Source organism: Arctopsyche grandis, chromosome 13, assembly GCF_051622035.1.
Source record: "Arctopsyche grandis isolate Sample6627 chromosome 13, ASM5162203v2, whole genome shotgun sequence".
NCBI lineage: Eukaryota > Metazoa > Arthropoda > Insecta > Trichoptera > Hydropsychidae > Arctopsyche > Arctopsyche grandis.
Window position 1 is genome coordinate 8,055,389 of NC_135367.1, and position 109,329 is coordinate 8,164,717.

General features: G+C 33.3%; 4 protein-coding genes across 4 annotated transcripts; 2 read left to right on the top strand and 2 right to left on the bottom strand.

Moving 5' to 3' along the window:
- Positions 1-10,180: 10,180 nt before the first annotated feature.
- LOC143920752 (beta-1,4-glucuronyltransferase 1-like) lies at positions 10,181-86,658 on the bottom strand. The gene is made up of 4 exons (XM_077443692.1): positions 86,476-86,658; positions 84,482-85,485; positions 67,593-67,761; positions 10,181-10,874 (listed from the first exon to the last, which is right to left on the bottom strand). Exons 1-4 carry the CDS (start codon positions 86,482-86,484, stop codon positions 10,776-10,778), a joined length of 1,281 nt encoding a protein of 426 aa, XP_077299818.1. The 5' UTR covers positions 86,485-86,658; the 3' UTR covers positions 10,181-10,775.
- LOC143921301 (zinc finger MYM-type protein 1-like) lies at positions 59,672-62,157 on the top strand. Its single transcript, XM_077444549.1, has 2 exons — positions 59,672-59,863; positions 59,934-62,157. Exon 2 carries the CDS (start codon positions 59,977-59,979, stop codon positions 62,155-62,157), a length of 2,181 nt encoding a protein of 726 aa, XP_077300675.1. The 5' UTR covers positions 59,672-59,863; positions 59,934-59,976.
- A 7,071-nt stretch (positions 86,659-93,729) lies between the features above and the next one.
- On the top strand, positions 93,730-97,859 carry LOC143921267 (uncharacterized). Its single transcript, XM_077444479.1, has 5 exons — positions 93,730-93,956; positions 94,030-95,119; positions 96,069-96,243; positions 96,320-96,556; positions 97,311-97,859. The coding sequence occupies exons 1-5, from the start codon at positions 93,882-93,884 to the stop codon at positions 97,519-97,521; spliced, it is 1,788 nt and encodes a 595-aa protein (XP_077300605.1). The 5' UTR covers positions 93,730-93,881; the 3' UTR covers positions 97,522-97,859.
- mus301 (mutagen-sensitive 301) lies at positions 97,593-104,435 on the bottom strand. Its single transcript, XM_077444478.1, has 14 exons — positions 103,540-104,435; positions 103,292-103,470; positions 103,033-103,224; positions 102,883-102,964; positions 102,037-102,242; positions 101,812-101,957; positions 100,660-100,827; positions 99,597-99,980; positions 99,261-99,517; positions 99,029-99,186; positions 98,858-98,953; positions 98,503-98,790; positions 98,285-98,419; positions 97,593-98,209 (listed from the first exon to the last, which is right to left on the bottom strand). Exons 1-14 carry the CDS (start codon positions 104,414-104,416, stop codon positions 98,138-98,140), a joined length of 3,240 nt encoding a protein of 1,079 aa, XP_077300604.1. The 5' UTR covers positions 104,417-104,435; the 3' UTR covers positions 97,593-98,137.
- Between the last annotated feature and the right edge of the window lie 4,894 nt (positions 104,436-109,329).

Sequence of the window (109,329 nt, forward strand, 5' to 3'; positions counted from 1 at the left end):
ATTCCCTACTTTGCATTTTATTACTTGATATTTTTATTTATCCACTATTATAATGCTTTAGTTATTACATGATTGTGTTTAAATGTATTTTTGTTTGTGTATATATTTTTTTTTCTCATATCTCTGTATTTTTTTTCGATCACTGTAATGCATTGAGGATTCCTGTAATGCCACAATGGTCCAAACTAAATGCTGCAATAAATAATTGGATATGATGTATTTTTCGATTTGGGCCTCACGGGGATGTTTTACGTTCACGATTGTTCTTGTACATATGTACATATATAAATATATTGGTGCTGACTGTTGATATTCCTAATTTGTCTCGTTTTATTTAAATATTATTATGTATATGTTATGTGACTAATTCTATTATTGCTTAAACTTTTGTTTTTTATGAATTGTATGTAAAAATATGTATTCATTTCTGTATAGTTAATTTATTGTTTCATTTCTGTTATTTTTGACCATTGTGGCGCATTAGGAATTACTGTAATGTCACAAATATCCAAACTTTAACCACTTAATCGCCACACGATTTTAGAAACCGATTTGATTATTTTATGTTTGTGTTTATTGCCAACCCTTGACAGTACCTCTTGAATAGATAACAAACTAAGGAAAAATATAGACTTTTTCAATTTCATTAGTATCACGAAATATTTTTCTAATGTCACTCTGAAGTAACCAAAATTTTTATTTCAAATCATAGTCTTAAACACGAAAGAGCGCGCACCATTACACTTGTGGCGATTAAGTGGTTAAATAAATAAAACCTGAACTATGTGTACCTATATTTTAAATATTTAGTTACTATTTTTCATCATTTTGTATGGTTTACAAATACAACGTAGACACTTTAACGAAACTATCAATTAAAACATCAGCTTGCTGTGGTAATTATAACATTTCATTCTTAATTAGAGTTAGTATAATGTATACAGGTACAAAGCAAAAATGTCAATTTGAAACTAAAAATGTCAAAACCACCGCATTTCAAACTTATTTCAATTAAAGTAGAAGTTCGACATTTTGCCATTGAACTAATTATATTTCTTTTGATTCCATATATCTGAAAAAGTTTCATACTTTCAAAGAAGTGCGATGATAACACAGTAAATGAGTGAACATATAATATAACTGAAAGATTGAATTAAAGATAAACAAAGGAAAAACTCGTGAAAATACACCGTCAAAATCGCGTAGAAAGAAGCAAGATTTTGATCAAATGTATAACTACATATATGTATACCTTTTTCTATTATATTAATTTGAATATTCTATATACAAATAAAGATGATGTTATCTCATAGTCCATGGACAGTTTTTTCCAACTTTCTCCAGCCCAAACAACTCAGCTAGTGATTTATAAACACTCGAAACGAATTACAATCGTCCTTCGTGAACATTTCCAAATTAAAATCGAACACGCAATACGAAACAAGATCGAATTCGATAAGAACATTCTTTCGTCGAGTATTACCAGAACTAACTCCGTGTAAGGGTTTGCTTTTAGCGAAGTAGACACCACTAATCCCTTTCTATTCGTCTCTCGGCAGAACCTATTTCACGGCTATGACAGCCGTACAAAAATTTGATACCCGGTTTCATTCAATTTAGAAGAAGATGACAAAAACTTTCGCCCACACTCCCACCCCAACCAGCTCGGAGCCATTAGCGAAGACTCAGACTAGACTTCGAACAAATGACGCCACCCCCTCCCCCCTCAGTTTTTTCCTCTTCCCATTTGTTCCAGAGGGGAGAGAATGGGGATGGTTCCACGGTCCCTTATTCGGGGTGTTCCGACCGGCGCTGCCTTTCATGAAATATTTATGTTTTAACTTTACGAGTCAAAGGCAGTGTCGGTTTTGTCCGCGGCGTAAGTTCGACATTTAGGATTCAGGTGACGTGAATTATTGAAATGGCAAGTTGGCGGCCACTATATGCGGGACGGGACGCAACGCTGAATATGAAATGCGGCCAGGATGAAGAATTAATGCCGAGAAGGACGACGAGGACTACGACAAAAAAAGGTAAAAAGTGAAGGGGCGAAAGAATCTGGCGAGACGAAATCCACACCCACGCGCCCGATGGTAGCTTTTGGGAAAAATCGAATTTTAACACACGCCAAAATAGAAAATAAATTATGCAGTCGAAAAAAGGAAGTCACCACCGGTGATACAAAATCCCAGTTTTAAAGCGTGGAAATTATAATATGCTAGTGTTGTGCCTGGTGATTTCAACGGGTGGTTTCAGAAAGGAATTATACATATGTTATATCTATATAGGTATATATATAAAAATAAATGTCTATCTGTCTGTGTGTCTCGAATAGGCTCCTAAACCACTGAACCGATTACGATGGAACTTTCAGGATTTGTTGTATGGATGTCCGGGAAGATTATGTACGGGAAAAAACCTATTAAAAATAATAATATTTGTAATTACGATTTTACTGACGCGAAAGTAAAGCTATCCCGCCTTCAACGCATCGCGCCGCGAGTGTGACAATAATCACGCCACGCCTACCTTGCACTCTCATAGTGGTATTGCAACGCATGCCGGGTTCAGCTAGTATAAATATATAATGTAAGGTAATCTATAGGCGCACACGCGCATGTATTAATCGTAAAAAGTTGAGTGCGCGCAGTACACGCTCACCGATTCAACCCGTTCGTAATTTATTTATTACATTTTATACCAGGAAGGCCTTACAGGTAAACCCCAATGCGCCTTTCTGTCTAATTACAAACAATGCAGCATTTTTATTACACAAGTCGCGGTATTACGAGACACTGAAAACTCGAAAATTAACGAGACATCTATGAATTGTACATAAATTTTATTGTACATTAATCATACTCAAATAGTGGTGACATAGTAGGTAGGAAGGTTTTTAGCCAAATTTTAATCGGGAACCGTTTCAACAATGAAATCAGAGAAAATTGGCAAACTCTGATAGGAAACGATCGACCTGGAGTCACATATATCCAGGTCTGACCAGCAGCACTACAGCAATCAATTATTATAAAATAAATGTATATGCAATGTATGTACATATGTATATGAAATGTATTACAAACATTTATAAGAATCGCAAATATAGGTTTTTGGGCTTTTTTTTTCAATTATGCTAAATACCTACAATAGTATTAAAATAAAATAATACTATGCATACGAACTATATCAAAATTCATTACTGGATCAGCAGCTATTATAATAAACCCAAGAGGTATTCTGAATATAATTATTCAATACAAAATTATCTCGTATGCTATTTAAATTATTGCGTATTTTTATGATGAATAGAATATGGTATTGTTATCAATTCTGGATGAAATAAGAGAAAGCAATGGTTTAAGCTCCAAATTGAAAGAAAGTCGCGGTTTACTCACGTCAAAAGACAGTTATGTATATATTATAAATACATGTGTATATATGTATGTATATTTCGGAATCATTAGCAAATAAAAATAAAAATCCATAAGCTGGATGCTTTAAAGTATGATTTTTCATGGCTACACACAAAAATTTGTACATTAATGTACATAAAACCCATTTCCCTCCAAATTATACTAAATATTTTATTAAAAAGTGTATCCCACTAAGTGACAACATTATTACTCCATTACGAAATAAAGTAATTAAGTTATTTTATAATAGGCATTTACTTGAGAGTGCTCCAAACATTGCTGAAAAAAATACAAGCCTTGCAAGCAATAAAAGTCTCACAGTTCATTTTTTAATTTAAGGATTTATAATAAGTACCAAAAATTTCAACCCCAAATTAATCCGATCTTTTATATATGATAATATTAGAAATACTTGCAAAAGCTTCAACAACAAAGTATAAGATAAATTTTTTAAATTAGGTAATCATCTGCATATATACATATGTACATGTAAATGAAGTTTGTCTGATATGGAAATCCACAAAATTTCAACTTTCATAGTACCAATAAATTTGTTATACCATTTGATGCTACTGTATCTTGCATAGATGTGTTTTGAAAACCTCAGCTCATACAAAAACGCCCTAGCAACGCCTGGCAAGTTTCCGGTTCTCCAATTCAACAGTTTTTATTATACATATAAGCACCGATTTTGGTATACTAAATCACGACACTCTAACTTAAACCATATACGGTTTTGCTTGGGGTCCTTTGAAGGATTTATTTGCCCAACTCTCATCCTAATTCTCCGAGCGACGCCGGCTAAATAATAATCTCCTTTCAAAATACAACAACAGAAAGTATCGAGCATATGTACAAAGTACATATGCACATAATACGAATGTGTTCACCGACTCAAACGAAGCATCATACAAGGAAACTTGTTCAGACCGCAGCATCACAACAAGCACGTAAGATTGTAGCACATCTCAGGTGAACCGACCGACAACAAGCATGTAATAATGCCAAAGTACCTATCTGGCGAAAAACCCACCAGAGTCGGAAACGAGTTTGGAGTAAGTTATTCCATTATCGGTTCACCCTTTGTGATCGGACCGATAATGTTGAACTGAGCCATCAGCCACGTCAACGGCAGACTCTCAAGACTGTGTATATATATATGTATATCCTTTCAGATCAAAGAACGCAATGAATAACTTTTTATTGGGAATCTTGTATGGGCAAAGTTTCTGAAATCGAATTGCGCTGATAACGAAATGCCATAGGTTATAATTTAAACGAAAATGTGAAAACATTAAGATGGGTGAAGTAATTTTGATGTGTAAGAGAGAACGTTTCGGTTTGTCCTTAAAAATAATAAAAAGAAAAGCTTCGGTCTAAAATATAAAATAATTAGCTATTTTTAGACGTTACTTCTCATATCGATATGAAGAATCAAATAAAAATGTGACTTTTCCGCCGTATGAAAAAACTTCATTACTGTTAATTCGAGCCGTGTAAATATAATCCAATTTCCTTCATTAATTCGATATATATTCAGATTATATTATATATATTAAGCGATTTCTTCTATGATTTGGTGCTAAAATAAATTCTGACATATCTGATTGAAATGTTTCTTTAATTGATTAGATTTTTTTATATTTTTTCGCATTTTTTTCGAATTTTATTCAACTAAATTTTTTTCTAATAGCGAAATTAAGAAAATTTAGCATAATTGAAATTTCCAAATGCATTTCCCATAGAAAATGAAAATTTATTTCCACTTTCGTAGATGTCACATCCCTCGGAAAAATAATATATTAATTAATGATTAAAGTTTGGTCTTTTAAACTATGAAACTTGTTTTTCTCTGATTTAATTTAAATTGCATTTTTTTAGTCAAAAATAAAAATCTTTGCTTACACATACATATAATAGTTAAAAATCAGCTTAAATTATCAATTTAGAAGTACGTTTATTGGTGAGGCTCAAAATACCACTTTAAAAACCCCTACAAATTTAAGATTGCCTATCGCTTAACAATAATACTTAAAATATAAGAAATCCTGTAAGTGAAACGTTTGTTGATTCACTTGGATTTTATAAATTAAATCTCTCCAACACGCTTTCACTAGTCTCTGTTTTGCGCAACTCTCATCATCATCCATCTCACCCCACACATTTTCCAAATTTCATTTACCCATCTTCCCTACAGTCTTTCTTTTACTCTATTGCATTCTCTCGGGTACCATTCTAGTACTTCTTCTGTCCACCTATCTTCCATTCTTCTAGCCACGTGACCCGCCCATTGCCAACATCAATCTCTTCACTCTATTCACTATATCCACTAATTTTGACATACTTCTCACCCACGTATTCCGTTTCCTGTCTTTCCTAGTTATGTCTAGCATACAACGTTCCATACTTCTTTATGTGCATTGGACTGTGAAGCAACTTGGCGATCAATGTCCAAGTTTCACATCCATACGTCATATCTCTGGTAAAACACTTTGATCGAAGATCTTTTTCTTCAGGCAAAGTGGCATTTTTGATTTAAAAACAACATTTATTCGTCCAAATGCACTCCATTCTAAATGCATACGTCTCTGTATTTCTTCTTCTTTACTACCGGACATGTCTATTATTTGACCTAAATATAACTCATTATTAATGTTAGACGTTGTATAGCATCTTGGCGTAAGGAATAATAAATTTATAATTTAAAAGAAAGAGCAACTCCGTTTTTATTTTCAAAAACAATCATACATTTTAGCACAACATCTGAATCCACTTCAGCCGCAGTGTTTTCATAAAAAAGAATACAAATAGTATTAAGTATAAATTGAATAAACCATTCATGGCAAGCGATAAGATCTATTCAATTTAAGCTTCATTTGAAATCGATAAAACCATTCCAAGTTGGAGGAATAGAAAGCAGCATCATTAAAATATTTACGCACGAGACACGCTCGTGAAATTCGTCTGAAAAATTGATTTGTTTTCCCCGAACTTTATATTCATGAGGAAAATGCGATTTCAATTCTCCCAAAGCTTCGTGTACTACGCCCACCAATATTGAATACGAAACGATTTTTCAACACACGAGATGGCTCTTGCCTTCTCCCTCTACCGGATGCTGTCGTTGCACTCGCACGCAGTGTGCACTTCCTGTTGCACGCTACACGAATTCGAACAACAACACGGGTCGAGCGTCATCTGTTCGTGGCATTTATTGTTTTTGCCCCGGGTCTTGTTTATATACGCTCGTGCTGTTTTCAAAGCGGAATAGGCTACATTTTCAACTTACGATACTAATTAATCACCAACCGGAGGATTCACATTGGTACATAGAAGCAACTCAAACCTTTACTAAACAGATCAAACTTACATAAGTCGATATCAAACCGAATCTAGAATAACATCCGAGCTTGAAACTCCAATGTGGTATATTCATAGAGGTGAAGCTACATATTAGTATTTCAACATACCGACCAAGGCAAAATTTGTCATCAAAGTATTGAGACAATAGTAACAAAGTCATATTACACTTTCGATAATTTCTGCCAAGCGGAAATACGATTTGTATCATATGAAAGTATCGACATTAAAATATAATGACCAAAAAGAATTGCGTGTTTTAAGATTCGCGTATATTAGAGGTTCATAACAAAGCTTTCTAATCAATTGAAATCGAGATTTTGAGTTTTCCTATTGCAAAGACTGGTGAAATTAAATATAAAAAGCAACGTAGACTAGTGGTTAGCATATATGCTTTCGAACATAGTGGTCAGGGGTTCAAGTCCCACTGGTTGCTGCTGGCCAGACCATGGTTTGTGACTGCAGGTCGATCGTTTCCTATCAAAGTTTGCTAATTTATCTGACTTTCATTAAAACGGTTCCAACAAATTGGTAACCTTTAGCCATTTCTCGCAATTTTCGAGATGCTCTATGATGCTTTGTTAAAATTATTCTAAAAGATTTATCGATGTTTGTAATTGGCCAGGAAGGTCCATTGGGGTTTACCTGTTAGGTCTTTCTGGTATTTATATGTGTGTAAAAATAAAATAGCACATACAAATCTTATTTTTTAAATTGTTATGTTTTAGGATAAGTTTGATATTTAAAAAAAATCACAATATAAATCTAGCTACATATGCATACGTATATGTGAGATGAAATCTCGATTGCCATATACATACATATATAGGTACATATAGTTAAATCTAAGAAATAAGGCAATTATTAATTAATTGTAATAAGTTTTCGGTAAATATCATCATATTGTACTTTTAACAAGGTACCAAAACAGATAAATTATCGCACCCATTTTAATGCCTATTCTAGGTTTTTAAAATGATATTTAAATTAAAAATATATTCTAAAAGAATACCACTCAAAAATATCTACATATGCAAATACATATGGATAATTCAAATAAAAAATGAATAAAACTAATCAGGAAACACTCCTCATGAAAAATAAAATATATGCACCTCAACATGAAAATATATGAAATAAAATAAAAGTATACATCGATGGCTTGGTGCACAGATGTTGAATGTCCATTTTTGAATTCGTATTGAATTTAAAATTTGTATATGCTGGAATAATTCAGGTTTTTATGTTTCAAGGTTATTTATGCATACAGGTTTTCCACCTAAAATTCAATATTTTTCATATCAAATTCAATATTTTCCATTAAAAATTCAATATTTTCCATTTAAAATTCAATATTTTCCATTTCAAATTAAATATTTTGATCTTGTATGATCTCCACCAAATTTAATCTAATCGATAGGTCTGCAAGCAAATTCCTGGCAGAACATATAATCTTAGAACATGCTTCTTCAATGGGATTCATCATTGGTGAGTATGGAGGTAAGATAATTAAAAAATGGTTTATACGTTCAAACAGCGCACGCATTTCGGTAATACTTTTTCAAGAATATTTTCTTCTAATTTTTGCAACAATCTTTCAAGGAAGTCGCAAAAACTATATTGGAATTAACTGTAGAGTGCTCAATGATTTCATGCTACACAATTACATCAACATTCATTGCCGCAACCAAAAAAAAATTTTATTTGAAATAGAAAATATTGAATTTGAGGTGGAAAACCAGTACCACATAAATTACCTTGAAAGGAAAATCGAATTATTACAGCATCTAAAAACTTGAAATTCGATTCTAATTCAAAAATGGACATACAATATCTGTACACCAAGCCGTCGATATGTATGTAATGCAATAGGTAACCTCACATTTCATTCATAATACGTACATAAATCAAATGCACATATGTATTGTCTATGTAATATGAATGCGTCAAAATGAAATTCCTCAAATACCTAAAATATCTACGCAAATCAAAATTCCAAACTGAAATGTATCAAACATTAAATTACACATGAAATGCATCAAACATTAAATTACACATAAATATCAATAAATCACATTCAACAACATGAAACGTCCCGACGATTTGACATATTACGCTGGTGCATTCTAGTGAGACACTCCCGTACCGTTTGCACAACATTCGTACGATTATACCATAATTACACATATTAGAGATTCCGATAATGCGTTTACGTATGCTTAGGTTAATTTACAAGCGTCACTGGCATACTAGAATAATTAAATTGGAAACCGTGAAGTGGGGGTGGGGGGTGGGGGGGTGAGTAGTTCGGGACGCATACCATCGGCGAGACCGCAGCCTCCGCGAAATACCTCTCCGTGCAATTACAACGACGCTAATCAGAACCGAACTGGAAATTAACCGACCGGCGGTTGTGCCAATCTCCTAGGCGTTTTGTCTAGCTTGCATTCGAGATTAAATGCCGGCTAACTAATTCTCGACTAATCACTAGAAAGGATTTTCGAACGACTTCTCCTCGGACCACAATTGCGCATGTCAATTTCGAAGTACATAAAACTTTGTACATAGTTATATCAGTGGTTGGTTTATGTTGCTAGCGACTGAAAAGTCCCAGGTTGGAGCCTTGGTTTTGTATATTTGCGATGCTGCTTGTTAGATTTTCGGTATTTGTGACTCCAATTTGATGATATCCAGTCGTGTAGGTAGTGCTAAATATTTTTTTTTTTTTAAAACATACCTCTTCCATAATTTGTATATAAAATTATTATTTTGAATAAAAATACCAATAATTTTATTTTACTACCGCCATCTATGTATGTATGTTTAAAACTAAAAACTGGATAAACGTCAGGTACTTTTCAGAAATTCAAATTTCAAACGCGTCTTACACGATATTTTTGCATCATCGTAATGGCGGAGGATCCATTTACTTATATTGATGACCAAAATGAGCAATATGGCAAAGTATGAAAACGATCGGGCAATTTTTTTCCTGAATTGTAATCGTAAGTGAAACGTAAAGGAGGTATGTAAAAAAAAGAACCAGGGCGGTGTTTAATTTTTTGTGACCCCCCCCCCACCTCTTTTTTCATCACTTAAAAAATATGTATCCTAATATTGGTAGTTCAAATATTTCTAAAAAAATCAAATTCTAATTAAAAAATATTCTTGTTTTTTTATATCTTCTAAAAACTTCATAATAATAAGTAACATAATAACTAGAAGAAAAGATAATGGAAAAGAAGAATTACAAAAATTTTCAAGCTTAAGAAAGACTTCTAGCTTGTTTTTAAAAATATTACGGTTTTCAGAATTTACTACATTGTTGGGAAGATTATTCCAAACTTTAAACACTTCTGTTTGACAAGAAGGAATCTTTGATCAACTTATTCGATTTTTTTTCTTTTGGAGTCTGAGAGTGTGAAAACCTCTAAGATGAGTGTTTTTATTGAACGTAATGAGTTTGGACATAAGACAATTATGATGATTATTTATTATTTTAAAGACTTCGATTAGGTCGTCTCTTATTCTTCTCGTCTCTAGTGTTATTAATATTAGCCAAAATAATTTTTAATATTACTTATAAAATAATTTTCATATCAATCAAATTGCCAGAGCAGTGACCTGGCCCGACTTCACCACTGATGATATCCTATCGAAGTTTGCCAATTTATCTGATTTAATTGTTGAAACGGTTCCTTGAAAATTGGCAACGTACGACGTATTTTTGCTACCACTGTGTCATTGATTACAATTTTAAATAATATAATTCGTAAATTTATGCATACAAACTATGATAAAAATGGAATAAATAAAGTAAACAAATACATATACTAATAACCACTGTGCTATGAAATGAAGAACGGTTAGTCTTTTATATAATAAGATACGCGACAAGTGGGCGACTCGACCTACTAGACGAGATCAAGCGGGCGATGCGACAAGTGGACGCCAAACTTAAACTTTGCACTTTGCAAAGACTGCGATTTTTTTATACATGTACTATTGATCAAGAAGAGGGTATGTTTTGGTATTCCATATATATTCAATACTTACAATATTAAGTGTGCTTATTTGTGAAGTGAAACAATTCAGACGTACCTGGAAAAGACAAAAACAAATTTTAAGTGTTATTATATATTTTATTAATATTATAATAGTATATAAAGAGCCGCTATTTCGTGATTTCGCGTAATTCAGTCGTTGTAAGATCGGAGTGAATTATTAAATGTAATATTTCATAAGCGAAATTTATAAGAAAATTTATTTATAATTCAATTTTTAATCAACATATAATATTTAAAGTTCAGTGTTTTTGTATATTGTATGTAGTGCATGCTATTTCTTTAATGAATTCTTAGATTCATTTTAATTGTTAAATTCAATGAAACATATTTTTTAATGATCAATCGTTTGAATTTCCCACTACTATCCATCCATCTATAATAATCATACGAGTTTTCGAGTTTAATTAAAATCATAATAATAACGAAACTTATTTAATATCATAAATACAAATGTTTGTATGCTTTATATGCAAATAGAAGTATTAATAATCGGCTAATGACAAAAATTTTAAAACTGAGGGGGTAGAGGGCGACGAAAATATTTTAACACGGTAGGTTGGACCCCTAGGGGCGGGCCTGCATACACCACAGGCTATTGTATTGAAAATTTTTCACATTACATTTAATGATGATATTTTTTACTTATAATATTTAGTAGATTTCCAATTTCTCAACTCCTTTATTTCGTTTTTTACATTTGATCATTTTAATAACCTCTTATACGTTTCACATGGTTTTCGTGTAAGCGGTCATTTTTATATCCCTTATCTCTTATCCGATCGTTTTCATACTTTGCCATATTGCTCATTTTGGTAATCAATATAAGTTAAGGTATCATCCGCAATTACGATGGTGAAAAATTATTGTATTAGACACGTTTGAAAATACTGCATCGTATTACACGGTGACGTTTATCAGTCACATTCATCATTCACATCGGTAGTTTCATTACTTTTCGCCCTGCCATCTCGCTGTCAAATTTTAATTATTTAAACGCCTATAGGTTCTCGTTATCTCTAATATATAAATATTTATAGTTTTGTGGAGGCTTGCTGAGCCAACGGTCTTGGGTGCTGCCACACCGGTCTTTATGCAGGGTGGCAGCACTGTTCAGTGAGTCTGACAGAATGACGTTCAACCCATAACCTCAAATCAAAACAAACTTTCTAACCAATACAGGCTTAATATATGTACAAAGATCAAACAGTGATAATTTTATTTTTAGTTATTAGTTATTTTATTTTATTTAAGACCCTTTCATTCTGAGCCCTTTGTTTGAACATTAGTTGCATCTGTCCAATTATGACATGTTTGCTTAAGGTCTTGTTTTGTGAAAATTGAAAACAATGTATTCAAACAATTTGTTATAATTTATATAAAAAAATAATGTAATTTGTAAGTTCTAAGAAAAAAAAAGGTTTATATAGACTTCTCAATATATTATATGCAAGTTTTATTGACTGAATATGAAAAATAAATTTAATGATGAGATAAAGCATTTGTTTCTTTAAATTAAAAAAAAACTAATAAATAGGATTAAATACGTTTCTCAAAAAATCATTTAAATACATATTATTAAGGCTTTTAATTTACAATGAAGTTGATGAGGCATTTGAAACAAAATTAAAATCATATTTGATTGTATTTCATCGAATTTCGGGCAAATACAATAACTAGTTAATTTATATGTGCACGTAATATTATACGAATCCTTATGGAGTTAATTCCAAGTTGGTCTTATCGATTATTCAATTGTAGATATTTTAATCTGGGCATGAATTCGGCGAACAAATCAACTCGACCGATAAATATGCGAACTTTACGCGTGCACTCGTAAAACTTGGAGGAAAATTCGGGGAAAATCGCGCGCAGTTTCCGCGACCCCTCCCGAGCTGCCTCGTCGTCGCAAAACGGCACAATTTATATTTAAATTGAATCGAGAGAAAATATGGCGAATTTAATAACGGTCCATAATAATACACGGGTCGGTCGGGAAAAAAATTCGGGATAATCACGGTTTGAATAAACATTTCGCTCAGAGCGCAAACAGCGCAAGCGACCGAAACCAATTAAGAAACGGCTATTGTCATCGTTTTTTATTACACCTTTGTTAATGAAAAAAAAATCAGTAATTACCCAGATTTTATTATACCGTAGCTTTTGTACTTAAGCGAAAACGCTGTTCGTCAACAATTACAAAAATAAAATTATACTTGAATATACCTATACAATAATAATGTTCTATACAATATTTTATGTATAGAACATTTTACATGGAAAATTTTCGAAATTAAATACTTTCGAAATTAAAAAAAGCAATCGAAACAGGATTTATATTGAAATTAAACTTTAGATCACCGCAATGTTTATTATATGTACATATATTACGGACAAAAGAAATCCCATGTACGTAATTATACGCAAAACATAGTGGTAAACATTTGGATTTAATAAATAAAAACCCTATTTCTTCAATATATGTATTCCAATAATAACTATTCATGCCCCAGTAGACGGGGAACAAATCAAATAAAATACGAGAATAATATTTCATATTTCATATAAAATTAGATCAGCCAACCTTCAATAGCCAGTAGTATGGCTCAGTGGTTGTGTTTATTTTTAGCACCGAGAGGTTACCAGGTTCGATCCTGTGCTAATATTTAATACTTTTGGTCAGTCTTGGATATTTGTGACTCCAAGTCAATTGTTTCTTATCAGAGTTTACCAATTTTTCTGATTTCATTTTTGAAATGGTTCTTCCATCAAATTAATAAAAAAACATCCTAGCCGCTGTCACAAATATCTGAATTTGATTAATGTACAATATGTAAAAATTTATGTACAAGTCTAAATCCAGGAATGTGTATAGAGACATAATTAATTAATTAATTAATTATTAATTTCTTGTTTTCAGCCTCTTGAAATACGCGATTTATGTAAGATAAATGCTGCAATGTTTGTAATTGGAGTGGAGCATCGGTGTCTACCTGTTAGGCTTTCCTGGCATATATCTATGTAAAATAAACTAAAATATATATTAAAGTTATTGCAATTATTAGAATGTAAATTTATTTGTATTAAAAAAAAACATTATTCCAATACGAACATATGTATGTATACATACATATATATAATTTACGAATCGTTTAACGAATCGCCTTTGCACTTAACCACTTGGGAAAAATCGTTCGAACTTTCCCCACTCGGTCGTTTTAGCCAAAACCCCTAAAAATCATCGACCTAATCCCATCCACCGCTTAAACATAAAAACAAACCTCCTTTGTTATCCGATGAGTACACACGTTTCGACCCAGTTTTTCGCAGACGTTAACCATGCAATTGACGATCGGAAAAGCTCTACGGGAAACTCGACATCGCTTTCGAGAAAATCGATCAGAAAAATAAAGTTAAACCGTCGGTGCACCGTCTCTTCGAGTTTAAACATTCTGTCAGAATACATATAAATACGTACAATCTTAATACAGGGTGGAGTGGAAACAATTTGACGACTACAATTCAATAGCTAAAATAACTTTACCTGATTCAAAAGCGTCTGATTTCTACCTGTGGGGTTATTTTTGGAAAAATAGTACTTTCATCAACCTCAAACCGACAAGCAATGTTTGACCGATTGCTAAGCACAACTGAGTGAACTGTAACAAGCGAAGTAAAGTCACACGAAAAACTAACGAACTGTCTTGTTTTATATATACATATATATATATATATATATATATATATATATATATATATATATATATATATATATATATATATATATATATATATATATATATATATATATATACATATATTATATATATATATATATATATATATATATATATATATATATATATATATATAGACAATCGCTAATTAGAACAAAGACATTTCAAGTATTTAATTTTAGCGTTGGGCCAGGGGTTAGTTCACGGGGGTAAGAAGACCCCAGCATCCAATCAGTGTTCCAGCACTTACGCCCCGTTAAATTTATTGCGAAACACCAACGAAGAGGGTTAGAGTGGCGAGCGAAGCCTCTCTACGGCATAAATAACATTTTTGTAATCCGCAGACCTGAGAAACGGTAGAGGGACCTCTCGCCAATAACTGACGGGGAGGATTTCCCGAAGAAGAAGAGGAAGAAGTGAGCGTTTTCCGAGCGGAAGTGGCGAAGGAATGCGACCTTTTCGCTTGGGGTACGGCCAAAACGACTAATTGCAAAGCTAGAGCTCTTAAATCAATCAGTAGGTCTTCACAACACTCTTAAGTGATATTTCCAAGGCTTTCCATAAATTTCAGTTATTCTTTAGCATAAAAAGCTAACTCAATTTAAAATCAAACGCGCAACATTAACGAATCCACTTTGTGAAACATTGAATCAATAACGAAATGAAACCAATCAAAAATCGCTTGAGCGTCAATATTTTACAACTATAATTTGTATTTTCTTATATAATTCTTTAAATTGAATCCAAACAAGTAGCAAAAACCTTCATTTCGTTCGCGCATTACATATTGTGGTTTTTCCAATTTAATATTGTAGCAATTTATCAAAGTTTGACTTTTGCCTCATCTATGTACATACATACAATGCATCTATGTATGTAGTGTGTATGTATCATTTATTTTGATTGAAGTGAACACATTGATCGTCTATCCTAATATTAATGTACTAATGTTATACCCGATGACATATCATCGCATCGAAGTTGGCATATTAAGTTATTAAATAAAAAAATTAATGTCAGTTTGATTCGCAAGCGCTCAATTTTTTTTCAAATACCTTTCAAATATATTTATATTTAATTGTTCTAAAATAAATTACTACTTCCGGCTTACGAATGCTGACCAAAACCTTATCAACTCCAAGTGAGTACATATTGAATACAAAAATAAAGATACATATGTACGTTCAGGGGTGTGGAAAATATCAGGTGGTCACATTTTTGATTTTTCCGAGAGGAAAAAATCCCACTTCCGGTTAATTAAATTTAGTGATTTTTTTTATTATTTTCATCACATTGATACAAAGGATTATACTTGAATTTTCTCGTGAAGAGCACACATTTTTACCGGGTAGAAAATAATAGTGGAAAAAAATCGAGCAAGAGTAAACTGCCCCTTCCGATTGACGGATGCTAAACAAATATTATATATAACTTTGTACTAAGCTAAAAATTAAACTGGATATGAAATTTCAGTTCAATAAAAAGGTTTCTTAGAAAAACATAAAAAGCCTCGAATCTCAACAGTAAAAGTACTACTTCCGGTTGAGGTAAAAATATTAGTGTATAAAATAACTTTTATTACATGTAAAAAAAAATTCAGTCTAATCCGGTTAGCGGTCTGGGATATGATTTAATTCAAAAACTTAAAAAATGGACACCTAAAGGAGAGGTACCATTTCCGGTCTACTTAAAGATTTGAAAAAAAATATCCTCGTATCGATTATCATTTCAGTAACCAATACTAATTTTCAATTCGATAGGACTAACGGTGTTTAAAAAATCCCCAAAATACACAGACACACACACATTTTTTTCTAGATCATGAAAACGTGATCAGGAATCGATTCTGAGTTCCAATCAGTTAAAATCTCGTTAAATTTTCGCATGATCAAACACATTGTTACTACGTACATACATAGATAAAGTAAAAAAAATCTATACCATATAGTCTGATTTCATTTAGCAAGTCGATTAAAATGTATATTTTCACACACACATTTTTTCTAAATCATGAAAAGGTGATGATCAGTGATGGATTCCAAGTTTGAATCAGTCAAAATATCGAGTTTTGACTTTGAAAACTTCATCTATTGTTACTACGTACATACATACATACAATACATACATACATCCATGAATTAAAAACCATCACTAACATGGACCCTATCGAAAGTTGCAATACGAATAGGACAGAGTATATAATAAAATACCACATTCAAAACATATACATATGTACATATGTACATCATTAAACAGCAAGTTATTTATACCGTTCATACAATATGAGGGTTTGCGATGCCTTTTTGTTCAGCCTCTACCACTCTTTAAACCTCGACCCTTTCGCTCACGAACCGAAAGCCAACTTGGCCAAAAAGTAAAACTCCACAAACACCCTACGTACACACAAGAGAGCACAGTCTATATTTATAAGGCATAAAATCAACCGTTTCAAAATTTATAATCAATTCATACCGAAACACGGCACTAGCGCAGGTAAACCGTAACCGCTCACATAACACGGCACTATGAACGGTTTGTAAATAGCCATTAGAGTCAATTTGAGTTTACTCGCTTCACTATCGCGCACAATACACCGTATTGTGCCATAGACACCACGTCGTAAATTTTCCATGATATATCTGTTTGCACTCGCATCCGACCCTGTCGAAGTTCGATAATTATTTAGTAAGCCCACGCCGAATTGGCGCACACGTCCCCAGCATCTCGTCCCGTCTCCGGAGATAAGAAGCAATATTGTCGCGAGCTGTGCGCCACTGATAAACGTAATTTACATCAGAAAACAAACGAGACTTGTGCTATTTCACCATGCTGTGTGTACATTGAACATACACACGTGTGTGTGTGTGTGTGTGTGTGTGTGTGTGTGTATTCCCCCGTGTCGATTCGCGAAGTAAATCATCCTTATGCAAATATTCTGCAACGTCCTGTTTGCTTTGGCTGTGATGTCGTTGCATCGCATCTTCTCGTTATGCAGTCTAATCTGACCGTTTAAAGCCAGTAATTCATATGTATCGAGCTCATAAAATGCTCAGTTTCAAATAATTCTTTAAATGATATTTTTTTGATCCCGTGGTCATGTTACAATTGAATATACATTTATATATATATATATATATATATATATATATATATATATATATATATATATATATATATATATATATATATATATATATATATTATACTAGCTGAACCCGGTATGCGTTGCAATGCCACAATAACGCATGCCATTCCCGGTCCCAGGTTAATAAAGTCATGGTAATCTGACTTATACAGCGTTTAACGGCGGAACAATGCAGGCAGCGAATACATTTGAAATTATTCAATTGTTTGTTTATTTTACCCTTACAGCGCAGGTCGCGACGTGAAAACATTTCAAATTATTGCGTTGCAATGCCACTCAATCCCATTTTTCCCGTTTCTGATTCCGTTTTTGGGCGATTTTTTTTTACATTAAGCTTCCCGGACATGCATACAACAAATCCTGAAAGTTCCATCGGTCTAGTGGTTTAGGAGCCTATACGAGACAGACATACAGACAGACAGACAGAAAGACAGACAAACAGACATTCATTTTTATATACCTATGTATATATATATATATATATATATATATATATATATATATATATATATATATATATATATATATATATATATATATATATATATATGTATATAAATAGATATCAAAATGGACGCGATGTTTGTATGTTGTCAAACGCGTGAAGACACAGTCAATCAGAGTCACATAGGCGCACAGCCAATCAGAGTGAAGTGGTCGAGGAGAAGCGGGGAAGTGGGGTAGTGGGGAAGTGGGGGGATGTGAAGTGTCTAATGGTGCGTACGCACCAAGCCAACGAACGGCCCACAGGCCAACTTTTAAAACCAGTAGCGTACAAAATATCGAAAAAAAAAATAAATTTAAAAATTGAAATTAAATATCAAAATTAAAACTATTATTATTATATTAAAATTAAATTCAAGTATCAAAATAAAATTATAATCATTATATTAAAATTAAAATTATATATTGAAAGTTAAAACAGAACATGCACAATTTAAATAAATTTTCGAGATTGACCTAAAATTAGATCATCAACAATCACATACAGGTAATCCTCGACTTTTGTTTGTCGAAGATGTTTTGACTTACGAAGATACGCACTAAGATCGAAAAAAAATCAAAGAATTATTATTTTTGCTTCCCCGTAATGCGCAGTTACTGAGAATATATCATGTATTAGTATGGGTGATCCAACGATTTTTGCTAACCCGGGGTGTTGTCGGTCACATCAAACGGATTTTTTTATTCTTCAATTGTTTCTCTCGTCGAAATAAATCAAGTAATTAAATCATTTCAGAGGTAAAATTTATCGGATAATGTGATTATTAATTTTATTTCGACGAAAGAAAAAAAACCCTTTGACAAATCACCGACATCCGACACCGCGTTTTTTTATGAATTGTTTTTTTTTATCGATCATCCACGTGGAAATACAGTAACATGTCGTGACGACTTTAACAATATTTTTTTTCACTCGTAAGCAGAGAAATTATAATATTTCTCTGGTTTTAAATGCGTATCGTCGTAATTCAAAACATTGTTGTAATTCAAAACATCAACGATGATCTAATTTTAGCTCAATCTCGCTCTTTAGCTTGATTTTGATATTTAATTTCAATTTTAAAATTTAATTTTTATTTCGATATTTTGTACGCTACTGTTGGTTAAAAAGTTGGCCCAAAATCGTCGTTGGTTTAGTCCGTAAGCACCATGACAAGTGCGACGTCAGGCCGAGCGACGGGTAACGTCAGCGTACACAAATCCATACATCCACGAAGACACACACACATTCATTCATCATTTCGAACGGGTGAACGGGTTGGATCCATGAGTATGTAATAAGCGCACTCAACTTTTTTCGATTGATACTTGCGCGCGAATAAAGAATTGAAGATTAACGGTTTGAATAAAAAATAATGATTTATTAATATATTCAGTACAAGAGCTGATCACGGACTAACTTAAATTCTAACAGTGATGAGTTCATATACTCTTATTTAAAACAATGAATGTGTTTAAGACACGTGTCGTACAATTTCGGTTAGTAAGTGCGTGAGGTGTGCTACAAATCAATGGTGCTATTTATTAAATTAGGTGTGTCTTATCTCTACTTATTACTCTATATTATTTTTGTGCTATATTTTCAACCATTGCGACGCATTAAGGATTCCTGTAATGCCACAATAGTCCAAATTTAAATATATAATAAATAATAATAAAATAGCTAACTATACACTTTAAGTATGCTTATTTTAAATTTTAAAATGTCTGAATATATTTGATTCAATTGAATCCGATGAAATTTGCGCTTTATTAAAAGTGAAAAGTAATTTAATAATATACTTTGAAATGTGTTCACATGAACAAATTACAAAGTCGTTTCATTTCGATGCTAATTTCATATCATTTTTGATAGTACATACTATATACATACGTACCTATATCAACTTAATCAAATCTAAATATTATATATATATACATATATTCTGAAAGATTTAAGGCTGTAATATTATATTTAAGGCAAATCAAGGTATAAATTTTCACTAGATAATTTATACGCTTGTACATATGTACATATACACACATATGTATATGTACATATGTACAAGCGTATAAATATACGTATGTATATTTCAATAAAAAAATGAAAATTTGTCAACTTTTCTTCGGGTATTTTGAAACAAACATTCTACAGGATATATTGTGGAATAATTTTCGGACGATTTATTATTTTTTAAGTTAATTTTTGTATGAAAATGCAATATTTAAAAATTAATTTGGTCAAGTAATTAAATAAATCAAAATAAAACCCTAACATAAAAAGACAAAAACAGCAAAAATACAGTGCTGCTGATTGTCATTTAATTTTCTGTACTAAGCATATTGATTAAGTGATAAATATCAAAGAATCCCTCTTGTGGATTAGTTCTACTAGGCAAAACTCCGGTGATATTTGGTGCAGAAACACTTGAATAGATTTTTAATTGAAAATTTTATGTTTTGATATGAATACCTTTAATTCTAATATATAGATGTCACTGCTTGAACGAATGTGTTCGGCAAAAAATTAATTATTGGATTTGAAATATTTTGATATTTAAAAAAAATAGCCGACTATCCTTGTATAGTAAAATTGATATCATTAATTTATTTTGTAAAAAAGCTGTTCTAATTATCAAGCGCAGTTTCACATATTGATAGACATCTATGTATGTACGAATACAGACATTTTACAGAAATCGTAGTACACAATTTCAAATGATAGAAATCCGAAATTCAATTTCAAAATTGCAATAGAATTTAATGGGAAATTTAACAAAAAAATCTTGATTATAAATGAAAAATTAAAAACAGAAAAACTGCAAGCGTAAATAAACCCTCCTATACAAATTACAAAATTAGTCCGACGAAATGTCGTATTCTGTTGTTGCTTTTTTTTCATCCCTTTCCTGAGACTTCTTTTTTTTTTATTCAGCATCCCTCGAGGGCTCATTTTTGCATTAGGACAGAGAAACTTTTATTGCAGGGTGTAGTGGGTGAAATTGCTTCCGAAGAAAGTTTGGCCGATATCGTCGTAGGCCGTTGAAAACAAATCACAGAAATGAGGAAAAATACACGGGCCGGAAAAACATGTGCTTGGGCGAAAAATGTTACCGGGAAAAACTAACAATAATATTATACGGCCAGAAAACACACGCGCATTCTTTTCTTTACACCCATGCACATATCTATTATATGTATATATTCCACTATTCCCACAGATAACAAACAATAATATAATACTTTCCATTCAAAAGCATCGATAATGTATTATGCACGTTACATTTAAAGATGACCCATTCCGTCACCGACTGTCCACTTTTGTGAATCAACACAGAAACGGCTTTTCCATACGAATATCGTACACATCTAGTGACCCGTGAAATCCCCTGAAAAGGGGTGATACGGATCATCTTTTTAGGGGAAAATCTTCGAAAGGAATTAATAGACCCTGAAAAATGGATGCCCAAATAATCACTGAATAGTATATATTATATAGGGGAGGCGGACAACTATTCATCGTTTGAATAATCCGGATATAAAATAAAACTTTCATAATACATATATCGATAAATAAAGACAACCTTTTTGTAAACCTAGCATTCGATTTTATTTAACACAAATATTATATTATATTATATATATAGCAAATATTATATTATATATACAAACAAATATTATATATTATATATTATTTATAGCAAATATTGCAACTAGCTTTTCCACAGTACATTTAAAAATGGTTAAAAATCGTAAAAAATACCTTCTCCCCCCCCCATAGATCACACTTACCATATTTTTACATACCTCCTTTTTAAATATATGAATATATTATATTTAAATCTAACCCCTTTTTTCATACTACACTCGTAGGTACATATTTTTCTCAATTTGTTCCAATAAATTCAAATCTCTTATACAACTAAAAATTTAAGTCTTACAGTCATATTGTATCTCAACCATAAAATATGTATTATGTAATAGAAAAATATGGACTTTCGTATATATGTATGTAAAAATGATTAAGTTATAGACGTCTAAACAATTAAAATCTGACAAAACGAGTGGGGGGGTGGAAAGTTTAAAAAAACAAGGCTACTGGCTATTGGCAGTGAGTGAGCCTTCTCCAAATTTTTTTAATTCTTAAACTTGTTTATTACGATTATATTTCAGCAAACTCAATTTAAATCTATATCGGCGGCCAAACCTCGCAAAATGGCAAATTTTCAAAGCGATGGGAAGAATGTAGGAAATTTTTCAGACCAATTGACGAAGTGGAACCAATAAAAAAAACCTTGTAATTAAAAGTTCAGACCATCAAACCACTTCCCGTACAAATTAAAGCATTTTTTATACAAAACTGACTAAATTTTGGAAGGTAAAATAATTCAAAAGACATTCTATATATATGTACATATAAAATATTTTAGATAAACAAGGCTGTATATATTTTATGATTTATCTTCACAAGCACATTGACAGCATGCTTTTTCGCGCCCGAAAAACATCGACGTACAAAATTGAATGTGTCGTATGTAAACCGATATGTCACCGAATCGAATTATTTTCATAACCACACTGTCAATATACCTACCTATACATACACGTGTATCAATTTTTTTCTATTATCGCGATACACAAACCTCTCAAGTTCGTGTTTGCCCACTTCGCCATATTCACGTGTCGTTATGTGCGAGAAGCTCACCAAAATCCCAACTCGTCAAATTACATAAATCGACCCGGTGGAAACGCAAGAGCGTCATCTTTCAACGTCATCGAAATAAATTCAAATCAATGGATTCGCGCAAATTAGCGGTGGAGTGCTATTTACATACGGGGCAAATATTGTGTGTCAGTGAATTGTGTATGTGTGCTCTCTCTCTCGTTGAACAATGATGCTATGCCGGTTTTGTTTTTCCACGCAAAATAAAATCAACATTAGTGAATGGATGTGTACGACCCACTTTCGAGCCATGGTTTCCGCTGAAATACTATACGATTTCGTAATAATATAATGGATGTTTGTAGATCTATTGTGTTTATAAATCTCTCTTTTTCTCTCTCGTATATACGTACATATGTATATTACAGATGAAGTGTATCTTCCAGTTGTAATATGTTGGAATCTACTCCATCTAGCCTGGTACCAACTACCGTTGTATTTTCAGTTGTAGCATATTTTGACTAGTTGTAATATATTCCGTCTAACCCACGTAAGTTGATTCATATGGCGAATTACATACCAACTGGTCAAAATAAATTACAATTGAAAATACAGTGCTATTATAAGTTGGTACCAGGTTAAATGGAGGGGTTAGGTTTTCTTGAAAACGTCACTCGACTCGTATATTGACTTGTGAAGTCACATTTTTGTTTGGAACACATTCTTAGAGTTATCGCAATACAGTACTCATTACCTTTATTCGTAATATCCAACAAATATTAACGTATTATTGAATCCTAAAGCATTCGTAAAGTCATCAGTGTTGTCAAAACTCAACTGTTATAGTATTACAACTGGTGCATATTGTTGGAAGTGTATTTACGCTTGTGGAGATATCATTAACTAATTGAATTGTATTCGAATATGATTGACCTAAAACGCCAGTTGGAATTTACATACCACAACTGAAAATATACTTCGACTGTAACATATATTATATTTTCAAATGATATGTGTGCTTAGAATAATCCGAAAATCTCTTTTAATAGCTTTGTCGAATTATTAAATCCGGATTTAGCGTTCTGAGACATTCATCAAAACACACAGACATAATGTTCGGTTGTAAATTATATTTATTATAATTTGAATATCAGTGGTGATACATTTTTCAAGATCGTATTTTCTCTAAATGCTAATTTTTTAAATTTTTCTACAGGCATTTATTTTTTTATTTTATTATATATTTTTATCACTTTGTGGTTTTGTCTAATATTATATGCCAAAAATAATTTAATTTGTCTAAATAAATAAACTTTTTCACTGCCGTCAAAATTTTTAGCAAATATTTAAAAGGAGGTTTAATTATTTGTTTGATAATTTTTACCATCAAACATTGGCTTTCACTTTCTTCTTAGATATATATGTCCACAATTTTCCTCTGATGTAATTCACTCGAAAAAGATATTGTTAAATTAACTAACAATTTCTCATTCTACTTCCATTATCTATTAGTCTTTAATTAATATTATGTATTAGATGTATTATGAGCATTTATAAGAATTGTAAATAGGTTTTTGAACAATTTTTCCTACTATGCTGTACATTAATATTAGAATAATATAATAATATGATTACTAACCAAATTAAATTAAAATTGTAAAATAGAAAATGATCAGTAGATCATTTTCATCTATTAAAATAGATATAAGATGTATTGTGAACATAATTTCGTAATAATAAAAAGCATTTAAACATTAAAAGCGGTTTATATTACAAATACCGAGTGAAGCCAGGTAAAAGCACTAGTATATTATAATATGAAAAATATAATATAATGTCTCATGTTGATTTGTTGATACATATTACATCACTATAAAAATTCTGACGCTACGTGATCATCATTTAAAACTGCACGTGAATCTATTTCCAATATAACTTTAACCATTTCAATTTATATACCAAAATTTTCATTTCAAATTTTCACCAAAAAAAAAAAAGCCTTCAGCTATCGAACAGCTCGGTAACAAATCGTACCTTGTGAAATTTTGACGGAACTTTCACTTTAAAACTTTAAAGGAAACGCAAAGTTATATTACTTTTCCATCCAATGTTATCAATCTTTCATCTTCCGACGAGATGGACCTGCATTATCCGTGGCAAACACCACGCCCCCCCCCTAGGGGGATGAAGATTCGACAGATAAATTCTCACTAATGATCTCCGCCGCCTAGAACCCACTCTAATTTCTATAAATTGAACTCGAAAAGTCGACTATGCAAATGAGAACATGATCGAACTCGAGACGAGGGGGACCAAAACGATAATAAAACGAGAGCGTCGCCTCGGTCCACCGGAATATTTACCGAGCAGAAGGTTTTCCATTAAGCTTTAGTTGCGGCATTTAACTGTTGAAACTGCTTGGGTGTTTATCTTGGAACCGATCTCAGGAACACGCCGGCCTACCAAATTGCAGATAAGTTGTTTAAGGTTGGTCCCCTTAACCTTTGACCGGGGAGGATAGACCGGTCTCGAGCTTCCGTCACACCATCAGATATACCGACGAAACTGAAGTTGCCGGCTTTATACACCGAGGATAAATTCAAATTGTGAGAGTGTAGATTACGCTTTTTAGATCGCGATTATATGTACATACGTATGTATTTTTGCACACGTGTTCAATACAACCGATAGGGATCTGCCAAAGCACGGTACTCGTATTTGAAACTTCGTCACTGGGCTAACTGAAATATTTCATTTCATCATTACATATGTACATACATTTCTATCATAGGTGCCTAAACAGTAATTACTCCAAGCCAATACACATTTAAGCTGTTAAATCCAATTTTTAGTTCCAAAGGAGGAAGTCCCAATTTTAAGTTCCAAAAACACTATTTATGTTCAAATTGCTATCAATTCTTTCAATTCGATATGTCCAGAATCTCGGAAAATCAGAATAAACCTATTAAAGACCACCAGTATTTTTAAATATTGTAAAACTTAAAACATTATTTTTAATGTTTTGCAAGATTTTTCTCGAAATGAAGAAAAGTGGACTTACGCCAATTTCAAATACAACATCTCATATGGTGACTATTTTGTATATTACATAAGCACTAAGAATTTCATAAATTACAGTACAACTACATATATATAGAATACAGGAGAGACATATGTATGTATGTATATGGTACAATCAACAAAATTTTGATATACAGCAAGTTTGTAAGAAATACAATTTAAAGAATTAACAGATTCAAGATGCTACATACTCGAATTTGCGAGAAAGTGGTGGGAAAATGTCGATTTATTGTATCCATCAAAACAATTAAACTAAAAAAATCCGAAAATTCCAACAGGAAACACAGTCGATCTGTGTTTTTAATAACCACCAAGATCTCGCTAGCAGCATACATACATATATTGGCCGGGACATTAACCCAAGACCTCTCTACTTGTAAACAATAACTCTTCCAGTGAACAACAACGCTGGGGCTTCATGTATTTATTGTATATAATAAATTCTACACAAAATACATATTATACTGACAATATATTTATTTTATCACATTTTTCAAAAACAAAAGGTCTGGTCCCTTTAACCGGCTGGACGATTTATCGGTCGGACGATTTATCGTCTGGACCTTTTATCAGGTGGACATTCTATCGGCTGGATCTTCCTTCGTGGAACTTTTGTCGTTGGATCTTATTTCGTGATACGCTATGAAGTACGTAGGTATAAAAACAGACCTTCACATTTCGATATAAGATTTAAAATGAAAAAGGAAAACACAAAAATTATATTGTAAGTGAAATTAATTACGCCATGTAAACGTCTACTTACAAAGGATTTCTTACGGAAATTAAAATACCAAAATTGCTGCTTTAGAAATATTTATTCAATGCCTATATTGTCTCATACATTTATTTTATGAACCACATTATAATTAATTATCGTTTCATTTGGTACGATCATTAACAGGACGTTATACAAGATTTCATACATTTTGACCCAATATTGTAAAGCCCATCCTACTTGCCCTATTAAACTATAATATATGCATATGTACATACATATGTATTATGTATATTAAGTATCTACTATACAAAATTTCTACTATACTATTAAGTATCTACATACTATACAAGATTTACAGCAACGCTCGCAGTTCCAACGTCAAAAGATTAACAAAACCACAGAGTCAAATAAGTTAGCCCTAAAAGTCTTTTTAATAGAAGAATTTTTAATATTTTACTCTGTGAATAGTTAGTTAATCCTTATGATACGTTCGTCTTCATATCACATTGACCCAAAGTCAATCGCGCACGAAAGTCGATGCTATGTAAACATTAGAACTTTTATCGTGAGCTCGATAGTTGATAGAACTAAAATAAAGTTTCGACTCCGGCCACGAAATAGAACGTTAAGATCTATGTAGATGCAAGGTCGACTGAGGGGCTTTCAGTAACCAAGATTTTCCTCTCGTCTCGTTTTCCCATCGAAGTTAGAACGAGACACGTATACCATTCGATATAACACGAGCTATGCGGACGCCGAATATAGCAATTCCTATCCACCAGTGCTGAGTAACTATTTCTAGCACAGACGCTGGGTATTTATGAATACTTTCATCTACCGGGTGACATCAAACTATCTATGACACACATTATTATAATTATTCACACTTAATACATTCTATTCGGTTTTCAGATATTTAGAACTATGTACATACATCAATTCGTGAAGGTATGTACATATTAACAATAGCGATATCATGAAATACATACATATGTACATACGTACATATGTTACTTTTTAAATAGTTACAAAACCGAATGTACCTACATACATATAAATATATGTATCTCACATATCAACAATACTTACATATGTAGTTTAATAGAGCAACAATTATTTTTCTTCACAATAATTATAATAAGTTGTCTTGGTAACATTCAGTGAATTTGAAGTATTGTATAAAATTTGATAAGAAATATTTTGATTTACACTAATAAATAATAAATAAAAAAAAAGTTTTTTAAAACATACCTCTTCTATAATTTGTATATAAAATTATTATTTTGAATAAAAATACCAATAATTTTATTTTACTACTGCCATCTATGTTTAAAACTAAAAACTGGATAAACGTCAGGCACTTTTCAGAAATTCAAATTTCAAACGCGTCTAAAACGATTTTTTATCTCCATCGTAATGGCGGAGGATACATTTACTTATATTGATGACCAAAATGAGCAATATGGCAAAGTATGAAAACGATCGGATAAGAGGCAAATTTTTTCCTGAATTGTAATCGTAAGTGAAGCTAAAAGGAGGTATGTAAAAATCAGCTTTATTATATTAATATATTGACTCGTGACTATCTATAATTTGAACTACAAATTATTTATTTAAAGTTTGAACCATTTTGGCATTACGGGAAATCCTAGTGCTCCACAATGGTCAGAATATATTAGTATACAAAAATAAAATACATATTTAAACATACAATACAAAAGCAGCAAAAGTTCAAATATTATTGGAAGTAGTCACAAAACATATAATAATCATCAGCATCAATATACGTATGTTTGACAAGAACCAGCCTTGAATACAAAACATCCCCGTGAGGCTCAAATATAAGAGAATAACATCGAAATTCAAATACAATTATGAAACTAGTGATGAGTGCAGGCTACCAGACAAATAGGTTAAAATAATCTCCGATAATCTACACTCACTGGAGTGGAAAATATCACATTCAGACACGGCAGCAACGATTTTATTAATAAGACAAATAGCTCTTAGAATAGGAGCCATCCTATAAAGTACTGTGCGGGCAATATAAACTGAATATCTTTCCACTCTCGAATAACTACCGGTTAGCAACGGCATTTGGCTAATATCATCGTCCTTATGAACAGGCAGTTTGAGGGTAGTGTGTAAAGTGGAGCCTAGAAAAGAGAACTTAACCTCTTATTGCACTGACAGAATGTATTTCGTTCCGTTATTTATATGTGCGACAAAACGAGTGGGTGGCGGAAAGTCAAACAAGCAAGACTACTGGCCATGAAATGTCATCGTCTCCAAAATTATTGCATTCTTGAACGTGTTTATTACGATTATTTTTCACCGTGTTTATTACGATTAAATTTTATATGTCACCTTATAAATGATCACAACAAACAAAATTATTGCTTATTTCTATAACACTTAGTATATAGCAAATGTTTCAATGAGATTTAACCAGCAGTATAGCTCGATGATTGTGTTAATGCTTAACCGGGCTTGAGCCCTGGGTTGACTTCGATTACAAATAATTTATTCGAAGTATTTTTGCAGTGCTGCTAGTCAGACTTGGATATTTGTAACTCCAAATCAATCATTTACTATTAGAGTTTGCTGATTTACCTGTTTTTATTATTGAAACGGTTCTTCGCCAAATTGGCAAAACCATCCTACCTACATATGTACTATTTGAATATAATTTCAAAATTATAATAAGTGTTCTGTTTTTCAATACAATATTCTAAAAATAAAAAGAGACATTCACCAACGCAAATCTAAAAAACGTAAAAGTACTTATTCTCAAGTGTTTATTATATTTTTTCAGTGATGCTTAGCGTATATTATTATAACGCACAATGCTACACTTAGACGTATACTTAAAAACATGTACATATTCAACAGGTATTCGTTACATTCTGAAGTGTTGACCCGACCCATAGAAATCCACTTATGAACACTTAACGTGTAACGAGCGTAAGTTTCGAGGGGTCAGTTGTTATTTTTGACGGCTCTCACACGACTATGTTTCATTTTCAATTTACTTATTTTGAAAAAGAGAGAGCCCTCAACTTCATTCGTAATCAGATGCGTAAAAAAAATGCAAATGAAATCCAATGATGTACATACATACTCGGAATTTATAAATACCCTGTAGTGTGCGTGCATATTTCCGTGCGGAAAATTAGGCCAACTCGCATCTGCCATTTTTGCGTATACTCAAATTACAGACGACACTTTTGAACGATTGTGACAGCATTTCGGTTAAATAATTACACGGCTTTTTTTTGGTTATTTTTTACGTACATATGCATTAAGCATTTGCATTGTTCATTCGCGAATTGTGGTCGACCTGTCAAAACCTCAACATTGAATGTTTTCCACAAATGTAAACCGACGGAAAATTATTTGCAATTTCGCAAAATCACCGAGTTCAAAGTGAAATTTTTTAATGAAATATTCAAATATACGTCACATACATATGTATATACCTATCATAAAAAAATAGCATTCGCTGGATTTCAGCCCAAGCTAAATTTTCCTATTGAAATCTCAATACGTAACCGATCTAATCATATGTAGATAATAAGAAGAATATCTGGATTGAAACGAAACCTATTATATTTTAATTGATTAAAACATAATAGATAGTAGGTTAAAGCAGGATATGAAACCGCTTTAATGAAGATTAAAATATCGCGTTTGTAGATAAGATTAATTTTGCGGTTTACTATTTTTAGAAATGAATGCTCCATATGTTTACGTTATAAAAGAATATACATATAAATCAAAATACATCTATGAAGTATGTGTTTATATTTCAATGGTACTTTACTTCAAATTCAAGGGGTGCATTTCTCGAATCAAGCGAATGCCTCTTCATAATAAATTCTCATAAAGCCTCCGTAGTGTTTACCATGTACATACATACATATGTACGTATTCATATGAGATCTTCTCCATCGAGTCGATTCCCTATTCAGCTTCCAATAGGTATCATCTGATTTTGATAATAAAAATAATTAAATATAGCTTTAAAACTTGAAAACATGAAACGATCGTTTAGATGTTATTGAGGTAAATTATTCTCTGAAATTTCTAATTGCAGTCAACGTCGTTTGAGATGTCAAATTACATAGAAAGGATTTCACAAATTTATCGCATTGCTCTTTATGAATTTTTAACGGCCATCCTCGTCTCGAAAGAGAAATTTTCAACAAAATATTGAAAGCTCAATCGTATAAATAGACGGACGAATAAATTTCGAGAACGACTCTAAATATTTTATTGATCTTCAGATTAAGAATTCACTAAGGTTTTCGACTTCCAAAATCCGGCAAAATCAAATACATAATTCCTCAAATAAAATAAAATAAAGGCATTGAGAATATATGTATGAATGATGCTTTTTTTTCTTTAAAACAACATTAAATAATTTGTCTTTTTCAAAAAGAAATTCAGCTTAATTAAAATGTAACGTATTTATATTAATAATTAAGCGAAAGCCATTGAAGTATTCACGAACAAAAGAATATTCAAGCAGATTATAAAACCTTTTCAGCGATGCGATGGGTTTATTATTTTTTTGTAATTAAATAAATAAATATAAAAAAAAATCAAACACAATGGAAAGTTAATTAAATTCATGAAGCTTTCCAAAAATTAAGCTAATATTTGACTTCCTCGCAAAATCGAAAATGAAACACGCCAACGTATCATTCAAAAGAGACGAAACAATAAAATACACACTTGAACCGCAATGTACAGTCTCAAGTATAATATAATATATTACATATTTATTACATTAAAAAAATATATATATCACAATCTAGACTTATGTATTTCCATGAAATTTTTGATTACATTTCTAGAAGCATCATAGATATTAAATTAATTAATTAAATCACAAGCATTGAATATATTATGTGCTAATTGAAATACTAAAGATCTTCTTTCCTTATTTTTATGACATACTAGTGTTGGACCCGTTGATTTCAACGGGTGGTTTCGAAAAGGAATTGAAACTCGAATAAAAATAAAGTTAAAGATATTGAATCGACTGGTTTCGGAAAGAAATTGATGCACGAATTACGAAGTGATTACGAATTACGAACTACGTTTTGTGCATCGCCGACCTCCTGACGCCTTTGCCCCCGATGCCTCCGTCGCTCCGGGGCCTTCGGCCCCAGCGCCGGCGCCCCCAGCACCCCCGATGCCTTCGGCACCCCGGGGGCTTCGCCCCCAGCGCCGCCGACGCCTCCGGCGCCCCCAGCACCCCCGATGCCTTCGGCACCCCGGGGGCTTCGCCCCCAGCGCCGCTGACGCCTCCGGCGCCCCCAGCCCCCCCGATGCCTTCGGCACCCCGGGGGCTTCGCCCCCAGCGTCCCCGATGCCTTCGGCATCCCGTGGGCTTCGCCCCCAGCGCCGCCGACGCCTCCGGCGCCCCCAGCGCCCCGATGCCTTTGGCACCCCGGGGGCTTCGCCCCCAGCGCCGCCAGCGCCCCCGGCAATGAAAAAACTGAAAAAATGAAAAAAATGAAAAAAATGAAAAACTGAAAAAATGAAAAAAATGAAAAAACTGAAAAAATGAAAAAAATGAAAAAAATGAAAAAACTGAAAAAATGAAAAAAATGAAAAAACTGAAAAAATGAAAAAAATGAAAAAAATGAAAAAACTGAAAAAATGAAAAAAATGAAAAAACTGAAAAAATGAAAAAAATGAAAAAACTGAAAAAATGAAAAAAATTAAAAAACTGAAAAATATGAAAAAAAAAAAAAATTTGTTCCCCATACTGGTTGATGGTTGATCGTCCGTCACATACAAATATACAAATATACAAATATACAAATATACAAATATACAAATATATTTAGCGACAGTCCGTTTTTATATATAGTATAATATATTATGTATATATGAAATTACATATATATATATATATATATATATATATATATATATATATATATATATATATATATATATATATATATATATATATATATATATATATATATATATATATATATATATATATATATATATATATATATATATATATATATATATATATATATATATATATATATATATATATATATATATATATATATATATATATATATATATATATATATATATATATATATATATATATATATATATATATATATATATATTTATAGTATATTACTAATAATAAGATTATATAACTGCTAGAAATAGACATCAATTTGTCATATTTTTTCGACTTAATCTAACAAAAACTATCAAGACAAGCTAATTTAAAATTGGCAACGCCAAAAAATCCAATCTACCCTTATTATTTTCGATTATTTCCACTCCAAAAGACAAACGGAATACTACTGTAGATAAAAAACTTTTCCATGAAAGCTTAATCTTATATATGTACATATGTATGTATGTATGTATATAAGTGGTAAATGCTTGACATGGTCCACAACACAAATATTCGAAGTTTAAAATTTTACTGCAATTTTAAAATATGCACTTACATATTATAATATCATTTTCAAAAATTTGTAATAGCATTTTCCATGCCTTTTTTTATTAATGTGTACACAGGCCCAGCCCGAGGGTACATATGTATATGATGCCCCTAGACAGGTTTAACCCCCCCCCCCCCCCCTCCCCTTAAGTTTTTAAACAATACATTTCATGAAAGTTCTTGAAATTTTATGTTGAAGAAAAGTATATTAAGACAAAAACGAAAAAAAAAAAAAAAATTTATTAAAAATAGACAGGTTTTATGTATAAAAATGAATAAAATACGGATAACTATGAATAAATTTGGTAATGAAGACATTTCTTTATTTTCAACAATGAATTGACGAATTTTATATACAGTTTGTTCTTTTACAAGTTATATAAGTGAGTCGTTGATATTTGACAGTCAACTTCCTGCATTCCTCGTAAATTATATTTAACAATAATTATTGTTACTTCGAGTAGAAAAATTTAGTTGAATATAACATGTTTTATAAGTTCAAAGAAAGCCAAATTATTATTTTTTTTTTTCAATTTAATAACCAAAAAAATAATAAAAAATGAGGGCGCCTCGCAGCGCCCCTTATCTATGCCCTGCCTCTACATACATTACATCCGCCAGGTTCTATACCTATCCTAAATCCTAAATAAGCTGTTTAAAAAAAATTTTCTGCTACTACATATGTGCCATTTCATTTGGTTGCAAACTTTCCTATTTGATTATAGAATGCTTTCCTTCTTAAATATAACGCTATGATAGTTTACATTACATAAATTTAGTAGAAAACATTCTGTACGCTAATATTTATTTTTATGTTTCATGTAAATAGAACAAAAAACCATTAGGATGGAAATATATGATTAAAAAAATTCAATAGTCCACCTATAAATTCAACTCCTGAACGCATCAACGCATCAATACGTCCACTTGACGCCGCTGATACTAAACACTGCATGTAATATGCATTAACGTCTACATAAATCAAATGCATCTTGCACCGGTAATACGAGCAAGATTCCAGTGCACAATTCCGGCAAATAGAACGCTCGGCATCATCGCCCCGAGCTTACACACATCGCCAACAAAGCTCGCGTCAATCTTTGTGTGCGAAAGCTCAACATCCTCCTTAACAAGCCTCCATCTCCTGTCAATCAGAGTCTTTCCGCCGCGAGTGCCTCCATTAAAAAGAGAGCTTTTTTCCTTTCAGACGGTTCACACGTGAGCTTTTATGTAAGACGCGTTCAATCAATTTCATCCCCTAGACGCGGCGCGTTGTCGCCCCTTAAACGCCACCCCCACTGTAAATATTTATCGAAATAAAAATATGTAAGCTTTCGGCTCGTTGCGCAACAACAACGACCAAAAAAAATAAACACATACATATATATGTACATACATACACACACATGCGAACATTTCGTGTAATGATTTCGCAGCGAAAAAAATATATCCGGGCCGAAGTGGATTCGCCCGCTGTGTTTAAACGCAAAGGCTTAGGATTTCTTTCCGAAATGAAAATACCAGAGTTGCCGTTTTATATAGATCCATTTGTATTACCATTGTGTTGTACATTTGCTTTGTGAACAATATTGGAATTAACAATACGTACATAGTTCCGCTTATTACGATCATTTACGGAACTTCATAGAAAATTTCATACATTTTTAACATAACTATGACGCAATACGTATTGACTGTAAATCAATAGAAAAAATAACTATAATTGTGATTTTTAATCTATTTAACAAACACAAATAAAGAGATAATCTAGGATGTAAAGCAATTTCAAAAACGACATATCGCCGGCAGCTAGATATAAAGTCAGAAATTGATTATTAAGGTATTGTGGAAAGCTCTTTCTTTATATTTCAGTTGAATGGAAGATTTTATACAGTGAAAAATTTTGTGATTTCCTAGAATAATGTATCTACATATATATGTTACAGTTGAAATGTATCTTCCAGTTGTAATATATTTTGCATAGTTGGAATATATTCCGTCTAACCCACATAAGTTGACTCATATGACGAATTACATTCCAACTGGTCGAAATATATTGCAACTGAAAATTCAGTTCAACTATACATAAGTTGGTACCAGATTAGGATGGAGAGATTGGGTCTTCGTGAAAACATCATTCGACTAGTTAATTGAGTTGTACTGACTCTTTTGTTATGAACTCATTCATAGAGCTATCGTTATACGGTACTTTATTCCTTTATTAACACCTTGTTAAATTACTTGTTAAATAAATTAACAATTTCTCATTCTTCTTCCACCACACAATCAAATATTAAATTTATTGTATAATAATAATTTTCTTATTTCATTGACTTATATACATGTTACAGTAGAAATATAGCTACCAGTTGTAATATATTTTGATTAATTGGAATATATTCCATCTAACCTGGTACCAACTACTGTTACAGTTGAAGTGTATTTTAGTTGTAATATATTTATTTATTTATTTAATATACTTGGGGGAGGCGGCAAAGCCGATAGGCCCAAGGGGTTTGAATAAACATATTTTACAAATTATACATATCTGCAATAAAAAAATGAGAAAAATTAAAATACATTAAAAAAAACAATATTAAAATAAAATAAAATAAGAGAAGAAAAAAAATATAAAATATATAAACAAAAAAGATAAAAATACAGAAATATGATTATGGGAAAGAAGAATCACAAAAATCCTTTGGTTTTAAAAAAAGTATCAAGTTTATTCTTAAAAATATTAATATTAATAGAGGTTACTAAATCGTTGGGAAGACTATTCCAAACTGAAACCACTCTGTTATATACAACTGAAACCACTATATTTTGACAAGTTAGAATATATTCCGTCTAACCCACGTAAGTTGATTCATATGACGAATTACATTCCAACTGGTCAAAATATGTATATTACAACTCAAAATACGGTTCAACGTATTAGATGGAGGGGTTAGGTTTTCGTGAAAATGACACTCAACTAATTCACATTTTTAGAATTATCGTAATACGGTACTCATTACTTTTATTCGTAATACCCAGCAAATATTGACGCATTATTGAATTCTAAAGCATTAGTACAAAAATTAGAACTGTCAAAACTCTAATGTTACATTACAACTGGCGCGCATTTTTGACAGTATATTTGCGCTTATAGAGCTATAACTTACTAGGTGAATCGAATCGTATTCGAATATGAATAAAACGCCAGTTGGAATATATTAAAACTGAAAATACACTTTGACTGTAGCATACATACAATATACGTAGGTATATTATATCTTAAGATCATATCAAGGAAATCAAAACATCAAAGTTAATGTTTCAACGAATAAATATGAGAACGACTTGAAAGCTTTAAAATATCCTAAGAAAATTAATTGTATACTTGCTACATACCCTACCAGCTTGGAATTAACCGCGCAAATTAATCTACCAAAGTTACCATTTTACAAAAATACATTGATTTCATCGTTATCGCCAAATTAATTGTGAAAATCGTGAAAAAACTACATATAATGACGTTTATTACGACCATTTACGTAAATTTCATACGTTTTTTTTTTTGCAAATATTTGACGAAGTACTGAGCACTTACTGAAAACGACCAGACAAACTAATAATTATTACTTTATTTACATATCATCATTCTATGCTAAAAACTATTGATGTACCAAAAATGATCTCAAAACTAAGCCCAACTAACTAAGTGACATGTTTTCATATATACGAATGAACGCACATACATATGTAATTCTTTGTAAATGGAGCGAATGTTACCGATATTTGTTTATAACAAATCCTCGGATGATTTCATGTCAAGACGTGTTAATTATCGGATGATTTCCCGTTAACCAAAGCATGCGAATACGTTGGATTAATTGCATGTGAGACGAGCCAGAATGCCCCCTAGATATTGGCCAAGCTAGCTCAAGGCAATATCCGCAACACACACGGGTACGTACATACATACATACATATGTATGTACTTCGACACCGTCGAATCCAATCGTCCGTATATCTAGCATTGCCGGTTAATTTGATAAGGGAGATATCGCAATCAAGATGACCGCCATGAATCAAACATAATATCCGAATCATCGTATCACACGGTATACGTATCAAACTCGCACTTTTCATATATATGTATGTATATATGTATGTACATATAGACATTGTATGTTTTTTTCATATACAAATGTATATATCTGACGGCTAAACTGCGGTTTCCGTACAAAAAATCCAATTTAAACTAATCACTTTGTGTTGAAACACGCACGCCAGTCAAAGCTATTCAAAGGATCGATGCAATTTGATTCGAATGCCATTTTTTGTTCACGTGCAGTATTTATTGCAATCTGAGAAGTGTAGTTTTAGACCAGATGCACTCAACCATACATACATAGTAGCCAAGTGTAGCCATTTTTCAACACTTCAAAATAAAAAACGACATTTGAACATAACTTCTTCATTTTTTTTATGTATAAACGATTAATTGATCAATTCTACAATACCTTAAAGAAAAAAAACATTTTTTTTTTTATTTTTTTTTACATACAATTGTCTAGGAAGGCGCATTGGGGTCTACCTTTCAGGCCTTCCTGGTATATATGCACATCTATGTAAAAAATAAAAATTTCTCGAAATGGGGCTCACATGTTTGGCCTTCGTGGTCTATCATAATATTATTTAACACTATTTGGGTAAACAGATTGAATCAAACATAAACCAGGTAATTCAGACAAAATTTCTGTTATTGCATTATTATTTTTAGAATTTAAGGATATATATTATACAAACATATGCATGTATTGAGTCAACGATTGATTCAATACGATAAAATAATTATAAAACTAACGTAATTAATAAAATAGGTTTTCTGGGAAAAAGTTTTCGAACAAATTTCAATATTAACCATTAGTTATAAAAATTTGAATACCACTTTATGTATATGTATACATATGTACTGTGGATATTCAATAAAAAAAAGGTAAAAAACTCCATCCGATCGTACTAAACGAAACGAAACAGAATTAAATAGCAAATATTCGGAACAGAAAACTCAAAGCTAGCATTTGCAATTAAAAATAGTTTCGGATCTTTTCACCCAACGTTTCGCGTGCTGATTTTTCACAGCAATTGTGTAAAATCACTTCAGAAATACAGCATTCACTTGTTAATGAATAAATAATTCCACAAACAAACATCCACATGCGAATACACAGAATTCGAAAACAATTAAAAATAAAGTAAAAATAGCTCAACTCTCCCGAAAATTGCTACATTCGACACATAAACGCGAATGCATTTTCCAATGCACAATGCAAGCAGACACGAGGGAGAAAATGAAATTGTGACGTGTTTGCATTCGAAACACATTCTCTGTGCAATTGTCGAAGCATTCGCTCACATACATACATGCGTATCTTGAAATTAAAAATACTATCTATTGTTGTATCAATCACCACTAATGCTCTTGACCGAGAGCCAAGTAGAATATAGAAAATTTCATATTCACTTCGCATACACACTGACGAAATTACAAAATGTTGGAAAAAGTGAACATATTATATCTACAATCACGAACCACCCATTAATGAAACTTTCAACATTCGAAAGAGTAAAATATCAAGTTCCAAATTACTTACATAAGCTTTCATTTGCGAGATGCAGACCGCCTATTTCACAGACAAGATCACAGACATTACATTCTGCGACATTTAATTTCCATTGTGAAGCAAATTACTCTCTAAAGATTGAGAAAGTGCAAAACGCATCTCTTTATTTAATATATGGGAAAGAGTATATCTCTACCCTAATCCGTTCCTTTTGGGCATGCTTGGTATAATTCCCTTGAACTTCAGAGAAACTTCTCATTAATTAATGCCCATCATCGCTGGAACAGTTGGGACTGTATGTCCTTACATCATCATTTGTTGCTTGTACCTCCTGTCTGTCCAGTTCTTTATTGGATGACTCCAACAGCTATATGACTTCTCAATGAAGTCGTTGCTGCTATGCCTGAATGTAATATTTTCCACCTCAGTGAGCGTAGGTTGTCGGAGATTATTTGAAACTATTTGTCTGGTAGCCTGCGCTCATCATTATTTTGATAATTGGATGTCAAGTATGAGTGGAATTTTGATCTACCATCTTCCATCCCTCACGGGGATGTTTATTGACGACTGGTTCTTGTATATTATTTATTGCTGGCTATGGATATACGTATTTCTTACTATGTGTTCTATTTGTTTAATATTTAATATTTGAATTTATTTATAAATTTCTATCACTTATTTTAGTTTTATACATGTCCAGAATTTAGGAAAAGCAGAAGAAACGTTTTACAGGCAACCAATATTTTTAAATATGTATTGTAAAACGCAAAATATTATATTAAATGTTTTACAAGATATTTCTCGAAATGAAGAAAAGTGGATTTACGCTAATTTCATATATTATATAACGGCTCATACATTGAAGCTTAAACTTTTTTAGCAAAGTGAACGAGTCTAGGCTAGATTTGAAACAAAACACTTTACCCTAGTAAGACAACGATTGCTTTGGGTATTTGGGGAGGACATTTGAGGAAAGATAGGGATAGGCAATGACTTAATAAGCACTTTACGGAAGACGGGTTTTGAACACATAATAAGAACACACATCTTTGTATGTAGCTTCACACTAACTTAGGTGTAAACATTGCAGTTTTCTTTATCCACTGACACAACCACCTTCGCGACTGGTAGGGTTTCAACTAGAGTCGATTGAATCTTATTCCCGAAGTTGGAAACCTTACATTGAATGGGACGAAAGCCTTCCACTGTCTGCATCGAATACACGCCAAATAGAGTTCTCCTTCAGTTGTGCTTACGAACGTCAGATTGCGAATCTACATATTTTATTTTATTTTTACATAGATATATACCAGGAAGGCCTAACAGGTAAATCCCAATGCACCTTCCTAGATAGTCAATTACAAACATTGCAGCATTATTATAACATAAATCGCTGTATTTCGAGAGGCTGAAGAACACGAGATTAACAATTAATTAATTAATCCATAGAGACAACTATGGATTAAGACTGGTACATATTGTACATAAATCAAATTCAAATATTTGTGACAGTCGATAGTATGATTTTGTGTCAATTTGAGGAACCGTTCCAACAATGAAATCATATAAATTGGCAAACTGTGATGAGAAACGATCGACTTGGAATTACAAATATCCAAGTCTAACTAGCAGTATTAAAGATTAGCACGGGATTTAACGCAGTAATCTCTCTAAACATAAACCCAACCACCGAGCCATAAAGCTGGCTGGGTAAAGGTTGCCAATTTGTTGGAACCGTTTCAACGAAAATCAGATAAATTAGCAAACTTCAATAGGAAACGATCAAACTGGAGTCACAAACCAAGGTCTGGCCAGCAGCAACCAGTGGGACGCAAACCCGTGACCACTATGTTCGATATCATATATGCTAACCACTAGTCCAAGCTGGTGGTTAATTGTATGAGCTTAAATATATGAGCAGCACGAATATTAGGCTGAAAAAGTTTGTCTACATCACCAAATAATATTATATAGGTAATATATTAAAAAATAAAATAAACCAAGAAGATTACAAATTAATGTACATATGTATATAGGACTAAATACATAACTCTGATAGGAAACGATCGACTTGGAGTCACAAATATCCAAGTCTGACCAGCAGCAATAAAGATAAGCACGGGATCGAACCCGGTAACCTCCCGGTGCTAAACATAAACGCAACCACCGAGCGATGCTGCTGGCTGTATATATATATATATATATATAATTTTCAAAACTCCTGTACAACAAACGAAATATATATATGTACATATGCATATTAAAGGCACATACATAGACGCGTAATTCAACTCAAGTGCCTAAACAAACCGTTCGAGCGTATTTCACTCCGCTTCATAGTTCGATAGCTCGTAAAATCGAACGTTCGAAATTCGACCGATTTTTTTTTAATATATTTTTTTATTTTATATATTTTTTTTTTAGAAAATTAACAATGGAGTCGTGGGTTGAATTTTTTACCGCCTCGAGCCGTCATAAAGTATGCCATCACCTGACCGTCGACCCGTTAAATAATTCAGTTAACGCGCCCGTCAAACGGGACCGAAGCGGCAAGGGTGCGGCCAAATTTTCGGCCGCAATCCATTTGAACCCTTTTTGTTCGAAATTTAAACCCTTCCGCGAAATAATTTAAGCGCGAATTCGCTATATATTATACTAGGCGTACGTCAGGTTGAAACTTTACAATTATCACTTAAACTCGGAGGTGTATAGTAGAGTAACCGGTGAACGCCCACGGACGTCCGCCTAAACGAACTGAATCCAGGTACTCGGGAGGGTTGAACGTGAAACATACGAAACGTTAATGTTTTCCAGAGTGTGTCCATTATTTTTGCAAATTGATTAAAACGCTAAAATTAGACCAGGGCTTCGATCGACTCCGTTCGAACTCTCCGTTACGATGCAAATATAAAAATTATCTCCGCGGGGGTGGCTGAACTTTTGAACCGGCGTTTGAGTATTTCGCAATTATAAGTCTTGACAATCATTAATTATGTCCAAAAGAAAAAAAAATCTTCCCCAGGAAAACTAGAACAAGGCTCATAAATCTCCGCGTCTGCACAATGCTAACGAGCGCGCTAGATTAAATATTTCGTTCCAATAAAACGTTTAAATTGAAGCAGCTGTTCTCGTTTATCTTACGCTATACAAATAATGAAACAGTAAAAGTACCTATAGTTAACAATAATTTTACAAATTTTTTAACGAAAATAGCTGCAAGTGCAATATAGATTAGTAAATACTAATAGTTTGATGAAAGGCTTTTAATTTAGGAAGTTTTATGAATTTCACTATTTTTAATTACCTTATTAGATAAGGTAATTCAATTCGCGCACGCTTGTTAAACCGCTCCCCGTTGGTCCACGTCAAAATGATGAATGAATTTATGTGTATGTGTCTTCGTGGATGTGTGTATTACGAAGTGATACGTCAGTGTCACACGATGTATCACTTCGTAATTCGTAATTTCTAATTCTTGCATCAATTCCTTATCGAAACCATCCGTTTCGGTACTACCAACGGTTCACCGAAACCACCCGTTTCGATTTCGATTTGCGGTAGCCTCGGGGCGATACCCCCTGGGCGGTGGCGTCTAGGGGCGCTGGAGAGTGGCGGCCGCGGAGGCGCCAGGGTCGCCTCGGGGCGGCAGGTTCGCAGGTACTGTTTCAGTTCCGCTTCCCAATTTTTGTATCAATCGGATTCGGATTCCTGTATCAGTTTCGGTTCCCGATTTTTGCTTCAATTCCGGATCTGATTTCCTGTTTCTGTTCCGCATCCCGATTACTGTTTGAGATCCGGATCCTGATTCCTGATTCAGTTCCGGATCCCGATTCCTTTTTCATTTCCAGCAGCGTGGTCTAGTGGTGAATGTTGAATTATTTCGTACTTGATGTTACGAGTTCGATTCCCCGCTAAGTCTCGTTGTTGGCCAGACCTTGATTTGTCTAGATCGATCGTTTCTTATCAGAATTTGCCAATTTTTCTGATTTCCATTGAAACGATTCCTGTAAAATTGGCGTTTCCTTCCCAATTTTCTGTTGCGAACCTTTAGTTATTGTTATATCTTAGGTTTCGCCATATTGCTCACCATAGATGTCTCTGTGGTTGTTTATCGAATATAAAAAAAAATCGTATTGTTACATGAAAGTTATTCATCGTTATTTATCGTATTAATACGATGTTTGTAATATATGTATACTGACCATAGATGTCAGATATTTAGATTTACATGTATCTATGTAGTAATTATGTGGACCAGGAAGGCGCATTTGGGGTTTACCTGTTAAGCCTTCCTGGTATATTTGTATATACATATGTATGTGAAAATATGTATGTAAATAAATAAATAAATAAATTTATTTCCTGTTTTGGATTCCTTTTTGTTTGCGATTCGGACTCCATTTTCAGTTCCGGATACCGATCCCTGTTTCAGTTCCGATCCCCGATTTCTCTTTTAGTTCCAATTCCGATTAATTATCACTATACGTATTGTAACTTCATTTTGAATCATGTATCAATTTGTTTCCGAAACCACCCGTTGAAATTTAAACGGGCACAACACTAGTATAATATAAGAAAATTCCATTTTACACATTACCAATAAAATTATTTTCATCCTTTTAGATTAACATTTACTTACATACATACATACATTGTAAATACGTGGAAAAATTAAATTAAAAAATTATTCAATCGCGCATTTCAACTTCGATGGGCATCCGACGACTCCAATACTCGTTCCAGGCTAGTGTAGCGAACTTGACAGGTGGAAATATTTAATTTTTCCGGCTTTCTGACCGGCGAACTGTTGCCGTGCAATTACGGCGCTGCATTTGAACACATACATACATATACATATATACATATGTATGTATGTATTTTACGTTTTCATATAGCGAAGGTATACATACATACATTCATACATACATACGTATTTAGATAGATGGAGGTATGAATGGTAGGAAACGCTCATAAAGAAGCGTCGCGACCGCGGCTTGGCATTTGAAACAGTTGAGTCCGGTCCAAGAGAGTCGGCACACGGCACTAACCCACATTCCAGGGCCGGGACACGCGGAAACCAGATACCCAGACGCGTATGGACGCAGACGCCGATAGAGTGGGCGCTAGCACCACTAAACTCATCGTCCATTCAACACCCAGCTCAGGGTGGCTCAACTCTAACAAACCAACTTTTTTTTAAAACATGAACTAGAACAAAATATCAATCCGCAGATTCCAATTCCAATCAAAATCCGAATTATAAAATCGAGTACGATAAAAGGTTCGCAGAATAAATACATACATACATACATATAAAATCAAGCCAAGCGTTAAAATTAAGCGTTTAAAATTTGGCCGTAGCACGTACATACATATATCAGAATGATAATATAAATATGTTAACATTCATTATATAAACCATGCGTGAAGTTAAGATATATATATGAGAGACAATGAGAGTCTATAATGCAAATTTTATAAGATAAAGCTGAACCCGGCATGCGTTGCAATGCCACAATAATGAATGCAATTCTCATTCCCGTTACGTTTCCGTTTCTGGATGTGTTTCGATAAGTGAATGTTTCAGTTTAAAATTAATACTTAATGATCAAATTAAATTACAGTAATGATTATTTGTACCGACACATTTGAAATTATTCAATTGATTGTTTATTTTACCCTAACAACGCAGGTGGCGACGTAAAAACATTTTAAATTATTGCGTTGTAATGCTACTCGTTCCCGTTTTTGGGCGACTTTTTTACAGAAACTATCGCGGGAATGCACACAATAACTCATGTAAGTTTCATCGTAATCGGTTAAATGGTATAGGAACGCATACGTGAAAGATGGACAAACATTTATTTGTATACATAATATAAAAATTTATTTGTATAAATTTTTTATACAAAACATTTATTTGTATAAAAAAAAAAAAATTTATAGGCACTTAAACATTAAAAATCTGTCAAAACGAGTGGGTGGCGAAAAGTCAAACATGTAAGGCTACTAGCTACTGGCGCAGCTGAGCTGTCATCAGCTATAAGAATTTTGAATCATTAAACGTATTTATCACGATTATTTTGCACCATTGTACTGGCGGAAGCCATTTAAATTTCTATCGTTGACCAAACCACGTAAAATGGTAAAGTTTGAAAATAATCGGAAGAATGTATGAATAGTGTCAGACCAATAATAGACAGAAGTCAAACATAGAATAGCCTTGTAAAAAATAAATAAATGTTATCTTGATGATCGTTATATTTACTTAATAACCTGTGTTTAGTTTTCTAGTTAAGTCCGAAGTTACGATAACCAGCAGCGTACACTAGTGGTTAGCATATGTATACCACAATCGTGGCTTTGAAGCGATATGTTAATACACGTGTGCATGATGGATTGAAAATAAAATAAAATATAAATAAATATAACTAATATGGTTGGCGTCAACATATTAGTTATATTAAATTTTTCTGTAATGCCACTGCGCTATATTAAATTCAAAAAAAGATTATTAGCCAGAAGTGTAGCTCGGTGGTTGCGTTAATGGTAACCACCGAGAGGTACCCGAGTTCAAGCACTGAGCTGACCTTGATTGAAGAGAATTTATTGGAAGCGATTCTGCAGTGCTGCCGGTCGAACTTGAATATTTGTGACTACAAATCGACCTTTTTTCAATTTATCTGACTTAGAAAATTACTCTACCTACTATTTGTGACCACTATTTGAATATTATTGAATCTGTATATTAAACAACAATAAGTACAAATTAAATACCACAAATAAAGCCTGTAATGGATTAATTTCATCCCGTTTCAAAATTTACATAAATTCCAATGACAATAAAATCGACTCAACTTTAATTGTAACACATTTGAAAAAAGTTTGATAATACAAATATGCAACTTTGTTCTACCAGTCATTGATTTCTGCCATTTACATATATCCAATGAATTAATTCCGTCATTATCCGTGTACTTCTAATATTTACCAGCAGCGTGGTCTAGTGGTGAGTATTGAATTATTTCATGCTTGATGTCACGGGTTCGATTTTCACTAATAGTTTCGTTGTTAGCCAGACCTTGGTTTGTCGAGGTCAATCGTTTCTTATCAGAATTTACTATTTTTTCTGATTTTCATTGAAACGGTTCCTGTAAAATTGACTTTCCTTCCCAATTTTCTGTGGCAAACCCTGAGTTATTGTTATATCTCAGATTTTGTCTTTCACTAGATTTCTCACCACATGTATGTATTTGTCTCTGTGGTTGTTTATCGAATATAAAAATTCCTATTATTACATGAAAAATGTTATTAATCGTATTTATACGATGTTTGTAATATCTGACCATAGATGTCAGGTATTGTTTAGATTTACATGTGTATGTATGTAAAATTATGTATTTTGATGTTCTCATTAATTATGAGTTTTCAATGTCTTGTAATAAATTAGCCATAGTGACGACCTGGAGCTAATCTGTAATGTCGCTATGGTAGAAATTATAAAAAATAAATAAATATAAAATTAAATATTTTCAGCATTCAATTTTATCTTATCGAAATCCCTAATTTTAATCTCTTTTCTGTACATTCAAACATTCTAAGCAATAATTATATATACATTACATCAAATACATATGAACATAACATTCATAAAGAGACGGTGTAATTTATATTATTACGAAACTGAAAAATAAGCTACACTATTATGAACAATAACAACAACGAAACGTCAAAGATAAGCAATTAGATAGCATAGAAAGCGTTCGATGAATAAACATTGGACGATTCAATAGCATACATAACGTTTCACATTTCAGAAACAAAATATTACCATACATCAACTATTAATTTTTTTTATCCTCCGACATATGATTTATTCAAATGATTCCTATACACACACACAATACAAAACGAAAATCAATGTTTTTCGACCGCTTTAAAGTGGCGGGGGCGACAGACAGGATGATCCAAAAATAATAGAGTGTACGATTACTGGCGATTGTCCCGGACGACTGCCTAAAACACGCATACATACATACATACATACGTATGAATGTATATACACATATGTATTAGAAACAATACTCGCAAAATGCGAAAAAAAATTGCGTCATAAGAAAACCAAACAATAATAATTAACATCCGACACAAACAAAAAAAAAGATTTCAAATAATAAAAAAAAAAAACGAAACGAAAATAAAAAAGCAACCCACACACGTTACACAGATTGTCGTATTCGTGCTAACGAATAAATATTAACATCTGTTACTTCCATCTAATTTCGGAACGGATTTAAGCGTAACAAGTCGCTCGCTCGCTCGCTCAAATATTTACAGACATCTCCAGCGACGTGGTACGAGAAACGATTCTAAGAATATTGAGATCGTCTTATACTCACAAATATAATCCAGATTTGACAGCTATCGGCCTCTTAACCGAACATTCCCCCCCCCCCCCCCATCAACCATTCAACGTCGACGAATAATCAAGACGCAATGAACCGCTCAATTAACCGCCACTGATTACTCCGTATATACCTATGAAAACACATGTTTAATAATATGTATATACATATACGGATCCAGTGAATGGAGATGTACATACATATGTATGTACGTCTGGAGCCGGTCACGTATGATTCGGAGAAGACGAAACGTTTATACGTTAAGTGTCGGTATCGACAGTTGTAGCGTGCGCGGGTCGCTTTGTGAAAATATCAACGTCCCTGTGAAAAATTGCCAAAGAGGTTTTTCGCAAGAAGCTCGTTTCCCGAGCGGACGTGAGGACACTGAAGTCTTCATTATTCACCTGCTGCGGCTCACAACCGCCGCTACGTCCTTCACCTAACTGCTGTCAACTTTGCTTCCGGTTATTTCCTCGATTCTATTTTTTCACAAACTGCGATCGGAAGAAAGGAGACGTTTGTATTCGAGAATATTTCATAGAAATTTTGAATCAAAAGCGGCACAGAAGCAAAAAATTCAAGGCCTCAAAGAAGGAAATTTAATACGTGCTCGAAAATATGGTATCTAATCTGATAAAATTGGCTTTTCATGATATTGAGCTGAGCTGAGCAAAAAAAATAAATAACCGACTATTCAATCTTTATTCAACTTGATCCATTGAATTCGAATATGACAATGATGTATGTTGCTTTCTCCCGTCTATGAGATATGAAAAATGCGCAATTTTAACAGATTTTTGGCTTTTGCGGTCTTTAACTCAAAATTTAGTATTGATAGGCCAAAAGTAAGTATCAAAATCAATAGTCGGATGTCATTAATATTGATTATGATTTTTAATTGCTTTAAAATACTTATAATCCAATATTTAATTTCGAAAGAGACTTTATATGTACATATGTAAGTTTTGGTTCAGTTTATAAAATAAGCTTTTTATCTCGATAAGGTGTTTCTAAGTTTGTAAATCGATCATTTTTAGATAACATTATTATATATGTACTAGTGTTGTGCCCATAGGTGTCAACGGGTGGTTTCGGAAAGGAATTGATACACAAATTAAAATGTTATATAATTTCGAAAGAGACTTTCTATGTATGTATGTTTGTTTTTTCTTTTGGTTCGTTGAATCCATGACGTTAAATTTAATAAAAAAAAACAAATGAATATCAAGATAAATTTAAATAAAATAACACTATTTAAATAAATTTAATAAAATGTCTATTATTAGATTAGCCATGTTTAAGCGGTTTACATATATTACAAATTCCACTAGTTAATTATATAGCGAATTTTTATAGCCAAAAATACACTTTTTTCTTACACATAAAACGAGAGAAAAACCAAAAGAAAAGTGGCGCGGCGCGTTGGCACAGTACGGACACAGTATTGACCATTTAATTTTATATAAACTTTTTTTATCATTCATTTTATAATATAATCTATGTATAAGTGAATTAAAAACATATATAAGAGATGATGAGAGTGAAAATGATAAATTTATAGGCATTTAAACAATTAAAATCTGACAAAACGAGTGGGGGGCGGAAATTCAAACAAACAAGGCTACTGGCTAGTGACAATAAGTAAGCTCTCACCGTATCCACAATTTTCGAATTTTTCAACATGCTAATTTAAATCTCTATCGGGGGCGAAACCAAATGGCAAAGTTCAAAGTGATCAGAAGAGCTTATGAAGTTTTTCAATAACATTGGACAAAGTGAAATTCACCTAACCTAACCTAACCTAACATGTAAAAAATTATCATATTCGAATTCAGTGGGTCAAAATCAATTATTATTGATTAGTCTCCACTCCAGTGAGTTAAAAACGTAATTTTTTGTACAGTAACTTAAATAAAACAGCAACTACATTCTGATCAGTTCAAAAAAGAGAATAATTATAATAAACGAAATCATAGATTGATGGACTATTGGCCGAACGGAAACTTGGCTGAACATACATAAATACCAATTATAATTAGTTTTAATTTCGATATCACTATAAATTTTAATAAGATTAATATTCAGTAAGCATTTATACTATAAAGATTTATTTATTGAAAAATCAACAGGCTTCGGATATAGAAATTCATAAAAATAAAGAATAAATATAACAAAATAGCATCTGAGCCCAATTATAGATTTTTACAAAATTTATAATATATCTAGTACATATAGACAAATAAATGAAAAAAAAAGAATAAAAACTAAAATATAAAATATAATTAAACACAATGTGATATAATATAATTGGATAAACATAAAGTGATATAATATAATTGAATAAAGAATATATAATAGAAATAGAAATAGAAATGGATCAATGAATCAAGACTCTCCTGATGGCAGTCCTGAATTTATCTTAGGAAATACCGAATAGATCAACCTCATTCAGTTCCCCGTTAAGCATACGATAAACACGCTGTGCATAGGAATATTTCAGGGAATTGGTTTTGAAGGGATTAAGTGAAAAGAGTGCAACGTGTCTAGAACATATATGTAGCTGGTATCCTGAAACCAACCTTACTCAGTAAATCGGAACAATCAAGGAAACCATTTAGGAGCTTAACCTTTTAAGGACGGAGCGTCGAAATCGAACGAGTGTCCAGAACCGGGGTCAAGTAAGACCCCAGTATTTTTTAATCAAAATACAGCTTTTCTCAAAACAAATGGGTTCAATATATTATATCTTATTAATCATTTTATACACCAACATAAAAAAGTTTTAGTTCTATAGCATGTTTTTTGTATTAAAAAATAACGACAAGCATCAACACGTAAACGCACATAGGTAAGGCCAGCAGGCGACTGCACGACTCAATAGCCACGCGCCAAAAGCGACGAAAACAATAGCTTACGAAAATATAACTGTCTCTTTCCCTCGCAGTGATTCATCGATCAACAAGAATATGCAAGCGAATAGTCAAAAACATGAGTTATCGCTACCGCCTTTAAATCATACATTGGAACGTAGAAATGTATAAATGTATTTTTTTACGATGTACCTCTTTTCTAAATCACACAAAATCTATTAAATTAAATTAATTGTAATTCATTCAAGGAATACAAGAAATATAGGGTGGATAGCTTTGAAAACCACATAGTTATTGCGAAAAAGGTAAAGATTGCGGCACTTGCATACCCCACTTCGGTGAGGGAGGGTTGCAAAAGAATAAAGCATCAGTGAGTCGTCGCCTGACAGAAAGATTGTTAAAGGATAGGATTTTTAAAATATCGGAAACATGTCATATCAAAACATGTCAAAATAATAAAAATTCAATCAAATTAAATACGAAAAAATGTATTTTCATAATGCTAGATTTCCGAAATACACAAATACTACGTACATTTATATACTAAAAATTGAATTTCAAAAACTTACTATGAAAACAAAAAACTTATAAGAATATCTAAAACAAAATTAAAGAGTATTGAAATTCTTGCCACCTTCGTATAATGAATATGAATATGTATGTAAATACTTCAATATACATACACACGAACATATAACTAAGTACATTTCGCCTTTCGCTAATTACACAACTTTACGATTAGCCCGAAATAGTTATCAACGCGCGAAATCTCATCATCCTTTTACATAGGCAATACATACAAAGACACTGAACGGGAACTTTCCTTCACGCCCACTAGCGTATGCATAATATTACAAATTCTGAACGCAAATCCCAACATATAAAACTTTATTTTACGTAACTTTATTTAACTTTTAGCCAACAGCATAACTCGGTCGTTAAGCTTCTGCCTAACACCGAGAGGCGCAGGGTTCGATCCCATGAGCTGACCTCGATTAAAAAGAATTTTTCTGACTAAATCTGTAGTGCTGCTGGTCAGACCTGGATATTTGTGACTTCAGGTCGATCGTTTCCTATCAGAGTTTGTCAATTTTCTCTGGTTTCATTATTGAAACGGTTCCCGATTAAAAATTGGCTAAAATCCTTCCTACCTACTATGTCACCACTATTTGAGTATGATTAATGTACAATAAAATGTATGTACAATTCATAGATGTCTCTTTAATTTGCGAGTTTTCAGTGTCTCGTAATTCAGCGACTTGTATAATAAAAATGCTGTATTGTTTGTAATAGGCCAGGAAGGCGCATTGGGATTTACCTGGAAGGCCTTCATGATATAAAATGTAATAAAATAAAATATGTAACATTAAATACAATATAAACATGTACGTATGAGCCGCTTCATTTGAAAGTCCAATTTTAAGTTCCGAAAACACTATTTCTGTTTGATTTAATTCACAATTTCGAAAAAGCACAATAATTATATTTGATATTTTGCGAGATATTTCTCGAAATGAAGAAAAGTGGTCTTATGCCATTTTCAAATATAGCGGCTCATATATAAACTATTAAATTGTCTAATATCGCCAATCACAACTACATGTTTGATCATCTTTCATGTAAATTCATTACAGACACCATCACGGCATTGATCCATCTAACTACATATTTTACTACATCCAACTACATATATTTTTTAATTTCATCAGTCCCACATATCAGCCTACGTTGTACGGATATTCTCATGGGTACCATTCAAGTGTCTCCCTCGTCCATCTCCCATCCAATCGTCTAACTACATAGTAAAATACACACACATGGACATATATGTACGTATTATAATACATATACACGTATTCTAGTTTGAGTACGCATTGTATATTCCCATTTCAATAATTTTCCACCTCAATTCAAAGCTAAGTATGTATGTACATATTTCTCTACCAATACTATCCACCGTCAATATTGTGCATTGTTCGCATTACATTCAAATACATATTTTAAAGACGAAACAATACAAATTTCATTTGTATTGAAATTTATTTATTTTGGAAAATTTAAAAGTTTAGCACATGGCTTACTGTGCTTAAAAAATCCGCTAGTCACTTTGCTGGACACCAAGCGTACAATTAAAAATGTGAGTTTTAAGTTTAAATAATGCAAAATCTGCGAGGTTAATTATTGCAATTAGCTTTAAAATCATTTTATAATGTATTAAACGCCGAATAATATAAAAAGTGCAAACAATTAAAAAAAAAATAACGGCTGAAGCCGAACCGTCATTCCAAGGCTGATATCATTCACACACTGATCATTGAGCGTGGCGTACTGAATTACCTCTATCTGTCTCTTGCATCTCTGAGGCACGTGTACGAGGGACTTTCCACGAAAATAATTATTTCTGTTGATACTTTTCAATGTTTTTCTTTCTTAATGACATAATTCGAAACATAGAGGTTTTGATGACATACATGTACATATGTACATAAAATATAAAGACTCTGAATTCAGTATATTTGAAAAAATAAACTAAAATATATGTCCTGGTCACTCGCTATCCATCACAGTGCGACGGGTGTTAATTTAACAAGCATGCATAAAATATAATTTTTTAAAGGTAAACCATCTATGAAATTTTCTTATACATACATACATATACATATGTATGTAAATAATTGAATAATAATAAAAAAAATAAAAAAATATAATATATATGTAATTTAAAACCTTTTGAAGATCATAACTATTATACGCCATTTGTATGTACAAATAATATAACTGAATTTCTCGAAGTTATTCAAACAAACAATAAAAGTTAATTATTATTGTATTACAATTACATATACATATAAAACAAAATCGCCTACCCAAAACAAACCAAAAACAGATACACTATTCAAAAATCATGTCGACATCATTCAAATGTTATATTTTGGATAAATTTAAATATCCGTCGGCCTAATATCCATTCAACCGAGTGTCCTTCGGCCATTTGGTCCATTCGGCGAATAGTACATCAACCGATTTTTCAAGTCCGTAAAAATTTCACAAGAAAACTAATGAACGATATACACATGTACGTATACACGTCTATACCTTCGCAGATACATAGGGCCGTCAGAAGCGACCCTAGGGAACATATCGACAGAAAAATATGGCAAAAATGCTATTGAGCGACCGTATCGACACCGATGAAAATAAGTACCGGCCGAAAAATACCTTCGACACGGGGAATTTCCCTATAAATGTTATACACACCGAAAATTCATTAACGCATTTTTGAAAGCGGCTAGGAATCTGGGCGAATACCCATTTGAAAAATGGACCCGGAGACAATCGGATTTTGTGTGTGTGTGTGTGTTTGAATGTTCACGTGGGGGGAGTGGGGGGGGGGAGAGAGACGGACCCTGGAGGGTGGGTGGATGGGATGCTTCATCAGGATCCCCAGGACTCATTGTCGGGAGAAGGGGGTATCATTAAAAGCTCTTGGCACACCGCGAGACCCGGTCTCCTATCCCCACGTTTCGCGAAAGCCCGTTCCCGTATTGTTGTATTAGGAGGCATTTTCTCATTGTGTGCGCGTTTCATTTTCCGCCGTGTGTAAATTGAAAATGAAAAATTCACGCGAAACCTACCCTACCCCTACCCCCCCCCCCTCTAACCGTCCGTCCCCCACCTTCCCGCGGGAGGCATTCACTAAAAACTGGCTTTTGTTCCTTTTCGCGGGTGTGGTCCGTCGTAAAATGCGTCCCGGAAGCGCGCACCATGCATAAATAAGTTAATAATCATGTATATATTCTCGTATCTCCGTGCAGTTTCGGGAACTTTGATCTTGGACCGAGCGGGAATCCCCGCTCTAAAGGTGTATAACACGCGATTTTCTTTTTTTTTATTATTTTTTAAGACACTTGAACCCAACCTTACACTCAGAGATGGTGTTTCCATAAATGATTCTCAGTATTCTGCACGTATTCATGATTTGAAAATTTTTTCTACATTAAACTTTTTTTTTAAACTAGACGTAATTTTTATATAATTTACTATTGTAAATAGGTTTTTGAGCTCTCTTTCCTATTATGCTGTATATTGACATTAGAATATTATAATTTGTCTGTTTAGAATAAATAAATAAATAAATAAATAATAATACTAATACCTGAACCATCATTCACAGATACATTTATGGAGAGAATCCCGGTGAATCTTTAGATATAACATTCAAAGCCAATTTCGCAGGAATCGTTTCAATGAAAATCAGAAAAATTGGCGAACTGAAATTTATCCATAGATGTCTCTATGGATGTTATTTGATGTTCGTATTTGTCTTGTATAATATATTTTACATTAAACACGTCAAACGTTGTACATGTGTGTTATATATACATATATACATATAGGATCCGGATGTAAAGGATTCCAAGTGAAAAGCGCAGATTATTTATTATAACCATATCGTCCGGCTTGTTCTCCAACAAGTTACCATAGCAACACGCATCCGGTCTCTCCCATGCATACCACACACACTTTATCCCTAGCAGTTTGGCCAACCACACATACGGCTCGTTTAAAAATCATTCCTATATACATCTTGTATATACATGTATAATGGGTGACCGTCACCGCACCGAATTTTAAAAATTCGAAAATGTTCGTTTACCATGCATACATATGAAAAACAGTTAGTATATATGTACATATATCAGTGGCGTGCGGTAAAAGTATCTCTCCCCCCGTCGTACATCCTCACTTAATTTGCGCTAGTAGGATACAACATGAACAAGAGGCACAGGCTTTTCCTCCCGTATCCTGCGCGCGCACATTAAATACTGTATGACAAAAAGAGAGATAATTTCACCACATGCCACTCATATATATTATATATACATAGTACTGTTTACCATGTACCCTTTTTTATCTTTCAACTTAAGATCTTTCGATTTTCAATCTTTGCTTTTTCGGGCTTTTCACATTCGGTCCCGTGTGGTAGACCCAAATATAACACATATGTACAATGTTTGGCGTGTTTAATGTAATATTGTACAGATGTGTTTGACACGTTTAATATACGTATGTCGTGTTTAATGTATGTAAATATGTACATATATGGATGTATACCTGTATATGTATATCATTTATGATCCTTAATCTTTATACAACACACTTTGCTTTTAAGCAAGCTGTTAAGATGAGTGTGCATGATTGATGGAATAAAATCAAATATTCTACATATACGAAAATTTATATTATGTATAAGTATAATAATCCTGAAAGGACTTACTTTTTTGTATACAATAATCACGCCCATTTTAACTGAGACAATTTTTTCAACGTTTTTTTCTACTTCCTTAAAAGAAAAAAATAAGCTAAAAGCCTTTTATAATATGTTCTTTTAAAGGAATCAAAAAAAAATACATAAAGCTTTCGGCTAAGCCAATACCACTCTGAAATATTCAATTCCAAAAAATTACTAATACGAATTATTCTGAAAATCAAAGCTTTCGTATGTATTTATTAAAATAAAACATGAATTACTTTAAACAAAATGAAATAAAACATCATTATTGTGTATGTATAGTGTACGTTTAAGCTCAAATGAAATCATCAACAAAAAAATAAAACATTCACATCAAACATCGAATAAACCAACCGAACAACAAATCACACAACCACCTGAAAAATTCAACTTCAATCAAACGTTCATTCCAAATTCCAACGACCCACATACGTACATATACATATACGTATATGTACTTTTATCACAACACAGAACCATTATAGAACTTTGCCGCAAAAACGCCCACAGACGGTTAGACAGTTTATACACACACGGGTCAAAAGCATCGTCACATTCGATCAAACGCTACACGGACATATGTACATTGTATGTATGTACATATTACGTACATAATACATACACAGGTGAGGTCATAATTTACGCGCGCGCGCCCTTTTACATGTCATATTCAAAAATCCACCGACGTCTTCCCGAGCATGAATTTTTAACGAAAGCAACGCGCCACGTGGAAATGCGAATCCTCTGTCAGGTACAGGGACGGGGTGGATGCAGAGGGATGGGGCGCACAAAGGACACTCCTGTGCCGCCCTGGTGCAGGTGATAGGAGGATATCTAAGCCCCGACGCGGATCAAAAAGATACGGCTATGGATAACTACAAGTATGTTAATAATTGAGCACTCTGCGACTGAACTGTCTATCTATAGTACCATAGAACTGTCTATCTATATAATCTATAGTAAAGATATACTATTTTGGAGATATTATCATCGAACATTTTATCCGAGATTATATGTATTATATTTAGGTCTGTTCAGTATTATTATATGCATACATACATACATACATATATGGCCAGCAGTATGGCTCGGTAGTTGCGTTTATGTTCAGCCCCGAGAGGTTACCGGGTTCGATTCCGTGCTAATCTTTAATGCTGCTGGTCAGACTTGGATATTTGTGACTCTAAGTTTCTATCGGAGTTTGCCAATTTATCTGATTTAGTTGTTGAAACAGTTCCTCTATCAAATTGGCAAACACCACCATCCTACCCGCTGTCACAAATATCTGAATTTGATTTATGTACAATATGTAAAAAATTATGTACAAGTTTAAATCCATAAATATCTCTATAGATTAATTCATTAACTTATTAATTGTTCATTTCGTGTTCTCCAGCCTCTCAAAATACATACAGCGATTTATGTAAAAAAAAAATGCTGCGAGGTTTGTAATTAATTGTCTAGGAAGTTGCATTGGGGTTTACCTGTTGGGCTTTCCTGATATATATCTATGTAAAATAAAATAAAAATAAAATAAAATATATGTACACAACTAGTCCAACAGAAGTTGAGTTGTTGTGGACTATACTTACTAAATAGCATTATATATACGTAAATATTTGCGTACATAAAAATTCTAATTTAAAAAGACTGATTTGAGCAATGCATATAAAGGCGATACTATTAAAGTAGAGTAAAATAATGTAATATTTATTCTAAGGGGGGGGGGAATTGATTTTATCATACGCAAAAATTTGCAGACAAATTTCTAGTAATCTGAACGATTAAATCTCAAAGTTTAAAAACTTATTTCATTAGTAGCAAACTATACGAATTTTATTATACATATATACGTCAATTCTAAGAAACTAAATCGAGAGATTTGTATCTCATAGGGTGAGTCTATAGGTCTAAAGGTCTATAACTACGACAAATATCACAATCAAAAACCTTACGAGGAATTTGCTCATTGGCTCTGAAAATCATAACTTCACAAGACAAGTTTCATTATTATATACGAACATACATATATAATTTGAAACTGATGAAGCTTTATTTTATATTGAATAATGCTAAAATATCGTAGATACAATCTGATTATTTTCGTTAAGGTCAAATCTTGTAGTTATTTAAATACAGATCGACCGTTTCATGTTAGAATTTTCCATTATTTCTAGCTTTATCGTTGTGACGGTTCCAATAAATCGGCATTCCTTCCCCTTAGTTTCTCGCAAATTCGAGATATTAGCTTCTCGGGTTTGTTGAATCTTATAAAAATATAATATATAATGTATTTCACATTTATATTTTTTATATATTATTTTATATATTAAAGCATATTAAGTTCAATTTGAAAAACGTTAATAGATACTTAGTATTCTAAAACAGACTGTTTCTATGATGTTTATATACCCGGCAATATGGCGATTGGATTTTCCCAAACGCAAGCATTTTCCTCTCCATTTTTCTGGCATTTCCACACCCCATTCTTAACGCTCGGTGATAATAATTTGAACAGCTCCACTCCGCGGGCAACCGCTGACGTTCGGCCGCTGACATAATTTAATCACTACATTTTAGCGACGCGCATTTTCTTGGCCACAAAGTCCTTTTAAGGGCGAAAAGTTCACCCAGTAATGGAGCGGTGCCGCTAATGGCCGCAAAATCCGTTCGTGCCATTAATCCAATTTGGGCCAGCGACCTCTTCACGGACCAGCAGCGGCGAATGGAAAAGCAACTAGGTGGTAGAGGCAGGGAGGGCGGCAAGCCAGAGTTGCACCTCGCCGACGTTAATCCTCGGAAAATGTTTAAAAAAAAAATAACACGGAAAAATATATAATATTTCAGAGGAAAATGCTCCCCGAGCGGCGATATTGCAGCGGCGACGCGTCGCGTGAATATTTCCTTCCTCGAGGCCAATTTCCACGCACGAAACCTCTCCCGTAGGTTTTTTGTCTTCGTTATCCTTCGAAAATAGCCCCGAGGACTAAAATTCGTTGAAATTTATGGATTTTCATCGACCGGAACTCTGACTTTTTTGCCGCCCCCAATGCGCCGACTGTACACTCGTAAATCAAACGATATACACACACACACATACATGAGTATACGTATGTGTTTGCTCGGATTCGAAATCACCGAAGCCGTATAAATTTCACTCAAATTTGTTTACCTGGTCTCCTACGGGTTTTTGTAAAAAAAAAACCCGAAACGGCGAGGACGTGTAGTTTCCTCTGAAACAAACTCTTCCATTTTCCGACCGCGGAAAATGCGAGTAAAAAAAACAAGGAAAGTAAACACGAAACGCTGTGTGCCCGAACGAATCAAAAACTTGGATGGCGAACTGACGCAATACGTCACGTTTGCGCAAAAAATGTTATTGATTGAAATTGAGAACGAAAATTCAAAGCGCAATAGCTGATTTCCAACTCAACATACTAAAGTTTGTATTAATTAATTTTTAGTAATTAAAACAGACTTAAAACGAAACCAACAATTTACATAAACACAAACATTTGCAATTCCTCACAGCTAATGAGTTCAATATTTCAAAAATTTTAATGCTTACTTTTTATGCCTTGTTTTTAATGGAAACCCATCCCACCAATTGCTATACAAGATTGGCAAATCTTGACACGAAACACCCGATATAATATTTTGAACTATCGAGAAAATCTGATTTGAACCCGAGACCCTTCAATTAATATTCCAACAGAGTAACCACATTACAACATTGTAGCCCACACCCTGACCACCTTGAAACAAAACTACCGGTAAAATAGCGGTACATACAAAACTAGAATGAAACTCAACAAGGTTCAAATGAACATACATATGTATGTATATGTATATGTAAAATTTAAAACACATTCGAAAATATTTGAAACGAATAAAAAAAATATTTTCAGCTAAAGTGGGTCCACCCGCTGTGATTTAAGAAAGAACTTACATACATGTATACATATGTATGTACATACATACCAGTGGCGTGCGGTCCATGGATGCGGTGGATGCGGCGCATCCCCTATAACTTTAAAAAGCCAAGAGTATTTTTAATAAATATTTGAATTTCGCTTCGATGTATTCTTAGTGATGTACGTGATTATGATGTAGTATATGAGTATATATATATATTTCACATATCACGTGTTTTTTGTTACATGATGCATTATATAGGATCTTTTGATAATTTTTATTAAGGATTCGCATAGGCCGCATTCGCATAGGCCGGCCACAGGCGAGTGACGCTGGCGAGTAGACGCTGAGTGAAGTGCGCGCGCGTCATGGATTCGGAGTCGCGACCGATCCCATTTGCGCATGCGCACTATGAGGCTGTCATATTCGCGCGGACGCGTTGACACTTGTTTAACCTCTACGGTGGATTCGGTTTCTCTGTTTGCTTATCTATTGAGTTTCACTTGGAAGCCGCTGTTGATCGATATTTCCGCACGCTACGCCCCAAGTTATTTATCAAAAAGCTAGCCGATTCATTTCTTTAGACGAAGTTAATCATTTATACTGTAAGTTGGTTATTTTTTACTTTTGAATTAAGTTTTCATTTTAATTAGTTTCGTCTAACTTTATTTTTAGTTTACTGTTCCACTACTTACGAGTTTTCATTATTGCCTTTAATATGGATATCGAAAATAACAATGAGAGTGGACTTGTCGTCGAGATCAATAATAATTGCAATTGTTTAATTGAAAATGTGCTGAAAAGAAGATTTGCTTCTCTCCCATTTAATGAAAAGGAGATTATTGTTAAGAGCCCCAAACCCACACCAATATTAAATATTCAGTCTAAAACAAAAACATTTAAAAGGTATTTTAACACAGAAACATACGAAAAAATTTCATGGATTTGTGGATGTGCTCACTTAACGAAATTATTCTGTTGGCCATGTATTTTATTTTCTCAAGAAGTGAATGTCTGGAGTAAATTTGGATTTTCTGACCTAAACAATTTAAGTAAATCGCGCAAGAGACATGAATGTTCTCAAGCTCACATATGTTCTGCTGCTCAATTTAAAAAATTTGGAAAGGGACCTCGTATAGAAAATTTTCTAAGTGCTCAATTTAAAGCAAATATTGAAATGCACAACAAAGAAGTTACTGCAAATAGATACATTTTGTCGAAATTAATAAGCGCGATCTGTTTTTTAGCAAAACAAGAACAACCTTTACGAGGACATTTTGAGCACCAGGAATCGGAAAATAGAGGGAATTATATTGAATTGCTGTATCTGTTGAGTGAATCAGACATAAAATTGAAAACTCATTTAGATAACTCTACGGTGTTTACTGGACTATCGAACCATATACAAAATGACTTGGTATCCGCAATATCAAAAGTCTTGCTAGATGAGATTAAAACTGAAATACGTGCATCAAAATTTGTTTCCATAATTGTGGACGAATCTACAGATATCAGTCGCAAAGCTCAGCTATCTACTATTTTTAGATATGTAGATGAAAATAATGAAATTCAGGAGAGATTTGTTGGATTTGTCGATGTTAGTCCCAATAGAACAGCTAATGCTCTTTTTCAGCACATACGTGAGACCTTGGAAGAATTTGGTTGTTTGGACAAATTAATTGCACAAACGTACGATGGAGCGGCTGTAATGTCCGGGGAGCATAATGGAGTGCAACGAAAAATTCGAGATATTTGTCCTAATTCTTTATTTGTCCATTGTTACGCTCACAGATTGAATTTAGTTTTGTCGCAATCTGTTAAACATATATCCGGATGCAAACGTTTTTTCAGCCGTATGTTGTCATTTTCAACTTTTTTTTGTAAGTCTTCAAGAAGAATTTCCCTTCTCGATTGTCAAATAAAAAAACGATTTCCCACTGCTGCCCCTACACGATGGAACTACAATAGCAAAATTTTAAATATGATATTAGAATATCAAACAGAATTAATGGAAATATTTAATCAAATAATTAATGACGAAGACGAATGGGATACTGAAGCTGTCATAAATGCTGAAGTCCTTCATCGTTATTTAAAAGAGTTTGAATTCAATTTCAATTTGCATTTATTTTCTGCAATATTTAATTCGGCAGATTTTTTATTTGAAATTTTACAAAAAAAAACCTTTGACATATCGTATTGCGTAAGTGAAATTAAAAAATTTGTAAAATATTTAGATAACAAAAAAGACGATTTTGATTCATTGTGGAACAAAGTAATAACTAAAAATTTTAATAGAAAAAGAAAATATGCTGAATGTGAAGAAGATGTGAAAACAACGTATAAACTTCACTATTCTGAAATTTTAGAAACTCTTTCAGTAAATACAACCAATCGATTTCGAGATATCGAAAATTTAAAATTTCTCGAATTTTTTAACGTCAAAAAATTTAAAGAATATGAAAATAATTTTCCAGATTTCCTATTTAAATCACTCCACCTAACTTATGGAAAATACTTTGATTTTATGAAATTAAAAAGCGAATTAATTTACATGTACTCAACGCAAGATTTTCATTTGAAATCTATAAATGACGTAAAGGAATTAATTGTGAAAGATGATCTAATAGACGTTTTGGAACAAGTATTTAGTTTAATACAATTAATTTGTACGATACCTTCCACGAGCGCATCGGCTGAACGATCATTTTCGACTATGAAAAGAATTAAAACGTTCACCAGAAGTAGTCAAAGTGAAGAAAGACTCTCTGGTCTTGCTTTAATTGCAATCGAAAAGAAAATAATGTCAAATTTAAAAAACAATAAAAAATTCTATGATGCGGTTATCGATGAATTTTGTAAAAAGGAACGAAGAATAAAATTAAATTTTAAAAAATAAATTGGTCGGTTTTTTTTTTCAAACAAGGGACAGCATCCCTTGTTTGAAAAGTCACCGCCCGCCACTGATACATACATACACTCTAGCTTAAGATATTTTAAAATACCAAAAACGCTATTTTACAAAGATTGGCCATTGCCTAGTACATTGTTTTAATGAACATCATTACCAATAGATTCATTCAATGCTTTCATTTACGGGACTTTCGCATAGCTATGTACATATGACGCAATGCTGCGCATTGGAATGTTAAAATTGACAACATTTTCGTGTTGCTAATATGAACGACATACATAGTTCTACGTCAAAACAATTACTAAGAAATGTAAAAAGTAAAAGGTTTCCTTAATCCAATTTTTCATTTTTAAACTGTAAAAAAATTTTGTCCTCAATGAATCCTTGAGGGACTCCCAGTCCAAAAAACAATATGAGCTAGAAACGATTAAAATAATTGCTTCCTTCTATTCGACCAATAAATATTGTGATATAGCGTCATTCTCACTACATACATACATAGATTCAACAATATAAGTAACAATGAAATACAAGGTAGATCGCGATTTTACGTCGACGCATCTTTGCATCGCCGCTACCTTCAAAGTACATCCTCACGAATAGATGCAGCTTCACGTCAAAACGAATAAAACTGCAATGATTGATTTTTCAAAGCGTCGAACAATAGTCACACCACAGGGGGAGGAGAGGGGGTGGTCGGGTCGTTATCAACGGCGAACCAACCGACGTGGTTTAAGCTCTCGAGCTTTCGGTCGACTCGTACCGTCATTGTCCTCGCAATAGCACCCGACCACCTCAAACCGTTGCTTTTTGATTGTCTTCTCCGCTTTTCCTCCCACTTTTTTTTATTATTTTCTTTCTTCTTCTCCCTCTCCTCTATTATTTTATTTTATTTTCCGCACCGTTCGATCTCCGCCCCGCCGGTTAAATATCACACAAAGACCACACCACGCGTACAACACTTCGACCTCGTCGAAATTACCATGTCTTATTTACGAGGTGGCCGCCGGAGGCCGGAGCTTCTGCGCGAAACCACCCGCCTCGCAATTTTCACCCCCCCCCCCCAACCCCCGTTTCCCCGCGAGGAGGAGCCATTTTCATCATAAGGTTTCGAGAGACGCTCGGCATCGACAAAAGGCCCAGATCGATTCCCCAGATGTCATTACTGAGGCTCTTCTCGCCTACAATGGGGCACTACTGCTTTCCTCGTTACGTTTTCGAGGACGCCCTCGGGCTCGCGTTATTGTCTCTACGGCTAGGCGTGTTTGCGCGTCGCATTTTCACACTTTATTTTTCCAACGCTTGTCAACCAATTTCCGGTAGAAAAATCGAATGTTTCATTAGAGCACTGCGGGCTTAACTACATACATACATACATACGTACATATGTCCGACTGAAAAACAAATACCAAAATCGTATTGAATCGCCCACATTGTTTAACCTTAGATTGAGATTTTAAAACACAAAATACGCAATATATTTATGTAATCGTTGTCTTGTACATTTTATTTGGTCCTATTTGAAAACACAACCAGCAGCATATATTAGTAATAAGCATGTAATGCTTTCAAACTGACTAGTCACGGGTTCAATTCCTCCGGTGCTCCCGGCCAAACCTTGAGTGTTTGACTCCAGGTCGATCATTTCCTATCAAATTTTGCCAATCTGATTTTAATTGAAACAATTCCAAAAGATTTGTCAAATGCTGCAAAAATTCAAATTTATCAAAAAAATTGTCAAATTTATCCACAGTAAAATATCACTCTATAATTTTTTTATCGATGTTTGTTATTGGCGAGGAAGGTGCTAATCAGCTAACCAGCCTGCTAATTTTCTTGATTCTAGATTGGAATTAAGAGATAGATCACTTTAAACGGACAAAAGAACTATTTAAAGAACTACTTTCTAACAAAAGAACTATTCAAAATATGTACATATGTACATGTTTATTAATGTCACTAAATAAATTTTGCTTTTTTTATATCCTTATACATATGAAAATTAAGACTGTTTAAATAAATAAATAACGCAAAAAATCATTATTGCACCATTTATAAATAAACTATAATTCTTCTGCTAGGTATCATAAATCTTTTTAAACCGTTTTAAGTGCCATAGTGACGTTGTATGTACCACTTTTATTATAATAAATTTGACAACTTCTACTGCGTTGTCTCGCTTAACTTTAAGAAGTTACCTTGATGATGGTGGCTGAAGTTATCGTCAGCTTAATCTTATTAGTAAGCTAGTATTAATCATCTTTTTAACAATATTCATCCAGTAAAAAAATATCATCAGACTCACTAAATACGGTGGTATACATACATACATACATATCTTTACGATATTGACAGTACAAGTGACTGTGTAACTAATACTTACAACGTTATGACTTGCTACTTAAGGTTTACACCCCTGGGGTAGGTTTCCAAGGGTGCAAGTAAAAACCAACACATACAACGCAAGTCACGAATAAAACGCATTTGAACCAACGCGGCACTTGCAACGTTATGATTAGGTACCAACGATGTGTAATGTTGATTTTAAAATAAAATACACGAATCCTTATATTTATAACTTACCAATACTTTGTTAAACAAGTTAAACAAATAGACAACAATATTTGTGAAATTTTATTTCGAGATCGTTAAAGAATTTTCCGGTTTTTCCCCGGCGCACATCACAGATCACAGAGATCCGTAGGAAAACTGCCCGCGGGCTTAAGCTCTATACGAACCCCACTAATGGACTCCCATGTGATCAACAAATAAAATACGCTCAATTTGAATAAATAGTAGAACTTTCGACACGCACTGTGAAGGTGACGGAACAATGCCGATACACATTCTATACTAACATATAATACATACATACATATATTGCTCGATGGCGAATTGAAAGCTCGACTCTCGCACATTCCGAGCCCACTAAAGGGTAATATGACCCAATAGAGCCTATCGCGAGCATGGCTTGTGGATGGGTGGGTGTGCGGGTGGTAGGTGGAGTAAAAATCGTTAAAATTTAACACCCGTCGGCTTTATTGCGATCGCAGTGAAAAATTTACGACCCAAAGGGTGGGTGCATGTGCAATACAACTGCACGTGCACAATAACTTCCGCCTCGGATAACCGTTATAGTTTACGTTATTCTGCATAAAAAGAAAAACCAAACACACCCACACACATACACGTGACGTTAATTACCGAAGAGCGTTTAAACGCCAGTTTTCCGTCAAAGAAAATTTTCACTCACGCATTATGGTTTTTCCAGGACTCGTACATATAATATATGTATATAAGTCTACTGGTGAACTTGTTTTTATGCACTTTTCTGAAAACACGTGTTTGTTTCATTTACGAAATTAGACGACGAGATTATGTAAAATTATTTAAATAGTGTACTTATGCATATATACACCTGTACATTAATTACTAGCCTGTAGTCGTCTAATGGGTCTGGCACTCTACTCGTTGAATTTAATATGATAATTTGAAGGTTCGCAAGCCCCCACTAATTTGTAATTTTTACGTTGGATTATGTAAACGTCCAGACTGTTTCGAAGTTACAAAAAAAAAACATCCATCCAATCATTAAATTTAATCATACATTTATTTAATTAAACTCGGCGTAATATGTAATTATGACTTTTTATCATTAATTTTACATTCCATTTGAAGCATTACTGTAATAGAGCGAACATTTATAATACAATATTTCTCCATGTGAAAAATTAAACCAAACAATTTCCTCTCCAGTTAATTTTAAAGCTAAATTATACTTCCATGAGAGAAAATGTTTTCCCGTACGTAAAATTGAACTTTTATCAAAACACGTCGACTTTTACTTGCATAATGCGAATCAGTTTACACTCGAGTTAATATACAAACTTAAAATAGCAAATAAATTGAACGGCTCATATATTATGTAGCAAATTAAACTCACATAATAAATTTATACATAAATTAACATATCTCTAGTTACATGGTTTCAAATGTTGCGTTTTTCATCTCTCGACTATTATATATGTAGAACACTAGTGTTTTTACCCGGCTTCGCTCGGAATTTGTAATATAAACCCGTTAAATATGGCCAATCTAATAGTAAAAATTTTATTAAATTTATTTGAATAGTTTTATTTTATTTAAATTTATTTGAATATTCATTTGTTCTATGACGTCATGGATTTACGAACCAACAATAGTTACATACATACAAAGACACTTTCGAAATTATATATCTTATATATAATGTCGAAAGAGACTTTGTACTTTTACATACCTTTTTATATACCTCCTTTTAGCTTTAATTCCGCTTACAATTCAGTAAAAAAATCGCCACTTATCCGATCGTTTTCATACTTTGCCATATTGCTCATTTTGGTCATCAATATAAGTGAATGTATCCTCTGCCATTACAGATGGAGAAAAAAAATCGTTTTAGACGCGCTTAAAATTTGAATTTCTGAAAAGTGCCTGACATTTATCCAGTTTTTAGTTTTAAACATATATGGCGGCAGTAAAATAAAATTATTCGTATTTTTATTCAAAATAATAATTTTATATACAAATTATAGAAGAGGCATGTTTTTAAAAAACTTTTTTTTATGTATATATTTTTTTTAATTCGCTAATTGTAAGTATTTTTGGTTGGGAACATCAAAAAAAAAACAAAGTTTCTATGACAACGATTCGATATATTTCTTTTTTCGATTCAAATAAATTAAAAAAAAAACAAATGTATATTTACTATTAGATTCGCCATGTTTTAGCTGTTTATATTACAAATACTGAGTAAAGTCGGGTAAAACAACTAGTACATAATATACACAAATGCAGATTTGTAAAATATATGCTTATTTAAATAAATATGTTGTATCAAATTGTGCATAATATATCGTTCAGTATGCAGTAAAAGTGTTGTCATATATGTTAGTTAAAATCTAAATACTCAGCGAAGCCGGGTAAAACAACTAGTTAGATATATTCATACAACACATATAATACAAGTATAGAATGTTGATTAATTTTTATGGTTACCAAAAAAACATTATCAAGTTGTCTGTTTAATAAATAAAACCATGTAATAAAAAACCGCACAGTATATGTAGTTGTTGTATAAAAGAAAAACACAATGATTCCCCGACACACCAGGTCTAAATCAATACCGCGAGCTAATGATAATGGCCTGTCGGTTAAAATACACAAGCACTAATTTATGTTAAATAAATTTACCGGAACAATGAAAACTCCGGAGAGGACTAACTTTCCGATCGGCTTGTCACTTTATTTAGGCGATCGATCAAGTTTGTCGCGTCAGCCGGGAAAAGCCGGAAAATCCGCACGCACACACACGCCGATTCCTCGATCGGAAAATTCGCACAATCACGCGTTACACAAATACGATATACAAAATCACCAACCTGTGTGTTTCTAGTATAGCCGTAGCCCAAGAATCGTTCGTCGTGTTGAGGAACGGTATCTGGTGCCACGTAGAACGGCTCGTAGAGGAATTCGAAGTTCGTAACATTGTGGCTGATGTGAGTTTCAGGACTTTCGGCAGTTCCACCTGGTCCTCCGGTCTGCTGCCACCTGCGAGACAAATAACAATCAAAGTTGAGAATCGTAAAGAAATGAAAATGGCGCCAATTTGGACGTCAGTAAAAATGCGAGAGCGTTGAAATTTCAATCTGAAACGATTGGATTCTTTTACGAGCGATTTAACTTTTAGCATTTCGATTTCATAATACTTCTACAGTACTTTGTAATTCTTAAAGCTCTATCTCCTACTTCGTTCGTTCTCGATGGCGTTAATATCATCCTCTCAGGTCAGAAGGATCAGCGTTCCCTTCAAAAGGGACCCACAAAAGGAGCTCTCCGCACGCGAAAGCTTGGAAAGCGTTTGAAAAAATACGAGTTTTATAACAACTCGACGATAAAGAAATATTTCGTAATACTTTATAAAGCACCGAAGAGGATCCTTGTGTGAAAAAGTCTACAGCTTCTTTTCATTATGCAGGTATATCTTTACATACCTGCGAAACAACACATAGAATGATCCCTAGAGATGAATAATGACAGTAATAAATACCTTGATAAAACTAAATAAAGACTACAGACTACAACAACAAAAAAACGAATTAAACTGAAAAAAAAAACAATGGAAGAAAGTTTTAAAATTAAATATTCAAATTATATTTAAAAAAAACACGCTTTGTTTTGAAATTGTTTCGTTTATATATTCGTTAAATATGTATTTACTTAATAATTTACATAAAATCATTATGAAAGAAACTTTCAGTTGATAAAATAAGCTTTTCATCTCGTTAAGGTGGTTTCTACATTTACAAATCGACCATTTTTAGATAATATTATACATATGTATATGCGTATAAAAATCCAAATGGATGCTTTATTTTTTATTTTATTATGTACATACATATGTACATCAAATGTGCCATGATAATAATTTCTCCAAGGCGAAAAATATGGTTAGATTATTTTCGTAAATATTAACAATGTTTTCAAATACAATAGAGACATCTATGAATAATCAACAAAATATTAATTCACAGCAAATTTACAAGAAATGCATTATGAAGGTAGCATATTTTTATAAGATTCGATATTAAGTTCCAATTTCAAGATCAAGTTTTTTAAATACACTAGTAATAGTTAAAAGTGTATATTTTAAAATGCAATGATATCCTTATTCATCGGTGCTAAAAATACTCTCATTATAACTTGTATCAAAAATTTAAAATTCAATAAATATAAAGAAATAGTTATTCGCATGTTGACTGAATCGTCAGTATTCTACGTTCTATTCATCTCTCAAGTTTATTGTTCAGATATCAACTTCAACTTTCAAAATCAGGTTCAAAAGCGCTTTTCAATTATACTAATGATAGTTAAAAGTATATATTTTAAAATGTTATATCTTTATTCTTCATTTTTAAAAAAAAGTCTCATTATAACTTGTATCAAAACTTTAAAATTTATTAAAAATAAAGAAATAATTATTCGGATTTTGACTGAATCGGTATAATCCTTAAAAATCTTTTTCAACATTTTAAAATGATAAACAACCCCTGTTGCTAAGACCAAATTATAAGCAGCTAAATATTGACAATTATTAAGTCGAAACATACATATACATATATCCATATACGTTTGACAACTAACTTAGATGACGATGATTATACATATATTATCACATATTATATTGGATAAACAGAAAAATATACTGTCAATTTTATAACATGTAATCAAAATGCTTTAAACTTGTCCAGTTTATAAATAAGTCGTCCTTTTTAAGAAAGGTGTTTTGTATTGTTTGCCTTATCCAAAGTGATTATGACTTTATTAGGAACTGCGTCAGCAATTATAATATGTATATAAAAACGGACGCGATGTATGTATTTACGTTTATGGATATGTGGCGGACGCGTTGACCAGTTGTGTCTGACATGTGCTCCTGATATTGAGCGCTGAGCGACGTCAGGCCCCACATCCACAGAGACACACACATTTATTCATTATTTCGAATGGTTGAACGGGTTGGATCGACGAATGTGTAATGCGCGCACTCAACTTTTTCTATGAATACGTGCGCGCACGCGCCCATTAATAGCCTTAAAATGTATTTACATATATGTAACATATAACTTTATTCGTGTATCAATTCTTTTTCGAAGCCACCCGTTGAAATGAACGGGCACAACACTAGTTATCAAATAAAAACTGACAAACTAATATACATTGAAAAAATTCGGATGTGACCAACCCATGACTTTATCTATGCATTTGAGGAATATAAGAAAGTCACAAAACGAAATTCGATATTGAGCCGTACAGACACATTCGCACATACCGGCAGCATTATGAAATATTTTTAGCTATGACAGCATTTTCGATACAAATTGAGCGCAAATGTATGGAAACTTGCACAAGACAAAAGTTCTACTTCCGGTTGTCGGATTTTGTTCAATTTTTTTATTACTTAAAATCACTATCAGTATTATACACAATAAATATCAAGAAGATTAATATAATTCAAAAGGTTGAAATAAAATAATGAAATCTTATTTAAAAAAAAAATACTACTTCCGGATTACGAATTCCAACCAAAACCTTATCAGCTCTAAGTTGGTACATAAAAAATACAAATATAAATTTTCAGCTTGATACATTCAGGGGTGTAGACGGAATCGTATTCACAACATTTTTGACTTTTCTAATAAGAAAGAATCCCACTTCCGGTTTATTAAATTTACTGATTTTTTTTTATATTCATCACATTGATTCAAGAATTATAATCGATTTTTTTTGTGAAGAGCACACATGTTTAAGGGGTCGAAAAAAATAGTGGAAGAAAAATCTAACAAGAGTAAACTGCCACTTCCTGTTGACAGATACTTACCAAATTTTATACAAAGCTTAGTACTAAGCTAAAACTTAAATTCAATAAACCAAAAGATTTCTGAGAAAAACATACAAAACCACGATTCTCTAGAGTAAAAGTACTACATATATACTTCCGGTCCAGATAAAAATATTTTAAAAATTTTAGCCTATAAAATTTATAGTTTCTATTACATGTAAAAAAATTGCACTGTTGGATTATATTCGCGGTTTCGGAGATAATTGAATTCAAAAACTTAAAAAAAAGGACACCTGTGTGTAAGGGGAGGTACCATTTAATACGGTCAACTTAAAATTTTCGTCGTATTGATAAGAATTTCAACAACCGATACTAAGTTTCAGTTCAATAGGACTAACGGTGTTCAAAAAATCCCCAAAATACAGACACACAGACACACAATTTTTTTCTAGATCATGAAAACCTGATCAGTGATCGATTCTTAGTTCAAATCAGTCAAAATCTCGAATACAAATTTTCGCATGATCACAAAACTTCATCTATTGTTACTACGCACATAGATAAAGTAAAAATTGAATATATTTTTCAGTATTGAGATTATTATGCCATACCTATATCTAAATTTTATTTTGAATTCCTTTTTTGATTTTTTTTCATATGTATGTATGTATGTCATATAAACATTGGAACATGAATAGATTGGATTCGCTTCCTCTCCTTTCTGGAATTCTTGCGACTGAAATTGTCGTTCAGTTCGAAATTAAAGCCATCACGACGAGTGATGTATGTGGAGGACACTTGAGCGCGATACGGCAGTATGCATCCCTTCGGAGGCATATATCATACGCGTTTCCGCAAACGAATAAAACATATTTATTTACAACAAAGCAATAAAATCTCGTCGAAGATTTACTGCCGAAGGGGGACATAAACGTCTGGATAAAATGTAAAAAATGTACACGGCTCAGTTATGCACGGCGGGAAGGGGTGAAAAACACTCTTGTCGCTTTTCACTTTGGCCCGAGGGCTGCGTACGGTCCACGGATACCTTTCCGACACTTATTTACTATTCACAAAAACAGGGCAAGTTCAGCGACAAGAGCGTCCTCTGGATGAGGAAAGTCCGCAAAGTCGAAACTCGAAAGCCCTCCGCCTCCGGGGAATTGAGGGTCCTGTGGGATCTGTTCTTGCTGCTCCGTACTGAAAGTCATTAACTCTTCGTGATGTAGAGGTATAGAATGGAGCTGGAAACTTTTTAATGGTTTTGTTTGGAAATTTAGAACATACATATATGTTTTGTTATAAAATCTGATCATTTATTTTATTTTATTTTAACACTAGTGGTGCTACCCGGCTTCGCTCTGAAAATGGAAATGAAACAAGAGTAAACTGTCACTTCCGGGTGACAAGTGCTCACCAAATTTTATATGTACATAACTTGGTATTAAGCTTATACTTCTAGATTTGAAATTTTAGTTCAATAAACCGAAGGGTTTCTGAAAAAAACATAAAAAAACTTGAGTAAAAGTACGACTTCCGGTTGAGGTAAAAATATTAGGTTATAAAATTTATATTTTCTAAAAATACTTCCGGTTTATGAATTTTGACCAAAACCTTATCAGCTCAATAAGCTAGTTAATATAAAATAAGTAAGTACATAAAGAATACAAAATTTTAGTTCAATAAACCGAAGGGTTTCTGAAAAAAACATAAAAAACCTTGAGTAAAAGTACGACTTCCGGTTGAGGTAAAAATATTAGGTTATAAAATTTATATTTTCTAAAAATACTTCCGGTTTATGAATTTTGACCAAAACCTTATCAGCTCAATAAGTTAGTTAATATAAAATAAGTTAGTACATAAAGAATACAAAATTTTAGTTCAATAAACCGAAGGGTTTCTGAAAAAAACAAAAAAAAAACCTTGAGTAAAAGTACGATTTCCGGTTGAGGTAAAAATATTAGGTTATAAAATTTATATTTTCTAAAAATACTTCCGGTTTATGACTTTTGACCAAAACCTTATCAGCTCAATAAGTTAGTTAATATAAAATAAGTTAGTACATAAAGAATACAAATATAAGTTTTCAGCTTGATACGTTCAGGTGTGTGGACATAATCGTGGTCACAACATTTTTGACCTTTCTAAGAAGAAAAAATCCCACTTCCAGTTTATTAAATTTAGTGATTCTTTTTCATTTTCATCACATTGATACAAGAATTATAATTAAATTTTTTCGTGAAGAGGAAACATGTTGAAGGGGTCGAAAAAAATCTAACAATAGTTAATTGCCACTTCCGGTTGACCGATGCCTACCAACTTTTATATATAACTTGGTAATAAGCCTAATCTTCTAGATATGAAATTTTAGTTCAATAAACCAAAAGGTTTCTGAGAAAAACATAAAAAACCTTGATTCTCTTGACTCTAGAGTAAAAGTACTACTTCCGGTTGAGGTAAAAATATTAGGTTATAAAATTTATAATTTCTATACCAATTTATTAACACCTATAAGGAGACACTATAATAACACCTATAAGGAGAGGTACCATTTCCGGTCAACTTAAAAATTTACGTCATATCGATAAGAACTGCAGTAAACGATACTCAGTTTCAGTTCGATAGGACTATCGGTGTGTTTCCACAGTGGCCAAAGAAATCCGGTTATGCTTGATACGTTTCAGTGACATGTTCTGCTGTATAATATAAATAAATCGTGTCGGTTGCTGCTGTAACGGATACGTCGCGTATATATTACGGAACATATAAATGTGTCCATATAAAATGTACTCAAGAATGCGTACTGCTGTCTACGTGCAGTTGCTGTGCTGGTATAAATAAGCCTTTTTTAGCAATGTATTTTGACATGTGGCTGCTAATTTTTAGTCTCGTTAAATGAACTTCTAGACATTGATATGGCTGTTAGTAATAAATAATATTTACAGTTCAGTTTTGATTAATCAAACGATATCAAAATATCAAACAGGCGTCTATTCAATATTCACTTTTATGTAGAGCTAGTTGCCTATAAAATAAACCAAATCATAAAATCACACACTGCGACAATCATTTTGGATTATAAATGCCACACTCGCCAAGTCAATAAAGTCAAATTTTGGTAAAACACATACGGCCTCGTTATAATTTGATTTTCTATTACACCACTTCCTTCCCAAACGTTTGCAAAACGTACATACATACATACATACAATGGAGTACTCGCGGTCGAACAATGGATGTGAAAATAGCCTTATGAGAAACTGTATAATACATATTGCAAGTCTGAAACCTATGTAGTCTAAATATTAAATGCATCTGAGTACATAGATTTCGCTGAATGGTCAAATTTCAATTTATTATACATCTACGTAGTTACTATATGAGTTTCATTTATTTTATAAATACTATCTCAAATACATGAATAAAATATTATAATATATTTTTAGACACCAAGCAGATTGTTATAATTATATAAAAGATTGTGCAATAGGCATATCTTCATTTTTACAAAATAAACACTTCTTATAGTTTTTATAGGGATTGTAAAAAGCAAGTGACGAAATAATTCTCGCCATTATCAAAGTCTACTCATACTGGCACAGCTCATACCGGTGACTGCACGTAAACAACAGTACGAAAAGTATTATTTGATCAATTCTACATATATGGACACATTCATATGTTCCGTAATACGTACGTGACGTAAGGGGTAACAGCAGCAACCGACACAATCTATTCATATTATACAGCAGTTCATGTCACCGAAACGTATCAAGCAAAACGGTTTTTATTTGGCCACTGTGAAAATATTTATGCACGACGTGACGTCATAGTAGCGAATGCACGCGTACTAACGAAAGTGCGTATGTGCATATGAATATTTTCGGAAACATTATATTGACTTGACAATACAACGCAAGCAATATTGCGCCGTATTTTCGTGCTCTGTAATGTATATGTAATTTTATTTTTACATAGATATATACCAGGAAGGCCTAACAGTAAACCCCAATGCGCTTTTCTAGACAATTAATTTACAAACATTGCAGCATGTTTTATTACGTAAATCGCTGTATTTTTAGAGGCTGAATGACACGAATTACACTTAAGTAATAAATTAATCCATAGAGATATCTATGGATTTAGACTTGTACATATTTTTTTACTCATTGTACATAAATCAAATTCAGATATTTGTGGCATAGCAGGTAGGGTGGTTTTGTGCCAATTTAATGGAGGAACCGTTTCAACAATGTAATCAGATTGGCAAACTCTGATAGGAAACGATCGACTTGGAGTCACAAATATTCAAGTCTGACCAGGAGTATTAAAGATTAGCATGAGATCGACACCTATATCGACATGATATAACACCTAAATATATATGTAAGCCGATTTTTTCATGCACCCGGCCAAAGCTTGTGTGAACGTGCACTGTCGTATAGTATGAATAGAAATAGTATTTTTCGTGCCCTGCTGTGCCGGGCTGTTGCCTTGGAGTAGTGGATAGTATGAATAGACCTGTACTTCAGTGTACTGTACATATGTGTACTTAAAAGCAGTATAAATTTTAATGTCAAACGTGGGTAGAGCGACCTTCGTGTGTTCAAACTTTTGAAGTAATTGTAAGACACGATTATAATAAACATGCTTCGTTATGGTGGACCATACTGAGGGTTTTCTTTGCGAAAGGTTGCCCAGACAAACCTTACAAATAATGTAGGCAACACCCTTAGATACCCCGCGCTATAAACAAGGATTTAAGAAAATAATAAACCTTCTCATAAAGGATTTCTCGCCATTGTGCATACTTATGTAAGTACATATATACAAATTTAGACCTCAAATGCAGACGGCTTATCAGTCCTCTTTGTATATGAACGAGAATATTTATTTGATAATGTTCATTTCAATGTATTTGCATATAATAAAATGTGATATCTCTTTCAGGATTTTTCGGCGGCTTTGTAAGACCCAGACGTATTGTTTCACAGAAGAAAAACATAGATAGACGAAAAAAAAGAGAAACTCATAGCCGCCAATAAAAACCTAACCTTATATTTTGCAGACAATTATTTCTATTTTAATGTCTGGTCTGCAATTATCGTTACGCTTTTATCGCCTTTATAGTGTACACTAAACATGTAAAACTATACCGTTGTTGTTCTACCTACACATGTACGTATGTACTACATATTTTCCGTATTTTTCTTCGACCATCACTTGCCTTTAACTATTGATGTTCAATTTTCCAGCAAACGGTTATGCCGGAAATGGTGGGAATCGATATCAAGTTGAGTTTGTTTAAAACGAACGAAAATTGTATTTTCATTCGAATAGAATAAATTTAACAACCTCCGAAGGAGATTGTTAGTTTTGCAAATACATAAATTAAATGTGTGTATATTGTTTTCTGAAAATCTATTCGAACATTCTCTAACTGATCCTTATACATATGTACATATATACTGTATATCCTGAATAATCATACAGAGTTAATATTTCTTATCCACAAATACAATAATTGTATTATTCATGCAAATTTATACAGCTTCATTCTGTTAGTTCCATGAAATTCCTGCCAGTCAAAAAAATTGTGATCTGCTCTTAAACCACTTCTACTCTTTAGATTGCTTTGATATTTTAACGACATACGGGGACTAGGCAATATTGAAGTAAGCTAATGTCTCCGACATGAAGCCAGAAGAGTTCAATCATTAGGGAACTCATTAAAAATTACATCGGATTTTTGTGTCAGATCAAAGCAATGACAGCTAGCTATCCAAGCGCTGGTTAAAAACTTCATCAGTGGTAAAAGTTATTGAACGTAAAAATAACACGTGAAAATTCATTACGCATTTTGAAGAATTTCTTCACCCATCGCGTAAAAATATTCCTTTTAATTATATGGTGTAAATGTAGGCCAAGATTCCTCAAATATATATAAAATTAAAATTAAAATAGTATCCGAGGATCAAATCACTTGATATTTTCATAAGAAACAAAATAGAAAATTTCATACAGACTTGAAAGTGTAAGATGAATTTTAAAAAAGTCTATAAAAATCTTACATACATCACAAATTATAAGTATATAAAATTTCAATTTATAACCATCAAATTTGATATCATGGTACGAAATGTGTATTTTTTTGCTTTCAATTTATTTTTTTGCAATTCAATTCAATCAATTTCACTTATCAATTAAATTAGTACTTTGTAAATACAAATTTAAGTGATTTGTTTTTCCGATATGAAAATTTACACAAAAAACGATCAAATTTGCTATGGTTACTTAAACCAAATTTTTCTCAAAAATTATCAACACCGGGTGGTTTATTTAGTATTGTATATGTTGATGTGTATCTTCCAGTTGTAATATATTTTAATTATCTAACTTGGTACCAACTACAGTTATAGTTTTAGTTTATTTTCAGTTGTAATATATTTTGACTACTTGGAATATATTCTAGTCAAACAACGTAGGATGATTAAAATAACGAATTACATTCCAACTGGTCAAAATATATTGCAACTTAAAATTCAGTTCAACTATACATAAGTTGGTACCAGATTAGGATGGAGAGATTGGGTTTTCATGAAAACATCATTCGACTAGTTAATTGAGTTGTACAGTCACATTTTTGTTATGAACTCATTCATAGAGCTATCGTAATACGCTACTTTATTCCTTTATTCGTAACACCTTGTTAAATTACTTGTTAAATAAATTAACAATTTCTCATTCTTCTTCCACCACACAATCAAATATTTAATTTATTGTATAATAATAATTTTCTTATTTGATTAACTTATGTACATGTTACAGTAGAAATATAGCTCCCAGTTGTAATGTATTTTGATTAATTAGAATATATTCCATCTAACCTGATACCAACTACTGTTACAGTTGAAGTGTATTTTAGATGTAATATATTTTGTCTAGTTGGAATATATTCCGTCTAACCCACGTAAGTTGATTCATATAGCGAATAACATTCCAACTGGTCAAAATATGTATATTACAACTCAAAACACGGTTCAACTATAAGTTAATACCTACCAGATTAGATGGAGGGGTAAGGTTTTCGTGAAAATGACACTCGACTAATTTATATTTTTGAACACATAGAATTATCGTAATACGTTACTCATTACTTTTATTCGTAATACCCAGCAAATATTAACGCATTATTGAATTCTAAATCATTCGTAAAAACAATAGAACTGTCAAAACTCTAATGTTACTGAATAATTGAATGACCTAAAACGCCAGTTGGAATATATTACAACTGAAAATACACTTTGACTGTAGCATACATATATATGTAGGTATGTATATTATATCTTAAGACCATATCAAGGAAATCAAAACATCAAAGTTAATGTTTCAACGAATAAATATGAGAACGACCTGAAAGCTTTAAAATCTCCTAAGAAAATTCATTTTATACTTGCTACATACCCTACCAGCTTGGAATTAACCGCGCAAATTAATCTACCAAAGTTACCATTTTACAAAAATCCATTGATTTCATCGTTATCGCCAAATTAATTGTGAAAATCGTGAAAAAACTACATATAATGACGTTTATTACGACCATTTACTGAACTACATATAAAATTTCATACGTTTTTTTTTGCAAATATTTGACGAAGTACTGAGCACTTACTGAAAACGACCAGACAAACTAATAATTATTACTTTATTTACTTTCTTAGGACTGTCTTAATACGGTACTGATTACCTTTATTCGTTATACCTAGCAAATATTAACCCATTATTGAATCCTTAAACATTCGTAAGAACATCAGAGCTGTCAAAACTAGTGCTATATTACAACTGGCCCAATTTATGTAGATATATAATTTACTAGTTGAATTGTATTCATTCGAATATGTATGACCTTAAACCCCAGTTGGAATATATTACAACTGAAAATACACTTCGACTGTAACATATTCATTGAAATTATTTTCAAAATGTAATAAAACATCAACTGGTAGAAGACTAGTCGACTTATAATGGCAGAAAGTGGTGGAGGTAGTACGTGACGTCTCACTTAAAGCATGCCATGCACGTCAACCGAAAAAGGTCTTTGAAGCAATTTTATTGAACAAATTCCAAAGTTTCACATAAAATACATGCGAGGGGTGGCGAACTGTATATCAGACTGCCATTCCATTATGTCCATCGTACACTAAAAGAATTAGAGCGCACGTCCAACTTTTCATCCCTCATCAATAATGCGTTTTGCGGCTGCACACGTCCGCCGACGTCCGAATCGAACGAGCCGAAGTACTCTAAAGGGGAGGTTTGCAGACGAAGGGGTGGGCAGAACCAACCCTGAAATTCCCCAGGGTGCCGTGAGATATATCACACGAGAGCCGCCAAATTATATGACAAATGCGGTACGGATGAAAGGCAGTTATGCTGCATAAGGTACGATCCGAACCGTTAAATGCATAATATACCTCGATATGTGCGGATTTCCTTCGATGGAATTGTGCTTCTGAAGTGTAATCGATTATTTAAAGCCGCAGTTTGGTCCGTGGAACTGTAACGGCTCTAAAGGTAGACATTCACGCAGAGGCTAGCCTCCAAATAACTCTCACTATTTTTTGACAAATAAAAAACCGAAAAGATACACCAATAAGTCACAGCCATCATTTTATTTTATTTTATTTTCACATACCAGGAAGGCCTGACATGTAGACCCCAATGCGCCTCCCTAGACAATTAATTACAATTAAACAATGCTGAATTACGAGACACTGAAAACTAACGAGACACCTACGAACAGAGAAATGTAATAATAATAGAAGGGCCCTTACGAATAAATAATTGTTGTCAATATAACGCGGTATAAATACGCTACAACGCACGGAATACAATCGGATCAATTTACTTATAAAAATGTATCCCATGTTGTTTATTGTGTGTTTTTGAATGCATTGTGCAATTTGTACCGATGCTTGCCTATCTTGCGCGTAAAATAAACAAACAGAGAAGTTTTTATCGGACATACATCGAGCACCAAGCATCAAATACGACTGATGCTAAAATTATTTAGGATTGTCTGTGGACAATCGTCACTTCTACAGCCACTTCTATTAATATAAAATTTCTCTGCCTACGAATTTGTGCATAAATGTTATTTTACATTAATCATAGTGTACATATGTATGTATATAGTCATATCGTGGTGACATAGTAGGTAGGAAGGTTTTTTTATCCAATTTAATCAGGAACCGTTTCAACAATGAAATCAGAAAAATTGGCAAACTCTGATAGGAAACGATCGACCTGAAGTCAAAAATATCCAAGTCTGACCAGCAGAATTACAGAAAATACTCAGAATAAATTATTTTCAATCGAGGTCGATTGGGATCGAACCACCCAACCACCGAGCCGTGCTACTGGTTAATGAATTAATCCATTGAGACATCTATAGATTTAGATTTGTACGTAAATCAACTTCAGATATTTGTCACAGCCGGTAGGATGATTTTTGCCAATTTGAGGAACTATTTCAACAATGAAAATCAGATAAATTGGCAAACTCTGACAAGAAACAAATATCCAAGTCTAACCGGCAGTATTAAAGATTAACACGGGATCGAACCCAATAATCTTTCGGTGCTAAACATAAACGCAACCACCGAGCCATGCTGGCTGCATGTCATACATATATGATAAAAAATCACGAGCTCATCTCATTCAAACAAAGTCGTGTTGAAACTCATGAAGCTGATAAATTCGATCAATCAAACAACCAGCGGCGTGGACTAGTGGTTAGCATATTATGCTTAATGAGCAGAGTGGTCACGGGTTTGAGTCCCACTAGAGTCCCGCTGCTAGCCAGATCTTGGTTTGTGACTCCAAGTCGATCGTTTCTTATCAGAGTTTGCCAATTTTTCTGATTTTCATTGAAACGATTCCTGTAAAATTGGCATTCCTACCTCTTTTGCTAACCTCAAGTTATTCAGCGTCTTGAGGTTCACCAACTTGATTATAAAAATGCTGCGAAAATTTCTCCATAGAATTCACTGGATGTTTATATGAATTCGCATTGTATAAAATGCTTATGTACATATATTGATTGTACTGTATCTGTAGAAGTGCACTCGTCGCTTTGGAGCGACGAGTGTTTACATTTATATTACCATGTGGTATTCACTGTGTATGGAATATAATATTTTCATTTCTATTTGTATATTTTTTTTCTCACTGTACTGCATTCTTTTTTATATTTTATTCTGTATGTGTGCCAATTTAAATAAAATAAAATAAAATAAGATCTGTAAAGGCAAATGTTCGTGTTCTATGAAATAAAATCAAAATAAATCAAAAGAAATTCCTCAACACGAAAACTGAACAGTCCTAATACCCATTGTTGCTGAAAGCAAATGATTTAACCAAAATAGGCTATAAAAATCGATGATGACCACATTTAAAAGTTCAAAATTTAATTTCTGATAAAACCAAAGGGCTGTCCTAACTTCCCTTCAATACTTCAAAGATGTATTTGGAAATAGCAACAATCCTTCTAGAAGATAGTGGGTCGAATAGATGTATAGGTGCAACATACCCTAGGAAAAAAAAACCCACAAATTTAATTTCTATCAAAGCGCATTTATAACTTTTCAAAATGGCATCACATTACTAAGTTAAAAATTGAGAGATCGGTGCTCATCGACCACTGGTTTACTATCGCTGATCACCTAATCTCCCGTTCGCGCCAAAAAGGCCTCGACGTATAAACAAGCAATATACAACAACCAATAAGATCTCGCGACCCATCAACCAATGACCTCTCTATGTTTAGAGTACCCGCTGGGTATAAATATTAGACGGCATTGATCTGTTCTTCACTTGGAGCTGGCAGGCCGACGGATCGAGAACAATTTATTACCTCTACAACTACAACTGGGTCTTTCACTCTGATCTCGGGAACCGCTCTATACGTCCACGCTACAATATCATCATTTTTACTAAAAACATAATTTTCTTCGTCAAAACAAAGACTTTCATTGAGATTTTATTAAGTTGTGAATAAAATAGTCTTTGAAAAATCACTACAACAGATTATTTGCTAATGACTTGTCTGCCGATTTGCTTATAGACAAATCTAAACGTGAATGGTCACCTTAAAAGTAGGGTGGAGCATCTTCGATCATCACTTTATGGGACAATTTTCTGACCAAAATATGAAGACATATGGCATGTATCTGCACAGTAAGTTAAGGAACATATATGGCAGTTTTTATTAACATATTTTTTACCAAATTAAAATAAATAAATGTGAATATTATTTAAATGAAACGTTTCTGCTTAATAAGTTGCATGAGTTGTGTTCTTACATATAATATTTGCTGTATATTCCTTGAATGCTTAATTATTACTAAGCGCAGCAATGTGAACTATGCTAGAGAATTTCCCGTATTCTCAACATTTTCTTTAGTGTGCAAAGTTTATGGAAAATCTACAACCCACGAACATCGCATTTGTATATTTCAGAATATAAACAAATCATTAATATACTATATTCGTTGTTTAACCAAAAATTGAGTAAAAAATACCTACCTACCCACCTGCATATAAACAATGTAATGTTCAGAGACTTATTTCCCTAGAAGAAACATTGGTAGCATAGTATATGCAGAGAAATGTAATATTATAGAAGTGGCTTTAGGTGTTACTATATTGTTGTCAAGTGACGGTTGTCCACAGACAATCCTAAATAATTTTAGCATCAGTCGTATTTGACGCTTGGTGTTCGACGTATGTCCGATAAAAACTTCTCTGTTTGTTTATATTACTCGCAAGATGGGCAAGCATCGCTAAAAATCGCACAATACATTCAAAAACACACAATAAACAACATGGGATACATTTTTAGAAGTAAATTGATCCGATTGTATTCCGTGCGATGTAGCGTATTTATAGAGACGTACCGCGTAAAATTGATTCGTAAGGGCCCCTCTATTCTTATTACATCTCTCTGAGTACATATATGTATATATAGAAGTTTTTTGTTGATCTGTTATTATGTTCGTATTATATTCGTTAGTTTTGTTGTTATATCCAGTGTTTTAACTATGACATATGTTCATACATACGTTGAATCGAAACGACTATTATTGTATATTATTGTACGGTGAGCGTTATCTTACACAGAGGCACACGGAATACCGCTTTAGTATATACATATATATGATATATACTCGTTTATTTAGATGCATTTCAAATGTAATTGTGTTTGCATTTCATATTTCGTCTCACGCTCGAGCCTGATGTAATTCCGTTGAAAGCATTTTAACCGATTCAGAAAGCATTTTCAGTGATTTATCGATGTCATTTGTACCCTAACAAAAATAATATTTTCGTTTTTCACCCTCCCCATTTCGTTTCGTATTTGTTCCGGTTTATCGCAGATAACAATGCCGTTTTCTCGTTCATTTCGAGATAGCATCAACGTTATACTTTGACGTATACGCTATTTCATCCGTAGAATTGTCATGTATAATAATAATTCTTCCGGAAGTACATATGTACGTGTGTTATATATAATACAACAGAAGCGCATGATACGTATAGGTACAGACAAAAGCTTTTTTTATTTCATTTTTCATTTTTTTTATTATCTTCGCAATAGTAGGAAAATGTGTGCGAAAGTAAGGTGGCGAAGTGTGCGCACTTTTTCAAAGGGAAAATTCTGGTGCTTCATACATTTATTAGTAGATGGAAGATTAAGTTGGGGAATAGTTGCCGGATCGGGATGTTTTAATGCCACCCGGAGAGATGTTGGAGAAACCAAAAGTAATTCCGTTCTATCGGCATCACTATCCGAAAGCGAGGGTGGAAAAACGGGGGAGGGGGAGGGCAGTGCGCTTCTTATTTCCACAAAGAAAAGCCTTTATAAATATTTGAACGAACCACCTTGGCCTCTCTATATCCGCCTACCTTATTACCCATAGCCGATTTTGCCACACAAACCCACCCGTTCCCCAAATAGATAAATTGTCACCACTTGACCCAATACCAATCTGAATTATGATATGCCTCTACATACTGACGATCAATAATATATAGACAGCGGAAAATAGATGCCAAAATATATACATATATACACACAAAAATGATGTTGGGATATGTACTAAGGATCTCAAAAGATTGTATCTAGAAAATATTCAGTGTAATGCTCAGGGGACGACATCCAATTTAGAAGACTTTAAGGAGACAGACGGCACTGAAATAACCCAAGATATTTTCACATGAAAGACTATTTCAAAGATACAACTAAAGATAAGAAGTAAATACGTATGTCTAGTTTGGTATACTTCAACTACATATCTACATAAAAGCTGAGTACAACCGTTTTTTTTTCAGTTGATACGTCTCAACTTTGTACACGTATGTATGTATGTGGTTTAATACTGTAGGATATTAATATAAATGATTATAATTGATGCATAATGAATGAGAGTAATGCCGAACAGTTGGTACATATGTGTGCTAGTATTGACAGTTGGCACCCCAGAATGCGGGTGAACGCTGATTGGTCGGCAGTATCGCAGTGTCAGCGATATGGCTGTACTCGGTAAATGGACTATTCGTCACATTGGGGTGGTCACAAAGACAATTTTTGCCATGAAAATCGCGAATACACAATATTTGGCACTCAAGTTCTCGTTACTATGATAGTTATCGTTAGTATGATGGACTTTTCGGCTGCCAGATGTTCCGTTATAGAGATTTTAGTGACTTTGTGACGAGTAATTTGTGACCAGTAATCACCGAACCGGCTGTACTCATATACGAACAATAAAAGACTTGCCCTAAAGTCACCTATCATTTCTTCACTCCACGATCCTCCCTTACAGAATTTCCACAATACTATTGTAATGAATTCAAATCAAAACTCACCTTGAAAAGTTGGTTGCAAACTGGTTGTAGATGAACACTTTGTGGTGGAACGGTCTGGCCAGCCCCTTATTCGCCAATCTAATCAAGTCCGTTTTGTTTCTTGGGAAACGAACCCTATCGTCCAACTCATACGTGGGCACCACATAAGCACACAAGCCCTTACAGTGCACTGTCCTCAAAAAGGAATCCAGAGAATCCGTCAAACCAGCACTAGGAATGATGTCCACATCGGTCAGAAACACGTACGAGCTCTGACAGTTGCGTCTGGCCAAGTTCCTCAAATGATTCTGGGGGTACGGATGCTTCAGCCTCCACTTGACTGTTTCGGGAAAGCGGTGCTTCAGCAGCTTCGTCAGAGAACCTTCTGGAGTACTGCAGTCTAATATTGAAAGGTCGGGTATTGCCAAGCCGAAATGTGCCGGCCGCTCAGCAGGCACGGCCAAATGGAACGAGATCCTATTACGTACTACTGGATAGCACTTTCTTAAAAAACTTATGTAGTACTTGAGCAGTGCCAGTTCTTCTCCGGCCGCGAAGACCGCTGCTGAAATCGCTCCAGTCCATTGGTGAGCCACCTGCGCCAACATAGACAGCCTCTCCAAGGACCCTTGAGTGGCTAAGCACACTTTGTACTGCTCCGAGAGCATGGTGAACTGGTCACCCACTATGGAAAAGTCAAACATTTTGTAGGAATGGGATGAGTCCCATCTCCCCAAGTCTAGATTCACATCGCTGAAGGCTGAATCCTCAGTTTGGTTGGAGACGCGCTGGTCGTAGACGTCCACGCAAGGAGATTGTATCAAAACGGTCGGCACCGGTTGCTTCGACTTCTGAATTTTTTGGGGAGATGGAGCTACAGGTGGTTCTGGGGCAATTTGAGGTACTAGGGGATGACCGTGATTGCAATCAGTATTGTGCAACAACCGAACAGTCAAGTAAATGTTCGATAACGTCAACACTAAGACACTCGCTAGACTCAAGTTCCAAAGGCGACACCAGCCAACCTAAAACAAGTTAAATCGACCATTACAATGGATATTTTGACATTGAATTTAAATTGAAGGTAAACGTCAAAATATTTCATACTACGCATGCGCACATTGAATTCAACATGTGATGTTAAAAATGATAAAAATCAGACGTAAAAATAGAAAGCGAAGTAAGAAGAGGCTAGTAAAAAATTCCCGAAAGCAATCGATGAACTTCCAAAGTTCAATATGACGTAAAATGATATTTTTTATTAACTTCAAATGAATTATTCAGATTGAAATATCGATTATTTATGATAACTCAGTGCGTAATGTAACTATGGCACATTTTTGACAACACCATATCTTTTCAGAGACTTAGCAACCCCCGAACAAAATCAATCCCATACTGCGCTGAAGAACTCCTCAAAACGTACCTTCAAATTCAACTACTGTGTAACTAAAATTATACTAAAACAAATTGAATATAATTTTGTGTAAAAGATTCAACTTCCATCATTGAAAATGAGACATCTTTAAACAACAAACATGAGAATTAATTTTGACATTCCAAACCTAACCTCCAAAAGTATTATCTAAGAATCTAACCTTCGAAGCATTATTTTAGCATAACCTAACATCCTAACGTGACCTTCAGGAGCATTATGTAGACGTCCCTAACGTAAACAGTGCTATTACACATATTTTGACATCATAATATACAATATAAATATAAAATCTAATGACAGTTAACATTAGTAGTGTTGCTACAATAGCCTAATATTATTAAAACTTTATAATTTACTTTTGTATTATGAAGCTAAGGCGGCAAACACATACATACTATTACTAATTAGCTCCATAGTTTAAAACTGTCATCAATTAATGATTCAATATTGAAATCACCACTTCTGTATACATGTATATATGTACATACATACGTATGAAATGAACTGAAGCCGATGTACTGTGTTTATTCATGCGACTTGTGAATAAGTCAACACATAACCTCAAAGGGTAAGTTACCTGCGTCATCTGTTTCGAGGACGAAGGCGGCTCTCAGGCCTCCGGCGAAGGACCAAAATCGCAAAAATGCGTCTCACAGCATCATTCGCCACCCGAGATCATCGACAAAGGACCAAAACACAGCGGACACGGATAGATAAACACACGAACGGACACGACTTTTGACAACGCGACGTCATCGGCGGACGGCCACCGGAAGCGCGGTCTGTTTTCCGCGAGCTTTTCCGCTGGAAAAACCCACAGAGCGCGAGTCGACACACCAGCAGGGTTTTCACTGATATATTTCGCGTGTCGAATTGTCGAAAACCAGCCGGCTGTAGGTATCGGAGGGAAAGCAATGGTGGCCGCGCATGGCCCTTGGGTTTTATGCGCGCGCCGCTTGGGGGACCTGTGGAAACGTGCTACCCTCCTTGAATATCTAATGCTAAGGGCATCCCTATACCCTTGCAAGGACGATACTGTTGTCGAACGTTTGAATATTTCAGTGGTACGTGCGCTGATTAAATTTTTCTCTCGAGCGCTCCTCAGCTGTCTCTCTAGAACTTCATGGCCGCCATTTCCATGCTCTTGGAAACTAAAAGTTGTGCAAAACTTTGATTCGATAGATTTTTACTCACATATTTTATTTTATTTTATTGTCACAAATCAATACACACTCGCCATTACATATTTGCTCCAATGCGACGGGTTTACGTACATAAACAATCAGAAATCAGAAATACAGTAATACATACATATACAATCAGAATATATAGAATATAACAATTAATCAGAAATAATAATCATAGTGACATCTATGGATTTCAGATTACTGTGTATAATTAATACAAATTATACACAGGCAGATTTTTGTGACAACAGGATTAGATTTAATACCAATTTTCAGGAACCGTTTCAGCAATGATCAGATAAAATTGGCAAACTCTGATAGAGAAACGATCGATTTGGAGTCACAAAACCCCCAAATCTAACCAGCAGTGGCGAGGACACGAACCTATGACCTCAGTGATGCTAAATATATACGCTATCACTAAGCCAAACTGCTGGCTATATGACAACACTTTCACTGCATACTGAAACAGAGACATTATGCACAACTTGATACAACATACATTTATTTAAATAAGCATATATTTTACAAATCTGCATTTGTGTATATTATGTATATACCTATATACAATTTCAAATGTCAATGCTATTAGATACACTAATAAAAACCTTGTAAAAATTTTTTTTTTCGGCCCAGGTGGGTCTCGAACCCGTGAGCCTCCCACCGATAACTCGAACTTAGGATTATCACGAATTTGAGGTTTCACTATAAGCTAATAATATATAATATATATAATAAAAATCCTTCCTACCTACTATGTCACCACTATTTGAAATTTGATGGATGTACAATAAAAATTTATGTACAATTCATAGATGTCTCGTTAATTTGCGAGTTTTTTCAGTGTCTCGCAATTCAACGACTTATAATAAAAAAATGCTGCATTTGTATTTGTAATTGGCCAGGAAGGCGCATTGGGATTTTCCTGTAAGGCCTTCCTGGTATATATGTAAAAATAAAAAATAAAAATATGCTCTTTTTGTGCATTTCTACCTATATATACTACTCGTTGTTTTACCCGGCTTCGCTCAGTGTTTGTAATATAAACAGCTTAAACATGGCGAATCTAATAGTAAAATATTCATTTATTAAATTTATTTGAATTGAAAAAAATATAATATTCAACCAATTAAATTGTCGTCATAGAAACTTTGTTTTGTTTACGAAGTTCGCAACCAAAGATAATTACATATGATAACTGGCTTACTTTGATAAAATAAACGAATTTTTGTTATGAATCCACAAGAATAGTCGAAATATGATTTTTCTAAGTGGAATTTTATTTAATTCTCATATAAAGATAATTTAATATATTATCCCTATTAATTCAATTCGGATTCGTGTAAATACGAGTAAACACTAGTAAGAGCTTTTTGTTCGAAATTTTACCGATTTAAAGTTCACCACACATCCAATTAACCCTTTTAAACGAAATCAAAAAATAGTGTGGCCAGAACACTATCCTAATAAACATGTTTCAATAGAAAATACTCAATATAATATAGTATTAACAGTGGGGAAAAATCCCAAGTGAAAATACGTAATTTTGACTTTTGATTTGAACTGGACGACTACTTAGAGAGATTTGAAAGCTGAAAAGTACTACAAATAAAATATAAAATACCCGACTGTAGATTCCAATATTCATTTTGAACAGGAAATTAACAGATTTTGAGAAATCAACCGAACAACACCAAGATATAGAAAAATCACGCGATTTAAAAAACACATATCTCCGAATCTCGAGCCAATCAACACTTTTTATTACCAGATTCGTGTTCACTGGGCATTGATCTATAAGAAAAGTCATATCTCGTCTCTGAAACATTTTAAAAGTCGTCATTTGTCGAACAGTGTTATAGGTAGAACATTCTTCGATTTAAGTTTTGAAAAATTATTTAATCATATACATATAAATTTTGAATTGTATTCGAATAACGCTGAGCAACAAAAAATCACGTTTTTACTTACTGGAGCGGATAATAATGAATCTTTACTAAATTTAACCCACTGAATTCGAGTATTCCATTTGTTTTTGTTGGTTTCTTCTCGTTTGTCAGATATGACCGTTTAAAAATTTAGTCAGACGAAAAAGCGAAAGCAGCTTGATATGAGGCTTGTAATAAAAAAATGCTCAATTTTTACAGATTTTTGGCTTTTGCAGTCTTTAACTCAAAATTTAGTATTGCTGTGCCAGAAGTGAGGATTGAAATCAATAGTCAGATGTTTTTTATATTGTTTGTGATTTTTATCGCTTTAAAATTAATTATCTAGCGAATTTTAAAAGTCAAAAATATATATTCTTTTTACACATTTATGCGAATGCGAAGGCGAAGTGCGAACACAAGTGCACGAATGCATATACTACATACATATAAGGCCAATAATACTTCAAAAAATTCAGAATATGAGATGTAAACGTATATAATTGCGATATTAGAATTAATTTGTACAAAATTTTAGATTAAATAGAAACAGAAGAAATATTTTATGGGGAGGTGTTATTTATAAAAAAAAAACGTTTCAAATACAATTAATAAATTACACATTTACCTCTCGTTTAGATGCAGCCTCGTTATATTTGGATGTATCCATAATATTAATCTGTGATAACATTAAATAAATATAAAATTCAAAGATAGTGCTGCATTCATTATACACTCAATATGCGATTATAACCTTAAAATAATCACTAACCACACGTCCGTAGTGCATTCACGCGGATACTGATTCTTTATGGCAAATTTTACCAGATAATTGTATGTATAAACACATGTGTAATAAAAAATATGATAGTATAGTATGTGCAAACTCAGTCAATCTAATTAGTAACATATGCAGACCATCCATCATCCATTATCTGTAATTTTATCTAATTTTATGCGACTTAACAAATTCACATATGATTTAGCAATATGCAATATGGAAATTTTTAAACGCTTTCACTCTAATAAACAACATATGAATATATTTACCTATACATACCGTGCGCGGACTTTTGGCCGAATGGACACTTGGCCGACGGACGTTTTGTCGAACGCACATTAGGCCGACGGGCTATTCGGACATTTGACGGATTGTGTATCGAAACTATTCAAAACTCACTAAAAAAACAGATACATTATTCAGAAATCACCTGGACCTTATTATAGGTTTTTGAGCTCTTTTTCCTATTATGCTGTAGATTAACATTAGAATAATATAATACTATGATTACTAACCAAATTAAATTAAATTGTAAATTAGAAAATGATCAGTAGATCAGTAGCTATTCAAATAGATATAAGATGTATTGTGAACATAATTTCGTAATAATAAAAAGCATTTAAAAATCAAAATCAACCTGGACCTCATTGATATTTGATATTTTTGATAAATTTAAACAATTAAAAATTCCATCCGACGGCCTAGTGTCCATCGGCCAAGTGTCCATTCAGCCAATAGTCCGTTTTAAATTATTTCTTTTAAATAATATATTTAGTGTTTTGAAGAAGAACGAGAGTTATTTTAAACAATGCTTACTGATTACAAATTATGCATCGTATATTATATTGTATCGAATCGTTAAATTCATTGAAGTAATCGATTTCATTATACTTGCTATGTACAACGTTTGATTTGGCCATAATTATCATAATTAGCTATTGTGCCTAGGTATCGCCGATTATGAAAAAGCCTTCAACACAACAAGTCATAATGCAGTATTTAACCACTTAATCGCCACGCGTTTTTAGAAACTGTTATTATATAGGTACATATGTATATGTGTTTAGTGTCAACCTTTGACACTACCTCTTGAATATATCACAAACTAACGAAAAATATTGACTTTTTTTCAATTGTATTTGTATCACAGGATATTCTTAGATGTCGCTGTAAAGAAACGAAAATTAATTTCGAGCCATAGCCTTAAATATGAAGGAGCGCGCACCGGTGCGCTTATGGTGATAAAGTGGTTAACGCTGTACATATAAACACAAGGAATGCCGGAACCCTATGTGGGACTGTTCACTGCAATATAATATAAGAAAGCCACAGCTTTGGTTAAAAAAAATTTAGATACACATAGATTTATCATAGGAAAAAGAGTAAAAAAAGGAGACACCATCTCTCCCAAGTTATTCAAATTGATACTTGAGGGCGCTTTCGAGAACTTGGAATGGGACGCAGCAGGAGTAAGCATCAATGGTCATTTGAGTAGTCTTCGGTTCGCAGACGATTAAGTACTAATAGCTTACAATCCAGATGACTTACTTAGCAGACTAACTAAATATTAGCGTAGATAAGACCAAACTCATATTCATATGCACTTGGACGAATGAATGCCGTGTTTAAATCAAAAATGTTACTTTACCTGAAGAAAAAGATATTCGATTAATGTGTTTTGCTAGTGATGACGTGTGGATGTGAAACTTGAACGCCAAGATGCTATACAAAAAGTCCAATGCACTCAAAGAAGTATGAAATGCCGTATGCTTGGCATAACGAGGAAAGACCGGAAGTGGAATACGTGGGTGAGAGGAATGACAAGGGTAGAGGATATAGTGGATAGAGTGGAGAGTTTTTAATAGCAATGGGTCGGCCACGTGACTAGAAGAATGGACGAAAGGTAGACAAAATGCAAAAGGTTTAACCGCTTAGCTGCCCAAAGCGCCTTAAGGCGCAAACAGCCGTATCTATTATACGCTCAGCGCGTCGGCTGGTCGTCTAAGCGGTTAAAGAAGGACGGGTAGACGAAATTAGAAAAATGTGTGCGGTGACATGGATGAGAGTTGCGCAAGACAGAGACAAGTAGAAGCGTGTTGGAGAGGCCTTCATCCAGTAGTGGATAATGAAAGATTATAATGATAATGATGATGACATAAGCAGTGACGTCCAGAGACTATGTACCACTCTTGGTCAGAGTTCAAAAAGCCGCCCTCTTAAGAAACAAGGTTGAAACAATTTTTTTTTCATTATTATAACATTATAGATGGATATTTTGAATAGCTTTTTAAATCCTAATTTTATTCAGAATCACAAAGCACTTTCGAGGAAAACAAAGATTTGTATGCTTAAAAGACTCAAACAACGAGGTTGTTGGATTAGAAGTAATCATGAATTTAGAATTTCTTGTCTTCTGTCTTTGTCAGTCGTGTAATCTTGACAATTTTTTTGAGAAACTGAAATAATTAAACACTTGTTGAAAATTATCCTATAAATAGTTTTTACAAATTGCACTTTGACCCTCAAAAATGTGTTGTCGTATGTCAGTAGTCTGTAATATATTATATTTACATGTAATAATATATACATATGTACTTATACAATAAATTTTAGACATCTGTTAACTATGTTTAAAGAATCAAAAGGGATATATTAACGAATTAAAATATTTATATGTATTCATTTATTGTAATATAAATGAAAAATACATTTTTTACTCCGAGTCTTCCCGACAACTTGTTTGAAAACAAAAATGCATCAAAGATTTGAAATAAATAATATTTACAGCGGTAAGACAAAATAGCGTAAATCAAAATAAAAAAAACATTATTTTATGTATGTAATATAAAATATGTACGTGATGAAAACTGTTTTATTTTCCAAATTTATAAAAACTTATTGAATAAAACCATTACGGATAATTATCTAAGGATTCACTTTACAATAAGAAAACGTTGATATATTAATATTTACGATTAGAAAATTTGTGTAATTCGTCGCGCATCCTAAACGAAAAATGAAAAACGTTGTTGAAGTTCTGAAAGTCGAGTAATAACCGATTAATATTATAAATACTCAAATGTGGACAATAACCACCGAACCCCCTAATGCAGAGCATCGTAAGGCGAGTGCCCCGGCATTATTTGTGCCGCGAACATCTAAATCTAACGTGTGGAATAGCTACGGAATAATTAGCGACTGTCGATGAAGAACATATTTATGTATGTGGGTTTGGTGCAAACGATCGACAAACGCCAGACAGACTGAACCACAGATTAACTGGATGGCTGCTTTAAACGCAATTCTCGACTTCATGAATGATAGATTGCACGGGTCTACCTCACAGGCCCGAATGTGAAACTCCCGAAAACGCAAATATCGGAAGGCAAAGATCGAAAATCGAAAGATCTTAAGTCGAAAGATAAAAAAAGGGTGCATGGTAAACGGTACATACTCACTTTTATACGGCACATTAATACGGGAGGAAAAGCCTGTTCCTCTTGTTCCTGTTGTATCCTGCTCGCGCAAATTAAGTGAGTATGTACCGTTTACCATGCACCTTTTTTGTTTTGATCTTTCGACCTAAGATCTTTCGATTTTCGATCTTTGCCTACCGATATTTGCGTTTTCGGGCGTTTCACATTCGGCCCCGTGACGGAGACCGAGATTGCACATCAGATGACGAGTAACCTTTCGATGTGCACAGATGCAATTATTAAAATGGTAATTATTAAAATTGAGTTGGATCTTTCTGGTGAGTTTAATAAGGCAGAATTCGGAACTAAAGTATCAGAAGCACATAACGTATACAGGGTAGTTATACAGGGTAGGTAATAAAAACAAAAACCACCATGTTTAAATAATAAACTAATGCAATTCTCTCATCATTTGCTTATTTTTTATTAATAAATGATTTACGATATACTGGCGAGCAGGATGTAAAATCGCTGATTTTTGGCAATTGACTGACTGACAGATCAATTGAGGTTATGTTCATGTAAACATTCACGTGTGGTTTCGGTTTGTGGTGCTTCGAATACAAATTAAATTTCCAATTTGTCATTAAATCCATTCGTAATACTTCGTTCTTATGAGTTTTCTTAAATATTTTGCACCCCCTGAATGGGATAATGACGTTCCACGAGAAACATGTGGAGAAAACTTGGTTAGTAAATTAAATATTTTTTTTGAATATGCAACAATTTAAAGAAAGACATTTTATATAATTTTATTTGTAGACTAAAAAATCAAAGCTTAAAAAATTAAGAAAAAATGATAATGTTGAAAAGTCAAACATTGTTGAACAATCTGAAAAGGCACAATTTCCAACTCACGAAGAAAAGCCAAGCAAAAAGCGAAAGAAGGAGTCGAATGAATTCAAATCAAAGAAAAAGAAGAACGATCTAGCCGTTGAAAACAATATTAATAAAAAGCAAAACAATGTTGAATACACCGAAAAATCGCAGTTTCAATCTAACAATAAAAAGCCTAGCAAAAAGTTTAAGAAAGACTTAAACGAAACCAAATCAATGAAAAAGAAACATGCTTTGACTACAGAGTCCTATGTCAAATTCGAATCGCCAAAATTGGATGCAACCTCCGAAAATGTGACTTTGAATGAAACGCCATCAACTCCCATATCTAAGAACAGTTTGAAGAAGAAAAAGAGACGAGAACAGAACGGACAAATTGTTCTGAATGGGTCCAAAAAAAGTAATCTCAAATTGAACAACTCTATTGCGCAATCTCCTAAATCGAATAAACCGATTGAAAATGGTATAGCTAGCAATGTTTCTGGATCTGACGCTCAAAACTCCAGCGAAATATCATGGAAAACGTTGAAAAATAGAAAGCGACGGTCTAAAAAAAATAAGGCAGAGGCTTCTATTGATTCGTCGAAGACCATTGAAAGTGTAACAAAACCTTTGAAAAAACCAAAGCCTGAAAAACCGACTAAAAACAATAAAATTGAAGCACAATCTAACATACAAAATGCCGTTGAAGCAGATATAACGAACACTTCAATCAATAATGTTTCCATCACAAAATCAAACAAAAAAAATAAAAATAAGACAAAGCCTATTAAAGGTGATGAAAAGAATACTTCAATTAAATCAAAACCAAAAGGAATCGTTAAGAATTCTAAATTAAAACACGTTGCCAAAATAAAAGAGATTTTGAAAGGTGTATCGCTACCAAACCCGACTGAAGAAAAGCCGAATGATATGGATGATTCTGAAATTTTAGCTAAAATAGATAGCGAAGTCGAAAAACAACCAGTAAGCCGTTCCAAAAGCTTAAGAGAAAGGATGATAGAGAAACTTAAAGGTATATTATTCAATATCATTTATCTTTTTACTTTATCTATGTACGTAGTATCAATAACAATTTTTCCTAAACTGGAAGTAATATTTTTACTCCGGAGAATCGAGGTTTTTTATGTTTTTCTCAGAAACCTTTTGGTTTATTGAACTGAAATTTCATATATAGAAGTTTAAGCTTAATACAAAGTTATGTATAAAATTTGCTAAGCATCCGTCAACAGGAAGTGGCAGTTTACTCTTGTTCGATTTTTCTTCCACTATTTTTTTCGACCCCTTAAACATGTGTGTTCTTCACGAAAACATTCAAGTATAATTCTTATATCAATGTAATGAAAATAAAAAAAAATCACTAAATTTAATAAACCGGAAGTGGGACTCTTAGAAAAGTCAAAAATGTTGTACGTACGTATCAAAAACGTATCAAGCTGAAAATTTATATTTGTATTCTTTATGTACTAACTTAGAGCTGATAATGTTTTGGTCAGAATTCGTAAACCGGAAGTAGTATTTTTTTTTAAAACAATATTTCATTATTTTATTTTGACCTTTTAAATTATTTTTATTTTCTTGATATTTAATGTGTGTAATAATTATAGTGATTTTAAATAATAAAAAAATTTCAAACAGAATCCAACAACCGAAACTAGAACTTTTGTCTTGTGTAAGTTTCCCTGCATTTGCGCTCAATTTGTATCGAAAATGCTGTCATAGCTAATAGTATTTCATAATGCTGCCAGTATGTGTGAATGTGTATGTACGGTTCAATATCGAATTTTGAACCGCTCCCGTAACCGGTATGTGTAAACGTGCATGTATGTTATCGAATTTTGTGCTGTGACCATTTTTATATTCCTCAAATACATAGATAAAGTCATGGGTTGGTCACATCCAAATTTTGTTTTTAATATATAGTAGTATGCTAATGTAATATAATCATTATTTATCTGATTTAGGAGCTAGATTTCGCTATTTAAACGAACAAATGTATTTGAAGCAAAGCAATGAAGCCATCCAATTGTTTAAAGAAGATCCTGGCGCGTTTCAAGCATACCACGACGGATACAAACAACAAATCAACAAATGGCCACTGAACCCGCTCGATATTATCATCAGTGACATTTCCAAATTGTATATATATTGCTTACACTTCTCGTAAGGTTTAAATTGTTTGCCGGATGCTGACCTATCCCTCATCTTTCCGCAGGCCAAAAAGTCACATAATTGCCGACCTTGGATGCGGCGAAGCTCGTTTGGCACAGTCCGTTCAACAGAAGGTTCACTCTTTCGATTTAGTGGCTTTGAATCCGTCTGTGACCGCTTGTGACATGTGTCACACTCCACTTCTAACGGCACATGTGGATGTTGTTGTATTTTGCCTGTCTCTGATGGGAACTAATCTAAGAGACTATTTGATGGAAGCGAACAGGATTTTAAAGATCGGGTAAAATTAATTTGATTTCCTTTATATATATGTATATGATATACTTCATGCGTACTTGGTTATGTACAGTGTGATTTTTTATATGTATTTTATTTAACCGTTTGCCCGTGGCCGTATTCTATGGAAGCTTTGCGCGACAAGTCTGCGGCGCAGCTGTCTTCCATAGAATTTCTGAACTTTGCACGTGATTTTGAGCCTTATATGCGCCTATTTCAACTGTTTTAAGGTTCAAAATTGGTTCAATATATTACTGAGAGTTGAATGCCATCAATTCAATTTGCTTAAAATGAATATATACCAGTCAAAATTAGTTTTTTGTGGAACCATACTGAAACCTCGTTTATGTGACGTCACGTCTGTTGAACAATGGCGACGATACGTCTCAATTGTATGAACAATGATTATTTGACAATTAAGCCAAAACTACGAGATATATTATGTATTTTATTGTTTAAAATAATACTTGAGTAAATATGAAAATCTGTATTTAAGGTCGAAAACTCGATTGCCAAATTCGCGAAAAAGGTGCTGCGTAAAGGGCTTGTTCGCTATATTTATTGCCGCAGGCAAAGGGTTAAACATATTAACCACATGACATTACAGAGTACTCTAACGCGTCACTGTAGCCAGATACACAATCATAATACAAATAAAACCGTGCTCGACGATATTTATAATTGATAAAATCAATTATAAATATGTGACATATATATGAAATATTATCTTTACTAATTATGTGTTTTGAATGTTTCAGAGGGTTGTTAAAAATCGCTGAAGTCGAAAGTAGATTTGAAAATATAGATCAGTTCGTAAGCGACATACAAAAGTACGGATTTTCTTTAATCAAGAAGGATTTCAATAATGAATTGTTCTATTTTATTGATTTGAAGAAAGAGAATGAAGTCAAGAAACGCAACAAATTACCTCAATTGAATTTGAATCCATGCTTATATAAAAAGCGTTGAGTCAACTCAATTGCATCATAATTTGACAGAAATTTTGTTATAATATAAAAAAATAAAGCAAGTTTATTTTTAAAAAAATATTTTTTATTATCACAATGTTTATAAACATACAAAATAATTAACGATTTATATTTTTGTCGTATCACAAATTAATTTTTAATGGTGGTGTGAATTGACAAATTTTATTCTATGTAATTTTACTGAAAAATGTCAGTCAAAAAAATCATTAAATATTTATTAAAAATAGATGGCCCGCATATTAGAATTAATAATACATTGAAATAATGGCATTTGATTTTTGCAATAAATAAAACATTATTAAAATTGTATTGATTTCCAATAAATAAAAGTAAAAAAAAAATGTAAACAAACGATATTTTTTGATTAAACAAAAGAACAATGTTATTGTTTGAAATTCTAAAACAAAAACAAAACCAACAGGTTTTGTGGGTTTTTAAATATTAACATAATATATTACTGGCTCAATCACTGGCTAAAATCATTTGTAAAAAAAATTGACACAAATCATGGCACTCTATATAAAATCATGATTTAACATTTTAAATAAATAATCCAAAATCAACTCAAATGTCACATAAATATCACAGATCTTTATTTAATTGACTAATCCTATCATAACGTCTTCGGCCTCTTCTCGTAAATTTTCAACTTTTTCCAACAACAAAAGCTGTAAAATAAGTAAAAAATATATAGTAAAAATATTCCATTATAAAAAAAAAAAAACTTAAATATGCTTACAAACCTTAGCAGAAGCGATCAATTGATTTGCAACATTTCTATTGAGATGTTCGATCGATTCAACGAGATCTATCGGCTTGGCCAGTGCTATGGCTTGTATCGTTTTGTATCCAGCCCTGTAAAGCTGCATGGCTCTATTCTGCATAAACATACAATTACAATTTTAATTCCCACATGCATAATATTTATTTAGATATTAGAGAAAACTAAATCCAAATGTACCTTTTTCACACTGGGCAATTCCATCAACGGAACTAATTCCAATGTGCAAAAATGAGAGAGCCTTTGATTAAAATTCGTAAGTAAGTTTTTGAAAGCCCAGAACTCCTCCAATTCTTCGCAAAACCTCAAAACGCTCGACGCAAACGTAATCACGCTCATCATGAGATTTTGAACCATTCCTCGGTCGACTTCGAATTTCTCCGACACTGAATTTAAAGACTCTTGATTCCACAAATCATACAGCATGAGTGTGACGTAAAATCTTTTAAGTACACGTCCGGAAATCGTCTAAACATTCAAATAATCATTAATAAATAGTATTTTACGGAATATATTGAACGAATATAGTACATACATTAGGCATTTTTCCCATAGCCATTTGAACAGATATATATTCATTGAATCCTATTACTTTTGATACTTGCTTTGCCTCCGAGTTCAATTTTGTAAGCTGAAATTTTCAAAATTATCAAATTATTAGAAATTATCAAACAAATTTTCCAACAAATTGATCATATTCTCTAACCAGGATGTGATAAGTATATAAATGAGGATTGATAACTTCTGCTACATCATACGGTGTGACCAAATATAAAAGATGAAGAACTCCAATGACTACCAAATGATTCTGCGCTACTTTTAAATCAGCATACAACATATGCGCTCGCTGTAACTCAATTGCACCTGATGTTGAAAAGATCATTAATTAGTTTAAAAAAATATATTTTAAATACAAGTAGACATTTAAAAGTATAAACCTTTAACAGCAGCTCTTCCTAATATGCTTACAGTCAACTCTGTATCATTCGATATGGTAATTTCATTATTCGAAAGACTATTTGATAAATTCTTATCGCTAACCCTTTCTAATGACTGTCGAGTACGAGGCGTAATACACATATTGTGTAAATCAACATCATCGTTCACTTTCCCAACAGATTTTTTCTCAATAGCACTCATTTTGAACAGACTGGCGATGGTTTCGTCTAGCAACGGCTTCAAATCTACTTTCATCCTAAAACAAACACAAAATCATCAATGGCTACATTTGAAAAGGTCCCCGTACGGAACAAACACTCGATATATAATAGTACCACTCGGCTTGTACGAATAACAAAGACGACTCGATCAATAATCTCAGCGATTTCCTAGTAGTGGCCATTTGCAATGCGATAGCACCCAATACGAAACCCCTCATGTTAGCTCCATTGTTGCCGTGAAGGTTGCTGATGGCTTTGTCCATCGGCGAATTGATGAGTGCTTTAAATTTGGCGATTTGTGCCGCATTGCATATTAATATGCTATCGCCGTGGCCGCCAAATCCAGCCCGACCGGCTCTACCCACCATTTGTTTATAAGTGGACAGGGATATAAAACTTCTGCCCACCATTGGCGCTCGTAAAATAACCCGCTGTGCCGGCAAATTGACACCGGCAGCCAATGTAGAAGTGCAACATATCACATTCAACACGCCAGCCCTGTGGATGTAACATTCAAAGCATTAGAAAAGACTCGGAACTGTTTGAACGTTTCTTTTTCACAACTTTCAACAGCCCGAGTAACGCCAGGCGATGCCTGATAATACCAAAAACTAGCATTAAACCTTTGAATGCCGAACAACGCCGATCGGCGTTTTGCCAACAAGTCCATAAGTCTAAATACGCCGATAGGTGTTGTATTTTAAGTATGTAAAAAATAAACAAGAATACTACCCGCTAAGCCTTTCCAAATAGCATTGAAAAAAAATGCATTGAACATTAGTCGTGTAATCCGTGTCAATGTTTATAAAGACTGATTTACACCAGAATTTCTGATGGAAATTCCTAACTGCCGAGTATTTCAGATTGTGAGCATTACATTTTCACAACAATGAAGAAGATGGAACTAGTTTTGGAAAAATGCATTCATTAATAGACTTCTTATGTTTATTTTATATTGTTGCAAGATATATTAGAGAGTCTAAACACACCGTTACAAAACTAGAAATCCTCGGCGGTAGTTATCTATGGTTTGTTTGTATTATCTACAATTTTTATACCTGCTTTCTATTATAATTCTAGTTGGAAATGTTGGTGAAATTTTCAGCGTGGCGGACTTCCAACAGAAAAGACATCAGCACTCAAAGGGTTAAATAAATAAATGTTAACAAATTATAACCTAAAACCGTCTTCAATCAATCGTCTTTCCTCGGTAGCTAATCCGGAATGATGATAGGCCACTCCCCACGGAATCAAAGAAATTAATGTATCTTCTTCTGATCCACCTTCTGCTTTTAATGACTTGATGAGTAGAGACTTTTCTTCGGCACGATATTCTAACAATTGCCTGTTATGATAAATAATAATAATTTTTAGTACAATAAATTCAAAAAACCAAAAATACTTTATTTTATATCAATAGTATGGAACTCAATGGCGTGCAGAGGGATAGAGATGCGTGGGGCAAAAAAAATTTCATATAAATCTTTTACTAAATACATCAATACAAATATTAATATAATATATTGAAATTAAAACGCAGGTTTTAATAGATTTATCTAAGATACAGCAAATAAAATAAAATTGAGCTCAGCGCCGGGGCGAAATTTTTTTACATTCATTGAAATGCCTTTTAATTTATATCTGCAGCTTGTGACAATTCACAATGACGGCTCGTGAGAATTCATAATAGCGGCTGTAGTAGCTCATTAACCATACCAGTAACCAAATGCACACAAAAATAGCATGCATACGTACTATACTGGGAGGGCTGCAGTCCATAGCCCATATGGACGAGCCGCCACTGATCTGCAGACAAAATTGAAAAAAAAAAACACTTTTATTTGATGCCAGAGGCCGTCACACCGTTGTCCCCCCCCCCCCCTTCCCCTCTGCATGTCACTGATGAAACCTAACTTTCATAAGTTTTTTAATCTTTCTTGTATAATCAGGGCGCAGACACACAGAATCGTACACGACGTGTTTTTTTTTTATATAGTTTTGCACATGTAAAAAACCGCTAGCACGCCTGATCTATGCCAAGCCAAAATCTTCCACCAGGGTGTTTTCGGTGATATATTTTCCTTGTATTGACAGTGATTCCCATAATTGAAGAAATGTAAGAGAAACTTGTTGAAATAATAAGATCTTACGAATTAACAATAACCTGGAGGAACTCCCTTCCCAGCTAGAAGCCACAAAGACGTGGTATGGTGTACGATTCAGTGTGTTTTCGCCCTAAGATTTAATCATTTTTAATGAAAATGATTAATTTAAAATAATTAAAGTCTATTACTCAAATCTAAATTTACATAATAATAATAAAACCTACTTAAAAATCACTTTGCACAGTAGAATAGCAACATTTTCACAACTTCTTTTAGTCGCGCAAAATATCAAACACGATCCTTTGGGAATGACTTCCATTACTAATCCGCCTAAATGATCAGGATCAATCTTCTGAATTTGTGGCGAATACTGTAAATTTAATAATGATTTTGTACTGTATAAATAAGCATCATTTCAATATAAATTCCAAAAATCAAACAAAACCTACCCCAAAATCAACTTTTCTGCTGAAAACCGCTTTTTCATCAGGATTTTCCACATTCCATTGAATTTGCATGATATTTTCATTTATCTTTACATATTCTTTCAATTCAACCGGTCTAAAATCTTTCGTATATATGTAGGCATTTAAAAACTTTGCAAGCTCGTCAATATTACCAATGGTAGCGCTCATTCCAATTATTTGAATATCCTCTATAATCATATCGATACCAGTCAAATTTATTTCATTAATATGGATAAATGTATGCACATAAAGGCCTGTTCATACTGCAAGGTAGCAATGCAAGGCAACGGCACGGCACGGAAAAGACTCCTTCTATTCATACTATACAGCAGCGCACGTTTATGGTCACAACATGACGTTTTCAACAATATTCATATGCGAATGACAGCACTTTCGTTAGTACGGGTGCACTCACCACGTCATGCGTGAATATTTCCACAGTGGTCAAAGAAAACCGTTTCGGCTTGCTATTACATCTACACCACATACGGTTCGGTGATTACTAGTCAAATGTGAACCGGCCACAGGAGAACCGGTCACACGTGATCACCCGTCACACTAAAACTGGTCACGATAAAACTGGTCACACCCTAAAATCGGTCAACTAGTTTTCCGGTGACCGATTGTAGGGTGTGACCAGTTTTAGTGTGACGGCTGATCACGTGTGACCGATCTAGAGCGACCGGTTGTCCTGTGACTGGTTTACATATGACTAGTAGTCCGTTTACCGCCACGTACACATTGCGGAACATATGAATGTCCCAAAGAATCTTTTTCGTACTGTTTCCGGTCTGTGCTGTGCCAGTATGAATAGACCTTAACAAGTACCTTTCGAATACATGATATTTGTCAACATCATTTCTAGAGTACAACCTCGAGTTGGTTCACCGACTAAATGCAATTCATCCACCTAAAAGTATAATATAATTTAATTCTTAACTCCAAACTCAAGTTCAATAGACTTGAATGAATACCAACAACGACAAGTCCGATTTCATCGAGTCTTTTATTTTCCCAAAGGCTTCTCACAAGACTTAAGCCCTTTTCTAGCGTTGCTATGTAGATGCTTTTTTTGTGTCTTCTCTTCCTAGGAGGAAACACTCCTTTTCCGGCAGCATATTCTTCCACTAAAAAGTTTAAACCGACAGCAAATGGAGAGAGAGCCCAAACCTATTACATAAATATAAACATAAATCATACATATTTTAAATATTACAATACAAACAAGCAACTTCACCTTTTCCTGTACGATTGAAACAAATGGCAATACAAAAATGACATTCTTCTTCCGACAAACGACTTCTCGTAGCATTAAAACCTCGGCCACCAACGTTTTGCCTCCACTAGTCGGCAAAGCGTATATTAAATTCTCTCGCTTCATTACAGACGGCAAATTAAGACACTCTTCTTGCCAATCTACCAAAATGAACTTGAAATTATCAACTGAAATAACCTTTTATAATGTTTCAACGATCGAAATCTCACCGTAAAGTTTACTGATCCCCTTATATTGTTGCATCAGCGATTTGACTGTCGACGGCAACCCATAAAACTCTCCCGACAGTTCGTTCACGTTCATCGGAGTCTTATTGCTCTTCGTAGTATTTTCAGAATTAGCATCGTTTATTTGTCCATTGACTAATTTAGAAATATCTTGCGGCATGTTTTTCATGAAAGAATCTCCAACATCATTCAACTCATCTTTATTCAGTATAGAACGTTCCCACACGGATGCATTCCCCAAAAGAGTGCTCTGATCCCGTTCTTTACATTCTAAATCCTCGGCAAATGGATCTTCGTTTAATTGACATATCGTCATCTCGCAGCCATCGAACACTTCCAAGACTTCTTTCCGATACTGAGACGATTCCGCTATGCGAGAAATATTTTCAACTTTCGAGTTTTCGTTTAGTGCTTTCTTTTCCAAGTTTTTTGTATGCATGTTATCAAGTTTACGAAACGACATGTTCAAACTCTCATTGAAGGGATCTTCATGATGCGATTTTATATTTTCCAGGGCAATATTTCTGGGCATCTTCAATGAAGTGGATGGTTGTTCAGTGTTATTTTTTCTTAAATTTTGTGAAAGTTTCGTAGTAAGCGGAGTAGAATGAGAGTCTTTTTTAATATTGAGGTCGAAGTTTTCATCATCAGCAAATATGTCTTCGGATTCTAATTGGTTTGTAGCATTTGTATCACGTTCTAACAATTCATCTTTGAAACATTGGGACAGATCTGTGAACATCGAATCGTACTTTATGTCTATATCGTACTCAATATTCGACCTCATGGTTTTAGCTTCTTGTGATCTTCTCGGCGTTTCGTCTAATTTTCTTTTGCAGTTCGGTTTATTCCGATCCATCTTTGAAAGGTCGGAAAAAATTTCCTATAGAAAGTATGTAACTTTATAGGTTAAAAAATATTTTTTTTTAAATTCATTTCTTAAATACACTTCACATTATAAACAGTAATTTAAATAAAATTTGTCAAATAAATCGAAAACAAACGACATACAGTACATATATAAATATATATATATATATATATATGGTATAATTGTTATTAAAATAAACTTTTCGCGTTTGACAGCTATTTGTATGTAGTGTCATATGGTGTTTTGGCCGAATGCCATCAAATAGCGACGTTGGCCGCTACATAATCACTCAACCGCGTGGTGAACGGATTTGCAAAATGAACAAATTAAATAATACCGCATGCGATTGTCCAAATTACTCAAAAATAACTTTGAAACAACCTTGGTACACTGAGATAGACGTAAGAGAAAAGTTTGGCGTAAAGATTTAGGGGATTTAAAAATAGAGCCATCGACAAGTAAACATGATTTCGTTGTAATGAACCCATTGCCAAAATTTGAACTAAAATAAAATCAAATTGGCTACAGTTGAAATATACTTATAAAAATAAAATGAAAAAATGCGCTACATTATTTCGATGGTTTAGTTCGAACTGAAGCAAACTTAACAGGTTGGTGCTTGAATTTATATAAAAACCAGCAGTATGGATCGATGATTGCGTTTATGTTTAGCACCGAGAGATTGTTGGGTTCGATCCCGTGGTAATCTTTAATACTGCAGGTTAGACTTGGAGATTTGTGACTCAGTGCCGGTTTTAGGGGGGGGATGGGTCGGGCGGCACCCAAAGGCGCCACGCAATATGCCAAAGGCGCTTTAAAATTTTAAATTAGAGCACCAAAAGTCATTCAAAGTTTTAGATTAGAGCGCCAAAAGCGAAAGTTTTTTCTAAGGGTGTTTAGAAAAAATTGCCCAGGGGCGCCATCGGGCGTAAGGCCGGCACTGATTCCAAGTCGATCGTTTCTTATCAGAGTTTACCAATTTACATGATATCATTGTTGAAACGGTTCCTTCATCAAATTGGCAAAAATCATCCCACCACATCCAATCACAAATATCTGAATTTAATTTATTTACAGTATGTAAAAATGTACGTACAAGTCTAAATCCATAGATGTCTCTATGGATTAATTAATTACTTGTTAATTTCGTGTTCGTCAGCTTCTGGATATTCTGGAGTGATTTATGTAATAAAAATGCTGCTGATGTTTGTAATTAATTGTCTAGGAAGGCGCATTGGGGTCTACCTGTCAGGTCTTCCTGGTATATATCTATGTAAAAAATTAAATAAAATAAAAAATTTACTTAAAATAACAGTTATAAAACATTGATTCCATTGATACATTGATATCTGTAAGTAGTAAACACTACCATCATCGTAGACAAGATAGATAATCAGCAATGTCACGGGGCTTTTGTTTTTTATCATTATTTACATTTTACTTTTAAAAGAGATATGTAGGTATATATCATTCTAGTGTTTTTTTATGATTGACCAATGTCAAATCTATCGCTTCATCAACCAGCAGCGTGGACTAGTGGTTAGCATATATGCTTTCAAACATAGTGGTCAGGAGTTCAAGTCCCACTGGTTGCTGCAGGCCAGACCTTAGTTTGTGACTCCAGGTCGATCGTTTCCTATCAGAGTTTGCCAATTTATCTGATTTTCATTGAAACGGTTCCAACAATTGACAACCTTTACCCATAAATTTGTTTTTCAGCATCTCAAAATTTGATGATTGAAAAAAAAAACGCTCCGAAAAATGTGTGTTTATCAAAGTTTATTCATAGATGTTTCTTTGATGCTTTGTTTAAATTATTCTAAAAATTGTATATCGATGTTTGTAATTGGCCAGGAAGGTGCATTGGAATTTATCTGTTCGGTCTTCCTGGTATATATGCATATGTATGTAAAAATAAAAAATAAAATAAAATTTCAGGACCAAAAAACTGTTCATAAGATTCAACAATACACTCATACACATACGAGATAGCCTTTCGACTTTTCAATAAAAATTATTAACATAATCATTACTTACCAGTGGGTTAATTTAATAAGCTTGGAACTGAATTGATTATTTACGAATTTGAACGTATTTAATTATGCATAGATACACTCGTATGTACATATTCCAGTTTTACTGTTGAAATTTTATAAACAGAACTTATTTTTAAATTTATAAGCATTTAATAGATTTTTAAAAAATACGCAGGAGCGTTCTGTAGATATATTTTGAATACTTCAAACGATTTCCACTAGTATTTTAATCATATAATATGTAGGTTTACCTGAAGATATTTGATTGCTTACGAATAGTGACCTAAAATCATTGAATACGCGCTTTCGAATACGTATAACGTATACATTTCTGAAATGTTTATTCGATCGTATAAAAATAGCGTCTTCCTCACTTTCGTCATTTTTAGATGTGGTTTTTCGGAGCAAATTTGTGAAATAGCATGAATGCATAAGTTTCACATTTAGAATGAGCAATAATATCTTAAGAAATGTCGTAAAATTTTACCAGAGAAATTTGAGTATGCCATAAAAACTTGTCTAAGTAAAAATTATATGTAACAGACTTACATACATATGTATGTTTATGCATCATGTTACATTTTAAGAAATGAAAGGTCATAATTTTATTTTTGTATGTATATACATTAAATTTTATACAAAAATAAAATTATAATGATAGTATCCTTCCAAATATAAACATAGGATGAAAAATAAACCAAAGACCAAATTTGCCTTTGCATTCAAGAATCTAAGTTTCAATTTGAAACGCCTAAAACTTCTTTCGTCGATTATTTCTAATTTTTCTTAACCATCAAAAGATTCACATACATATACGTGGATACTAAGTCTAATCTTGCTCTAGATTTTGCATTCTGGATTGTATTTAGCCAAAACTGCATTATATTAGGCGGACCGAAAAGTAATCAAAATTTCTCGACGAGCTCTTTCGCAGTCTGTTTGTGTCGAGACACAGTAAACACTTGAGTTTTGTTATTATGTAGAAGTTATTGTTGTAAATTTATTGTTTCTGTTTAAAATAAAATTTCTAGCTGAGAAAGGATGTCGAGACCAATAAAAGAGGAAAGGCACTTTCGTAATTTTATGCTGTTTATGTTATACCAAGTAATGAAGGCAAACGAAGCAGTGAAAAAAATCACCAATACTTACGGGGATATTCTGAAACTAAACAAGTGTCATCGGTGGTATAAACAATTTAAAAATGAGAATAGGGACAGTAAGGAGATTGCACAAAAAGAAAAGAGATCAAAAATTAGAAGATGATATCCCGACGTCAATGGTGGAATCAGATCCTAGTCAGACCATCGAAGAATTATCGTTGAAGATTGGCTAAAATTCAGGATCATCTCCGTCGCATAGGAAAATTGCACAGACATGGAATTTGGGAATATTATGGGATTACTTTTCGGTCCCCCTAATTCATACTACTTTCTTGATTATTTAATTCCTAAATCCTCGATATAAAACAATATAGTTTTCAAGTTCATATTCCATACAACAGATTAGAAAAAAAAATTAATCCAGTTTAAAACAGTTTTTAGTTTGAATATTGGTAGCACCATAATACAAGTCATCAATCGGTCACTTAAAAAAACTTAAGAACTCTGTTACACTCAAAATCTAAATATCCCATTGAGACCCAAGAACATGGCATTATGTTTAATTGGCATATCTCTTCTAAAAAAATACTCCACTATTAATAATTCAAAAACACACCGCTAGCAAGCGAAAGTTTATTTAAAGTGTATCCAATAGAAAACGAGGATACTACTTGTTATTTTTTAACAGACCCCAAGTAGATAATGCGAAAATCTTATCCAAACTTCAAAACTACAAAAATGGTTATTCTGTAAATATAACATTTCAAAAGAATTTTATGAATTCAAGTCATCTGATTTCGTTGTTGAAACATTTCCTCATTAATGGCCATCTACCCTATACTTGTCACCATTGTTTAAATATAATTTCAAATTTATATGTACAAGTTTGGCCAAAGAAACATCTGTCGATAAATTTTGTGGATAAAATCTGTGGATGCTGTAAACTCGAGTTTTGCGAGAACTTCAACAGGGTTGCCAATTTGTTGGAAACGTTTCAATGAAATAAAATAAATTGGCAGACTCCTATAGAAAACGATCGACCATGGAGTCATATATCGAAGGTCTGGCCAACAGCACAGCTAGGGATTGAACCCATGACCACATAATTGAAAGCATTTCACGCTTTATGTCATAAATGAAAAAGCAAATGTTTTTTTTTGCAAAAAGAAAATAGCAAGCGGATAACTCTCATCTCCAAACTTCAGATACCAGAGATTTTAATGCAAATTTATTACAGTTTCTTAAATAAAATCTTTTTTTTTTCTTCTTTTTCATGCACGGGGCCATGCATCCGCTGCACCCCTATGTTGGCCGGCCCTGAGTATTCTCTACATATTATAATTGTGAACAGGTGCAAACTTAAATTGGCCGCTTTTTAATTTTATCAGCATTTTTATAAATCATATTAATAAAAAAAAATAAGTGCATGCGAGTAGTGCAAAATTCTTACCTTGTAATAAATATCGTGTGAGAAATAGTGTTGAAAATTTTAATCACAATAAAAATTAACCAAAAAAACAGACAAAAAACCAAAACGTTTAGTTCTGAACAGGGCCAGAATTTTTCATGTATGAACTGAAGTTAGTTCATTCATGAAAATATATTGTTTTTACCCCCAATTCTACATCTAGGACATTGTTCTTTCGATGACCAACCAATACTCAACATCCTTGAAGAAATACATCTGGCGGTCAAAGATAATAAAACATAAAATACCTAGTTCTATACGGACCGAAACACCTGCTATCCCGTTATTCCCAAGTTG

Bases quoted from the DNA above. Each gene is read 5' to 3' on its own strand.
- LOC143921301 (XM_077444549.1), top strand. From the start codon at position 59,977: ATGGATATCGAAAATAACAATGAGAGTGGACTTGTCGTCGAGATCAAT.
- LOC143920752 (XM_077443692.1), bottom strand. The intron at 67,762-84,481 runs GTGAGTTTTGAT...TTTGTCTCGCAG, and splicing joins TTTGCAACCAACTTTTCAAG to GTGGCAGCAGACCGGAGGAC. The intron at 10,875-67,592 runs GTTGGTGATTTT...TGTCTTTTCCAG, and splicing joins GCTATACTAGAAACACACAG to GTACGTCTGAATTGTTTCAC.
- LOC143921267 (XM_077444479.1), top strand. From the start codon at position 93,882: ATGAGTTTTCTTAAATATTTTGCACCCCCTGAATGGGATAATGACGTT. The intron at 93,957-94,029 runs GTTAGTAAATTA...TTTTATTTGTAG, and splicing joins AAACATGTGGAGAAAACTTG to ACTAAAAAATCAAAGCTTAA. The intron at 96,244-96,319 runs GTATATATATTG...ATCTTTCCGCAG, and splicing joins ATCAGTGACATTTCCAAATT to GCCAAAAAGTCACATAATTG.
- mus301 (XM_077444478.1), bottom strand. From the start codon at position 104,416: ATGGATCGGAATAAACCGAACTGCAAAAGAAAATTAGACGAAACGCCG. The intron at 101,958-102,036 runs GTAGGTTTTGTT...TTAAATTTACAG, and splicing joins GCAGAAAAGTTGATTTTGGG to TATTCGCCACAAATTCAGAA. The intron at 98,420-98,502 runs GTACATTTGGAT...ATGTTTATGCAG, and splicing joins AATTGCCCAGTGTGAAAAAG to AATAGAGCCATGCAGCTTTA.